Below are 144,179 nucleotides of genomic sequence, written 5' to 3'. Positions count from 1 at the left end.
TGGAGTGAAATACAGAGCAGAGTACTAGGATTTTTCTAGGATTTATCTTGTAGGATAGCTTTCCTAGCCTACAATTCCTACCCTACAATATGTCAGTAGTAGCTTGTTTCCATATAGTTTGTTACTGTATATTCTTAATAGTAGCTGATGAAGTTGGCACGTATCCAGTGCTCTGCCCCCCCCCCCGAAACATTCCACTCACTGGCTTCTTTGTGTGAAAATTAGTATGTTAAACTTTTCTGCAATGCTTTTTTTTGGCCGGGGCGGGGGGGGGGGGAGGAAGCAGAGCAGCGTCTGCTGGTTTCCCTAAAAACTACATTTTTTTAAAAAAAAAGACTAAATGTGTGTGTTTATAACACCCCCATCATTCTACCCGGACACTGAGGTCCAGCACCGAGGGCCTTCTGGCGGTTCCCTCACTGTGAGAAGCCAAGCTACAGGGAACCAGGCAGAGGGCCTTCTCGGTAGTGGCGCCCTCCCTGTGGAACGCCCTCCCACCAGATGTCAAAGAGAACAACAATTACCAGACTTTTAGAAGACATCTGAAGGCAGCCCTGTTTAGGGAAGCTTTTAATGTTTTATGTATTACAGTATTTTAATATTTTTGGGGAAGCTGCCCAGAGTGGCTAGGGGAGCCCAGCCAGATGAGCGGGGTTTAAATAATAAATTATTATTTTTTATTATTATTATAAAAGATATTTGTTTGTTTCAGTTAGACAGTGGGGAAGGAGTAACTTTGCATTACTCTGCTACCACCTAGAAATGTCTCCTTTTTTCTGGTGTGTTCCTCTTGGAAGGCTAGGAATTGTCATAATTTTAGGTATTTCCTTTACCACCTAAACCTTGCTTCTGCTGATCTAGCTGTAGGATATAGATAATCTGTGTAAGTATTTGGATCCGACACTTCTATAAACCTCTGGAAACCAGCTAACTGTCCTACTACCAATAAGTCAAGGTTCAAATACTTGCTTAAACTATGAATCTTGGAACCACTTCACAAATCAGCCCTGTTCAGATGCTACTATCTCAGTCTAATAAATAATCGTTGTACCTGCCTGCTATCCCCTTCTCTTTTCCTCATGCACCATAATTAAACCATAATTAAAAAGCTTTTAGGGGGTTTTAAACCAAAGTTTCTTGTTGTATTCAAACTGAGAAACTGTGGCTTTAATCTTATAAACCAGAATTGGTTCTGGTTCCAAACTACGGTTTATAATCTGACATAGCTTGGATGTAACTAGAAACTGTGCTTTAACAAACACTGAAATCTGACTAACAGCAGTGCAAGAGAGAATGGATATATAAAGGGGAAGAAGAAGTACCTGCACATTCCAGTAAACCATGGTTTATTAGACAAATATAATTCTTTGCTTCTTGGGGGAAGGATGGGATACAAATTTATTAAACTTCATCTTTGACTCTGCACCAATGTTATTTGCATTCAAGCTAAACTGCTGACAAAATGTAAAGATCAGGAGTTACAGTAAGCAAAAACTTCCCCAAAAGTGATGAGCTTAAATTAGGGAGAGGATTTTCTTTAATGGATTTTGTTTGTTCCATCTTGTATCATTTGTGGCTATGTATTAAAGGACATCTAGCTACCAGTTTCTGTAGCTGAGGTCAATGCTGCAGATGACTTTCCCACTCAATCCATAACTTGATGGACCCTAGGGAAACTGTCACGGAAACATGTCTCTTGGAATAATTTGAACTATATATGCTTCACAACAATGTAGGCCTCTATAATCAACTTGTTTACTATTTCACTTGGCCTTTCTGAATATCTAAATGTCCCAAAACTTGTCTGAATGGTCACTGATGTGCACAACTGGGTGTATGATGGTTGATTCCCCCTTCCCAATTCCTAATGGATTGTCTTAAATATCTATTTAAGGGGAATTAGTTTAAAGTTTGCTTACCATCAGCCATCCTATATGTGGAGTAAAAGCCAGATTCTGGGTTCCCTCACCCTTGCTGGGCCATCTTGATGGACTGGAGGAATTTACCCACCTGTCAATCACCCAGTGTCACTCTGATATCGTACAGCCCACTTTTCTTCTGTAGGTGTGAAAACAGTGTTCCCTTGAGTCAAGCCTGCCAATAAAAGATTATAAAGTTATAAAGTTATAAAGTATTCTCAAGGGTACAAAATCACTGAGTGGATTACTGGATTAGGATTGTATTGGCATAGCATGAAACAACTTGCACATTTTAAAGACTTTCCCTCTCTTTTATTTGTTAACCCAGAAGCAGAATGGCGCTGAGTTCTACACAAGCTTTCTATATGCTGGTAAACAACAAGAGTTTAGCAAGCATGTCTCTAACGCTGGCGGAAGTCTACCAGGATTACAAAGATGAAGATGGGTTTGTGTACATGACTTATGCTTCCCAAGAGATGTTTGGAGGCCTCTTAGCTGCTGGCAAGGGGAAATGTAAGGAATGTCTCCAGAAAACATAAGTGTTCTCTCGGGTGACAGCTATGTGGCTAGACAGCTCAGCTGTGAATCATGCGAGCTACCTGAAAATGAAAGGTGCTCTCTCTAAATGTGGGCTCCTCTCAAAGGATTCATGGTCCAGGAGTTGGCAGGACCCGACCAAAGAACCACGTGATGGAACAAACCATCCTAAATGAGTGACACGGACAAGTACTTTGTATCTCGCTCCTTTCCTGCCCCAAAAAAGGTAGCAGGGGATGCACTTCAGTGTTTAAAATAATAATCATAATAAATGATGTAACTGCTTTTAAAGGTGGTGTTAAAACCACCACTGGAATACTTGCTTGCTTCCAACTGTGGTTGCATCTGTGGTCCAAAAACAGGTATTTCTGGATGGTCAGCAAACAGCTCCTCTAAACGAGTAACTGTGGTCAGTTTTGAAATCAGTACAAATCCATGGCTATGTCATCATCATCTTCGCGGGGGCACACACACCAAAGGAAGAAGCACACAAGTGCAAAGAATGCCCCCACTGGATAAGACCAGTGAAAACTAAAGAGATTTTTAAAACCAGGTCACATGGTCTGGGCAGGAATGATCTGCTTAGCAGCTAAGAATAATGTATGCACTAAAGATTTCACTAACTGTTTCAGAGTTACTGTAGCACTCTTTTGATTCTAATCAGTGGTGTTGAGCACTGCAGAACAGAGAGCCATAGCTGGCTTTTCTATGCCCCTGCTCTTGTCTACATATACCTCCAGGAGGAATACCCCTAAGGATGGATTTACATGATACTACACACACACAAATCCATGTGGAAGTGAGTTTTATTGAAAGGGCTGAGGCAATGGCATGTAATGGGCCTCTTTCAGGCAGCACTGCTGCACATGGATCCCACTGCGCAGTATTTATAAAAAAAATCAGGAGTTGGTAGGGTGAAATAGAGCTCTGGCTAGGTAGGGAGTTCTGGAGCACAGCTCTCCAAATGGAGAGATGATCAGTATGTGAATATTTACTGTACCATCTTGTGGCTGTTTAAATTGAGGGGTGGGGAACAGGCGTTTTAACTAACATTGGAGCTGAGGCAGCAATCCTTGAAGCTCCAACAGTAGTTTTATCATGCGGCTGTGTTCTTGCCTTTTGAACTCTGTGCTGAGCTTTCTATATTTGGGTTTAAGATAAGATTGCTGCATAAAAAGGGCACCCTGTTAAAAACATGACTCCTGTCCGTAGCTCACAAAGTGCAAGGCAATTAGAAGCTCCTTGGTCCTTAAACCCTGTTGCTAAACTTAACCGCCTGAGCCTCTTGTGTCAATGTCATGTTTAAGATGGCCGCCTGTATTTCAAGGGAACTTAGCTGACTTGGGGACTCTCTTGAGTTGACAGGGCCTAGTCTTGCATAAGCCAGATGTCTTTAGAAGGGGTGCATCACAGACTATCAGAGTTAAGAGACCAGGGATGGGGAACTTGCAGCCCCTCTCCTGTGATGTTGGACTCCCATAATTTCTGATCAATGGGAGTCAAATCACATTAGTTGGTTCACAGGTCCCCACCGCACCCTTGGAAAACACCTTCATGGCTCAAACAGTATTTTAAATAGGTATTCACTGCAATGTGGACACAAATTCCTCCTATATATGGCACACAACTTTGTTTAATGGACCGCTAGCTCTAAGAACCAGGAAAGGGCCTGGATTCTGTATACAGTGTCACTACGTTAAGTGGCACTGAATTATCACTAGTTATGTAAATAAAGAAATATATATAATGCAGTATATCTGTTAGCTTTTTTCAAAATAAATATGGATTTAGACTTGTTGAAGTGGAATTGCAACCCCATCTTAAGATCAGTTTTCATCTACCAGTTACATATCTCAAAAGCGGTTCTCTGTTGGCATCCTTGATGTATGAGTCGTTTATTTGTTTGTTTTAAGAAGCTGCTGTGCTGGCCTACCAGCGTTCCTGTTTGAAAAGAGAACCTTGGCAAATGTTAAGAGTATGTGCTGTCTAGTCTACATTTTATGATTCTGCCTGCAGCTGGTGTGCGTACTTGTACTGTATGTACTTTGTTGAAAGCCATTTTTTAAGGGGGGTGGGACTTAAAAACAAACCAACCAACGGAGTTTTTACCATTGCAAAGCTTAAGGCAACACCACCTGTTTAGCAACAGCAGCATTCTTGTGTCTTTTCCGATGTCACTGCTGGCCAGGGGCAGAAGAAGGGGGGCGGGGGGCGGGGTGTCACCACTGAGGGGACTGACAAAATGCCAGGTGGCACTCACCGCGAGGCTTGCAGCATGCCCGAGCCATGTGTCTCTCCAGGGAGTGATGCAGTGGCTTGGGCGCCCGCAGGTTCTGTGCTACCCCAAACGGTCCGCCCACTGCCTTCCCCCCAGCTGTAGGGCGGCTGAGCAGGAGGAGGCAGGCAGACTCCTCGAAGACCCTGCAGAGTGTCCTGCCCCAGTTGACCCTGTGGGCGGCTGGCCCCACCCCAAGGCGCAGGTCACATGCTCCGACCCAGACGCCCGATTGGCTTGCTCCACTGCTTCTACCGGCATGTAAAAAGATGAAGAGTCAGAGTAGCTGGAATGGATGGTCGTTTTCAAATACCTCCTGCAGGAGGCTTCTCACTTTCCAGCCATCTGCTTCTTGATATCCTGTATGAGAGACTTAAATGGACATGCTAAGCATTTTAAACTCTGGAGTAGTTACCTTACTCCTCTAAAGTACAGTGGTACCTCGGGTTAAGAACTTAATTTGTTCTGGAGGTCCGTTCTTAACCTGAAACTGTTCTTAACCTGAGGTAACACTTTAGCTAATGGGGCCTCCCGCTGCCACCGCACGATTTCTGTTCTCATCCTGAAGCAAAGTTCTTAACCTGAGGTACTATTTCTGGGTTAGCGGAATCTGTAACCTGAAGCGTCAGTAACCCAAGGTACCACTGTAAAGGGTTGAAACAATGGTGATGTCACTATGGGAAGGATGGACTGAAGGAGAATTAAAGCAACATGCCTAAACATCTCTCGTCTCTAATTGTGTTTCTGGTTTCCTGTGAGTGAATGCAGTTTGAAGTACAGTAAGCCTCACAACTTACACAGGGATAAACAGTACCATGAGGAGGGGAGCCACCTGATATCAATAGGCAGAGAGTTCCAAAGTGCCACACTAAAATATTAATTTTGTACAAATGTGGAACGGGTATTCTGTGGCCCCTGTAATGGTGCCAGTCCCACTGATTGAAATGGTCAAGTGGGTATATGTTTTGTTTGTTTGTTTGTCTTCTGTACTTCCCTTCATCGGAGGATCACAGGGCAGTTTGCAATATAAAAACACAAAAATACATACCATAGTAACAATGCCCCCCCTCACCCAGTATATATGGAGTAAGGCAGGCTTCCTCAACCTCAGCCCTCCAGATGTTTTTGAGACTACAATTCCCAGCATCCCTGACCACTGGTCCTGCTAGCTAGGGATCATGGGAGTTGTAGGCCAAAAACGTTTGGAGGGCCAAGGTTGAGGAAGCCTGGAGTAAGGTGATCCTATAGGTAAACTGGTTCCAAGGGTTGTCGGTACTAATAGCAAACTGTTAATTGAGGCAAATTGCTAATGCTGAGAGGGAAAGGCATGGGCCACTTTCTCCCAAACAATTGAGAGCAGTCAAATAATATTTTAGTGTGGATTGGCCGCTGGATTTATTAATGACCAAGAGTGGTTCTCCACCTTAAAATGATCAAAAAATTGCAGAAAGGGAATAAAGAGTTACTGCACTTTCAAGAAATATAAATAAAACCAATGTGGTGGAGCTTTGGGGAGGTTAAGCATCTTCTGCTGATTATACGCAGGAATGAATGACTGAACACTGGTTTGGTATGGACCTCCAGATGCATCCCTCTCCCGTTTTCCCTGTAAATGTACATCCAGGGTGCTGATAAAAAATGGTCCAAAAGGACATACATCCCATGTAATAGAGATTAGAGATTAATATGTCCAGTTCTGGGCACACAATTTGATGTTGTCAAGCTGGAATGTATGCAGAGGAGGACAACCAAGATGATCAAGGGTTTGGAAACCAAGTTTTATGAGAAACGGTTGAAGGAGCTGGGTATGTTTAGTCTGGAAATGAGGAGACTGAAAGGAGATATGATAACCATCTTCAAATATATAAAGGGCTTTCGCATGGAAGATGCAGCCACCTGTTCTAGAAGGTAGGACCCAAAGCAATGGCTTCACGTTACAAGGAAGAAGATTCTGATCTGATTAAACATCAGGAAGAATTTTCTGACAGTAAGAGCTGTTCGACAGTGGAACTGCCCTGAGACCTCCAGGTATAGGGCGGTATATACATTCAATAAATAATAATAATAGCAGTTGTGGACTCTCCTTCCTTGGAGGTTTGTAACAGAGGTAGGATGGCCATCTGTCATGGATGCTTTAGCTGAGATTCTGGCATTGCAGGCGGTTGGACTAGATGACCCTTGGGTCCCTTCCAACTCTACAATTCTATGATTCTACAAATTGATTGAGAGCAAGTTTGCGAGGCAACCTGAAAGCATCCCCTCCCCATGAATATGACTTACTAAAAAAAATCTGTCTTGCAACTGATCTCTCTAAGGGAGGCCTGCTTTTTGTTGCCTCGGGCCCCTAAGGCATCCTGAAATAGGTGTAAAATGCTCCCATGATTACAGCCAGCATTTTACACTTAATTTGGCACAGCTGTGAATGTTTTTCAACAGCAGAAAAAGAGACCAGGTTGTTTGGCCTTCCCTAGGCAGGGAGGGAGGTGTTCAGCTGCAATAAGTGAGTAATCATCCCTGCTTTGGGCCTCTTCAATAAGCAGGTCACAGAAAAAGTTTACATCTTGCAAAATCAGCTGGGCTGAATGATGATGATGATGATGATGATGATGACATGTGTGGGCATAGGGTATTTTGTATTTGTTGGTCTGTAAAACCTGAGGCAGAGCATTGCTAAGTGAATATGCCTTACCTGCCTGTCCAGCACAATTTGCAGGAAATTCCATCACAACAACTGCGAAATGGTAAGAGAATGTAGTAGGCATGTGTGCCTGTGTGTATGCCGGAGTCCTGCTTCTACTTTTAAGTAGCTAGGGCCAATTGCACATTCACTGCACAAATAAATAGAAAGTGTGGGCCAGAATCTGTAATGCTGATAATGCAACCCTGAAAATGACTGTGGTTCAGGAAAAGCAGACATGACTGTGTACCGCGTATTTTAACATTTCCCTGCAAAAAATAAAGCCTCGTCAATTGAGAAGTGCGTAAGTCAATAATGAAAGGAAGACACACAGAATAATTGACAGTCCATCAAATGAGGGAGTATAATGTTCAAGATATCCTGGCTATGGACAGAGGTGCACCTAGGCTTCCTTGTGCCCTTGGCAAGGAGGTATATGAGAGACCATGGACCAGAAACTCAAAAAGTTTGCTTTCTGTCACCTTTTGCACTCCACCAGTGACTTCCTGCTTCCCTCCCCTCACTGCTTTCCCTCCTAGCCACTCCGAGGCAGCGTAGAGAGGCACAATTTTGGCACCCCTATTTTCAAATATACTTTTAAGGTTGCTTTATTTTAAACATATTTGATATCATTTTTAAGGACAGTTTTTTTCCTGCCTAAATGAAACACATCTGTTCTGAACACATTTGCTCAGAAGCAGTCTCATGGATTTTAGCAAAACTTACTCCTAAGCAAATGTTTCTGTCACTGCATAAATTTGCCCTTAGGCATGTAGATTCCATGTTGGCTTTTATGAAAGGCTTTGCTCCCTAATTAGAATGGAAGGTGTTTTAGAGGCAAAGCAAAAATACATTTAAGAGTGCAGCGTTCTTCACAGAGTACACCTTGTTGCCCCTTAACGATGCTGTAAACCCAGGAGAATTGGTCAAGGAATGTTTTTTTAAAAATCTAAAGCAAGGAATAAGATTATCTTTGCTGAGGTATATGAAGCTGTTAATATTTTACATGGTAACTGCTTATATAGCAGGTTTATGAGCGACACACGCAGATAGATATCTAATCTCTCTCCAGTTCTCAAAAACTTGTCTAGTACTATTCCATTGTTTACAGCTGATGGGTTTGTTATTTGTGATACCACCTGAACAACCTGGCAGTGGAAACTAAAGCACGACTGCAAGTCTATTAATACTTGTGTGGCATGATCTTCAAATGCTTGTCTACATGGTAATAATGCTTCTAAATAATAGTGACACATGCATTAAGGTAAAGGTAAAGGGACCCCTGACCATTAGGTCCAGTCATGACCGACTCTGGGGTTGCAGTGCTCATCTCGCTTTATGGCCGAAGGAGCCGGCGTACAGCTTCCGGGTCATGTGGCCAGCATGACTAAGCTGCTTCTGGCGAACCAGAGCAGTGCACGGAAACACCATTTACCTTCCCGCCAGAGCGGTACCTATTTATCTACTTGCACTTTGACATGCTTTCAAACTGCTAGGTTGGCAGGAGCAGGGACCGAGCAACGGGAGCTCACCCCGTCGCGGGGATTCGAACCTCCAACCTTCTGATCAGCAAGTCCTAGGCTTTGTGGTTTAACCCACAGCGCCACCCGCATCCCCTGACACATGCATTAGTTACGTAAAAATTGGATTATTGCAAGATGGTCTATATGGAGCTTCCGTTTAAGAGATTTCAGAAGCATCAGTTGGTCCAGACCACAGCAGCAACAATGTTAGTAACTCCCTGTTGCGTGGGAGTTTTTCCAATTTTGCTTAATTTTTAATTTGTTTACCATATATTCCACATTGCTATACACAAGGTGGCTTACAACATCAAAAAACAACAAAATATACAAGATTGCGCGCCTGATAATCCAAACCGATACAAATCATAATAAAAATTATGGCTTAAAATAACCAATTTATATCAAATAAAGTAATCTTCAATAATCCATTATACAATAAAATCAACTCTCAAATTATCAACAAATAATAGACAGAAAGGCACTATCGACAATTCATTGCTAAATCATTACTAAATTATAAGTAAAAATAACAGCAAAATTACAATACATTAAAACCATGTAAAAATATCAAACTGAGGAATAAAGTCACTAACCTATAAAATTATTAAAAGTTTCCCCGCCCCCTAAACTCTTCTCTCTTCACAGTTGGCTCTGCTCGTCTTAAAGCCTTGGCCTAGAAGACACAGCTGGACTTGACTGTGGGTGGGGAAGGCAAGTCTCTTTTGCCTTTTTACGCATCTTCCCAACTGAGGGAGCTGACAAGTTGTTAAAGTGAGACGGAGTAGCACAGTGTTATGGCTACTCACATCTCTGTGGCGATATCACACCTATCGTGTGATATCTGGAGTTTGCCAGTTTGTTTCCAGGCAGAATTCCACACCTTGCTGATGACAGCAAGCTTGTAACTTACATGGTGTGTGTGTTGTGCTGCATTCTGGGGATTTCGCCTAAAGCCAAAATTGCGTATAGTCAAAAGCCATTGGGTTCAATGGTGGGTGGGATTGCTGAGTACAAAGGCCTCCCTGCTTCAGGCAGTTACTTTTCACAAGTTGGAAATTAATGAGAATGTGTTTCTTTCTGCTAAGCCTCCAAACCCATCCCACATGTATTTATAACATGTAAATATGGCTTGTGTCCCATCTATGGTTGGAACATCTTGCCTCATGAAGTTTGCTTGGACCTCTTTCTTGGTTTTTTCCCCATTTGATTTTTGCATTCTGGCAGTCCTGCCATGGGAGGAAGGTTTTATGAGTGGGATTTTGTTTTGCTTGCCGAAACTGCCTTTATTCCATATCATCTGTTTTGAACTTTTGCCACAATATTTAACTGCTCTACACTCATGTTTGCATTGGAACAGTGGGATATAAATATGTATCAAATGAATATTTATCAAAAGATAAATAAAAATAGCCAGGAAGAAGACATGGCTGATTCTGTATTAAGGTATTTAGGCCAGTTTTTATTTTCTGTATACCCCTTTCCCCAGACTTTAATGTGGTTCTGTGTCATTCTGATCTTGGGAAATGCATAATATTGGTAGACCGTATGTCAGACACAGGAAACCAAAAGCAATTCAGCAACAAACCACAGCACCCCCTGAAATTAAATCATGTTTATAGCTGAGTGAAAAGATGGATGTGTTCATTGCAGCTGCCCTCTGTGAACTTGCTTTCTAATCCAACACAAATATTAATTTGTGTTTTGAAGTCTTGAACATCCCACATGATATTAGACACAACACACTCTAGCTGAGCTGTGATTAAGTTTGGGAGCCATTAGGCAATCTGCTGGTTGCTTAGCAACCGCAACAATCTTTGGAAAGTGGTCATTCTTTAGAAGTGCCAGGCCTGCAGTAACATTACCTCAGCCCTGGACTAAAAAATTCTAAGCCACATACCCACAATGAGGGACCTGGATTTTTGCTTGGTGCAAAGCTGACGTTTTGAAGAACTTAATAATTCTTCAGTAGAAGCATACTATGTAAAACCAATTAAATTCTTTTTAAAGACAACATGGAATACAATTATTAGTACAGTGGTACCTCAGGTTACATACGCTTCAGGTTACATATGCTTCAGGTTACAGACTCGGCTAACTCTGAAATATTACCTCAGGTTAAGAACTTTGCTTCAGGATGAGAACAGAAATCGTGCTCTAGCGGCGTGGCGGCAGCAGGAGGCCCGATTAGCTAAATTAGCTAAAGTGGTGCTTCAGGTTAAGAACACTTTCAGGTTAAGAACAGACCTCCGGAACGAATTAAGTTCTTAACCTGAGGTACCACTGTAGTATCAGTACTATGGGGAGCTGGCTTGAGGCACCAGGCCCAGTGGCAAACCAACTGTGTTTTACAAATATGTCTGCAAACGTGACACAAAGGCTGGCAATATCAACCGCACCATGTGGGAATCTCTTGCAGACGACCACAGTGCCTGGAAACAGAGTCTGGTTGTGTATCCATAGCAGTGATCAGAGGAGGAATGACCGCTGGGAGGAGTGCAGAGAGAAGCATCTGCCCCCGCTGCAATAAAACATGTCTCTCCTGTATTGGTCTCTATAGCCACAGCAGGCACTGCAGCCAACAGTTTGACTTCACCCACACAGGCACACGCCTCCATTGTCTCCTGAGACAGACAGATGCCAACTTTAGTCTACTCTTCCTCCAAGAAACTCAAGCCAGATTACTTGGTTCTCTCCCCCACCCCACTGCCTCAAAACCACTGAAATATTTGAAATGATAACTCATAAGAACATGGGAATAGGCTGCTGAATCAGGCCGATGACCCATCCAGGCCAACAAGCTGTTTTCTGTACTGCAGATCCTGCACTGATGACAAATGGGTGAACTGCACGATCTCTTAAGATCTTCTCCATCAGATTCTGTGAATAAAGCAGACTTATTCTGGTAATTTAGAAAACCAATGCATGCGTACAAATGAGGCATGGAAGGACTGCAAGGAGAGAATGATAGCAATTCAAATTAAGAGGTTTGCTTGACAGAATGTCCTCCAAGGCAGCTGCCCTTTTCAGATCTAGCAGTATACCAGAACACACATTAAATACTTCCGCCAACATTTTGCTCCTTGGACAAAAGATCAATAATACTCCAAGTAAAGTTACATATTCTTTATTGGCCAAACTAGACTATGTGAGAAAGGTGTGATTATTATTTTTTAAGTAAAAGTGGGGTTTGTGTTGGAGCTTCCATCAGTAATGGCTCTTTTAGTTCATCTAAATATATGATAAAGGGAAGAAATAGGAAATTCATATTCACACTTCATTTTTGCATATTGCCATAAATATTTCTTGTAAATAACATTTGGCAAGTAGTTAGTAAAAGAGAGCGAGAGAGAGACTTGCATAGGATTTACTGTCTCCAGCTGTGTAAATATGGGAAATGTACATGTTACACACAAAAAGCAGGAAACTGTAGTTCCACCATTTGCATCTGCCATCATGCAGTCCAAGACAGGGAGGATGAGAACAGGTTTCTGACACCCGAGTGGTATGGACCAAAGCAGTTTGGGTTTCAGTCCAAATGGTTAACCATTACAGGACTTCTGACAACTTTTGTGTGCAGCCAGAACAGAACCACCAAACTTCTGAATAGAAGCAGAAACTCTCACAAATGACAAACAGCAAACATACTTTAAACAAAATTATTTCTATGCAAAACGTCACTTTCTCTAAAAGCAAACTCAGGTGGTGAATGCCGATAGGATCAGAATCTCTTAAACAAGAGGGAGGTATCAAAAAGTTTTGAGAGCAGAAGTATGAAAAGCTTTTAAAACATACCAGGTCAGGCTGCAACCCCACCCCAAGCTTGAATGAGTATAGTGGTACCTCAGGTTACATACACTTCAGGTTACATACGCTTCAGGTTACAGACTCCGCTAACCCAGAAATATTACCTCGGGTTAAGAACTTTGCTTCAGGATGAGAAAAGAAATCGAAAAACCAATAACCACAACTTTTTAACCCCCCCCCCCAGCTCACTTTCCTTTTGAGCTTGTTCTATAATAGCATTTGGCTTTTATATTTATACTGGATAGATAAATCTTGTCCAGCAGTAGATTTGTAGCCAAATTTATTTTATTAAAGCAAATATAAACACTGTAGTTCATTTTACTTCTTTCAAAACAGAAGTGGTCAAGATCTCTGATAAGACTAAAATATACAGCTCACATCCAAATATATACAAATGCTCATTTTGATTTGGTGTCCAGAAGCAAATTGGCCTGGACATTACGTTGGGCAATGGCATAGTTTTGCTCATATCTGCAAGATCAGTTCATTTAAAGATTTTCCGCTGTACATGACTGAATTCAAGTTTATTTAAAGTGTCATCGTCTGTCTCTGGAGTGAGCTGGATGTTATCTTGGTTATCTTTGATTGGAGACAGTGGCTCTGGTTTTCTACAGGATGGTAGCCTTTCAGAATCCCTGCAAAATGAAAGCAAACTCTTAGTGCCCAGAAGTACTAACTAACAGTGCTTACAGACAGTACCTATTTATCTAGTTCAAAGTGTATTTATGGCATTGTGAGCCTCTGATAGGACATTCTGAGAGGAGCTGCAAGTGATTTAAAATCTGCCAAATGTCCATTAATTTTTTTTATACTTGGTTTAAAAATTATTTATGAGACATATTCTACAACCAGAGAAGATCAAAGTCTGCTTCCTAGGAAATGTTCATTTCTACCCAACTAGAATAATATGCCAAGTAGGAGGAAAATCCCAAAGACCTACTCCTTGAATTAGGCAAAGAGGAATGAGAATGAGGCCTATTTGATAACATTCTTGTTCAATCTTCCTCCTTCAGCTAATACTAACACTAATTTTATTATTTATATACCACCCAGCCACTCTGGGCAGTCTGAAGTAGCCTAGGTAGCCTTTATGAATCTCAGCAGTCTGGTGATGCCAACATGCCTACTTCAAGAGCTGCAACAGCTAATATTTTGCCAGAAAGACACTTTTAAATTATTTATTTCACAACTTTTATATAACACTTGATTGAGATCCTATTACAAAGCAGTTTACAAAGGCTAACAAAGTGCTTAGCGGTCATATATCATCTTCGTCAGTATGCAATATTTAAATAAAGTTGATGAAGATCTAGTAGAAGGAAACTGTCGTATTGAGATACAGTGGTACCTCTGGATGCGAACGGGATCCGTTCCGGAGCCCCGTTCGCATCCTGAAGCGAATGTAACACGCAACTGCAAGTCTGTGCGTGCACAGGTTGCGTTTCGCCGCTTCTGCGCATGACGTCATTTTGAGCGACTGCACATGCGCAAGCGGCGAAACTTGGAAATAATGCGTTCCATTACTTCCGGGTCTCCACGGAGCGCAACCTGAAAACGCTTAACCTGAAGCGTATTCATCCCGAGGTATGACTGGATAGGAAAAACATTCACCTTTTAAACTGGAAGGTCCTCCAAAGTTCATTAATTGTCACCTGCAACCCTGCCTGATTTTCAGAATTGTGATGTTTTTTCTTCTTTGCACTGGCTGTTTTCTTGCTCAGACCACTAACTTTGGCAGGCAGCAATCTCTTGTGTTCTGTCACAGTGTGGGATTTCGCGGAACTGGCTTTAAGTAATACAGGAACCTGGAGATGGAGAGAAATATCAGCTGCTGTTCCATTAAAGTCCTTATGATTTGTCAGTAAAATCATCGCATTGCATCACCAACAAGTGCAATTTGTTCAAAAACTCAGTGTAGAGCTTCATTATATTCTGATCCCTCCCTCCCAAATGATCTCTTTACCAACAAAAACTTCTCCATTTCTAAATAGCTCTGTGTGCATTTATATATATGTATCTATATTTATTTGCTTTCGTAGATTTTCACGGGTACAGGAATGCAGGTTTTGGTGTCCTCGGGTGTCTTCCCGTGTAAAAGTTGGGGTGTCTAGGCGACGTTTCGACGAGGTCTCACTCGTCATCTTCAGGCTGGTGCTTTCGGCTTCTTGTTACTGGAACAGAGCAGGATCTCAGTGTTTGAGTTCCTATAAATACTGTAGAGGGGGTGTGGTGTATAGCCTCCAATGTTCTGGGCAGAGAGGAAGTTCCCAGGCTAGTGTGCCTTTTCTTCTTTTGTTCCTTAATTACTTGAGAGATATCTTGAGTGATTTCTTGAGTGATATCCTGAGTACCACTTAGGTGGGTCATTAGGTGTGGATTAGTTGTTAAAGTCTTTGTGTCTTGACCTCTTGAACTTTGTGAAGAGTTTTCCTGAGAAGATGGCTGTACTGTACTTAGTTGTGCTCTGGCTTGGCTTCGTGTATAGGGGCGAGCTGTGGTTTTGTGGCTTGTGTCAGCCAGATCTGTGTAGGGATTGCAGGGGGGTGCAGCATCCGGAGGTGCCACCATGGATTGGCTACTGGATGGTGTCTGTAATTCATCTGTGGAGAGGGTCTGGGTTTGGGTCTGGTGTGGTTGATTGGTGTTGGCGTTCTGTGTGCCTCTGGATCTGGTGTCAGTTTTTGTGGGGAGGGCTAATTTCCAGATGTCTGGCAAGCGGGATGTGTCGTCACGCTTGTTCATGTTGTGAGGGTGTTTCTCTATCTCGATGGCTTCCATGATTATTCTCTTGTGGTGATGTTCCGTGTTAAAGAGCAATTTGGAATCTGCAAAATTAATTTCGTGTCCTGTTTCTTTCATGTGTTGGAAAAGAGAGGAAGTTTTTTCTTCTTTTTTGACGGCATTCTTGTGTTCTGCGATACGTGCATTTATTCGTCTGTTTGTTTGTCCAATGTACGTGGCTGGGCAGACTTTGCAGGGTATTTCATAGATCCCTTGGTCTTCCAACTGGATTTTATCCTTGGGGTTTCTGAGGATATTGGCTATTTTTTGGTTGGTGCAAAAGGCTGTTTTGATATTGTGTTTATGGAGGATTTTGCTAATTTTATCTGTAGTGCCCTTGATATAAGGGAGGAGGGCCATGCCATTGTTTTCTTCTGTGTCTTGGTTTTTGGGGGGTGTTTCCTTTTGGATTAGCTTCGTAATCCTGTTTTGCTGGTATCCATTGGCAATTAACACGTTTGAGAGATTCTGTAACTCAGTTGTCAAGTGGTCTTTGTCAGCCAGGCGTTTGGTTCTGGAGATGAGAGTCTTGGCTACGGAGTTTATTTGTGCAGGGTGGTGGTGTGATTGTGCATGTAAGTAGCGGTTGGTGTGTGTTTTTTTCCGGTAGATAGTGTGTCCTAGGGAGCCATCAGGTTTTTTGTAGATTAGGACGTCAAGGAAGGGAAGTTGGTTGTTGGCTTCTATTTCCATAGTGAATTGTATTTTGGGGTGTAAGTTGTTGAGATGTGTGAGGAAGCTATCCAGTTTTTCTTTCCCGTGTGGCCAAATTACAAAGGTGTCGTCAACATATCTGAGCCAAAGTTTGGGTTTGTGTTCTGACTTGTCTAAAGCATTGGTTTCAAAGTGTTCCATGTACAGGTTTGCGATGACCGGTGAGAGGGGTGATCCCATAGGTGCTCCTTCTATCTGTTTGTATCTTTGTCCATTGTGGATGAAGTACGTGTTGGTTAGGCAGTGGTTGGTCAGGTCCAAGATGTATTCGGGGGGATTGTATTTGTTTTGAATAGCTGTCAAGGCTTCATTAATGGGCACTTGTGTGAAGAGAGATACAACATCGAAGCTCACAAGTAGGTCATTAGGATGTAGGTTTTGCTTCTTTATTGTTTCTATGAACTGGAAGGAGTTTGGTACGTGTGAAGAGATGGATTCTGCATAGGGCTGAAGTTGCTTGGCGAGAAATTTAGCGAGATTTTGTAGAGGTGAGCCTATGGAGCTGACTATTGGTCTGAGTGGTGTTCCTTCTTTGTGTATCTTGGGGAGGCCGTAGAGTTTGGGGCATCTGGATGATTTTTCTCTGGGGATGATTCTTAGCTGGATTTCTTCACTGATAGGAGAGGCTTTTATTTTGGATTTGGTGGTTTTTTCCAGGTAGGTGGTGGGATCTGTTTTTATAGGTTTGTAGGCAGGATCTTGGAGTAGATTTGATAGTTTTGCTTGGTAGTCCGATGTGTTCATCACCACTGTGGCATTACCTTTGTCTGCTGGGAGAATGATTATGTTGTTGTCTTTCCTCAGGTTGGTGAGTGCTTTCTGTTCTTCTTTGTGTAAATTGCTTCTGGGTGGTTTGCTGGAGCAGAGGATGTTGGTGACTTCAAGTCTGATTTTATTGGCTTCATCTGGGTTGATTTTGGTTAGGCTAGCTTCGACTCCGCATATGATGTTTTCCGTGGGGATGCGTCTCGGGGCGACTGCAAAGTTGAAACCTTTGGAGAGTACTTTGGTTTCAGTTGTGGTGAGGATCCTGTCTGATATGTTATGTACTGTTTGTTTCATGGGTTGCTGTGGAGGGTGGCAACCCATTTTATACAGATAAAATTAGCAAAATCCTCCATAAACACAATATCAAAACAGCCTTTTGCACCAACCAAAAAATAGCCAATATCCTCAGAAACCCCAAGGATAAAATCCAGTTGGAAGACCAAGGGATCTATGAAATACCCTGCAAAGTCTGCCCAGCCACGTACATTGGACAAACAAACAGACGAATAAATGCACGTATCGCAGAACACAAGAATGCCGTCAAAAAAGAAGAAAAAACTTCCTCTCTTTTCCAACACATGAAAGAAACAGGACACGAAATTAATTTTGCAGATTCCAAATTGCTCTTTAACACGGAACATCACCACAAGAGAATAATCATGGAAGCCATCGAGATAGAGAAACACCCTCACAACATGAACAAGCGTGACGACACATCCCGCTTGCCAGACATCTGGAAATTAGCCCTCCCCACAAAAACTGACACCAGATCCAGAGGCACACAGAACGCCAACACCAATCAACCACACCAGACCCAAACCCAGACCCTCTCCACAGATGAATTACAGACACCATCCAGTAGCCAATCCATGGTGGCACCTCCGGATGCTGCACCCCCCTGCAATCCCTACACAGATCTGGCTGACACAAGCCACAAAACCACAGCTCGCCCCTATACACGAAGCCAAGCCAGAGCACAACTAAGTACAGTACAGCCATCTTCTCAGGAAAACTCTTCACAAAGTTCAAGAGGTCAAGACACAAAGACTTTAACAACTAATCCACACCTAATGACCCACCTAAGTGGTACTCAGGATATCACTCAAGAAATCACTCAAGATATCTCTCAAGTAATTAAGGAACAAAAGAAGAAAAGGCACACTAGCCTGGGAACTTCCTCTCTGCCCAGAACATTGGAGGCTATACACCACACCCCCTCTACAGTATTTATAGGAACTCAAACACTGAGATCCTGCTCTGTTCCAGTAACAAGAAGCCGAAAGCACCAGCCTGAAGATGACGAGTGAGACCTCGTCGAAACGTCGCCTAGACACCCCAACTTTTACACGGGAAGACACCCGAGGACACCAAAACCTGCATCTATATTTATGCGTATATAAATTTATACATGTCTGACTGACATGCGACTGCATGCGGGAATCACACAGAACCTGTAAATGACTTTTGAAATGGCAAAACAACTGTCATAAAGTTTGCTAAGCAGCAGATTTGTCTGGACACAAAGAAGAGAGGGGACCTGGTGGATTGCCACAGGGAAGACATTCTAATTTTGGTACCCCCATCAAAAGGTTCAGCTTCCTGTACCACATCTCCCATAACAAGGGAACAAAGGACACGGCTTGTGGCATTGATCTTAAGGCCTGGGCAAGAGTCGATTCATCCTGGAAGAAGATACTCAGGTAAACAGGCTTAGGGAATCTATAGACTACAAACACAGTTGTCCCTTAAAGCTTCTACTACAGTGGTGCCCCGCAAGACGAATGCCTCGCAAGACAGAAAACCCGCTAGATGAAAGGGTTTTCCGTATTGGAGGTGCTTCGCAAGACGAATTTCCCTATGGGCTTGCTTCGCAAGACGAAAATGTCTTGCGAGTTTTTCTGACTTTCCCCCCCTCCCCCCTTTTTCTAAGCCGCTAAGCCGCTTATCCGCTAAGCCGCTAATAGCGCTAATCGGCTTGCTTCGCAAGACGAAAAAACCGCTAGACGAAGAGACTCGCAGAACGGATTCTTTTCGACTTGCGAGGCACCACTGTATTTCTAATCTGCTAGAGTAGTATTTGTACTAAAATCTCAGGGTATCAGGGCTGCTTACAAGCAGTGCTAAGCAACATTAAAAAAAAAACTAATTAAAAGAGACAGTCTCCCACGATTCTAAGAAAGCAGTTTGCACAAGCATGTCTGTACACACACTTTTAGGAAAAAGAATCCGTCCCCACGCAGTGAAGTCACTAACCACAAGAGGTCACTATAATTCTGAGGAATACAGAATGCTATTTAAAGTCTTAGCAACATGTTTTATAAAGAAGTTCTTTTTATATATATATAAAAAAACCTGCTAATAAACACTAGTCATGAGGATGCTCATTAGACCTGTACAGAAGCTCCTCCTTTAAGCAATCAATTACACAAAAAATCCAGAGATGTATACATCAACCAGCACAATCTTTCCCATGCCTTCTTTATTATGAAGGGTGTTTCTCAGAGCTTTTTGGTGTCATTGCCAGTGATGAAATTCCATCTGCACCACAAAGAACAACTGCAGAATTTGTTCTCAGCTCAAGCCTATCATTAACCAGGGAATCCACAGCCTATATTGTCTTTCCAAAAGAAAGGGAAAGATGACTGATGCAATGAGGGAGCCATACTAGAAAAACTGGAGAATCCAACAACTCAGCCAGGGTTTAGATTACTGGAAACGAGCTGCGGCTGTTCAGACTAGTATTCCCCATCCCTTCCTCCTTCATGCACAAGAGAATAATTTTAATTAATATATTAAGTGTTCAAATGACTTCACATGCATTATTTAGTTGCAATCCTTATAACAACCTTGTAAGGTAAGTTGATATTATTATCCCCCCACCCCCCACAATATTGCAGATTTGTCAGTGGGAAGGGACAATGTTGGCGACTTACCTTACAAGGCTGAGTGAGAGTGGCTTGTCTAATCATGACAGTGAAATCATGACAGAGGCTAGATTTGAATCAGGGACTTCCCGATTCCCAGCTCAGTCTCTTAACTACTACACTGCAGCAACTCTCAGGTTAGTGAATAACCAAGGATCTGGAAACCACAGTTTCATTCTCATTCATCTTAATTTTAGTTAGAGCAAACCACAGTTCCACAATTTTATACATTATGTGTGACTGGCTTATTCGAACATGTGGGCAAAAATACACATCAATGCATCATTACAACAAATAGTCTAATAACTATTCGTTTCAAGGCATGATCTGACAATCCAAACAGCATCCTTGAGTAAACTCTTAGCCTGATTTACATCACAGGGTGTGAAAAGAAATAAGATCAGGGATAGTCTCTGATCTGCAACAGTCGCAATAGGAAATATGTGCAAATAAAATAAATGTCAGAAGAGTCCCTAGTTCTAAAAATTTACAATCCAGGTCTTACCCGTAAGACTCATTATTTCTATTTGAATGCCACTGTTCCACAAAAAATATGCCCAAAGTCGTTCACAACACAACAGCAAAATACGTACCAATGCATCTTTACAACAAATAGCCTAATAGCTATTCATTTCAAGACATAACCTGGCAATCCAAACAATTAGTATAATAAAATCTAACAATTAAAAATGTATTATGAAAATAGGCGACAGCAATAATTTACACACCTACAAATTGATACCGTTTATTTAAAAATATATAAACCAGAGTCAGATAGGATAAAACTTTCCAAGGCATTAATAAATAATATAGCCAGCAGACAGTTCCTCAAAAGTAACAAGCGACAGATATGACAATCAGATTTCTTAGAGCTTGGATGAAAGGATCTCCAACATGTGCTATTCTTAAAGGAGCCAACAGAGATGGGGGGGGGGGGCAGGAGGTGATGTTCCATCTCTTCTGCTGTGCTCCTGCTGCATTTCAATGTACAAGTATGTATTTACACACCAAAAACGAAAAGAACAGAAAAATTGAACATAAAAAACTAAAGAGGAAAAAAAGACATACCTTGCTATTGAACTCCATATCCTTATTTTCAGTACACAATGAGTCACAGAACTGGAAGATTTGGGAATTCAAATTACATTTTGGTTCCGGACTGCAGTCAGGTTCCTATGGTACAAAAAAAGGAGGGAAAGCAAGTGTTATTTTATATATAATTTAACGTTGGCTTGTATATAATAATCTAAACAGAGAATTTCATGCTTGTTTTTAAAAGTTAAGTGACTGAAGATATGTTCCAATGGCAAAGATAAAATAATAAATGTAAGTTGCTCGTCTTCCTTAGTAAAGTAAAACCAGTATTTTGGTTTACAGTAGAGCTAACCTTTGGCCCACCAAATGCTGCTGGGCTTATTAGTGGCCCTGTTGGCTGAGGTTGATGAAAGTAGAAATCCAACCACATGGGGGTGGAGTGCATAGGGTTAAACACGCTGGTTGATAACAACAGCCAGACGGACTGGCAGGGGAACCATGAGTTTCGTCAGAAGTCATTTTACAGTGGAGAACCAGATGTATTGGAATAAATAAGAGCTGTAGACTATTCCCTTGAGAGGCAAGTGGCAATTTAATTAACTGCTTAACTGAAGCACAGGGTGGTGATCTTACTCTGCCAGAAGGAGCATTTTTCTTGGTCATCCGTGAATATTCTGAAGTGCCCAGGCTATTTTGTGACACTCTGTCAAGCTCCTGTTCTGATGAGCGCTGCAGTTCTTTTAAAGGGGAAGACTCTTCATCCGACTCTTTACTTGCTGTGGTGTTTAGCGTTTGTGATCCAGACACCTCACAACTCTGGGGGGTGACTTTGCTGGGTGTGCGTCGGCGAAACTGCTGTAACAATGCGATACTTTGCAATGGACTGGGTGTTCCAGGTCTATCTGCAAAGCTTCTAGTCCAGTTGAAACAGCTTGTCTGTGTTGTCCTGGGTGACAGCAAGGCAGTTCTAGTTTTTCCACTCTCTGAAGAGGAAGGACCAAGATCCTCTGTTACTGTATTTCCTGCTTCCACAATCTGAGAATCCACTTCACCGCCCTGCGGTGATTCATGGATTTCATCCTTTGATGTATTGTCAGGCTGATCCATCACTTTGCAGAAGAACCTAACATACATTGGAAGAACAGAGGTAATAAATGGGAAGGAGGGATAAAGCAAAATGGCTGCAAGCATGAAGGACTCTTTGCAATTTAGAACAGCACAAATCCACCAAAAGGAAGAGACTAGGAATATTTGTTAAGGTGTCACTGATACTATTCGTTTGTTATTATGGACACTTGCTAAATAAAACAAGGAAGAACTTGGATGTTAATAAATTATACCAAACAGATAGGCCTACACTTCTCACAGCTCTTAAGAGGATAGGTACTCAACTGATTGTGTTGCAAAATGTAGCAGCAGTAATTATTATTTACTAATTTATATACCACTCATATGCCAAAATGGCTTCTAAGCAGTTTACAGCTATAAAGTCAACACATAATTCAAGTACACAAAACATTAAAGCATCCTTAATTAAAAATATAATTAAAACAGTGAAAACGGTAAAATCACACGTTCGGTTGGGGGGTGGGGAATGCTTGCCTAAACAGGTGTTTCTTCAGGAGCTGGCAGAAGAGCAACACTGATGGACCAATAAGACTCTCCACCTAATAGTGCCAGCATAACTAAAACCTCCTTTGTACGAGCATAATAAGAGAATGGGCTTTTAGTGGAGGTATTAGAGGCATCACTGAACACAGTATAGGAGATCACAGATGTCGTAGTCAGAAAGCCAGAGATTGCTTTCTAGCCTCATTGCACAGTCCACCGGCATAATCCTAGAGCAGTGACTAATACCCTGCTTCAGAAACTGAACATGGCAGTATATTATATACCACAAAGCACTGGCGTGACATTTTTTCTTGCAGATGAGTGTGCTAGAAGGCTCATCATCCATTCAGTAGCAACTTGAAAACAAGCCGGCATTTTGTGATGCCAGGTTCATTTCCTCTCGTTGTTCTTACTTTTTGTTCATATAATTAAATACACAACTGTCAGACTATGTGCTAAGGATACACTATTCTACGTGTAACCAATGGACACTGTTACTTTAGGAAGTGCAAAAGGAGGAAATGCAAATGGGAAGCTTGTTTTTAAGGTTTTATTGCTGTAAATCACACTAATGATGGAATGGAATGTAATATATAGTGGCATACAAATATTTTAATGACTAACCAAACCAAGAACCTGATGCACACAACTTGCACTATGGAAGCCCTGGGTAATTTTGTTGTTGCTGCTGGCATTGTTGGAAGAGAAAAACACATTTTCATTACCAAGTGGCAGACTTTGGGGCATGTTTGTTGTTTCTGGGTTAAGTGAAATCTTCACTGTCTTCCAGAAATGTGCTCTAGTTCTTGAAATGTTAGGCGAGGCAAGCTGAGTAATCTCCAATCACTCTCTCAACCTTAAAGAAAAGGTTTTTTTGCTGAAAACACCAGGAGGTTCCCATGTCTTCTCCAGATGATTTGCACTTATCTAGAATGTGCTGAAATCTTTTTTTTTTTGTGTGTGTGTGTGTGTGTGTATGTAGGCATGCATACCAAGGAATCACTTTCCATGTACAGTACTTCCCAAGAGCAAACTTTCATGTTCAATTTATCTTTGTATGGGGGGAGTGGAACATGCAGAACGAGAATGTAAAATCACTGGGGACTTTGGTGATGCAAAGATGTAGAAATCCACCCTTCACCTGACCTGCCAACCTCTTACTGACACCCCCCCCAGTTGATATTACAGTGTGTTTTGACTAATTTGAGTTGGGAAGGGTCTCAAGAGGCCATCAGATTAAAGCTTCTGCACACTGTTAATTTTGACTTTTACTTTCAGATGCCAGTTTAATATTGCTCCTCAGGCAATTTACGTCACATTTGTTTTGTGTTGTTAACTCCTAAGTCAATTTTTAAAAAGAGGATTTTATATGTAAAGCTGGTCTAGAGGCTGCTCTGACCAGATTATGATTCATCCTGCCCTTGTTCAGCTTCCCTTCGTGGGGGAAAATATATGAAGAAGCAAATCAATCCAAATTCTAGTACTGTACATGTTCTAATTTATGAGCATGTAAAGGTAACTGCTTATTTACATGTGAATAGTTTTTCAAAGGAACCAAAGACTTTGCCACATAGATTTACTGTGTCACTTTCTCTGATGTGTCCCCATGGGTCTTTTGGAAGGTAGCCTAGTGTGCTGAATATATTATATTATATGATATATTATATTTAGCTTTTGAGTATGCCAATTCTACTTTTTGTAATGAAGGGAAACTGCAGAGTCAAATTCCCCAAGAATGTAACTTTTTACATACTGAACTTGAAGAAAGCATACCTGCTTCTAGTCCCCGGAACAACAACAACTGCATCCCTCTCTTCATTCTTCTTCCGCAAGATGAAGGCAAATTTATTTCTAAGCCTAGGATGGGAGCTTGAACTTTCTTTGTCTCTGCAAGAGTCCTCTGAAGCAGCAATCACAGACACTGCACCAACAAACCCAGGATGCTCACCATCTTCACTGCTTTCCATCTTAGGTTTTTTGGTGTTTGAAAAATACTGGCTTAGCAGGTCACCTTCTGACAGCTCTTCTAAATATATATATGAAAAATACACATTGTAATTAGGTCACAACAGAAAAAGACTGTAAGGAATATTTTTTTAAAAAAATTCAAAACTGAAGAAAACCATTAAGAAATGTAGATATATTGATCTTAATTTGATTCCCTTTCAGTGTAGAAGAAACAAACACTCAATCACCAAATATTACATTAATACATTAGTTTGCAGCAGCAGCAGAAAATTGGATTGCTATGCAAAACAGGGATATTATAAATATATACCAACTATTGTTAAACTGATTGGATTCTCTACGCTAAAGAATCCTATTCCTTCAAAGTGTTTCTAGAAAGGGATAAACAAAATAAATATGTTATGAGGGGAAAGCTCTCAAGTCTTAAGCCTTCGAGAACATTTTAGAATAAGAGGTAGGTTTTCTTTTTCACAATCTCTTTAGAGATTTAGCTATCATACCATGCCTTGGTCTTTTTGCCAATAGCGCTTTGCTGGGAAGCTTCAGCCCTTTCATGTTAACTAGTCGCTCCAGGCCTCTGGTTGTGGGTTTCTCCAACATCGATGCTGAATTTGTTGTAATCTTGGCAGTGGAACCAGGTTTGTAGTCTCTGCTCCAAATGCTCTTTAAATTGGGTGGCTGCTCTTTGGCATGTTTGTTGTCCCAGCCATGACTTCTGGGCTGTACAGACTATAGGGAAAAGGAAACAAGAAGATGTACAATAGAGGAAAGAATGACTGGAGCCTGTTTCTCTTGAGACTGTAAAAAAAGATGCAAATAATCTGATCGTTCTTCAATTCTGTTCCATCGATCTACTGCTGGCCATTGGCCAGTGTGGGAGGAACAATCCAGGGACATAATTAAGCCAACAAGTGGTTAGAAAGCAACATTGCTTTTCCTGTTACCTCGTACACCTCTTATTCCCATGGGAAGAGGAGGAAGTGTTGATGTATTAGGTCTGCTTTGGGTCATCCAGGCAGCAGTCCTTTGAGCAGGCATCCCCAAACTCGGCCCTCCAGCTGTTTTGGGACTACAACTCCCATCATCCCTAGCTAACAGGACCAGTGGTCAGGGATGATGGGAATTGTAGTCCCAAAACAGCTGGAGGGCCAAGTTTGGGGATGCCTGCCTTTCGTGCAACCACAGGCCAACATGCAACTTCACATTCCTCACAAAGTCTTTAAAGGTGATGTGGCTCTTGCATTTAGAAGTAAAACATTACCTGTTGAGCATCAGGGTCGTAGTCATCAATTTGCTCCATGGTATTGATGTCTTTATTTCCAAGTGCTATTTGAAAAGCAGCACTATCGCCGATGTGCCTAAGTTAATCAAATTAAGGGGGAAATGCAGTTCTTATATTGATGCTTTTTCTCTTGAAAGCGGCGTTTTATAAAGAGATTTAGCCTCTATATAATCAAAAGTAAATTCTACATCTTCTTCTTTGAATGGATGAATGCCTCCTAACCACTTTGCACAACAGCTTAGCCAAGATATTAAAGCTTTACATCAGAATTAGCCCTTCTTAACTTTATCCCTGGAAGACTCTGTGCTAAGAGTAGGAGCTGTCATTCTAGTAGGCAAAAGTTTTGTAGGCACCTGAGGTATTTGAAGCAGCGTTACTGTTTATACAAGTTTAGCATTCTCCCAAAGGAAAGAAGAGGTGCTAAACTGAATCTATGAAATGAACTGGTTTAGAAACAACAGTTATGTTCTGTTTTATAGTAAAAGAGTCCATGATAATTGAAGATTTCAAGATAGCCACCATTTTTATAATGGAAGGTGGAGGTGCTAAACAGCTTAGAAAGCCTTCTTAAAATTATGGTAGTTTAGGACCTTTTAAATGAGATTTTAAGAACTATTGGATGAATGAAAAACGACTTGTAAGAATTTCTACATTTAAGAAAGAGATCAGATGGCCCACTCGATAGCTCACTTATATCAAACTTTATTCAATGTTAGAAAGCCATTAAACAGCTAGTTTTCCTAGCAAAATTGACTTGAACAATGTGAAGGAAGATCTACATTACATTCCTGAATATTTTAAACATAATCAAAGGAACCCATTTTTTTCAAATGGAGCAACGGCTAGCACCAGTAAGTCAAATTTAAGGAGTTTATAAGTTCCAAAGATTTCTACGCATGATCTTAACTCTGATATTGTTGGTACCCATATTGTAGGCATGTTTAACCCTGCAGCGAAAGGTCTCAAGCTTTGTAGGGCTTACTTCCAAGTAAGTATGCACAGGACCACAGCCTCAGAAGTGCTTAACTTTGCCTGGCATCCCAGAGACCCCATGAAAAGGAAGAGACTATAAAGACATTATTTTTATTTGATAAAGGATACTTTCCTGCATAAAGCAGGGTTTCTGGATCAACACCATCTTCGTAAGCATTCAAAGGAACAAGCTGTCTCCTGACTGGGTCAAAAACCAACTGATAGAGAAAAGTATTATTAGCACGAGTAAATCCTTCTATGTATTCTTCTGGTACCAAAATATTCATCTTCAAATACTGCCCCATTTTCCGAATGACCTGGAAGAGAAAAGGTCATGTTATGCAATGCACAGCATACTTGCGAGACAGCAGGCACAATAGCTTGGACCCTTTGTTGCTTCTCCATTCATGTAACAGGGAGGACAATGTCCACCAATACTTCCTTCCCTATGCCAACCCTCACACCATTTCCAAGCTTCCCTCAAACTCCGAGAGCAGATTTTCAGCGGTTGCACCAGGAAAAGGAAGGATCAAAAACCCTGTTCCATTCACGGAATTAGGATCTATGTTCATTGTCACTCTAAAAGCATTGTCTAGTATGTACTCCAAAGCTGAAATGGTTATTGAAAAGAGGCATGGGGCAGACAAGTAATGTTTTAAGACCTTTGTCAAACTTCCTTTTTTTAAAAAAAAAAAAAACAACAACAGATCTGATATTTCCCCAAAGTCCCAAGTATCTTTTTAGAGTGAGTGACATACACTGGAAATTTGGACCAAATGTTATTTTCTGCCTTTATTCTCCCTCTCTTCAAATAGTACAGCAAACAAACAAAATCATCCCAGAAAGCTGAGGAGTAGGCATGATTTCTGAAAAAAGAGTTTGGACTGTGGCCCTTTACATTTGCCAGTATGAGAGTAATGATAAATCATTTAATAATGATAAAGCTTGTATATAGTTACAGTCTAGGGCTGCTTCGAATCTTGGCTCATTTACAATTATTAAAACCAAAAAATGTATTTGTATCTCAGCCAAATGGACTCATTTGGAAAGATCCTATATGTAAATGTAACAAGGAAGAGTTAAGCTTTAGTCAACACGCACCATACAAGAGTCCACAAAACATATTATTGCTTAACTGTCTTTCCCAATTTACGTGAACAGCAGAACAAATTTCTTTTGACAGGCATCTACATAATAACTCAATCAAGTATTTTCCCCAGAATTCATCCTCTCCAGAGTTGGCCTCACTATCTGTGGAGCTTTTGGAAAACATAAAGTTAACTCAAGAGCCAATAAACTTTACCTTTATAATATCAGGGTTATTGGCTATTTTTATTAGCCGGCAAGCCTTGCCTAATCCAATACCGTGAAGAGACGGAAGGTAGTCACAACCAGACAGAATACACATGTAACGGAATTTTTCTTCTGTAAACACATCACCAAGTTGTTTGCACATTCCAAGCCGAGTCTGGTCAATTTCTAAGCCATTTCCACACTTGTCAATTTTCAGAAATACCTTAAAACAAAAGAACGGACAAGTCCTTGTATTATTGCACTATTTCTACAAATGGTGGCCAAACACGGAATTCTTTCCCAATCATCAGCATATAAACTTCTTGTATATTTTAGATTACATTTTTCATCAATAAGCAATACAACTTTGCATTTTCTATTACATACCTGCATAGCTGTCAACGTTTCCCTTTTTAAAAGGGAAATTCCCTTATTCTGAATAGGATTCCTTGCAAGAAAAGGGAAAAGTTGACAGCTATGCATACCTGTTGCGTCTCTGTGACGTTTGCAAACCCAGCAATCCCGTTCCCCCATATAGACATTGTCAAATTCTGTCCAGTGGTCACAGCCTGCCTAACGTCAGTAATATTTAGCATTTATATGGCATTTTTTTGAATGTACAAAGACCTTCACTTACGTTATTCTCAGCAATCAGGGCCTCTCAGGAGACCAATATTTTTCTCCATATACTCCAGATGGAGGAAGGAGAGGCCAACACTGACAGATACTGACCTAATGTCCCCATGCAAATTCATGGCTGGGGAGGATTTTTAAGCAGGAGTTTCATGCCTCACTGCACACTCACAGAACAATAGCTACCCTGGGTCATATAGGATTAGAGGGGGCCCTTGCGCCGCGCGCGGAGACATCGCTCAGTCATGGCTCCCCGCATCTTCCCCATTGCCAAGTTCCTGGTCAAAGGCGCCCTGGCAGGGGGGGCCATCTACGTGGTTTACAGCCAAGGTTTGCTGAGCGGGGGTGACGAGGGGGCCCGAGCCCTCTGAAAAGCACACGAAGTGCTCCCCCCAGCTGCGGAAGAATGGGCAAAATATTTTGGCTGGAAGCTTCCGGCTGCCCCAAAGACTGAATTCTCTCTCTGCAGCTACTGGAACTCAGGAGTTCGGAGGACAATTGGCGCTCTCTCCGTAGCCCCCACCAGGGCCTGTGAATATATGCAGAATGGATGGAAGTACCTCGTCAAATGAAGCCTCTCTGATAAGGCCCCCTTTTGCCACCTTTAATGGAGGAGATGTCTTAAGCACCAGAGTCTGGCCCCTGTTTCTCAAGGGCTGCAATAAAAAACTTTATAATATAAACAAACAAAGAAACAAATAAATAAATGAAGGATTAGAGGGCTGGGTTTCCATGTATAGCTGAGCCCTAGTGCTGTCCTTTTTAGAAACGAATTACTAGATCTTTCCTACCTTTTTACATCCAAAAGCAAGAAGATCAGAATCCTCTGTAATTATAGCTTCAACTAAGCCAGTCTTGTTAAGATAGGCGAGCTGAGCATCCGCTTCATATGGAGCAACAATGCAATCTATTCCCCGGGCTCGGGCAGCCTGCAAAAACAAAACAAAACAAAAAAAACAAACAAACAACAATTCAAGCCCCCATTATAGTGCTTTACAAGTGACACTCCCTCCCCAATTGGTCTAGTCCCTATTTCTTCCCCGCATGGTCCTAGTTTCCTCTCCTGACCACCTGAAGTTCTCCTAGGTGCAGAATTTAGGATTTTTGCATGGAATAAGTTTCCATATACAAAGAACTGCATTTAGGCTAACTGATCGCTGAGTTGGTAAACAATTTCCAGACAGTAACACTTTAGATTGCAGATGTGGGGTTATATAATATGAATGCTTCTCAATACAAATATAATTCCTGCTTCAAAGGAAAAGAGATGCATCACAGTGAAGGACTCCAGGCTACTTTAATTGAAACAACTTATTTTTTGGTGGTGTTGGTGGGGAAAGAGTACAGGGAACAATGCAGTTATTATGAGTCCTCATCTGCAGTCTGAAATGGTGCAGCCCTGACATGGGTTTGCTCCTTCAATGAGAAATAGAAGAAATATCTCTCTCTCCTATTTTATATATAAAATATATAATTATATATCTCCTATTACTCAGATACTAACTACAGCAAATGGCTGAATAAACAAACACTGCAAACTTTGAGTCACTATCCCTTCTGCAAAGCCTGTATTATGCAAACATCAGGGTTATAAGAAATGCAGTTATTCTGCCAATAAATATAAAATGGGAGAGCAGCAACAACCTACCAGCTAAAAGGCGACTTACTTTAATCACTTCGCAGGCCATAGCATGCGTAACATTAATGCTACGTGCAAAACATTCTCTGGCTTCTGATAATTTCCCTTCACGAAGCAGCTGTTTCCCTTTCAGGAGGTTTGCTTGCCGTTTTCTTCAAGATAACAAAAACAAACCCGTCGTCTCAGTGTCACACAGCCATAACTGAAAAGGTAGTTACAGCACCGGCATTGCAATACACATGGGAGACATGTCCATAAACCCTATTTGAGCATTTCAAAGAAAGCGTGAGGGCAGTGCCTTGGAGGAGGCACACACAACCTAGACACTCGGTGTCGTCCGTGTGTTTCAACTTCCTATGTTGGGCGATTAGATGATCAGGCACCCTGTGTTCTTAGGGTTCCTGATCTAAGGCTTGCTTATAAGTCTCCCCGCCCCCCAGGCATAGGAAGATCAGGATGGACTGAGTGGGGACTGTGGGAGCATTTCCCTTTACACTTTATGCCCTCAGGGTTGTTAATGCCTGAACTATGGTGTCTGAGTCTACTATATAAGAGCTTGAAAGCCAGATGTAAAAAGAAGAAGCATAAATATATAAAATATATTGTGTAAACCTTAGGAAGGAAGTCCCCATTGAAGGAAATGGAACATAAGCATTTCACTGCACAAAAACTGTTACTAGAATACCATCCCACTCTTTTAACTAGGGTGCAAGATTTCTATGACTGTGCCTAAGTACAGTGGAACCTCGGAAGCCTTTGAACTTGAACATTTTGGTTCCCAAACAACTGAAAACCAGAAGTGATTCCAGTTTTCAAATGATTTTCCAATTGGAATCCACGCCTTGGTTTTTTAACTGTCTCAGGAGTCGAACGGACTCCTGGAATGGATTAAATTTGAAAACCAAGGTATGGCTGTACTTTGTTAAGTTCAATTTCCACTTCCAAAAGCAGTGCCTCATGCTATTTACCTGTTCCAGCAGGTTTAGGAACTTTCTGGAGCAGCTTTTCAGGGAGAAGGAAAGTCTGTGATACAGGAGTAGAAGTTCTATTTGTTGGCTTTTGTTTAATGCTGAATGTGTTCGCTATTGAGATGGTTGTAGGATGTGTTCAGTACTGAGATGTTTTGCAAATTTAGCTAACCTTATTGTTGACAGCATCATATGCCACATTGCAGCATTACGGAAGTCTGCTTAGATTTCAACACTGCATTGCTTTCTAAATTCTGCTCTCATTACGATAACATCTGAATTGTTTTCATGTGGAAGCTACTGTCTTTAAAGCACACATATCCTGCAAATCACCAATTTGAATTTCTAATGGGGGGAGGCATAAGACTTACTCTCGTCGTGACTTTTCAACTTGCTTTTTGGAAGGCAGGGTACAGCCATCAAATACTAGAATGGGTTTGACTCCAAATGACAGAAGCATATCAGCAAGCTTCATGCAATAAGCTACATATCTGTAGAAACAAACACAGTTGCCATATATCAGTTAGGAATGTTCACCTTAATCCTAAAATGTAAACTGCTAGGGGAAATTTAATTATAAAGAGTCAAGGCACACTTAGCTTTGCAATTCCAACATGTCCACAAGATTAAGATACCTTGACAGCATCCAAGGTGAGTTAATGTGGCATAATGGCTAGAGCGGTGGACTAGGAACTGCGAGACAAAGGTTCAAATCCCCAGTCAGCCATGAAGCTCATTGAGTGACACAGAGCCTCTTTCAGCATTGTTGTGAGGATACAATGGGGTGAGGAAGAACCAGGTTTGCTGCCTTGAGTTCTTTAGAGGAAAGCTGGGATAAAAATGTAACAATTCCATGCCTAATCCAGTACTTAGCCAACAGAAATTAATGATGTGAACTTAGTTGAAAAAACAGTAATGGTAATTATATTAAACCTATATAGAAGAGGAACAGTCATCATTTCATCTTACGTATGAACTTATGGGTATCAGTGGCCAAAGATGATCACAGAGATTTCCACATTTTTCAGACTGCTTTCATTTTAGCTGCAATCCTGAGTGCCAGCTGTTTACATTCTATTGATTAAATGGGGTTTAAGTAGCCTGCAGCAGTCATAAGCAACTTAAAACACAACCACAAATTAATATTATTCCTTTTAATTTAATTTATGCATTGGATAGCACATCATGTACTTTTCCTATTTTTCTTGTCAACTGTTGCTAATTGATTACGAGATCTGTTAGTGGCAGTATTTTCCACATATATTTTTCCCCTGACCATTACACATCAAATAAAAGACTGCAAGTCAAAACTGTCTTCTAAAAACTGTATTACTATATTCAAACATAACTCTTCAATTAGAAATTCTTTGCCAAACAGCTTTAACTGATCTGTTTGACATTTAAAGTTGTTTTTATTGTAGTTCTGTGTTTATAGGCTGTATACTGCCTTGTGCCATTTTATACGAAAGTGTGGTTAATAGACATCTTTAAAAATAAAATAACAAAGAGGGCAGGAGGTTAGCCCCTGGCCTGGGGGCCTGATCCAGTTCCCCATGCAATTTTTTCTGCTTGCCACAAGAAAACCCTAGTCTTCCCTTTCCCTTTTATGTAGTGTCCTGTAGATTGGTCTGTCTTATCACTGACATTTATGAGCTGCACTGCGGGAGCCTTTTTTGTGGTAAGCAGTGGAATAACAATTGCTTTAAATAAATAACAAGTCACTCTGCCTAGCCCAGCGACCTGAATGGGGGTAGCAATTGCTCCCTACAGTCATAGTGATCTCATCATATCAAGCAGGGGAAGGAGCAACAACATTTGCATGCTTCAGCTGGAGTGGGGTGCTATGTGTCCCATACATTCACCACTCTTTTACAGGAAATATTTCCCCATTTTATTGTTCTTTTTTATTTATTGAATTACCATATTGGCCCGAACATAAGCCGCTCCCTTAAAATTCTGCAGGCACTCACACCCGTTCCATTTTACCGTATGTCTGTTTCAGCAACGATATCATAAAAAAGCAATTTTTTTGTAAGGTTGCGAAATTAAGCCACACGTTAACTTTTCTCAGTCGGACTTTGGGGGGAAAGTGAGGCTTGTATTCAGGCCAATACAGTATATACCATCCTATACCCGGAGGTCTCAGGAAAGATCAACATAAAAGCAACAATACGTATATAACAACAACAACAACCCATGAACACCCAATGTGTCCGTCAAATTGCTTTAAACTTACTGATCTGTGGGTTCTCCTTTGGCTAGCTTTTCAGCACATGCATAGGCTCCTTTGTGGAGCCAGCAGTAAGTATCCACAGCAACTACTTGTCCTTTGTACTTCTTTACATGAGCAGATTCAGCAGCCTCTTTGATAAATTGGAGCAAACCTTGGATCCCCATTGTTACGAAGTCAAATCCAGAAACTAGGAAGGAAACAAAGTCAATACAACCTCAGTCCTTGAGAAACAAAAACAAAACAACACTCTGCAACTAAACCAAATATCAGCATTGTCAGGGGTTCAGGGAGAGAGGCGCAGATGAGGGAGGAGACAGAGAGTGAGGGGGAAGGATTCCAGAGTGACGAGGAAGAGGATGACAATGACCCAAGATTGTCCATGAGTCCGTCCAGTGAATCGGAGGACTCCCAAAAGGGAGCCCCTCTGGTCAAGCCAAGGGGAGCTAGAGGGGGAAGCAGTCAGGAGCAGGGAAACGAAGGGGGAACCCCCAGTGGGAGTTGGAGAGCGAGACCGGCTGCTCCGCTGGAACGGAGTGAGGGGGGAGGAGTGACCAGTGTGTCAGAAGGAGCAGAACAGGAAGCAGAGAGGGGAAGGAGATCAGGGCAAAACGTCCTGCCGGAAGGGGAGGAAAGTAGTATCGAGGGCAGTGTAACTGTCAAAGGGAAGGTCAGGAGCAACGTACGCGCGCCAAGTTCAAAATGGGAGGCGCGCGGAAATGAAGAGAGTCCTGGGGAGGAGCCTGGTCCCAAAGCCCGAAGGAGGGGGGAGGAGGCGGCAGAGGATTCAGCCTCTGGAGAGTCCCGAAGGGAGAGAACACAGGGGGGCAGAAAGACCCTGCGGAAAAGGAAAGAGAGGAAGAGGTGGACCAGTACAAGCCTCTTAAACTGGTGTAGAGGGGGGACCGACTCAGAGGGGACTTCAGCGGTCTAAGGGTAACAGACGTAGAGTCACGGAGCTCGGATGTGAAGCTAATAATGTTCTTCAATAAAAGCTTTTGTACATAAGCTGGAGTGGACTTTGGTCTCTTGTGAGCTGGGACCACGGGTGACTCTGACAAGCATGAAACCACCAAGAGATGAAACGGTTGAGCATGGCTAAAATACTCAGTGCTGACCCCAATGTAAGAGATCCTAGAGTTACAGTTACCTGCCAGGAAATTTGTATAGTTACCCTATGTTTTTCATTCAAGGGACCGTTCAAATGATACAAAATACATGCATAAATAAATTAGTGTGCAACTTTCATCATTGGTACAGATAGGTTAGGTTGAGCTCATGATGACTGCTCCCCCCCTCCATTGTGTATATATGGGCAACATAAACACACACTGGGAAGCTGCTATCTACAATGACTTCCTAACATGCATACACACTGCAAAATACATGTGATTTTCTATACTCAGTGCCATATAGAACAGCTGTTCATTTAATGATTTCGTGATGTTTGAAACAGTCTTTGGAATAAATGTTATGAGCCACAACAGTGAAGCAAAATCTGATGTTCACCAATCCACATCTTTCCATCTCTCCCTGTTCTACACAATGTGTAAGATCCCATCTGACCTGAATTGGGAAATTTTTATTAAAACAAACTCAGGGAAAGAATCAAGGGATTCTAGTAGCTGCTGAGTTGGCATACGCAGTACCCCTTCTGCCAAAGAATCAGTGACTGGAAATCTGACTGTTCAAACCCCTTGCCCCTAAATCCTAGGATGTTAATATCCAACGTCGAACTTGATCCACAAAAATGCAGAGGACGAGTAACCCATGTTCATTTTCACAACACAATTGTTTTGGCGGGAAGCACTTACATAAAGGTTAGATGGCAGAGCTGTTCCACTCCCCACTCTCCCCCATGTAATTTCACATAAAAATTGCACCTTTTAAATACAGTACTGCAAGTCATGTGCTAATTGAAATCAATGAATATAAAGAAACCCACTTAACCGGATCAGGATAGTGGGATTTCCCCCCCACAGTCCAAATCACACTATTAAGTTCAGTGGGCCTTGCTTCCAAGTAAACAAGCTGAATCAGGCAGCAATCCCTTCTAGCTGCAAGGGCAGAGGAGACTATAAACTTATTTATACATTGTAATCCAGGAGTGAGCTGATGGGAACTATTGACTGATTTGGGTGATTTGCAACTGAGAAGCAAGGATTTCCCACGCAGACCCGAAGTGATTACATCGCCCCAAAAATATACTGCTGAAATGAATAATGCTTGGGGTAATCAGGAGTGGATTTTTATACTGAAGGACTGTGAGCTCCGTTCAGTTCTGGTGCTCAAAACAAATCAATGGGTTCACAGTTGCATGTATAGATGTGTTTGTGTTTTGTACTAGGCTTCGGTTGGCAGCTCTCCGGGTTCTAATAAAATAATAATCGAAGTAGATTCGGCAAGTTTGAAGTCTGTGCAGCCTTGTTCGGGGCCTAAACAAACAAAACAAACAAACAACAAACACACTACCCTTTGTGTGCAGGATGGGAGAGCCAAGATCGTGCATTTGCTTTTCTCAGAAAAGGAAAGTATATTGGATTCCGCCCACGCACCCACTCCACGACCCATTGGCAGGGTATCCCTCTGAAAACGGTACAAATTAGGCTCGCCCACTCGACCCTCGTGGGGAGTTCAGAAACGTACAGCCGACCCCCTCTGCGGCCGCCGCTAAGCTCCTACCTATTCCGGCCCCGGTACCTTCAGCACCGAGGAGGAAGCGCCCGTGGACAGCGACGCCGGACCGGACCGGACCGGCTCCGTCCACTAAGCAAGAAGAGCGCCGGCCGCGCAGCGCGGGAAACAGTAAAGACGATTTTCAAGCCCCGCGCGCCTTCCCAGCCTCCAGGCCCCGCCTCCTCCTCCTCCTCGCATGCGCACTCCCGCTCTCTCTTCCCTCCCTCCGAGGAAGCGAAGGCGCCTCCTCTCGACTACATCGCCCGGCATGCAACGCGGCCGCCAGGAGCGTGGCCCAGTTTTCCCAAAGATAACCTCGCGCATGCTGGGCAATGTAGTTAGTGCACGCTGCTCGCTGAGGAGGGCAAATCCGTGGTGGACGGGGCCGTTTCGTTCTATTCTGCCTCCATTATTTATTTTTTATTTATTTGTCAATCGTTTTATTTGCATGCCGCCTTTCATGCTCTACAACATTTTTCAAATGAAAATAGGGACGCCGTATTTAATAATAATAATAATAATAATAATAATAATAATACGGTAATACCCCATCTATCTGACTGGGTTGCCCCCCGCTATTCTGGGTAGATCACAATATATTTTAAAACGTTTAACATTAAAAACAACTTCCCTATACAGGATTGCCTTCAGATGGCTCAGGGGTTGGATGACCTCATACCCTCCAGTATTTCTCTTATGAAAATAGGGATGTTCTACGGAAAAGCGGGACATTCCGGGATCAACTCAGGAATCAGGATGGCTTCTATAAATCCGAAACTGCCCCTGGAAAATAGGGACATTTGGGAGGTCTGGCTTTTCCAAAGTTCAAGTAGTCATAAAGAACAAGCAAACCATCAAAAAGTACACAACCAAATTTAACTGTTGCGACATAAATCATAATAAGGTCTAAAATAAATAAAGATACAAAAAATAATATCAACTCTGAACCACATTATACTCATTCTTTTAAGCATGGACTCTTACACATTACAGTTTCATCAATATAATAAATAGCTGGCATATATTCATTACAAAGCTAATTTACTTAATTTGCTTCTTGGTTCAAATACGGTCTGATACAATGAATGTTTACTTGCAAGCAAGCTCCACTGAGCATAGGCCTGCAAGCCACTGAATACGTATGCAGCTTTGCAATAACTTGTCATAGATTGGTCAGACCTCATCATTCTAACTTGGCTAGTCTGGTCATTATTTTTGTTAAACTTTACAGCTGGGGTCGGTCATTTAACAAATCATTCCTCAGCCACTTTAATGTTTTGGGTGCTTAACTTGTAGTGAGATTTTATACAACTCACAGATTTGTGAGAAAACAGAGAACTCACTGTTTTTCCCCACTCTTCATCTGTGGGCTTCTTCATATTACTATCACTCATATGCAAAATGTTTTCTTTTTCTAGTAGGTGTAAATTAACAAACCCACTCGAAGGACAAAAATATATTCACATTTGTCACTTCTTTACCAGTGATGTAAAGTGTGCAAGATGTCCCACAGCAAATATGCAAATATGGTGGTTCAAATATAGATATTGTTTTTCACACCTCACCTGCAGCTTTTGCAGTCTTAGGGCATCAATTGAAAACTGCAGCTCTTAGTCAAATGCTGCCTACACAGTTTAAAATCAATGTGTTGCTGTAACGCTTGAAAGATTGTGAAACAGGGATGTGTCAGGGGGAAAGTACACAAAGTGACAAAATGTATGGGCTTTTATTGGTTGCAAAGAAGCTTAGAGGTTGCTGACACTGGCCTGCAAAGATCATTATAATTACCATACCATAATATGCAGTTGAGGACTCTGACCTTTCCTGAGTGCTTGACAACCACCAGCAGCAAAATCCACTCCTGGTGATTTCTCCCAGCTGAAGAGGTAGTATAGTGTGGCTTGTGTAGTGTGTGGTATGTGAAAGTATGGCATGGCAACACACACACACACACACACACACACACACACACACACACACACTTTTTTTGCCACACCTTGGGGTGAATGCCAAGAGTAAATGTGGTCCGCAGCTGAAAAAGCTTCCCCACCTCTGACATAAATGCAGCTTAAGTTCTCTTACACCCTCTTTTTTTCATTCTGTTTTTAAACCCAAGCACTGCTGAAGCCCTACCTCATACTTGGCATTTTGATCAATTGGCCACAATTTGCCATACAATTTCCCTGCTGAGAACAGGAGCAAAATGGATGAGTTGCAGAAACCATTTCTGACATAGGGAGAAGAACATGGAAAGCTTTGAAAGGCTGTGCCAGATAATAAATTTCAGAAAGGCAAAGCAAGCCAGGTCAGTGGGGGTGACCGAGTTTCTTTTACCGGAATGCAATTTCTCTTTGTGTGTTGAGGGTGGCGTGGAGTCATCTGGCCTCGTTAAAATGCAGTGTTCCAAAATCGACAACCTCTGTATGTGGCTTTTGGTGACCTTCTTGCTGCCTTTGACAGGATTAATAGAAAGCAGCAGCAGCTGAAATTATGGAACACAAAGAATGAGAGGCAGTTACTTAATTAGGAAGTTTTATGCAGCTATGACGACAGGGATAAAAGTCTGAACCTAGGAGGTCAGCTGTTTTGCAGGACTGTACCTATTACCAAAGAAAACAGGGTTGTGCAGATTATTATTATTTTTTACGCTTATTAGTCTTTTTTTGCCAGTGCAACCCCAAATTACTTAAAACAACAAATGCTAGATTTTGGAACTCCCCCCTCATTTTTGTCCTTCCTCCAGCAGGTGAAGAATTTCTTGTTCCAACAGGCTTTGGGGAACTGACTGCTTTGAATGAAAGGGCTGGTGCTGTTTTTATTGCAATTATTTGTCTTGTTTTACTAGGGGGTGTGTATATCTGTCTTCTGTCTGTCTGGGTGGGTGATTCAAACCAAAACTGGATTGGGGGGAAATGCATCAAAATGCAATACAGTGGTACCTCAGGTTAAGAACTTAATTCGTTCTGGAGGTCCGTTCTTAACCTGAAACTGTTCTTAACCTGAGGTACCACTTTAGTATATGGGGCCTCCCGCTGCCACCGCGCTGCCGCCATGCAATTTCTGTACTCATCATGAAGCAAAGTTCTTAACCCGAGGTACTATTTCTGGGTTAGTGGAATCTGTAACTTGAAGCATCTGTAATCTGAAACGTCTGTAACCCGAGGTACCACTGTATTTCATAAGAAATGTCAGGATAGATACAGAATAGATACAGATTGTGACTAATGTCCTGTGTACACTGCTTCCCAAACCAGGGGTGGGAGTGCACTGCATCCAAAGGATTCAGAAGTGTGTACACACAACCTAAGTCAGCATTATTTATTTATTTTAAAACATTTCTATGAGACCTACGAGATTGCCTTACTGCACATGCGCTCACTCAACCGCTTCGATTGACAGAATTGGCACTGCCACAGGTGTCACATAATACCTGTTCCAGTAATACTCATTGTAAGAATCTGATTGCTTAGTGTGGCAGCACCTACACTTTGGAACACCCTGCCGTTTGAGATCAAGCAGGCACCTTCACTGTACTCTTTCCACACCTGCTTTTTGCTAAAAACGTTGTTTAGACAAGCGTACCCAGATGCTTTGAAAGTTCAGGCAATTATAATCTGTTTTCAGTATTGTAACTTTTGCATGTTTGAAAGTACTGGTGTGAATTTTTCTTGTTTTTCTTGTTTTTTCTTTTTGAAAACCGCTTCGAGTTTGTGTTTTTTTTAAAATCAAGTGCTGTACAAATTTTATGAAATAAATGAATTTCTAAACCTCTAAAATGTCTAAGATTTCTAAAATCTCTTAAGGCAGTGTACAAAAAACACAAACATAAAAACAGTGGAACAGTATCATAAAAACAAGACATGAGGAAGGAACAAAAGTAGGCATTTTCAAGGTTACAAAACACAGCCAAGATTCTTCTGTGTGTAGAAAAGTATGGGATTAATGCACATAACAACACACTATCCATTAGAAGTTAACTTTTATAAAAATGACCTTAAGAAGCATGTAAGTTCCATTAGGCTCTGTTTTCTCTCTCCACAGGAAGATGAAATGTAAAATGTAATCACAAAGCATCACACCGGTCGTGTCAAGCAAGGTCAGAACATACCTGGGAGACCTTTAATGGATGCTTAAGTGGTGCTGAGGACTCCATGCATTCATCTGAGAGCCAGTTCACGCACAGAATAAGGGTGTGCACTTGAAATGTGTGGGCTAACACATCTTAACCAGCACTCAACAAAATTCCGAAGTGTTGCATAAAGCATTTTGACATGAGATTCCTACACACAGGTTTATCAGCTAGTACCAGAAGCGCAATCCGAAAAGCATTTAAACCAGTCTGTTCACACTTAAAACAACAGCTACAGATAGGTAGCCGTGTTGGTCTGCCATGGTCAAAACAAAATAAAAAAATTCCTTCCAGTAGCACCTTAAAGACCAACTGAGTTAGTTCTAGGTATGAGCTTTCGTGTGCATGCACACTTCTTCAGATACACTGAAACAGAAGTCACCGGACCTTTCTATATAGTGAGAAGGTGGGGAGGGGTATTACTCAGAAGGGTGGTGGGAATGGGTGATTGGCAGATAGCTGCGATGAGCCTGTTGACGACTCTTAACGACTGCAATAGGTCTAACAGGAAAAAGCAAGGGGTGAGAAGGTGAAAAATGGCTTTGTCATGTATAATGAGATAAGAATCCAATGTCTTTATTCAAACCAGGTCTCTCCATAGTTTTAAGTTTGGTGATAAGTTGCAATTCAGCAGCTTCTCTTTCCAGTCTATTTCTGAAATTCCTTTGTAATAGAACAGCTACTTTGAGATCTTGTATAGAATGTCCTGGGAGATTGAAGTGTTCTCCTACTGGTTTTTCTGTCTTGTGGTTCCTGATGTCGGATTTATGTCCATTTATTCTTTGGCGTAAGGTCTGGCCTGTTTGTCCAATATAGAGAGCTGAAGGACACTGTTGGCATTTTATGGCATACACAATGTTAGACGATGAGCAATTAAATAGTCCCGAGATGGTATGTGTGATGTTGTTGGGGCCAGTAATGGTGTTGTCCGGGTGTATGTGGCAGCAAAGTTGGCATCTGGGTTTATTGCAGGCTCTGGTGCCAGTGTCCGTGTTAAGTCTGGTTATAGTATTATTGTGGGTTAGGAGTTGTTTAAGATTGGGGGGCTGTCTGGAGGCAATGAAAGGTCTTCCTCCCAGAGCTTGAGAAAGAGAACTGTCATTGTCCAGGAGAGGTTGTAGATCTCTGATGATGCGTTGTACTGTTTTAACTTGGGAGCTGTATGTGATGACTAGAGGTGTTCTGTTATTTTCTTTTTTGGGTCTGTCTTGCAGCAAGTTCTCTCTGGGTATCAGTCTGGCTCTGTTGATCTGTTGTCTAACTTCATCTGCTGGGTATTTTAGTTCTTAAAACAACAGCGTTACATTGAAGTTTCACAGCTACTGTGGGTGACTTGTAGATGGTTGGGTCACAGAATTTTTACCCCTGCTTACTTTATAGCCACTCTGTGAATACTTTTTTTGCCTTGAAATGGGAGGCATGGATACCTATGTAAATCAATCGACAGATGTTTCTTAAGAAATTACGCATCAGGATAATATTAAGACAAGAAGAATCCCTTAAACATGGATCAGTAATATTAAGTTACAGATAGGTAGCCGTGTTGGTCTGCCATAGTCAAAACAAAACAAATTCCTTCCAGTAGCACCTTAAAGACCAACTAAGTCAGTTCTTGGTATGAGCTTTCGTGTGCATGCACACTTCTTCAGATACACACCTGTGTATCTGAAGAAGTGTGCATGCACACGAAAGCTCATACCAAGAACTGACTTAGTTGGTCTTTAAGGTGCTACTGGAAGGAATTTGTTTTGTTTTCAGTAATATTAAAATATTGATGACTGATAAAACGTTACGTTTTATAAAGCATTTACAGTGATAAGTAGCAAGAAGTCCATCATTAGACTGGGCGGGGCAGCTTTTCCCAACCTCCATATAATTTGGACTACAATTCCCATCACCCCTTCCTATTGACCATAATGGCTGGGCCTGTTGGACGTTGCAGTTCAAAACATCTGAACCAAGTTGGGGGGGGGGAGCAAGAGTAGAGGGTGACCCATCTATAGCAGGACTCACTTGGAGCATGGTCTGGGACACAAGACAAGAGCCCCAACCCATGTTCCAGTGTCATTAGCAAGTACGGTAGGTGCCCATCTTGAAGGATTGCATCATGGGCAGATTGTTTCTCTGGGTTGCTCCCAGGGAGTGTGGTACAACACAGAGGCCCAGTAATGTGAGTGGACTTGCATCCCTCTTCTTATTTCAAGGAAGGAAACTGGTTTATCTGCCTTGTCACAGCTAGTTTGCATGAGACGTTAAAGATTTCCCCTGAGTCCCCATTTGTTTCATGTATTTGGAAGGGATATAACACAGGCTCATTTTCTCAGAAATATTTCTATATGTTGGGTTCTCTCTCAGTGCCAGGAAGACTGGCTTACTTGGCTATTCTATATGCCAGACAAATCTTATTGCACTCATAATATAAAGTGTGTACTGTACTTGCATATAAGCAAGTTTGAGAATGTGACTTCCCTCCCCTGCCAGTGCCTCATCGGCAGGATTAGGTAAAGGTAAAAGACCCCTGACAGTTAAGTCCAGTCGCGAACGACTCTGGGGTTGTGGTGCTCATCTCGCTTTACTGGCCGAGGGAGCCAATGTTTGTCTGCAGACAGTTTTTCCGGGTCATGTGGCCAGCATGACTAAGCAGCTTCTGGCAAAACCAGAGCAACACATGGAAACGCCATTTACCTTCCCACCAGAGCAGTACCTATTTATCTACTTGCACTTTGACATGCTTTTGAACTGCTAGGTTGGCAGGAGCTGGGACCGAACGGGAGCTCACCCTGTCACGGGGATTCGAACTGCCAACCTTCCAATTGGCAAGCCCTAGGCTCAGTGGTTCAGACCACAGCGCCACCTGCGTCCCAATCGGCAGGAAGTTTTCAACATGATCCAGAAGGGTAATCTTAGCCTTTTGCAGCAAAACCAAGAGAGAGCCTCATAGCATCTTAAAGACTAGTAACTTTATTATGGCATATAAGTTTTCATGGACCAGAGTACAGTTCATCAAAGGCACAGTATCTTCAACTGGCAGGTATGAGTGTACAGAGGACAGGAAAAACTGCAAACGTTGGGGTAAAAATGGCAAAGACATGCAAAAAGCACAGTCTGTAACAATTCAACTCAAGTCTAAATTAACACCAACAAACACAGAAATTATTCCCAACAGCAGTAACTAGTGAAAACACAATCATTTTAGCACTGCTCAGTAAATCAACACCTGAGGTGGAACAGGAAGCCGTGGTTTCCATCTAAGCCCGAATAAACAGAATTAAATTTAGTTATTAGTTCTAGTTCAGATATAGTGTGCTGGAGTCTCACTTTAAAATTCCTCTGTTGGAGTACAACAATGATATTAACAACGGGAAAAGAAACTGCTGAAAATGATGTCTGTCGGCTTGTGCATGCCTAGTGTTTCAGATACAAAAATCCAGAGATCTTTCCTTTTGTGTTATCACAATTTTATTTTCACCGATGTTCATTGCAACACATCTTCCTGTTTCATGGTTTTCATACTTGGATTGGCATTAGAGGAGGTTAGAAAGGAGGGGCCTGAAGGGTTTTTGCAGCTTTTGCAGCTTTTGCAGCGACGACACGCGATGGCTGTAAGAGAAAGAGCAGAACAAATGCTTACATATGCCCATTTTAAGGCAAAGTAACCCAAATAGTATGTGAGCATTATACCAATCTTTGCACAAGATCCTGAATATCAAAGGCGGTACCAGCACACATGAGTCTATTACAATCAGAAGACCCAATCTCTCTTCCCACCTTCCGTGATTCTTGTGCAGCCCTCTTGTTAAATTGCTTTGCTTGCTTTTGGTCCAGATCTTGCAAAAGACAGGAGTTTTAAAGGAAGGCGGCTAGGATTTATCTTAAGGAGGTTGACTGACAGGAACTATAGGGCAAGTGGGAGCAGCTTGACTACAAGCACATAGTAGTCAAGAGGTTTGTGGTGTTCTAAACATAGAGGTATGTGGGGTTCTAAACAGGTAGAAAGGTTCAGCAACGGTAAGTAGTTTCCCTACAGCTAATGCTGAAAAACTAGTACTACTTAAAGGCACAAGAGTCAGTCTTCCTTGCTTTATGGTTTCAGCTTGCCTGCAGGAAAGAAGGGGTGGTCTCTTCTCTGCTCCACCCTACTGCTAATGGGGCCCTGTCAGACAACTTCTGATTTGGCAGATGAGAAGAGCAACATTAGAATATGTCTGCTTTCTTACACTCCCATCTGTTACACTCTTACACTACTGGCAATACACTCCCCTGTACTTCTTTGCCAGCATTTCGGGGGGGGGGGGATATTTACCTGGAGGGAGGGATGGGCTAATCTGTCCATTTCAGTTTCTTTCCATTTTGTAATTTTTTCACTCTTAAGTTCGGATCTCCACATTTCCACATCATTGTGACCCCCCCCCCCAATCGTTGTAAAAACCAACCAGCATTTTAGGGCAAATTTCACCCAAAATACACATATTTGTATACAATTTCCCCTAACACATACATCTTTGCAAAGCAAATTTCCCCCACTATAACTATTTTCTGTATATTATTTTCACAAATATATATGCACACTTTAGTATTTGCATTTTTGTACATATCACTTGGCTAGCAAACTGCCTTTCAAAATTCAGAGAAGGGCAAATTTCAACATATTGTTTTGGAAAGGGCGAATTAGGGAGTTTTGCCTATAAATGCAAAGTGAATTGGATTTCTCCCCCATCCTGGCTTGTAGACTTTGAAGGTTCACTGTGATGAAAAAAGAATGCTATAACCATGTTATAACAGTTTACTGTTTTGCTTTTTGCACTTTATTATTTGCCCCAATCTTAATTTCATTTTTGCAAAACAAACTACCCACAGCCAATTGACCAAGAAGTAGCCAAACAGATGTGTCAGTTCAGAAGGTGAATTATTTGAATTTAAGCAGATTTGGTTGTATTGCCTGAAATTTAAAATCCAGAAACTCCCTCCACGCGCCTCCCATTCTTAGACATAACATGCATGCTACACGAAGAAACAGTACACTTACTGAATGGGAAATAATTCTGCTTCTCATGCCAATACTGTCAACAGAGTCTTCATGATCCTTTGTATGAATAGGTTTAATCTTCGGAGGAGTTGCAACCTTTTACAAGTAATTTAGAAAAAAATCAAGAATTATGTGGACAGGTGCAACATTTGTGAAATCTGCACTAAGGAAAAATCCCTTAGTCAGCTTCTTGCTGTTATTTATATAAAACACTTTTGATGTACAAGTTTTTTACATTTATCATGTCCAGCCTCACAGCAATCCCCTTGCAGTAGGTCAATATTATAATTTCTTTTTCAGAAGGTAAACTGAGGCTGAGATAGAAGTTATTTGCCAGGGAAATGTAATTAACACATACATAACTGAGGTAGGTGTGATTTATGCCAACAATGCTCTTCTGCATTCTAAATAGGACACACATGACAAGTCTCTATGCAAAAGCATAAATGGCCACAAATCTGACATCATGAATGGGATTGTCCATAAACCAGTGAGAAAATATCCCCAACTCCTGGGACATTCTGTAATTGACCTTATGGTGGCCATTGTGGAATACTTTTAATGGAAGAATACAACGCAAAAATTCATCAAGCAGTTTCAGCTTGCAGTGGGTGAAATGGAGATAAATAATTCACAAGTTAATTAGATGGTCAATACCAACATATCTGTGCTATCTATGACTGTTTGCTGTGAATGGTTCCCTGCCCACTACAGTTGTTAATACTATAACCTCAGTAATTATCACCAACTTGGTACTGTGAAAGGTTAAAGGTGTGCTTATAACATTTATTGAAGGTCTCATTGACTTTAATTTAGTCATCTCATAGCCATTCAACTTATAAATTTCTTCTTCATATGACTGACCACTGAGATTTATCTTCATGCTTCTGATAAAGTCCATGAAAGCTTATGCCATAATAAGTTAGTTATTTAGAGTGCTTAAGGCTCTTTGGCTGTTTTTGAGAATGGGAAATAAATGTTGTGGGTGCTGAGGTGAGAGTTAAACTGATGGGTTTTTTATCTGTTATTTTTCAAAGTTACTTTCTGAGTAGTGCCAACAAGATAGGACTCATAAGAATGATAACATTGCTTGCCTATGTAGGCACGTTGGTGTTCATTTATTTAAGGGGCCATAATGAACTTTGTGAAATAAATCTACAGACGCTTCTAGACTACAAAGCCTTTTATACCAATATACCTGTCCTCTCATGCCAATTTTTGCCATTTGTGGTGTACAGATAGCCTGAAGTGAAACCACTCCACCACCAACATTTTCCTGCTTAACAAAAATAGCCTTTTGGCAACCCAGCAAGTAGTGACCTAAAAATCTTACCAATATGGTGTCAGGTTATAATTTCCAAAAAAAAGCAAACTTGTTCTTCTGGCTTTTGCTTTTGGAACAGTGTCATTCTTTTGGTCACATCTACATGGTTTGAAGAATCCCAGCTGATTACCTTCTTCAACTATTTCCCCCAAGACAATATAGCTTGTGCCCGTCTGGCCTCTTCTTGCAAAACCTCCAAGGAAGAAGATCCAACAGCCCCCTCAAGACAGCTGCTTCCGCTGAGGTACTGTTTCTTCTTCAAAGCCCATATCAGTTTTACACTCTAAAGAATTCACCCATGAACTGTAAGTTCCATTGCCACCATATAAAATGCATGTTTATTCCAGAACATGGATGCTGCAAGTGGTGCATGTTCTCTGTATTTGCCTCCCTTCATTTTAAAACCATTCATTCTTGTGCTGTCATTAGTGGGCAACATGTACAGCTGTCTCTCCCCCCCCCCCCCGTCTCCCTGCCTTGTTTTGTTGTTAGTATTCGCTGTCAGCAAACACCACCCTCCTTATTTGAGATCCATCCTGCGCGTTTTTGCTCAGAAGTAATTAAGGATGGAGAGACCCATTGCGGTCCTGTCTGTTCCACTTCTACAAAGGGACAGAACTACACCTGTCTTGTTTGATTTTTAAAAGGGAAATCCTTTTAAGTCAGCATGAAATAAAAGCATCTACAAGGTAGTCTGAGAGCTCCAGTGGTGCCTTTGTCCATTTTAAATCCACCACCCCACACCTATAAAAAATTCCAGAAATAATCCAGCTACTAGCATATGGTTGTTTGGTTTGTTTGTTTACTTGTTTGTTTGTTTGTTTTGCTGCTGTGCACTTTGAGTAGAACAGAGCAAGTCCCCACTGAGAGTGACAGAACTTGTAGGCACTTTATTGCTCTCAGCCCCCACGACTGCAGATTCTAAAATGGACTAAAGTAGAGTAGTGAACCAATCCAGATAATCAGGATCTGGCTGGATCAAATCAAGTAAATCCTTCTCTATCCCTATAAGTAATTCTAATATGCATTGTTGTGCGCATTTTGTGAATGAGCTCCCCATGGCATTTCTTGACTGGCTGCTGTCGTTACTGAAATTATGTGATGCAACTACCTATATGTTTTAATTGTTGTCACTTGCTGATCTTAATTATTTTAATGCACACTGTGAACTGCTTTGAGATTGATAAAGGAAAAGCACTAATTAAGTTTAAAACAAAAACAAAAAAACCTGGCATTTAAGTTTTTAAGAGTGCTTTGGATTGCAATCTCTTTTCTATAAGCAAGATACACCTGTTGCCTTTAGCCTGCCCTGACAGAATCTGTCTTCTACATGAAGAGTAGCTTGTGGTAGCAAAAACACTTAGCTGTGCTGAATGAAGGAGAATTTCTATTACTTCTGTAGAGGTGGAAAGTGATTTTGGCTTGCATTTTGGCTCATTTTCAATTGCTCATATATTACTCTCTCTAAATCTTTCTCTAGAAAGGTGGTTTGCTCATGCCAGGTATCTCCCATTGTATATGTGTGAACTTAATTTTCATTTCCTGTATGTTAAAAAAAAGTCTAATATTTCCTTGTTGACTTTCATTTTGTACCCCAGTGAAAAGCGAGAGAGTCACATTCTGCAATTACTTTTGTTATTTGTTTTTAGCTCTATATAACATATTTTCAGATGTGTCTTTTTCACAGTGCAATCCTACACTCAAGTTCAATTGCACTTTTTCTCAGTTAAGCAGGTATAGATAGGACTGTGGCCTTAATGCACAAATCCCAATTGACTAAGAGTTGAAATGGAGAATGTGGGTTTTCTGTAGCTTGGTGCACATTTTGTTAGGGTGTTTTCCTATTAAACAACACATACGTGATGCAATTGGAGCTTTCCAAGCAGTTGTCCCATGAGCGCAGCACCATTTGTGGGTTAGTTATCAGCAACAGGAAAGTCTCAGACATGGGATAGTGTATGTATGGGAAAGAGTGGAAAGGATGTAAAGGGTGTCAGGATCAGGTCCATACCTGATTTTGTGCCAGTCTTTTATTCAGCAGACTGTCAAGCTATTTAAATAGTCAAATTTCCAATCCTTAACAAAATGTCATATTAAAATCCTCGACTTCTGAATCTGCTTTGCAGTATTTGAAGCCAACACTGTAATATTGGAGAGGAGCAGATCAGAAAGGTTGCTTAAAGTTGGTCAAACCTGTTAGCCAATTCAGCCAAGTCCATCCTTTTGTTAGGTAAACTACAGGCAGTCTATTGTCATGGGAACTCAATATTTAGAAAATTGGTTTTCCATGCAGGAAGATTTTGGGAATGTTTTGAATAGGAAACTTGATCAGAGAAGAGAGCAGTTCTTCTGCTTTCCCAGCTAAGGAAGAGGCAATTCAGGTGTTGGTGTGTGAAGAGAGTTTTGGGCTTCATAGGGTGTTGGCTGTTTCTATGGAGATCTGTTGTAGGGGTAGTGAACTTTGGCTATAAGTTGGCTAAACTTTGGCTAAATGTGTGTCCCCATTTATGATCAACATGCAATTAAACCTCAAAAAAAAAAAAAAAATCTTCTAAAAAGAACCAACCCTGGGTAAGTGCTGTGCCCCTGGAGCTTCTCACCACTCAAATATATGAACATTATTTTAAAGGCAAGAACAACATTTTATGGCTGCTTAGTCAACAAGACACAGCTTTTGGAATAATGTACTTCCCCCAAATAGAACTACTGAAATGTGTTGTATTTCTATTGTTACTTGTCTTTAACTCCCTGTGACTTTGTGACAGTGATATTCCTGATTTGTAACTGCAGAGTTGGAAAAAAATGGAAGCGAATGTTTTTCAGGTTTTATTGCTTCTCTGTCAGAAAGCATGCCACAAAATTCTTTTAAACTAATAACGGGTAATGGAAGACTGACAGTTGTCCTAAAAAGCCTAGAGAAGATTCATTTGTTTCTTGACTGCCTTGCAATCTGTATACTGGTGCAGAAGACTCCAGTGTAACAGAAAAATGAATTTAAGGCTCAGCTTTAAGGCCCATAAAGTGTCTAGAGCATCTAGGAGCCAACTGGGACAAACCTCTGTCATGCTAGGTCCCAGCACACAATAGCAATTTTCATCTTACCCAGCACATGTACCATGAAAGGTTCGAGCTGGTCTCTGACCGTAATAAATTTCATGTTTCATGTTACCATGAAAGGTCAGAGATGCTGGAAGAAAGGCCTAAACATCAGGAAGGCACCATATTGGCAAAGTCTAGCCAAAGCCATGTTCATGTTTGTTTGTTTTTTTCCTGAAAACTTCTCTCATTGCCTATTCACATCCAGTGTATATCACAGGCATAGGCAAACTCTGCCCTCCAGATGTTCTGGGACTACGATTCCCATCATCCCTGACCACTGGTCCTGTTAGCCAGGGATCGTGGGAGTTGTAGTCCCAAAACATCTGGAGGGCCGAGTTTGCCTATGCCTGGTATATCATATCACACCTCAGTCCTAAACATCTCTTCGGAAATGCCAGTTGAGTGCCTTTTCCAAGATTCTATGAGAACAGGAAGAGTCACAGTATCACTAAGATGGGAAGGCAAAAAACTTGAGTGAAGGAAAGACAGATATTGAGCAGTGGCAGAACTGGAATACAGGTAAAGGCAAATGAATCTGACAACAATGATCGTAACAATAGCACCTATATAAGACTTGTCAATGTTCAAAGTACTTCACATAAAATAGCTCAGTAATTATTACAATAAAATTTAACAGGGTCGATTCCAGCATTCCACTCCCACTTACATAAGGAGGTAGAGGCAAATTTCTCTGATTTCCCCGTCCACTGAAAATCTGCTCTGTGAGATGAGAACTCTCTAGAACAGCATGGCAATGTGTGCAGGGAGTTGCAAGGAGAACCAGTGGAAATTGCCTGTCCTCTCCCTTCCATGAGCGGGAGCCTCTGCTGGACTGCAGCCCCTTCCATTAGCAGAAGGGCACCTCTAGCCCTTACCTAATGCCTATATATTGTGGTATGGGGGAGATGGTGGCTTCCCTAAGGCCATTTAGTTGAAGGAAGAGTTGGGAGCCTGAACCCACGATTTCCTCATTCACATAATAACAACAAGCAGAGCTTCTTGGAGTTTGCATAATCAAGTCTTCTGAGGATAGCGGGAGGAAACAAGAAGGTGAGGGAAGGTGACAGCATGTATTAAGGTGGAATGCAAAAATTGGTTCTCCTTAGATAAAGAAAGCTCAAGGCAGCCTTCCCCAACCTGATGTCCTCCAGCTGTTTTAGACTACAGCAGAATCGTCCCTTGCCAGAATGGCTATGCTGGTTGATGAAAGTTGTAGTCCAAAACATCTGGAGGGTGCTAGGATGGGGAAAAACTGAGCTGAGGAGCAATGTGCACAGCCAGGTCAAAATATATGGTATATAGTACAATCCTGTGTGTCAGAAGTAAGCTCCATCTCATTTGAGTTTAATGGGACTAGCACATACTGAGTTGAATGGAACTTACTTCCAGTTAAGTGCGTACAGGATTGCAGTCTAAGTCTGTGATCACATGCTCGTTTTTCTGGCAGCAATTCCCACTGAACTCAGCAGGACCTGCTTCTGGGTAAGTAGGCATAGGATTGTGATATAACTGTGGCTCAGTATCTCGTCTACAGACAGCCCCGGCATTATGACAATGTGCTGAATGAAGGTGTTTTATAGCCCATATGTGATGCTCAAGGCCTTAGTAAAAGTCAAATATTACTCGCTATAATAGGTGAGCCAAAATGTATCTTACAGGACAGTTGATATTTTATAGGAAGGAAACAAAACTCAGAGCGGAAAAGGAATAATTCAAGCTCAGTAAAAAGGAGATACTTAAATGAGAAGCAAATGGTAGCAATTCACAATCTGAGACATTGCTTAATTTTAATGTTTCTTCCATTACGAAACATTTATTTAAGCAAATTACTTTGAACTCACCCTGTATATAGGTATAGACCCAAATACAACACCAGTATCTTTGCTGCCAGATTTGAAACTTTCCAGGGGGTGTTTGTTAATCTAGAAGACACAAACAATACCATCATATTTTCATTTCCAGCAAAACTCATAAACAAATACTAATAATGAAATAAATAAAAAGCCCCACCACATCTAGTTGTATAGGATTTAGTACATTCAGTGATGTAACATTGTGGCGAATACCTGAACAGAAACATGTATCTACAAATGAAAAATCAAATAAAATCGGGTGCTACAGTTAAAATTGTCAAATCAGGGCTCAGAATGTGCTTTTTTGAAACCTTCTTCTGACCTTCATGCTAACAGGCAAGGGTCTGAAGAGGAGCCTGCATTGTCTGGTGACAATGGAAGAATTGGTGACAATGTACCCCCACCCCCATGCATGGATGCAGTCTTCACATGTTCAGGCAAATGCCTTAAAACAGCTGGAACTGTGGCTTGTTAAGGGTACTGGAAAGTACAGCCCCAGGGGGGTTGAACTATGGTTCCCATGATTATTTGTGGGGGGAGTCATGTGATTTCTATGAATGGCTTGCACCATAAAGTAGCAACAAACTGCAAGCACCCATTATATTTAGGGTGGACACCCCCCCTCCAAAATTCAGTTAATCATGATTTACACATGCAACTCTATCTAGCATGGTCCACTTCTATGAGTGGCTTCATGAATGAACATTGTCTCTACAGATGGAGGACCCTTCCTTTGAAGATCACAGAGCAAAAATGAGAAAACAAAGTACATAATAAAAACAAGAAGAAACCAATACCCCCCCAAACACATTTAAAGGGACATAGAATGTTAATCAGCCAAAGGCCTGGTTAAGGAGAAACGTTTTCACCTGGCAACTAAAGATATGAATGGCCAACTGTGATAGATGCTTTAGCTGAGATTCCTGCATTGCAGGGGGTTGGACTAGATGACCCTTGGGTCCCTTCCAATTCTACGATTCTACGATTCTATGTAATGTCAGTTTTAGGGAGTTCTGACATGACAATTGACTCTTAGTACCATAGGAGAAGCCAGGGCTTTGAAAAACTTGAAATCTTGATCAACTTCAAAAGGGCCAGGCTTTTTCAATGACAAGGAGCTTCTGGTCAGAGTCTTCCATCTAGAAAAGAAGAGAGGGAAAGATGTTGTAGTTACAAAACAAAATAAACTTAATGTCATAACCATGCAAGATAAATATAAAGTATAACTTGCAATAAAATTTAGAAAATTTAAAGCAGTACAGCTTTGCCCTTTTCAGGCTGCAACCGGAAGCAGAGTACGACTCACTGACCACAGAGGGAATTGTTTCTGTGTAAATATACATAGGAATGCTCTGCAGATGGATGGCCCCATAACTAAGAAATATATCTTTTCTACAAATGTAAATTCAAAAGGATGTAAATGCTCCACATATATAATGTGAATGGTGGAGTCTTCGGAACTGAGAAGAGGGGAAGCAAGTCATGTTAGCTTGCAGAAGCTGACAGCTGATTGGCAGGTGCCTGTGATATCATGAATTACCTCACCCCTACCCTGCAGGGCAATTGTTCCATTTTTAAAAGTTACCTTTAAAAAAAAGGGCATAAACCAACATTTAATGGCATAAACATACAAGCAGTGCTTTAAACAATAAAAAAAGTTTGCAGCTGCCTAATAGTTGTGGGTGGGTGTGCTTGGGAGGGATATCTGCATTTGAACTGGTAGTAAGTACATCTATCAAATGCAGTGCAAAAGCAGATGGGACACGGGGATTTCACCCTGTGGATGAAGGAATTGCTGACTCCTGACTTAGGAGTATGGGCCCTAAATGCGCGTAGTGAAAGTGCTGAACCTAACACCATGATGTTGAATTGTATTGTTGTCATTTATTTATTTATAGACTACCATTCATTGCAATGTGTATTACAAAGGACAGCTTTCACAGGTTCTAACCCGAAAGGGCAGTTATTTATACCTCTCTTAAACCTTAAATGTGCACTCACAACTCATTTGAAATATTAATTTTATTTCACGAGCAAGCTGTGGAAATCTTTATGTGGGCATAAAGGTAACTGGAAGCTATATATATTATATTTTTTTTTTAAAACAGCTGCTTAAAAAGTCACAACTTCATTTATTAATGTGAATAATTATCTTTGTCTCGTATCAGAACAGGGTGGAGAGAAAATGAAGAAAGTCAACCCCTTGCTGATTTGTGGAGAGGTTTCGGGGACACTGTCCTTCAGATCAGCTGTGGCATCTGTGAAGTTTCACAGGCATTGCTGAGCTTCGGGGGGGGGGGATATTGTGGTGACTGACAAAAGTTTTGTGACAGTGAGATGTTAGGTGGGTGGAAAGGATATTTTGGTCCAGACTTGTGGCCACAAGCCACATTGTTTAGCCTCAGTTCAGTGTATTTTGTAGTAATTCTATATAGCAGAGATGGGGAACCTGTTACTCTCCAGATGTTGTTTTCATCATTCCTGACCAATGGCCAAGATGGCTGAGGCTGATGGGAGTTGGAGTCCAACAGCTGCTGGAGGGCCACAAGTTTCCCATCCTTGCCTTATACACAAGTTCCTATAGAAACTGCAGGTGTTTCTCCTCATGCAATCTAATATATGGCCAATCTTACTTCTCTCTGTCAAGGACCAGAGGATATTCAAACTTCTGCTTTTTATCCATATATTTGCTGCTGTCTCTTATGCTGAAGGGGATTTCATTCACGTCACAGGGCAAAATGATATCTGCGGATTCCAAGAGTTCAAACAACCTGCGCTGACCAAAGTAACCAATGTAGTGTCCATCGGGTGCATGCCAGAGCCTGTGTGCGGAAGAAGGCCAATAAAGAAATGTTTAAACAATATCGATTTCTAAACAGACTACTAACCAAATTCCACTTGAAAAGAATTGGAATGCTCACAGCGTAATATATTGAGAACCAGTGCTCAAAACCTCTTTGTCTGCAGTGGTTAGCCTGTGGCAGCTGACATGTCCACCAGGAGCAGAAGCTGCAGAAGCTGGAGTCAGGCACAAGAACATCTTGGGCAGTTTCTGGGATCACAGTGCTCCAACAGAGCCCATGGTGGGTGTTTGCCCTGGGCCCTCTTTCAAAAAATTCCCCCCAAACAACCCTCACTGGCTTTCAGCAGTGGCCATATTTTTTTTGGGGGGGGGGGAGTGACCATGATTTTTCTATACAGTACCCTGGAAGTCAACTCAACTTTTGAGGAAAAACATGGCTGCCATTGACATGGAATTCTACTCAATATTGATCCAGAGCAGAACTCCAACGTATAGTTAGCCGAGTAAAAACTTAAGCACGTTGCAGGATTCCCAAAAAATAGACCAGAGCCAATTATATTTCACCCAGCAGAGCTTTACTGCTACTGAAGGCAAATGAGCATAATGGTGACAAATCCAATACATTCAGGTTTGGCACTGTCCATAAGAAATCCAGCTGCAGCAGACTTAACTTAAACATACAACAACTTATAATAAGACTAAACCTTAACACTATATACAGAATACCATACCAGAAGGAAAGAGATAGAAAGAGAAAGAGAAACCCAGGCTCCTTCTGGCCTGTTATTATAGTCAGCATGACCTTGACAGAAGAGATAACAGAACCAGTTTAAGGCAGCTGTACTCAGCTTCTCTGAAGGAATAACCCAAATACCATGAACCTTCTGCTTGTTTCTTTCACACAGAGAAGCTTCCAGAACCCTCCTGAATTAACTAGAATGGGAAATATCTCTACACATCAGATCAATACTTTGTGTACCAAGAAATCCAAACTGACAGCCATAGCCAAGAGAAACCTCCAAGAGCCCAGCAAAAGTTCTAGAGAGGCCCAGCAGGAGAAAGGCCAAATGGTTGGCATTTACTGAGTGACCCCTCAATGCTGGAGCTGGCCCTCTCTGAAGTTTTCCATATAGTATCCCAGGCCACGCTGTGATATTATTTGCCAGCGTGCAAAACTGTGACAGGGGTCACATTCACACCATTCATTTAAAGCACATTTATACCACTTTGGAAACCATGGCTTCTCTCAGACAATCCTGGGAACTGTAATTTACCCTTCAGAGCTACAATTCCCAGCACCCTTAACAGATTACACTTCCTAGGATTCACTGGGGAAAGCTATGTGCTTTTAAATGCCCCATCAAGTGGACAAAGCAACTCCGGCATAGGCCAAATTCAAATGCTTACCACTAATTGTAACTAACCTGACAGAACTATCACTAGCAGCAGTCACCACAAGGCATTTTTCTTCTTCATAGAACAAGCTGACTATTTTGGCGGAATGAGCTCTCCAGCAAATTTGTTGCTTTATATGCTGCAGAATAAGAGGTTAGCAATACGTGAGACAGCTTTGGTGGGCATTGAGAAGCTCTAACATTCAAGGAGCTGATGTCAACAGGTGTAGGTAAGTCATCCCAACACAGCTAACCAACTCTTTATTTTACTTTTACATATTTAGAATCAGGTTCACAGCTGGAAGGATTCAAACTGTTGTACAAGATAAAAGGAGAAAAAAAAATACAAAACCCACCAACTTTAAATACAGTAAAACCACCTAGATGATCAGGGAACCTTGCTACCAGTGCAGACTGCATATAGTTCTGAACATTTTGAATTGAAGGGTGGAAAATGAATGCTTTAAATAAATACTGGTTCAGTCCTCCAGCGTGGAAGTACATCATATCTGGCAGGAAACAGGCCTGTCTGTGTCTCCATCAAAGATGGACATCAGGCCTCAGGCACAGCTACAGAAAAAAGCTGCTCCATTTTCAGACCAGGAGGGTTGCTATGTACCTCAATGGCTCCATGGGCCAGATCCTTATCAGGATGGGGCCAAATTGCTAGAAGGCAATGGTTTCTTTCCTCATTTTAGCAGCAGTTTTTGGGATCCCCTCCTAATACGATGGTAAGAAAACCTTCCTGTTTCCGCCGGAAATTCTGATGCAAACCCATTCTTGCTTCAGAATTGCTCTTTCATTGTTTTAGCAAGGGATTCCATGGACAGTGCCACGGTTGTCGGCTGGGAAACAGATATACACAACAAACACAGGATATAACTGCACCCTTGTGCCCATCAGAAGATGTCACGAAACTATCCTTGTGGGGCCAACTTGGGCCTTTTGGCCGGAGGGCCCTCCTAGAGTACAGGACCCAGGGCACAGGCCCATGACACAAACTTGCATAGGATAATTTTTGTATAAAATGCCTCTGGGAATGGTGGGTGGCACCAGTCATAGCTGCCCTAAAGGCAAGCAAGTAATTAATTTTTTTAAAAAATATTATTATTATTATTATTATTATTTGAATTAATTTTTATTAGGATTTTTTTTAGGAGTTACAGAAAAAAAGAAAAAATATAAGTCAAAACAGAACAATCAAAAAAGAAAAAGAAAAAACAATACATAAAAAACAAACATCATCCAGAAACAGAAAAAAAGGAAACAAGTCAAACCTTTACATCACTTGCTTTCATTCGCTTACTTCCTTGACCTCCTCGCACCTCCCATTTTTGTATTCTAGTTCAGTTAGATATTTCAGCAAATCCTTTCCAGCTTTGTTTTTATCTTAATAATTTATCTTAATATACTGTAATTTTGCATTCTCTTCTTTCACCAATTCATTTTTTGCTTAATCCTTTATATCTTCTCTGCTAAAACCACATAATTTTATTCCAACATCTTTCTAACAATCCTTAATTTTACAATATTTCTGAAGATAAACTTTTTTCCAATCTTCTTCCACCGACTCTTCTCCTTGGTCTCGGATTCTGCCAGTCATCTTAGCCAGTTCCATGTAGTCCATCACCTTCATCTGCCATTCTTCCTGGGTGGGTAAATCTTGTGTTTTCCAATACTTTGCGATAAGTATTCTTGCTGCTGTTGTGGCGTACATAAAGAAAGTTCTATCCTCCTTTAGCACCAATTGGCCGACCATGCCCAAGAGAAAGGCCTCTGGTTTCTTCTGGAAGGTATATTTAAATACCTTTTTCATTTCATTATAGATCATCTCCCAAAAGGTCTTAATCTTTGGGCATGTCCACCAAAGGTGAAAGAATGTACCTTCAATCTCTTTACATTTCTCTTTACATTTTTTTTTTTAATTAAAAGGTGAGAGGGAAGGAAAGGGAAGGCCGGCCAAGAGATTTATGGTTCAGGCCCTCTGGGCTACCCCCAACAACACCCTTCATTCAGATAATTAGTGAGGTGTGGTAACGAATATGGTTAAAGTGATTATAGGATGGATTTTTTGGAGGGTGAGGTGTGCTGACCATTTGGATTACTTGTCAAATCACAAACATGTGCCAGATTTTATAAATTTTCTAGAATACAGTAGGCCCTGGTCCAACCATAAACCCTGGGTCAAACACAAAGCCTCATGTTTTTAGGATTATACTAGACCTTCACTGTTCTTTACATTTTATTTAGCCGATCTTTTTAACATGAAAGTTCTGATTTGCAGTGTAAGCAAGGAGAGAAAATGGGCAAAATGGCATTGGTAAGGGGATATCTATTTTCCATGTAATAAGTAAATTAAAAGCAAGCACTTGTTTTCCAACTGCCTCACCTTGTTGGTATCCTGTGGATCTTCTAAGAAGGAGCCAATATGCCACCGTATAACATGCCCCTCTGCAAGAGAAATGCCCCATCAAAAATAATATTTACACATATGGATCAGGAGCAATTTGAGATAATTTCATGGCTTATGACATCTGTAAATAATGACCAAGATGGTTATGGATTAGTCTTTAAATTAATAATAGGATTTTACAGGTTCAGATAGAGCCTTTTTGAGGCTGGCACCTTACAATCAGATTGTTCAGACTCAGAAAGGTCAATGATAGTTTGTAACAGTTTGGTTCAATTTTATCTTATTTTCAGGTAAGGAGGACCACTGTCAAGAACCCCCTTTTGTTTATGAGAAGATTTGGTTAATACATTAAACATAATGTAAAATTAATGTTGTGGTAAATTTCCCTTGATATAGTAGAGTTTTAAGATTCTCGTTTTGATTTAAATTATGATTACTGAATCTGGATTATGTGCCCAGTTTACAGCCCTAATTTTCCAAGATGCGATTTGTTCTGTGTTGTTTGTTTAAAGAAATTGTTACATGATTTACCATTTTTTTTTGTATCAGGATAAGAATAACTGTTCATTTGACAATATACAGTAGCCGAGCACTTTTTATATATCTGAAAAACTAATAAAAATATTTTTTTAAAAAAAGAAGAAAAATATCACTTGGCTGCTTCCCTGTTGCACTGATTCCTCAGGGATTCCTCAAAGTAAAGTATTATTTGCTTAGTGTTTATATGCATGTTTAAACCAACGTAATTAAGACTACAGCCCTCTATTCCCTCCCCTTTCCTCCCTTTCTGAGGAGACATACGCAGGATTTCTTTTTAATTTTATTTCACACTTGCATGTTCTTAGTATTGAGTGCTTACAGATATTCTTTAGTTAACTGGAGTCATATCTTCAAAAGTTTGACATGGTTTTAGTAATTTGACCAATGACTAGGCTTTGGAAAGGGTTCAGTTCTTGTCTGCACCCATCTTTTTTTTATTTATAAATTCTTACAAATTGTTATGACAGTCTTAACTGATAAATGGTTGCTTACCTTTATTAGCGGCAAAAAGTGTTTTAGAAGATACACCAGTGCACAGTGCTGTCAAAGGAATTGGAGGATGTTTTGTGAAAGGCAAAATTTCTCTCAGTAGATCTCCCTTCACAAACAAAAACACAATCGGACTTTCTTTTAACAAAGCAGCGTTTTCTGACATTGGGGGTTTGGAGTCACACCAGTCTACTAGCACCCTAGTTAACACCGCAATCCTGACTCCTGTCTAGGGATCAGCAGGGCAGTGAGATTTGACTATTGCAACTTAAACCCTGCTGCTTATGCTCACAGGGGTGGGTGGGGGTTGTTAGCACAGCTGAGGGGCCTGAGGCTTGATCCCTTTGAGGAATCGGTTGGGCAGATCCAAAGTTGGGCAGACCCCAAATGCCCCATTTTGTAGCTTTCCAGAAGCTACTGCTGGAAGAACTGCTGGATCAGAGTGAATTCTAAACAATGATTTTTTTTGTTCTACATATTTTTTAATCCTTTCCTTTGTTGATGAAGCATAAATAGTAATATAATTTTATGTGTTTCCTACAAAAATGGAGAAAGAGGACAGGAGATGTAGAAGGATAATCTTTTTGGATTATACATCCTTTGGCTGATAGTACAATACAAGGATGCTTGAACCCATTGTTTTCTACCACAGTCCAGTTATGCAAAAGGACCTACCGTTATAGTCCAGAGATAAATAAAGCCATCTTCATGGCCAGAGGCAAGAATAGGTCTTGAATGATGTTCTGTTTCCTGATTTGGAGGTTCTAATAAAGCAGATCCCATTGTTTTGTTCTCCAAGGTGGGAGACCCTGTAAATTTTGCTTCTAAAAGAAAGCATAATTGATTATAGGGAGAAAGCCTTTTCAGTTTTGGCTCTTCATTTGTGGAATTCTCTTCCCAATGACATCTGCCTGGCACCTTCACTGTCAACTTTTGAATGCCAGGCCAAAACTAATCCCCCCCGTACATGCTTTGTATGGACTATGACATTCTTTTCTCTGTTAGGGGCTGCCAAAGCTCTCTACTGGGGTGTGTATGTTGTTTTATGTATGGTTTGTGAATTGCAGATGTTTTAAATAGCTTGGAGATCTTTTCATGCAACAAGCAACTAACAAGAAGTTCAATAAATAGTAAGAACTTTCAGTTCATCACAATAGTGCTTATTTTTTCCTTTGAATATGGACACATACTTTATGGCTAAATGTGTTTTATATTGATATTTCAATGTCTGCATCTTCATTAACAGCCTCTAGGGCAGGGGTTGCTAAGGGGGTATAGACTTGCATGGAATTCTACATCTTGGTTAAGTCATTAAGTATCCTGCTGAGGTATAACTTGGTTCAGTCTCTGATTTCCTTGCACAATCATAAGCTTAACTTGAACTGAAAGTGAGACAAGTAGATAGTGACAAAAGAGCTTCCAGATAAGTAAGGCTCAATCAATCTATTTGTTTCATCTTTGTGTAAATAATCATGATCATTATTTGGGTGTCTAGTAGTGAGTGCAGTTCGCAATTCAATGCAAGTTCATGGTCTCCAGAAAGGGATCAGTTCTGGTAAGCAATTGCTCAAAGATAACATGCATGGGTTTACTAGTCTTTGTATACAAGATTTAATCCTTCATTTTAGCAGCCTTAAATAATAATATTCTGGCAACTTCAGTTATCCACTAGCATAAACAAATTCAAACATTTAACTGAATAAGGACGTCTTCAAAACCTTTCTGTGTCATTCACTGAATGAGCATGTTTTCAAAAACTTTTCTGTGGTATTTACATATGTTTAACTATTCCTTTACTCAATTACCTGCTTAATTTCTGATAGCTATTTTTTAAAAAAAAGTTTTCTCAAACATGGTCTTATATGAGAAGATTTTCTGCAACTTAACTCTGACATTCCAGTTCATACCTGAAGTTTCTGTTTTGGTATCAGTTTCACTTTTAACAGCTTCCTGAAATTAAACAATAGTATGCATATTGAAACAGAAGTTCGGAACTGAAAATAGCTTGCATAAAAACTAAACTCTAGTTGTTGACTACTGGGAAGAAGAAAAAAATACTTCCATTCCCAGAAATGCTGACAGATTCAGAGTCCACAAATGATAGCCTATAAACCTATTCCTGTGACAGTAATAAATTTTAATTCTGATTTTTAATTGTAACCTGTGGGTGAAAGCCAGGTAATATGTTTAACAGCAATCACCACCACCATTTAATGTACTGCAATTCCACAGTTTCACAGTGCAGTCTCCCTGTAGAATCATACTTATCCTCATCTTGCTCACTGTGCATGTGCACAAATTCCTGTTCTTACTGGCCTCTGTGGCACTTAATGCTAAACCATGGTTCTGCATGAGCTAGGAGGAGCCCAAGCAAAGTCTCAGGCTTGCACAGTCCGCTGGTTTTTGCCAGCGTCTAATTTCACTTCCCCCTAATCTCAGCTTCTTTATCTATGAACCAGAGAACATGATTTAATGTGGCATTTTGCATTTTTGACATTTTTACCTAACATTTATCTCCAGCTTTTGCTAGTACAGAGGCTCAGTGGCGTAGCGTGGGGGGTGCAGCGGGGGCCGGCCGCACCGGGCGCAACATCTGGGGGTTAGGGTTAGGGGGCGCAAATCCATGGGTTAGGGGGCGCAAATCCACGGGTTAGGGGGTGCAAATTACTTGCCTTGCCCCAGGTGCTGACAACCCACGCTACACCACTGCAGAGGCTATCATATTTCTCACATGTTCTGATACTGAGCAGACAGTACAGTACAGTACAGTACAGTACAGCATTCTTTGAAGCACACATCACAATAATTGTAGTGATTATTGAAAACATGCTTGCATATTTGACTTTTTGCACGGAGGAGGGAACTGGCCGAGCTTGCTCATCCCGTTTCCAGCAATGATCATTAATTGCTACAAATAATCTATTCTTAAAATGTGACTTGAAGAAAGGGAAATTCTGCCCTTTGAGCATTCCTCGTTATATCTGGAAATGCTGCTGATGTGCATCTGAAATTACACGATAGTACTGGGGGCTGCTGCCCTTGCTCGGTTTGCTCATCAGGCCCAATCACACACCAAACTCCTTCCTCCAATGCTCCCTTCCTTTACACTTGACCAAATGCCTGTCCCTTTACATCTTAGACATGCCGCCACCTATCCCCACCACCACTTGCCTACACAAGCCTCTTCCTCTTCCAGTTTGCTCCAAGCCCCACCAGGTTTTAAAGGAGGAAGGAGGAGCTTCAGAGACCAAATTTGCTAAACTGTCTCCCTCCACTGTTGAACCTCACTGCAGTTGTGTTTAATGGAGGAGGAAGGCACTTCACAGAGCTGTTTGCCAAGCTGCTCTTTGAAGCACCTCTGCCCTCCCCATTAAACAGTGCACCTCAGCCACCTGCTACTCTATTGTCAAACTGGAGTAGCCATAGCCACCTTTTGGAGACCACACAAACTGCAGCATGACAGCAGCCCTACATTTTATGTCTATAGGCAGCTCTGTATGGTTACTCTGTATGAGAGAATAAACGTGTTAACACTCCTTTCTCTCCCATGTTGCCTTTATGAAGATAAACACTTCACGCTTTGCTGTCTTGTCTGAGTTTTTAGCAAATCTAAATGTTAACATGCACAACATTCTTACAAGTGGTTTTGGCTGCTGTACAAACGTCAAAGGGCATACCTTCTTTATGCTTGCAAAGCTGCTTTCCACCTCCTGTGTAGTGTTGACATCACTCGGTTGTTCTAAACTGTCGGTGGAAATGTCGCTAAGTTTCCTTCGTGAAAGAATGTTAATAGGCATTTGAGAATGCCAAACAGAAATGCCAGAAGCTTATACCTAAAGAATACATTGTATTGGCAACGAGGGCCTACTCGAAAACAAGACTGGCAGATTTCCCCAACAGCTTTAAATGGCAAATGTTTTGGAGATGGGACAGAATGGAAGCAATTGCTTTTGCCATGCGGAATTTGAACAACAATACCAACCTGAAATGTAACCTGATGGGTTGTGAATGAACAAGGCCAAACATGCAAGGAGCTGATTGCCCTTCCCCACATTCCTACCTTAGTAGGTGCATATACAAAACTAAGTTAGATTTTGTTCATCTAGCCCAGTACTGAATACTCAGTGCCTGCCATATCTACTTAAGAGAGCTGCTGTCTGTTGGAGAAGACAGCACTGGATGGACCAATAACTTAAAGACCTAAACTGTTTAGGGCCAGGTTATTTGAAGGACTGCCTTTATTGGGGAACCAGCTTGTTGGTCTGCCATTAAAATTAGATTGGTGGGCACTGGGGACAGAGCTTTTTCATGGGGAACCCCTGTGTGGAACTCCCTCCCAAGCAAATAAATAAATAAAATCTTTGCCCCAACTAACAGTAATAAAGAAACACAGGAAGGGGGGGGGGAGAAGGAGAAGCCCACTTGCATTAGTGGAAGTCTGCTTGTGCAACACTGGCTGCCACCATTAGGTTGGAGAAACGCTCATCAGTTTCACCCAAGTCCAAGAGCTAGCTAGCTCACTGTTTCTTTAACCCAGTATAGATCTAATGCAGCATCTGCCAACCTTGAGCCCTCCAAGCAACCCCAAACACCTGGAGGGCTCCAAGTTAGCAAAAGTTGGCCTAATATGACTTGTACATGCCTGATATATAGTCCACCTACCTCTCTGAGACAGCACCTCGGTAGAGGAACAGTAACCCGTTGATTCCTAATAATTCTTCTCCATCTTGGACAGTGTTTCCAGCTTTAAATCTGTAAAGAAAGTATTTTTTGCATTCTAGGTGTGTACTGAAGGATGCATTGGTTGGGAGCTAATTTCAACCCTTTCCAGATGCTGAACTGAGCAAGGCCAAAGGGGTAGCACATAGCTTCTGCCCAGTGACTCATATGACCCAAGCCAAGATGGAGGCAAGGAGCTGGTCTCCTCTGGCAGTGTGAGCAGTAAGAGATGATCTGCCCAAGTTTCCCAGTTCATGTATCTCACTTGCTTGCTCCCAGTTGTCTGTCTCTCTGCTTACTCAGAGTCGTGATCAGCCAAGGTGCATGAAGGACAGCACTGTGGCAAGAGCCCTCTCACAGCTTTCATTACTCACATGTGCCTGGCAGTGGCAGATTCAAAATCCCACATGATGATTGCGCCATTTGCACTTGCGGTAGCTAACAAATTATAACCTTCCACTCTTAGTAGGTCAAAGCATTTCACTTCCGTTTTCAGAGGTAACTGAAAGACGACAAAAGAAGACGATTGTTAAAATTTTATTTAAAAGCCGGTATGTACCGTCTCATCATTTTAAAGGATAGAAAATACCTGCCTTTGCTTCTTAAAATTCTTGTTCCAAACTGTGAAAACACAGGACTATGCAATCACTGTGCATTTAAGCATGGCTAGCAGCAAACAAAAGTGTCATGGCATTTTCCCATCACCCAGTCCAAAGAAAATTACTATATGGCACAGGAGGCTGCCTACATGAAAAGTAGGCTCCTGGAGGCAGAGAAAATTGGAGAGAAAGAGTATGGGATCTTTTTGGCCCAGTGGGCCAGATCTTTATCTGTCCCCACCCTTGCAGGCAAACATTGACAGGTGGTTTTTCCATCCACTCAACAAAAGTCCCTTGCACTGCTCTCTATAATTCCGTTGAGTTTTCTCTGCCCCTCTCCAAAGAGATCTCTCAACAGTAAAAACGTGGTTGCTTCTCAGTGGTGAGTATAATGTGTACCCAGGCTCCAAGACACTTCCTTCTTAGCAGGTCTTGAAAAGTCTGGAAATGCACCCACCTCTAGGGATGGAAGAGAAATTCAGTTCAGTTTGCATTTTAATGTGAACCCATCTAATTCTCACTTACTGGAACAACAAGCAAAGTGAAACAATAGAGCAAATAAGCAAACAACCACCCATCAAATTTTGCATTTCTTCAAATTTTGCAGTGCAGCTACAAGGCAAGTCATATATACAAAAATGCACATTCAAGGATAATCTATGCATTGAAATGCATGCATCAGTGAAAATAACATATACAAATGCATTTTATTAGGGAAAACTGCACACAAAAATGTGTATATTAGGATACATTTGAATTAAAATGCTCAATTTTCATGAGGATTTTTTTTATTATTGTCAACTGGTATGGATATGTGGCGGTCTGAAATGAAGTTTGGAAAAAATGAGAAACTGAGAGAAACTGAAATGGACAGATTTGCCAATCAATACTCACCTCATTCTTTGATTTTTTCACAGGCACCTTATCAAGCAGCAGCTGAACATCTGGAAAAAATCCATTACTTTTCTTGGCATTGGGACTCAGTTTTAGGGACATGAGTGGATTGCCTTGTAGAGCAAGTGATACTGCTTCAGGAAGCTCCCAAGTAATGCATAGATAAACTTCACCTTCATTACCCTAGGAGAACAAGGAGTTGGAAGAATAGTAGCACAGAAAAAATTGAGAATCAACTTGGCATGATTTATTTCTCCAGATATAAATATTTTGGGGTGGTGGGTTTTCTAACAGAGGCTAACCTAATTATTCATTTTGGGGAGGCACTTCAGATATACTGGGAGAAGGATTTTTATTAAAGATTTTATTGGGATACAAAAGTACGTTCATTGTCTCTATTTCCAGGCTGTAGAATATTTTCTACTGATCAGTTACATTCCATGTGAGATATTAATGTTGTATACAGTATAAGGTTGGGGGAGAAGGGGGATGGTGAATTTACATTATTTTACTTAGTGTATAAGGTCCGTATAGTTAAAGCCATGGTTTTCCCAGTAGTGATGTATGGAAGTGAGATCTGGACCATAAAGAAGGCTGATCACCAAAGAATTGATGCTTTTGAATTATGGTGTTGGAGGGACTCTTGTGAGTCCCATGGACTGCAAGAAGATCAAACCTCTCCCTTCTTAAGGAAATCAGCCCTGAGTGCTCACTGGAAGGACAGATCCTGAAGCTGAGGCTACAATACTTTAGCCATCTCATGAGAAGAGAAGACTCCCTGGAAAAGACCCTGATGTTGGGAAAGATGGAGGGCACAAGGAGAAGGGGACGTCAGAGGACGAGATGGTTGGACAGTGTTCTCGAAGCTACCAGCATGAGTTTGACCAAACTGCGGGAGGCAGTGGAAGACAGGAGTGCCTGGCGTGCTCTGGTCCATGGGGTCACAAAGAGTCGGACATGACTAAATGACAACACCACCACTTAGTGTATGTGTGAGGTTTTTGCATCTGTGTCACTTGGGTAGGTTCTCTTTCATTTATTTTTTTTTCCCTTGGTGGTGAGAGAGGTTGGAAGGGCAGGGCATGGTTGGTTGTCTTTAGTTGAGATATACTGGATATATTGAAACCATGGGAGGAATTCAACCCCTTCCTGTTACAAATGTCCTGTAAGTGCAAGCACGGTTTTTAACATTGTGTTCTAATGTTGTAACTTGCTGTGGGACCTAAGGTTGAAGGATGTATAATTCATTGACAAGCAAACCAACCAACCAAAGAAAAACAAGCTATAACAAAACCTGAACAATTTTGATAGTCCCACTGTACTCCAAGACCAGGATGACATGTTTACTTCCACTAGCCTTCAGGTAAACCATTTGCATCAGCCAGTGTTCATTAATTGTGCTTTCCCTGATTAAAGGCAAAACTTTAAGTTGCTGTCCACTTCCAAAATCCCAAGTCTTCACAGTTCCTAAAAGTGCAAAAAAGCAGAAGGAATGTCACTCATCATGGAAGCACCTGAGATTTCTCCTTGTCATATAGGAAGCAGCCTTCAACTGGCCTTCATTATGAAGTCCTAGAGTACTGAAAATAGGTTCCAGTTCAATATTCTTTCAGCCCCCATCACAAAGCAATTATATAAAGATGTGGTGTTATTACAATCTGCAATTATAACACTGTTTTACCATCGCATGCTCCAGTGGCAAGGTGGAATCCATTTTTATCAATTGCTGCACATGTCAACTCAACATTCGGTCCATGGGCATCCTCAATCTGGTATATTTGTTGGCCTGTTTCTAGTTCCCAGACCTAAAGATAAAGTGAATTATATGGAATTCAACCTACACAGATATATATTTACATAGCTGTCACTTTCTTCAAATATCTATAGTAAACATTAAGCTAAGGGGATAAGAGAAAGTGGAAAGGAAAAAGCTAAGAATTCCTATTCTTAACATTTTCTCCTGGGAACTTGTGGCCCTCTGGATTCAGCTCCCATCAGCCTCAGTCAGGATGGCCAATGGTCAAGGATGATGGAATCTAAAGTCCAGCAACACCTGGTCCCAGTGGCGTAGCGTGGGGGGTGCAGGGGGGGCCGGCCGCACCGGGCGCAACATCTGGGGTTAGGGCAAATCCACGGGTTAGGGGGCGCAAATCCACGGGTTAGGGGGCGCAAATCCACGGGTTAGGGGGCGCAAATTACTTGCCTTGCCCCGGGTGCTGACAACCCACGCTACGCCACTGCCTGGTCCCCCATACCTGGCTTACCAATATGTAGGAAGATAAAGCCCCCCAGATAGCCTACTTGCTCTTAAATCCTTTGTGCAAATATTTTGCTTTGCACTTGAGAAGCTTGCAGGATTCATACTCACCTTTACGATTGATTCAGAACAGATAGTTAGAATTTGGCGAAAGACTTTGTTGTAAATCAGCACATTGATGCTCCTCTCATGTGTCTGGGGAACCTGTTTTGTGTCTTGTATAACTCGTGTGAGAGGATAAATATCAATCACAGCTGATCCTGTGAATCATATAATAAGGGTTATTGCATCCGGTTGCATGCTATTGTCAGCCACTCTGGGAAACATGTCCGACGGGATGCGTAAAACTTTTCAGCCCAAGGGCTCCATTGAGGGTCAGCCAGCCCTCCAAGTGCAGCATGCCAGTGAAGATGTGGCCAAGACCCACTTTGTTACTCCTGTACGCCCTAACCACATATAAAGATTGTGTTGGCCTTGCTGGTATGTCCACACAGCATAAATCGCCCTGCCAGCTCAGACCTGACTGATAAGCTGCAGAGATTCTGGTGCTGGGAGGTCAAGAGCATGCCACCGCTATGCCTGACTGTCAGACCCATCATGAATGTTGCTTGACTCTGCAAGGACCACCATGAACTCTTGATCATGCAGTGTGTGCATGAGAGGAAGAGAGTGGTTGAGTGGCAGGAGGAATGAAAATGGGAGCCTGCCCTTTCTGAAAAAGCAGAGAGGATACAACATATAAAGACTGAGTCTCTTGCACAATCAAAGGCCACCACATATTACAGCAGAACTAAACACCTATGGAATTAATAGTGAGTCCACTTCTTCACCAAAAGTGAAAGACAAATATATGTACGTTTTTTCAAGATGGGGAAAACGAGAGGGGAACTGTCACTGACCTCAGTGACCCATCAAATATTCTTATCTGAAGGCAGCCCTATTATAGGGCCAGTACAGGGAAGCTTTGTGAGGTTTAAGAGTTTATGTTGGAAGCTGCCCAGAGCGGCTGGGGCAACCCAGTCAGATGGGTGGGGTACTAATTAATTAATCAAAACAAAATATAAAAAATCCCTTCCAACTTAGTTGGTCTCTAAGGTGCTACTGGAAGGAATTTTTTTATTTTGTTTCATCTACGGCAGACCAACTTGGCTACGAACCTGTGATTAGTTAATATTATTAATTATTTTTTTAAAAACACTGTAGTGGTGAGGAAGAAGAGGTATATCTACGTTACATATCTTACAGGAATTCCTGCCTCTGTGGCTATAAACTATGATACAGTGGTGCCTCGCAAGACGAAATTAATCCGTTCCGTGAGGCTCTTCGTATAGCGGTTTTTTCGTCTTGCGAAGCAAGCCCATTGACAGCTTAGCGGATTAGCGCTATTAGCGGTTTAGCGGCTTTTAGCGGATCAGCTGATAAGCGGCTTAGCGGCTTAGGAAAAGGGGGGGAAAAGGGGAAAAAACCCGCAGGAACTCGCAAGACATTTCGTCTTGCGAAGCAAGCCCATAGGGAAATTCGTTTTGCGAAGCGCCTCCAAAATGGAAAACCCTTTTGTCTAGCGGGTTTTCCGTCTTGCGAGGCGTTCGTCTTGCGGGGCACCACTGTAAATCTATTTTCAGACTTTACTTCACATAAAAATTATGTTCAAGATTTGAATGGATGCCATAAAAGTGCATCTCGGAGACAAAAAGACACAAGATGTTTGTGGCTTTGAATTATCAGCATCATAGGTTGGGATTGCTTTAATTATTTAAAGCCACCAGTTTGTTTTCCTCACATTTCTGTAGCTACTCTTGGTCTAAACAACACAGCTGGAAGGCCATCCATTTACTTTTCACGATTATGTATCAGCACCCCAGGTTTATATCTGAAGAGGTATTTCGCTCCTAATGATTACACAAACATACCTGTAATAAGTGTGCCATGGTTATTGTCAAATACCATAGTAAAGATTTGTGTCTCTCTAGGCCCTGCTTGGGAATCATGGAAGACCTGCATCAGAGAAAGTGTCTGGATATCCCAAACTCTGAAAATCTGAAAGAAAACCAAGATGGGTTATCTTGTGGTAGAATAACTGCATTTATTTATATATGTAATTCATTCGCTGCCCCATAACACAAAGTCATCTGGGTGGTTTCCAAAGAATAGGTAAAAACACAATGCATAAGAAAAACAATAACCAAACAATAACAATGCAACAAGACAGAACTTCACACACAAACACAAAATTAAAAGCAGATTTATTTATTTTTTAAAAAGGCCCAGACTGCCTAAGTTACGTATATGACTTGGAATCAATTCAAGGCCTCCTCACTGTGTTGTTTTATATGCATATTTAAAAAGGCCTTCAGTGCAATATTTCCTCTTTCTGGGATTTTGCTGTTTTAATTCTGGTGGTTGTTAGCATAAAAATCAGGTACACCACATGTGGGAAATAAATAAAAAGTTTATTTGTTTAAAAAATGGGTTTTTATGCTAATGTTTTTTATGATTTGTTTGAATTGTGGATTGTTTTATATTTTAGAACTATGGCTTTTGATACTTATCTGCCTTAATTTTTTATCTGAAAAATAAGCTTTGAAAATAACTGATCTGGTAACCAAAAACCAGTATTAAAAGCCAGCATGGATACTTTCTTTAATTTTTTTCTACCTGCATCATTTGGGCAAAACCTAATTCGCATTTCCTAGCAATGTTAATGCCTTTTATTCAGCAAAACTAACAACATTTAGAAGACCACAACCTCATGTTTCAGTGCCACAGATTTCTCAATTAAAAGTCAATGCATTTTTTTTTTTAAAAAATGATAACAATTACTGCATCAGAACAATTATAGTAGCATCACTGACAAGATCTTGTCAGAGATCGATGCCTATGCATTGCGCCATAACTATGCTGATCACAGTACACATGAGCATTATTAAATGCAGGGCTTGATGGACAGTTCTCTCCAGACATTGAATTCAGGAACAATAAACTAACATATAACATAAAACGTCCCCACAGATCTTCATGTGCTGTGGATTGAATGTTTTGGGATATTTATAGATGTACCAGTGTGTTCGCCTCATCATTGCAATATATGGTTTAAAAACACCCTTCTCTTTGCATGCCTGCCTGTTGTCTAAAGAGAAGTTCCAAAACAAGGAGCAATCATTTTATATTCAATTTGTGAAATTACTAACGTTCTGGGGGCTCTTGGCCGAACAGAGTTAATCGGATTGGGGATCATGCTGAGAGCCAGATGGCTGCCTAATAGCTTTGTATGGCTTTGTTAGCACATCTGTCATAAGCTACCTGTTTTTGGTTCCTTGCTCCCTGCTTCTTCCCAAGAGAGAGAGCTGAATGGACAAAAACTCTCATCAGTACAAAACAGCCTGTTACAGAGGATGAACTCCTCCCACCAAAAATAGAAACCCCATCTCTACTTCTCCCTCTCTCCTGTTAAAAGTCTAGTGCAGGGGTCTGCAACCTTTAAGACAAAAAGAGCCACTTGGACCCGTTTCCGAAGAAAAAAAAACTGGGAGCCGCAAAACTCGTCATTATAAAAATAACTTTTTTGTCACTTTTTTATTATTTCTTTGTTTGACCCCTCAGAATTACTCCTCCTCATAGAAATAAACGTTAAATTAACAAGTTACCTTTTTTTGTGTGTGTGTTCTTCACTCCCCTTCAAAACAGTGACCAGCGTACATGCCCCCTTTCAATGCAGTGACCAGTGTACATGCCCCTTACAATGTAGCGGGCGGGCAGGCAGGAAGGTGACGTCGGGACGGTGCGTGACTAATACACGCACCGCCCCCATGCAACGTCACAGCCAGTACAGCGCCCGCCACAGTGGGGAGTGTCGGGGCGCACAATGCGCCTCCTCCCCTCGCTAGTATCCGCCCCGGAGCCGCGGCAAAGGTGTAAAAGAGCCACATGCGGCTCCGGAGCTGCGGGTTGCAGACCCCTGGTCTAGTGAAACAACATGTCATAATAAACAAGGAAATGACAGAGAAACTAGGAGTGCAGTGGTTTCGTATCATAGTAGATCCATTGAAATTAATAAACTACCCTACATTATTAAATATTATATGGAGAGAAGAGAAGTGATGGCACCAGTGCGTCCCTCTGCAATGTGCACTTCAAGCATCAGATACATAGTGTAAACTGCCATGTGCAAAATGTTGTTCTTTGCCTCTCACTAAGCAACCTCATTTCTGGACAGAAATCCTGAAGGTGTTTCCCTTTGTCTAAGCTGCACTGAAATCTATGGGACAGTTGAATTATGGACAAGGGTACCACGTCCATTATCTATACATGCATACTGTACATTTGCTTTAGATTGGACATTTTCAGCCACTTTCTTTGCCTAAGCTGTGTATGCATGGACCAAGAGTCTCAAAATTCCTAGAGTAAGGGGGGCTAAGCTAACCCATGGTTTGCAGGCCACATCTGACTTTCAATACTTTATTGTGGCCTGAAAATACGCCCCCCCCCTAAATTTTCTGATCCTTTGGTATCCCACTATGATGTCAGGGTGCCAACAGATATTTTTGTGTCCACAATGCCTTTCCCCAGTGTTTCCCACTTTTAAATGTGTGTGTGTGTGTAGTTATCAATATTAACAATAACTGTATTTATTAGGTTTTTTCCACAAGAAATGACCTACACTAACTTACAAACACAAGGCAAAGTCCCCAAAATGATTAGCCACCCCAGTACTAAACGGATCTTCACTCTTAAACTGACTGTACTTAACAATTAAAATCATATAATTTTAGAATTATAGAATTGGAAGGGACCACAAAGGTCACCTCCTGCAATGCAGGTATCTTTTGCCGAACATGGGGCTTGAACCCACAACCCTGAGATTAAAAGTCTCATGCTCTCCCAGCTGAACTACCCGGGCAAGTAAATTGTTTATTTCTTCATCAGCTAAAGAGTTTTTGTGTCACCATGCTCTCTTGATCCACAAAAAACCGGAACCACCATATGTTCTATATAGAAGTTCAAATTATATTTTGGATTTCATTTTTCCATTCAAGCATGCCAGCCCCCAGGATGCACTTGACCTAGAGTTCCCCACAATTTGTCAGGGAAGGACACATTAAATTTTGATTAAAGTCAGTGGATTCTAAAAGTAATTGCATTTTAAATCACTTTCTCTAGCACCAAGATGGAAACTAGTAGCAAAAACATAAATATAACATCAATCAATTTTACGGGGGCAAAACTTGAATGAAATGTCATTATGGTTTCACTCAGACTGAAGACAGATTTTGCCTCTAATGCTCAAATCAACTTTAAATAAGAACCACTTGGAATGCATTCAGTGGAAATGACTTTTTTATGGTCTGGTCACTGATGAAATCAATGGTTTTAAATAAGCTTAACTATGACTGGATTCTTCCCCTTTAAGATCCAATTTAAATATATGCAGCTGTATAAACAACAGTGCTTTAAAAGGCTTTCTTCTGCATTTTTAAAACAGTAATTCAAATGTAGATGCACCTTAAATTTTAAAATGCCTCTTTTGTTTTATATTATTGAATGTATAGTAACATGTGGCATATTCTAGACAATACACTGTTCCCAGGATCACTTGTGAAAATGCTATAGCACAGTGTAGCCAACAAGCTGCTCTCTAGACCAGGCATAGGCAAACTCGGCCCTCCAGATGTTTTGGGGCTACAACTCCCATCAACCCTAGCTAACAGGACCAGTGGTCAGGGGATGATGGGAGTTGTAGTCCCAAAACATCTGGAGGGCCGAGTTTGCCTATGCCTGCTCTAGACACTGCACTACAACTCCCATCAGCTCCAGGGATGATGGGAGCGTAGGCCAATAACATGAGGGCACCATGTTGCCTGCCCCACCACAGAATAGCAACTCTATTTGTGTCTATTAATAAGACAGATTTCAATGAGATGTGCAGTGTAAACATACATATATCTATAGTACTCAGAGGTAAGCCACATTCTGTTCAATGGGACTTACTCTCAGGTAAGTGTGTATAGCAGGGGTTGTCAACCTGGTCCCTACCGCCCACTAGTGGGCGTTTCGGGATTCTAGGTGGGCGGTAGGGGGTTCTACGGCACAAGCGAAATCCTCTTTCCATCGAGCACTGGTGGGAGGTAAGAAAATTTTACCATCAAGAAAGATGCATTAGAGGGTGTATAAAAAGGTTGACTACCCCTGGTGTATAGGGTTGCAGCCTTACTCCTTAGCAAGTGCCATACGATCTGTGCTTTAGAGTTTTGATTTAGCTTTTTTAGAAAGTAGGTATTTTGTGCAGGATTTACAATGCATTTTTCTATTCTAGTGTTACAGATTTGGAGTGCCAGAGTTTATTAGTGAAGAGTAGAAATCAAGAAATGGTAGTGTTGAGATAATATTTGGGACATGGAAGGGAAAATACAGGCTGCAGCAGTTCTCCTGGTTGTATGTAGCCTATGCTTACTAGCTGGACTAGACTGGCTGAATGTAGCTCATTATGAAACAATAAACAGAGGTCACCTCAAGAGGAATCCCCCAGGTCTTGGTAAAACAAAGGTTACCAAGGTGGCTGGGAGGGGTGTGAGGTGACAGGAAGGAGCTTTGGGTTTTGGCAGGGTTTTCTAGGAAGAAGAAAGGAAGTCAGGCCAGCACTCCAAGTGGGGGCTGGAGGGCCAGAACCATCTTGGCTGCTGGCTGGGAAGGCAGCAGCCCAGAAACTTGGGAGTATGGCTGGCTGCTCTGGACTCCAGCTGGCAGAAGCCATAAGAGAAGCAGGGATAGACACCCTTGAGATGACAATGCTATAAGATCTGCAACTCCCTCCACGTACACTCAGGTTGTATATATATGAATAAGCCGTATTATATCTTAAAGTCACTACTGTCTCTGCCGTGTCTTGATTCTCAATGGAAACACGACCCAGGGTGAGTGTCTGGAATCGACTGGAAGCTTGTGCACTGCTCAAAAGAGATTGGGGGTTGGCGTAACAATATCTAAATCTCTAAATCTCTAATCTTGGCCCTACAAATCTGCAATGCAAAACTTTTCTGGGTCTTGCATCCAATGGCCATGTATACACAATTTTCTAAACTTCAGGATGGTGTGAACAGAATTCCATTATGAGTTTAGAGAATTTGGTCTTACACAATGCTTTTCCATGGAAGGCATGATAGTTTGCAATAAATTATTTGGCAATGGATAAATAATATAGCACTTTGAGCTCATTACGTGATATTTGACGGGCACACTATTCCTTTGCCATTCAGAAGAGAAAGTTGCCATTTCATAGGTAAGTCCCAAAGCTCCTACAGAGAGAGAGACAGGAACAAACACTTTCACCTTGATCTTTTTCCTTGTCCTGTGGGCATGAGCTGCAGCAATTATGCAAGTGACGAATTTAAACATGAGTAACTTTGACACAGTTTGCTGCAAGCGGGCTGGGGAGTCAGCGTCACCACTGTGCATGTAACAATGTACACACACGCATGGCTGCGTGAGGTCAGGCACAATGAGCAGCTGAGAAATTCCAGCACATTTGCTCGGGACTTTTGGAGGTGACCAGCGACAAACCGCTTTGGGGGAAGGCTTTTATTTATAGCGAACAGCGCTATTCTAAGTTCTGACAAATTAGGGAACTTGCCTGGGCAAAGTAACAAATGACCCTGTCATGCATCTGCATGTAGACTGCCATGTGAGTGCTGGCTTTTGAAACTGAAAACTAAGAATCCATGCATAGTTTGGTACTGTTGACTCCGTATCAAAGTAAGTGCACCTCGTGTGAGATTCCACATGCTTTTGCATGTGATCCCACTGATCTTACTCATGCTTTGTTTCATCTATGGAGAACACATGATTGTGAGCAAGGTGCTAACTAAGCCCAGTGGAAGAGCTCATCCTGCACAGGAATTATTTACTTTCCCCTGGACCTGGAAATGCTTGAAAAAGACAGAGATGTGTATTTAAGAGAGATGTAACTAGCTCTAACACTGTGACTCTTAAAAACCCCTAAAGAACATTCTTTGAGTTATATGGACTGTCATATGCAAACATTTCCGTTAAGATCTTTTCCTAACAGGCTGCTACAATAACTGAATATAGGTAAAGAATATGAAGGACATCTGATCCTGGAGACTGACATCTCGAACAATGATCAGAGCTCAAGTCGCATTAATCTCAGTGGGATGAGATACCATCAGAACTGCAGCTTGAATATTATTATTAGGCATTACATGAAAATTGTCTGGCTTTCACCAGTGTTTTGACTGTGGATTTTGCAACCTTTCTGATAGCACTGTAGTCCACTTACACAATTCAAGAAGTCTATGGAGACCTTAATGCGAGTAAAAATGAAAATTACAGGCTAGCTAAACAACTATGACACTGAAAGCTATTCCTGGAGGATACAGCTTTCATATCTGGGTTACTTTTCTCACAGAATGTTTCTCCCGTTCAGTTGGCTCTCGGCTACGTAGGGAATGGATGGAATTCGGCTGTGCTACTGTATTGTTCAGATTTGAAGCAGAGCCATTTTAAATAATCAGAGGGTGTAATTCTTTGCATGTTTTCTCAGTAAGTCCCATTTTGTGTAAGACTCCAAGGGCCCCAGGAAAAAAAAAAAAACAGACAAGGACAGTGCTCAGGGCAGATCATGGTTTCATTAAAATGACTTTAGTCAAAAGTGAGGCCTCCTAGACTCTTTCATAGCTGTCTAATAGCAAGACAGCTTCCCTAGTAGGGGAAGAGAGAGGGGAGACTGAGGCACTATACACTTAAAGCAAAGTCCCCTAGGACAAGGGATGGATTGTTAAACTACTCTGAAAGTTCTAACTCTGTGAAGGGAATAGAGGTCTCCTGAAAACTCTCAGCACCCTTAACAAACTACAGTTCCCAGGATTCTTTTGAGGAAGCCATGGTTGTTAAAATGGTAGGACACAGCATTCAATGTATAGTGCAGATGGGGCCTGAGTCCTGGGTTTGAAAGGCTCCAGATTCTAGTATGTTACACAACTGGAAAACATGGAGTGGATTACTGTTCAGTGGAGCCTCTGTGTCTAGTATTACAGTCTGAATATCACATGGCTCTGTTCAGAATTCTATTTTGCTGGTTTTAATTTGTTAATATATGGAAATGGCTTTAATATTTAGTCAAGTAGTAGCAGAAAGGGGGTGCCAGTATTAGGGGAAGGAGCCCAAATCTCATTTTGTTTCTTCAGTTGGCAAATGTAAAAACAGACACCACTTGGGCAGTTTCCTGAGACCTCCAACCATAATGAATTTCTTAAGAGTTGCTGGGAGTCTCTCTGTAAAGAGAGGGAGGCAGGGTTGTTGCTGCTACTGAATATATATATATATATATATATATATATATATATATATATATATATGTATCTTATTATGATTTATGTGGAAATTGATCAATTTAGTTTTGTATTTTTGATGCTTAATTTGTTGTCTGACTACTTATGTTTGTAATTAGGTCCCCCCCCCATGCTGAAAGCTGCCTTGAGCATGGCTTTAAATGGGAAGGTGGCATACAAATAAAATGATGTATGTATGTAAAGTCTTGCCCTCTGAATTATATGTAAAAATCAAAGAGATAGTTAAATACATGCTTAAAGTTGACATCCTATACACTGTAGGTCAGGAATAGGCAAACACTCGGCCCTCCAGATGTTTTGGGACTACAACGCCCATCATCCCTGACCACTGGTCCTGTTAGCTAGGGATGATGGGAGTTGTAGTCCCAAAACAGCTAGAGGGCCGAGTTTGCCTATGCCTGCTGTAGGTCTTGTTCCTTGAGTGCAATAGGAAAAAAATGGTGGTTCGCGTTGCCCCATTTTCATGCAACATGACAAAGGTTGCTCCCTGCTGCTACTTTGAACAAAACCAATATGTAAAAACAAAAATGTACATTTTCACCACTTGACCCATTTGAGTCCATTTTCTTTTCTAGGCCAAAGTGCCAGATGTATATAGGAAATAGTCTAGAATTTGTTCAAACAGTGAATTTTGCTGTGATTGTTCTTACAGTTCACACCCTATTTATTGCGACTGAGTCTCCATTATAAAATGTACGTCAGTCTTCCATCCAGAGAGCAATGGGGTGGGGGTTGGAGAAGAATGGCTATATTCAGTAAGCCTTTATTCAAAGATTTGTATTCACAGATAGGCCCCACAGCTTTCTATTTAAACCCACAGCACTCTGCTGCTAGCTCTCGACAAAGAACCTCTCCGTGAGTAGAAGCAGCCTGCTGAGCCCAGTGCACTATGGGAAACATCTGTCTAATTTGCAATGTCATTTCAATGGATAGCGTTGGACAGTGTGAACAAAGGCCACTTGGCTGGAATCCGGCTAAACCAGAAGAAACCGAGTGAAGCTGAGTATTTTAAAATAAATTGTGGATATGGCTTACAAAAGTCAGACTTTTGCAACATTACAACTATACCGTCTAGAATAGTAACATTTATAACATGACACCCTGAAAGTATTAATGATGTTTATGAATGGAATTTATTATGTTTTTATATTTGTTGGAAGCTGCCCAGAGTGACTGGGGCAACCCAGTCAGATGGGTGGGGTACAAATAAAATATTATAATAATAATAATAATCTCCTTTTCTGATTAGGTTACTAACTAAGTGGGTATGGGAATGTTGTGGACACAGTTTTATCTTGATTTAAGCAAAGGATCTGACAAAGTTCTGCACTGTATCTTGGTTAGAAAAAGAGCGCTTATCAATAGTTCATTGTCAAATTTTGGGAGGCTTCAAGTGGGATCCTTCGGGGCTGGGATTGATGCTCTTTGACATGTTCATCAATGACTTGGATGAAGAAGCGGATAGAATCTTTATCAAATTTGTGAAGGTTACAAAAGTGTGAGGAAACCTAACACTCAAAAGGCAAGAATAGAATTCAAAATGATCTTGATAAAGTAGAAAACTGAGCTGGATCCCGCCCCCCAATGCCATTCAACAAGGGCAAACGCAAAGTTCTGCATTTCGGACCATAAAAAAAATGCACAGGTATCAGACTTTGCAAAAAGGAAAATAATGAGAAAATGCACTGTGTAGAATGAGAACTTGCTCTGATGCAACATCAACAAACCTTCCTGCAAACAACTCAGAATACTCATTAAATAGCCAACATTGTCTAATCTCCCTGTAAAAAAATCAGGATGATTGCCCAGTATATACATCCTCTGGAAGCATCCTTGGAAACTTAATGTGGAATTGTTGCACTTTGCTCACTGAAATGGAGCAGCCACATGATGTCTTCATCAAATGGTTGTCTTACTGGATTTTCCCTAAGTTGTTTCCATCTGTTTTTAGACCACAGATAATCTGGCCCAGTCTCATTTCGAGCTGGGAAGACACCTAAACTTGGCTTCCTCTCTACGTGAAGTTCAAAAGCATGGCTTTGCTCCAGCCCCCCCAAAACCTAATAGGAGAGCATGATCTGCTGGAGTTTTAATGCTGTGAGCCCTACCATCTTATACTCAGCTTGTGTAAATGTGTAAATAAAACCATACATCACAATGATACCACCATCTCAGGTAATCTTCAAAACCTCTCACCACTCAGGAGAGAGGGATGCAGATAACATAATGTACTGACATTTATCAGCTTTATCAGGCCAAATTAATTCGCAGCCATAATCTGACAAGGAATGCTGCTGTTCTTCAAGCTCAGGAGAGCAGAGTCACAGCAGGTAGTGAATGGAACATAAGTAGGGAAGCAGATACTGGAACTCAATTCCCCACTCGGGTGTTGCGCTTGCATCATCAACACTAAGTCTTCTTAATTCCCTCTAATAGTTTCCAGAAGGCTTTTGTTTTGCCTTGATACAAACAAAGAATACAGTGGACTCTGGCTGGGCTTGCCAAGAGCTCATTCATGCAATGGTAGGCTAATGGGAAAACAGAAAATACCCTTTTGATACTATAGGGATATAGTAAGATGTATCTCCTTGCTACACCTGGCAGCTATATTGCTATATTTTTATTATTAATTTATTATGATTTATATTATATTATAATTATTATTATATTAATATATTAAGAAACACTGCTCGACTCTCTCACTTCCCAGCTTGCAGCTTTCCTTCTACCCAGTGCATTTTTTAAAAAAGAAAAAGACTTCATAGTACTCACCATGAAGTACTTACAGTAAGTGCTACACTTTTAACATTTGGGGAAAAGGGTGCCAGTACTGTTTACCCTTGAGCAAACTCAGAAAAAAGCATTGCTCCTACCTCACATCACTCCAGTTCTCGGCTCTCAGACTTTGTCTTTCTAACTACCCACCAGCTGGGGGAGGGGCCTCCACCTTTTTGCCATCTTGCACAGATCCACTTCCTTTGTTCCGCTTAATGGCCCATCACCCAGGCTATCACTTCACCGGGAAGCTATTCCAAGAATTAGAAGTGGGGCTCAGGCATTAGAAGGGTCTTGGCATACAGCCTTCTCCCCCCAACTCACAACACTATAAACTTATATTCTAATACTATTTTTAAGAGTTATATTCCAATACAAGTATCAAGAGTGAAAAATATATGTGCAAAACTCAAAAAGGATCAAGATTGCACTGATTGTGCTTTGTTTGTTTGTTTGTTTGTTTGTTTACTTTTTCTCTGAAGTCTCCAGAGAAATTCAAACTCATGGCTAGGTCATACCAGACTCTACACTGCATTAAATCCTTTTGGGACTAAAGAAAGAGGAAAGAAAGTATTGGAGTCACCATGATGTTAATGCAGATTCTTTTTAGAAATGCCGGATAAATAAACAATTTCACTATTTGTAAATGGATATATGCTAACAAGATTTTCTATAGTATCCCTTTCTTCATGCAGCCATTTCCCATATGTTTATAGACTGCTTCCCTGGACTTTTCCAATATATTCAACATTTTGATTGGGGGAAAGGGATTTAAATAGAGACTTTGGGGAAACATTGAAAAGAGTAGTTTTGGACTAATGCACTGTACAGCTGACTACCTCCTATATCCAGTGCTTTTTTTTCCTGGGGGGACGCAGGGGCACACATACCCCTAAACATTTTGTGAATCTAATTTTGGCCTTATTGAGGTGCAGTATTTCAATACGAGTAGGAAAATGAGAGTACCCCTGACCATTTTTTAAAAGAAAAAAAGCACCGCCTATATCTATATGAACTAGAATGCAGAAGATTCCCTCAAAGGAAAAATTGTGGGTTGTCTCATCTATCTATCTATCTATCTGTCTGTCTGTCTGTCTATCTCTATCTATCTATCTGTCTATCTCTATCTATCTATCTATCTATCTATCTATCTATCTATCTATATAATTTTTACTGACAGATGAGAGGAGAAAGCAGCAGCTTCTCTCAGTAACAGTGGCGTAGTGTGGGGGGTGCAGGGGGGCCCGGCCGCACCGGGCGCAACATCTGGGGGGGGGCGCTCGCACTCGCACTCGCAGCTCTCTGCCCTTACCAGGTTAGGGGGTGCAAATTACTTGCCTTGCCCCAGGTGCTAACAACCCACACTACGCCACTGCTCAGTAAGATACAGTGAAAAAGTAGTTTACCTTTGCAGTCGAAAGGCTAATAATGTGCTGGTCCTTTTCATTGGTGACAATCTCTGTTATGCTAAATAAATGTCCCATCAGCTTCCCCACTGGCTTTGTATTGATGTTAGGATGCCACAAACGAAGAATTTTATCATCTCCTGGAGAAAGGAATGGACCAATGAGCCTGTTACCTGGGCTGTAAAACAACTCAAAACTGGTAGAGTTATTAATATACTGTGGTATTGTTGTTATTGTTGTTATCATCATCATCATCATCATCACCACAGACTGGTACATGATATGAGATTATTATTATTACCATATCATTTAGCAGTTTGTGGGGGGCAGCGGCAGTGCTTACACTTGTATGGTTATTATTTTTTCTATGCATCTCAAACCAACATGTTGCCATTTTAAGATGTAACCTCCATTTTGGAGAGTGGGAAAGCTCTTTGTCTGTCCGTGTTTCTTTGAGCTATTAGCCTGTCAGAAGCAAATTTGTGGGATTTGTATTACTTTCTTCTGTAGCTGCATGTAATACTGTGTTGATATTGCAAGTACCACATGGGAATTCTTAGCTAACTGATCTAATGGGGGGAGGGGAGAATTCTGTTTCCTCTCTATGTCCTTATTCTTGCTTAGATAACTGTATATTAAGCACCTCTGTAGTAGGTGTTACGTGTCTGACCAGCACAGTCACAGATTGTGCAGTGCCACTCTGGGTGGTTTTCTTCTAAATATTATGCAGAGTTAGTTGTTGGCCTCGATTGCTCTTGAGGGACAATGGAAGAGTCCACCACTGAGGGTTAAGTCAAACTGCTGGAGAGTTACAGTGCCAGCTGTAGCTGCTGAGACTGATACAGCAAAGACATATCTTATTGCAGCTGGGGCAAATGAAGGCATCCAGTTTTGCTGTTATGGATGCATCATAGCATTTCTTCTCTCTGGGCTACTCCCAGAAGGCATTCCTCCTGTAGCCATTGATGTGGATACACAACCTGACTGTCTCCAGGCACTGTGGTCATCTGCAAGGAATTTCCACGGCAAGGTCGGTGTTGCCTTCATTTCACATTTGCAGACATCTTTATAGCAAAGTTGGTCTGCCAACAGGCATGGTGCCTCAAGCCAACTCCCCGTAAAGCACATCCTTGGGGATCCTGCCATCTGCCACTCTGTGTACATGACCAAGCCAGCTTAGACATCTCTGAGACATATGTGCGAACATACTGGGAATGTGAGCTTGGAAGAGCACATCTTTGTTTGAGACTCTGTCCTACCATGTGCTGCCCAAAATCTTCCTGATGCAGCACATACGGAAGGCATTGAGGCGTTGCTCCTGGCGGGTAGTGAGTCATTGCCTATGACTCATTTCCATATAAAGCAGCATGCTCAGCACACAAGCCTGGTAGATCTTCATCTTGGGAGTTGTTAGCATCACATTCCTCCATACCCTTTTGGAAAGATGAGCTATTGCCTTAACTACCTTGCCAATATGCTTGTACAGCTCAGTGTCAATGGAAGTTGCTGGTTATGCTACAGCCTAGGTAGACAAAATTGTCAACCACCTTAAGCGTGTGGTCACCCATGCTGCTGTGTGGAGTGCTGGCAATATCATGAGCCAAGATGTTGGTCTTCATCAGGCTGATGGTGAGGCCAAACTCCAAGCAGGCTTGGGCAAAGTGGTTGATGAGTCTCTGTAGAGCTTCCTCAGAGTGTGCTGTGAAGGCTGTGTCATCTGCAAACATCTCTTGGATGAGAACCCACTGCACATTTGTCTTGGCATGGAGACATGCCAGATGAAACAGACCCCTGTCGCTTCTTGAATGCAAGCACATACCATCTTCAGTCAAACTGAAGACATATCAGAGCAATAGAGAGAAGAATATCCCAAAGAGACCTACTGAAATTAGGGTTAAGGTAAAGGGACCCCTGACCATTAGGTCCAGTCGTGGCCGACTCTGGGGTTGCGGTGCTCATCTCGCTTTATTGGCCGAGGGAGCTGGCGTACAGCTTCCGGGACATGTGGCTAGCATGACTAAGGATCCATTAATTTCAGTGGGCCTTCTCTGAGTAAAACTTAGTTGACTACCACCCTGTGACACTGGAGTCTCTATTCATCATGTTTCATGCAGATCTGGTATCCTTCTCCCATGCATATGATTCCTTTGAACTTAACAAGAGCCAGTGTGGTGTAGTGGTTAAGAGCGGTAGATTTGTAATCTGGGGAACCGGGTTCACGTCTCCGCTCCTCCACATGCAGCAGCTGGGTGACCTTGGGCTAGTCACACTTCTCTGAAGTCTCCCAGCCCCACTCACCTCACAGAGTGTTTGTTGTGGGGGAAGAAGGGGAAGGAGAATGTTAGCCACTTTGAGACTCCTTCGGGTAATGATGAAGTGGGATACCAAATCCAAACTCTTCTTCTTCCTCCCATCTTTTTTAGGGGGAGCAACTGCTACCCTGATAGTGACTGCAGAGGTTTTAAGGAACCATGCTCTGTTCCTGACACCTTATCACAGTGTCAGCCTGTTCTGACTAGGACCGATTGATCCTCTGTTGAAAAAAACAGGCACATCTAGAAAGCAGGTAACCAAAGAATGTATAAATTGCTCAAACTAATACTTTGTGACTAGCTATTTTAGACGGGTGTGGCTGGTTTACTGAAATGTTTCAGTAACACAATTTAAAAATGATTTATTTAGCACCTGGATAGTCTCTGGCTTCAGCATGTTTGCTGTTAGCCTTTACGGCAAAGGGCTGTGCTTCATTTCCCAGCCATGTGTTTGGGAAGCCAATTACAATACATGTACTTGAAAAGGAAAACCTGCTGTCAGTCTTTACAGATGCACGCCTTGCATTTTAAAGAAAAAATCAAGGAGGTCTAGCATAATGCTAGTTTTCCCAAACCATTCATCTTCTTCTACTTTTCCATTACTGTCCCTAGGGTAAGGAAGCAGCCACCATGTTTTGATGAATAACCTGAGAAATGCTTATACCAGCCTTTCTCAACCTGGTGCCCTCCAGAGGTTTTTGGGACTCCAACTCCCATCAGCCCCAGCTAGCATGGCCAATAGTCAGAGATGATGGTGGCTGTAGTTCAAAGCATGGGGAAGGCACAAAGTTAAAAAGGTTGTTTTGTATCACTATTATGTCTCCGTGACTAGGCATAAGACTGTACTCAACTTCCATTGAAACTTCTTTGAGTTCCAAGAATAAAGCTCTGTTATTTCTTATGCATCTTTCATCTAAAATGTCAGCCCAGCAGGCAGGCAGTAGGGATGCTTTTTTGGTGGTGTTGATGATGACACATGGAAGCAGCTGTCCCTCAAACAGAGAACAGTGTGACGATCAGGTGTGGGTAGGTGTGAATGGAAAAAATCATAAGCAATTACATAGTTCCCTGTATTTGTCAAAAAACAGCATGTGCTATAGAACTGGCTCGGAGAAAGTGTTAGGCAGACTTTGAGCTGCGTAACAATGTATAAAAAGGATTTGAAGGCAGCTAGACATCTGCAGCATTCATTAAATTTATGACTTCTAAGAATTATGTTGACATGAATGATGAGCAATAAAAGAATACACTCTCTGTTCAACCTTCTTCCAATACTTCTGAGCAAAATGATGAAAAGACAGTTTTATCAGCAAAGGTTTACTGAGTTATAACTTAGTTTTTCAAATGATTTAAAACAACATTATTCCACTGACAGGCAAGACTTGACAGCACTTTATTAGAACTGTACGGCAACAGCCATGGACAGCCTAGCAATTAATACTAAATATAAATTGCTTTTAGTCCCAAGTATTAGTATTTAGGAGCAGCTGACTCATTTCTTAAATAAGTTCTTGTTTTAGTTGCATGATCAATGCATTCAGCAAATGTTTGTGTAATTCAGTAAAAAATATTGCTAGGATGTCAATTTTTATTTTACAGGGAATAAGTTGTTGAATATTTCAGCCACACTCTCTCTGCTAATCAATAAGAGGATATCGGTAACCTAGCTATATTTAGCATCAGACATTTTTATTTTTCTCTGCTGATTGAGATTCATATAGTGCTATAGCTGGACCCAAATGTGCTCAGTTTTAGACATACGTATTGGCCTGAATATAAGCCTCACTTTCCCCCCAAATTCTGACCATGAAAAGTTAAAGTGTGGCTTATATTTGCGACCTTACAGTATGCAGCCAGGAGCAAACAGCGCCCCCACATAGTCCTCCATCCTCTCCCTCAAGGCCAGGAAGGGAGACAGCGAGGAAGGGGAAGGGCCGCTGGCAATGCAGCACGGCTCCCTCCCCACCCCCCCCCCCCAATATGCAGCCTGGAATGGAGTGGCTTATATTCGTGTATTTTTTCTTTTTTCTCCCCCCTCCCTCCAATTTTAAAGGTGCGGCTTATATTCGGGTGCGTCTTATGTTCAGGCCAACGTGGTATTTCTTGTCAATTATTCCACATGCTCACTGCTGTTCAACAAACAACACTGCTGATCTGAACAACTGGAGGCTCACTGTGATGCTGAATACTAACCTAGCAAAGCCTAGGTGTTCCACCTGCAATTTGAGATGATTATTTCACTTTCTCTATAACAAACCTACAGAACGTCATCCCAGGCATGAAACTAGGAGAAACACCAACAGTCTGAAATGATGCTATATAGGAAGACTATGTCTACCGTCTGCTTCTTCCTCAGATTAGAATATGGCAGGATTGCCTTGATGCTGCTACTTCATCCAGAGACTGATGTAAATTGCAGCTGGTACATTGTTGTCAGGATGGAGCACAGGAAGGCAGGAAGTAGAGTTATACCGAGTGAGGCATTGGTCAGGCAACATGAGAACAGGCCTTTTCTGTGGTGGCTCCGCACTTGTGGAATGCTCTCCCCAAGGAGGCTCACCAAGTGCCTTGGAGAGCCAGTGTGGTGTAGTGGTTAAGAGCGGTAGACTCGTAATCTGGGGAACCGGGTTCGTGTCTCCGCTCCTCCACATGCAGCTGCTGGGTGACCTTGGGCCAGTCACACTTCTTTGAAGTCTCTCAGCCCCGCTCACCTCACAGAGTGTTTGTTGTGGGGGAGGAAGGGAAAGGAGAATGTTAGCCGCTTTGAGACTCCTTCAGGTAGTGATAAAGTGGGATATCAAATTCAAAGTTTTATTCTATCTTTAGGAGGCAGGCAAAAACATTCCTCTTCCCCCCAGGCCTTTGGCTGCTTAAGCAAACTGTGGCCTTTTAACCTGTGGGAGGTATTGTTTTTGTTTGTGGTTATAGTATGCATTTTTGTGTTTTTATGTTGTGGAACACCCTGGGATCATTGGATGAGGACATTATAGAAATAATAATAATAATAATAATAATAATAATAATAATTTATGTTTTGTAGGCAGCAGCAATAACATTGCAATTATTTAGCAACCGAGAAATTTTGGAAACGATCACCAAGACTTATTTAGTAGACTGAAGGCATTTTTACCTACCCCCAGTAACAACAATATTGGCTTTTCCACAGTATGTGAAAGCGTTAACTCCCCTTGGTACTGAGAACTCCCTAACAGGTCTGCAATGACAAGAAAACATTTGATTAAATAAGGTTATAAAGTCTTATGCAAGGGTGGTAGCCTGTTCTCTGTTCCAAAATGGAAGGAGTAATGAGTAACATTAGCCAAAGTAGTACATAATTGTCCAGTTTTTTGTTCCCGAAACATCACCAAGGAGCCCTCGGAGCCAGGATCAGATCCTTACTCCAGGTTCTGCCTAGTGAGTCCTCAACCCCTCAGGGAGGAAAGGACCCCCCCCCCCATCACAAAGTCCCTTCAGTAATATAAATTGTAAATTCCGTCTGCTGTCCCTGGGCTCGCCACCAAGGCTGGAAGCTCAGACATCCTTCCACACCTAACCCTTTCTCACAGTTCTTTCTCTTATGGCTCTCACTCTGTCTCCTTGTTTTATCTCTATAACCCCATATAAATAAGTATTCTGCTCTGCTGGCTTTGCTGGGGCAGAGGCTCTGTCCTCCTTTGCTCCTTAATTTCTCCTTCATTCAATAAGAAGAAGAAGGGCCACAGCTCAGTGGTACAATCCCCAGCACCTCCAGGTAGGGCTGGGAAAGAAGCCTGCCTACAACCCTGGAGAGCCACGGCCAATTAGGGCAGACAGTACTGAGTTAGATCAACCAATGGCTTTGTCACGGTCCGGCTTACGGGCGGTCAAAGTCCCGGCTGAGGATGTTGGGACTGGGGGCAAGACGGCAGGGTGGGAGCAGCAATAGGAGCTAGGAAGCCAGGAGTCAGGAAGCCAAGGGTCTGAGGGTCAGAGAGCAAGAAGCCAAACGCAGCAAGGCAGGAAGCATGTTGCTGTGGCAAAGAGCCAAAGGGAAATGCTGACCTTATATCCCTTCCCGGCTCTTGCCACCAGGTGCTGTGAGTTACCAATCGGCTTCACCTGTGCGGCTGCGCCTTACCTCTTCAGAACAAACTTAGGAAAGCCCCAGTTCTGCAAAGCCCTACCAGTCACAGTGCCTGGCTCCTGCATGCACTCCTGACAGGCTTGTCTTGGTATTAGGCAACTTCCTATAGTCCTATGTAGTGGGAGCAAACCCTTTTTTGTATTTGACTCTACATTGTGTGTGTGTGTGTGTGTGTGTGTGTAAACTTTATAATGTTATGGTATTCATTGTGTGTTTGAATGATATTGGGGGGGGATGATAGTTAATGCTGATGTTTGCTTTTTTTCTGAGAATTATCTATTTGTTTATACTTTATAGCATGTACTATATCTTCTTTAGTATTATAAAAAGACAAAAATTTTCAAATGACTGTTGAGATTGTAAACATGAAATTTCATTAAAAAATTAAAAAATTGTCCAGTAGCACCTTGGAGACCAACTAAGTTTGTTCTGGGTATAAGCTTTTGTGAAGTGTGCATGCACACGAAAACTTATACCCAGAACAAACTTAGTTGGTCTCTAAAGTGCTACTGGACATTTTTAAATTTTTTAAATTTTTTTTGACTGCCTCAGACCAACACGGCTACCTACCTGAATGAAATTTCATGTCACTTCTAAGGTGTACAAGAAAGAAACCAATATTTCAGACCAACAGTGCGTCCTAATTTGCAAGATAGTTGTATGAAAGATCACTTTGGTAGGCTTTAGATAACTAATTTTGATTTCATTAAAAAAACCCCACAGGTCATATAACTCACAATTCCTTTAAAGTTTTCAATTTGACTTAACCCATACGTGTGACTATCTGTATGAAAATAATATATAGTACAGTAAGGACTTACGTGTTGTCTTCAAGTCTTCTCAGGTCATCCAAAACCAAAGAATGAACACTGTCCAAAGAGCAGGATCCAAAACAATTCAAGGCCGGAAAGTATTTGACTTTAACAACCCAGTCCTCATGTAGCTTGCGTCTAATGCTGGGAGTGATAAAACAAAATACTAATTCATTTATCTACATATATAAGAAACTGAGCTCAAATGGAATATAAATTATAATCTCTATACCAAGTAAATAATTTGAAATGGGATTCTTCATGGTTTGCTCTAACCGTAGCCTACTGATGTCAAGGAAAACCTGGCCCATTGTTCTATACCAGGTATCCCCAAACTCAGCCCTCCAGCTGTTTTGAGACTACAACTCCCATCATCCCTAGCTAACAGGACCAGTGGTCAGGGATGATGGAGGGCCGAGTTTGGGGATGCCTGTTCTATACAATATTTATGTTCTCTTTGTGTCAAGAAGTGTGGAAACTTCCCATCATGGGCTCTATTTAAAAACAATAACTTTCAGTCTCAATAATGAGAATTGTCAAAGTATCTGGACTTACCTTTTGAATTTCCTAGAATCGATAACCATAATTTGTGCTTTCTTTTTAGCTTTAGATTGCTTTAGGCCGAAGTCATCGCTGGTCATGGTATACATATTTACGTATCCCCCGTCATCCCCCAGTAAGATGTCATCCTTCACTAGTAGTTCTGCTGGTCGCTGAACAGCACAAACACAAATAATGCAATGTTCCACGGGTTTGATGATAAAACAATTGTCCTATGAAATAAAGCAGATTGTCGATTAAATGTTTTGGCATTTATTCTATTAATCCACCAATAAGTATTCTTGCCTTAAAGATGCTATTCAGAAAATCATGTGAGAAGATAGTTCGAAAGTCCTGGCTGCAACCTGTGAGAAATATATCCTAGCTTGTCAAATATGCCTAAGTAGTACACAAACCTTTTCAAACAGGTTCAGTTTCTGCCATGCTGCCAAAAGCAACTGACATTCCTTAATTAACTCTTCATAGTTATTTTTGCAGCATTCCTGAAGGTCTTGTGTTACGTAATTCTATAAGTAATGCACTAGTTTAGTAGACCAATGGAAATCAAAATTATCCCTTTGTTTCCCCCACCCCTCCTTTCCAGTATCTACTCCTATAATTTCTGTTTTTGCTTTATTTGTTTATATGCAGCCACACTTCCACATTCGTTTCTCTGGTGCTGTTGAAGACTGCATAGGATTTGCTAGAGTTAACATGGTATCATCTGCGTAGAGCTTTATTTTTTGCTGTTTTATTTATCTGTATCCCTTTAATCTCTTGATTCTCCTTTATCTCAGCAGCTAGTGGCTCAATGGCGGAAACAAATAATAAAGGGGACGGAGGATGTGCTTGCCTTGTCCCTTGAAATAAATATACTTGATAATATGCCATTCACAAAAACATCTGCTTTACAATCAGAATAATAATAATAATAATAATAATAATTTTTATTTATATCCCGCCCTCCCCAGCTGAAGCCGGGCTCAGAGCGGCTAACATCAAATGTATAACACATTAACATAAAATCAGACAATCAATTAAAATACATCCTCAAATCAGATCAGGATCAGAATAAAATCCAATCAGATGGCAACCCGCAGATTAGGGTTGGGGACCTTAAATGTTCACCAGGCCCAACTGTTTATGCTGAACTTATATGGGCCTGTGAGAAAAATTGGGAGGCCACTTTCATGCAAGTTCTTATGAAAGGGAAGAGGGAGTCAGACTGAACCCCGACCAAAGGCATGGCAGAACAGCTCCGTCTTGCAGGCCCTGCGGAAAGATGTCAAGTCCCGCAGGGCCCTAGTCTCTTGTGACAGAGCGTTCCACCAGATTGGAGCCACAGCCGAAAAAGCCCTGGCTCTAGTTGAGGCCAGCCTAACCTCTCTGTGGCCTGGGATCTTCAGAATGTTTTTATTTGAAGACCGTAAGTTCCTCTCTGGGACATACCAGGAGAGTAGTTTGTACAAGTAGTTTGTACCCCTGAGTTATACTTATGCCATAAAGAAACAGGTTTAATATTGACACCCCCCCCCACTAAATAACCTGAGAACTGTAGTTCTATAAGGGGGACACTAGGGACCTGTCAGGAGAATTCTCAGCAATATCAACAAACTATGATTTCCAGAATGCTTTGGGAGAAACTATGATAACTATCCTGATAAAAGAATTTTGTGTGTGTGTGTGTGTGTGTGTGTGAGAGAGAGAGAGAGAGAGAGTGAGAGAGAGAGTTAAGTGAAGTGCTGTAGCACAGTGGTAGAGCAGACGCTTTGGGTACCTGTCTGTGACCAACAGAAGCTGTGACCAACAGAAGCTGGGCCATTTAAAACAGTGAAATGGTAAGGAAGAATTATCCTCACCCCCAGTGCTGTAGTCCCAATCTAGTCCCCTGCTGCTACTTTTAACAATAACACCCCCCAAAGTTACCAGACTGTCCAATCACAGATTTCCCATGTCAAGTCTATTTTTGTCCTAATTGGACAGAGAAGCTACAGCTCTCTTGCCCAGGCTTATATCCCTTCATGATCTGATAGGATATTTGCTGCATGTAGGAACTGAATCCAGTCTCTAGTCCCTATACAGCTGCTTACTAGCTATAATGCTTCAGTATGAGATATGCTAACAAGAATGCAGAATAGTTCAGTTAAACTGTAGCACAATACCAAAAAAACAATCTTTGGATTTTTGTTTTGTCCCCCTACCCCCAAAACGCATATGCACATACACACACACTTGCATGACTCAGTGTCTTACCATGGCAGTGCCCTGTGTTTTATAATCCCAGATGATAATGGTTCTTTCCGTCACAGCAACAACACGCTTGAGCTGACTCAGGTAATCACATCCAGTGATCCAGGAGGTGTCCTGGTTATAGAGAAACGTTGGCAGAATCAACCTCTTTGCTAGTTTGCAACCTTTATCTTTAACTGATGTCTGAAAGTCTCCTTAGGAATGATTTACGGAAAGAAGAATAATTCAAGGAATATTTACAGTCGAAGTATCAACTACAACTGTAAAAGTTGAGTTTGCCAGAATTTGGTGATAAAGTTGTGTTTATGGAATTACAAATATTGTGCCAGTGGAATAAAGATGTGGAAGTATTTTAATGATTTATAATATAACTTTCATGGTTGACTACATGTGCATCCTAGCTTTTCAATATCCCTAGAATCAAGCTGAAATTGAAACGTTGACTGTTTCAGACATTTTGTAGTTGCTTGCATCCGATTATGATGGAAACCCTTTAACATTTCTGCGCCTCAAAACAGCTATAAATTAATTTCATATTGTGTGTGGGTGCTACACAAAGATATATTGCCCTATGCTCTGCTATTTGTATAGAGCAATTTGAAACGCTAATGGATTCTAAATTAAATTTAAGAGGCTATAGCTGTCAAAATTATTGCAGAACCTCAAGTTCTGTTTACAGCCTGTGATGATTATGAACCAGATCTAACTATGTTAAAAGAGAATCAGTTGCAATGGCAGAATTATATAATTTGTGTCCAAATGAGTACAGCAAGGAACCGGCAGGCCTGCTATGGGAAAAATGTTTATAATAAGAACATAGTTCAAGTAATATGATCACCTGGGGAATGCAGTCAGAAGAGAAAATTATGCTGCCTCATAATCAAGAGCAGGGAAGAGAAGTTATCCTAATGAATCGATTTATTACTCACTGTTGTGCCAGCAGCAGCTGTTGGACATTAAATACAATAATCTCTAACTAGCAAGCTCAACTCTCTTCAAACAACCTGGCAGCAGTTAGTCCCCAGATAAATGATGCACCTAATCTGAAGGAACCTCTCTCTGTCTTCAGACGCCTATTATCTCCAAACGGGATTAGCAGCACAGCATCAAAAGTTTGTGGTAGTTTAGATGGGTTTTCTGAACCAAAATGGCAAAAAGGTGTTCCAAAAGGGAATGTGCAGTGCATTCTTCATTGTAGCGATGGGGAAAATCTATACGGTGAATGAATGGATGATGCGAAGGTGGACTCCCTTTGTAGTAGCGGGAATAGCCCTGACACAATATGGCAACTACATTACCTGTATAGTTATGTATACATTTCAGTTAAGTTTGGTTTCTCAGCATTTCAGTAAAAAAAAGAAAAGAAACACAGCTGCATAACTCATACTGTTTAAAATGAGATAACTTTGTTTGTATGTGTGTAAATGCACAGATCTGTATCTCTCCCCCCCCCCCATATACAAAAGTAGAGAGTCTTTCATCATTGGTACCATGATTTTTAATAAATAACTACTTGGTAGTCTTTGAACAAGTCACTTGCATGTTTACTCAGAATTGTTCAGCGGACTTACTCCCAAGGAAGTATATTGCAGCCACACTTTCCTAAACTGCAGGAAGTTGTTGTCAGAATACAATCAAGTTTTCAAGAAATGTGGTCAGTGCTTTATCCAAGCTTTTTTTGTAAATTAAAGATGGATGAGTAACTACCAAAGTAATCTTATTGCCACTATTTACGACTCAAAAAATAGGTTTGATTTCATGAATTACATCATAATAATATATAATATAATAATTTATTATGTATACCCCGCCCATCTGGCTGGGTTTCCCCAGCCACTCTGGGCGGTTTCCAACAGAACACTAAAATACAATAACCTATTAAACATTAAAAGCTTCCCTAAACAGGGCTGCCTTCAGATGTCTTCTAAAAGTTTGGTAGTTATTTTTCTCTTTGACATCTGGTGGGAGGGCATTCCACAGGGCAGGTGCCACTACTAAGAAGGCCCTCTGCTTGGTTCCCGGTAACTTGGCTTCTTGTAGCGAGGGAACCGCCAGAAGGCCCTCAGTGCTGGACCTCAGTATAGTTCACAAACCCAGCGTAGTTCACAATGCAAAATTATATGGGAGCTTCAAATACAAACATGTACAGGTACTTGTTTCACTTCACTGATGTCTAATTCGTAATTGAATTTTTGAGAAAAAGAGTCAACTTACGGGAATGCTTGTGCTCGTCAGGATCCTCATCTGGAAAATCAATGAAAAAATCATGGAAGTAAGTGAGATACAGTTGCAAGAAAAATAATACTATTTAAACTCAGGTTGGTGGCAACCAGGTAAACATTTCAAGAACCAGGTAAGGAAGTGTGAGATGCAGTCACAGTTCCCTCTGATCCGCTCTCAGAATACATGTGTGGCTAGAGCATGTTTGCGACAAAATCAAAACCACGCAGAGCACACACAGACATTGTTTTAGTAAACTCACAGTGCCACAGTCTCATATACAGTGCTTCCTTGGGTTCAAAATGAGGTGCCCATATCCAAAAATGAGGTGGTTGCCATGGGCAGCATTAAAAGAGGTGGCAGGATTCTATACCAGTGAGGATTGTCACCAAAAACACTGCTTATATATATATATATATATATATATATATATATGAGCTTGATTTTTGTCTTGCCTTTCTTTCAATTTGATACAGTCAGGATGTTAAAAATAATTGAACATGGATCTAACTATAGAAAGATGCTCATTTTTAGGAATCTGCACTGGAAGATGGCTGCAAATTTTCTAGTAACTGGTTTCCAAAAAAACTTCCCAATGGCAAAGTTGTTAATCATTAAATTGGCTGGTGTACTTGAAAGTATCAAAGACATTGCTTTGCTTTCCCTGTGTATTGTTTGTGACAAACATCCCTGAAGCATATTCAAATATTTGCAGTATGTCAAAGGCTTTGAACTGAACTGTTGCTCATGAAAACACATCAGACCTAACATCTGTTGCCTATGCTCTAGCAAGCTCTGTGTTAGATTACTGCAACACATTATATGTGGGACTGCCTCTGAAGATGGTTCAGAAACTTCAGCTGGTGCAGAATTCAGGGGCCAGGTTGCTCACTGGGGCAAAACGGGTTGAGCATGTAACACCAAACTTGGCCGGATTGCAGTGGCTACCAATCAGTTTCCAGGACCAATTCAAAGTGCTGTTTTTTACCTGTAAAGCCTTAAACAGCTCAGGACCATGATACCTCAAGGACTGCCTCTCTACAACCAGGCCTTTGGTTGATTAAACAATCTATGGCTTTTTAAATGCGTTTGTGGGATGGGGGTTGTTGGTTTGTTGTTGTTATGTATACATGGTAGCCCAAAAGTAGGCATACAAACAAACAAACAAACAATTTTTCTTTACTGATATTGTGAATGATGAGAGCTTGAGTAAAAAACAAAGAAAGCGGATTCTAAAGCAGTATACCAGCTTTTGGGCCACCCTGTATTGTATTTTCATTTTGTAGTTTCATGTTGTAAACTGCCCTGTGGTCTTTGGATGAAAAGCGGCATCCAAATTTAATAAACAATGTTAAGGGACTTTTCACACAAGTGCCTCTTGTTTCAGCTGGGTTTCAACTGCAAAGAGAAACCTCCCATTTGTCAGAATGCTCATTCACAGTCATAGAATCAGAGTTGGAAGGGACCCTGGGGATCATCTAGTCCAACTTGAATATGCACCTGTCCCATACGGAGATCGAACCTGCAACCTTGGCATTATCAGCACCACGCTCCAACCAACTGAGCTATCAGTTAAGTGGTTTATTCTCATGTGTGATTATATCCTTAATAACCTGCCAAAGATGTAGGCACACTATATTAATGTGACTCAAAATTTCCGTGCAGAGCTTTCAAAAAGTAAGGTAATATTTTTTTGAGCTTTGGAAATGAAATGGAAATACTGATGTCAATGTGACATCAGTGGAAAATCTTAGGTAGCAGCTGGGACCTCTCGGAGGGGGATTATTTTTTAGAGCAGTTCTTCATAGAACTGTGAAAGAGATATAATATACAGGAATACTGGATAGGTTTCCCCCCACATTCCTTCAGTAGTTCCCAAATGTCTCAGCCTTGCTTTAGTATTTAATCACCTGCAAGGATCTTTTATTATCTTGTACATGCCTATGATGCGTATTGTGTCCTAATTAAATTGAAACCCTGGGTGTGTTTTGCTGCTTGGAAACATTACTGCATAGTCACAACATTTCATAGGCTACTTGCACAAGAGCTACAGAAGTATAAAGGTAATAAACAGCACATAGCCTCATATTTGTGCCTTCTGCCAGGGTAGTTTACTGCTGCATTTAAACAAAGGATGTTGCATCCTTGGGAGATTTATTAGCATAGCTTTTCTTCCCCCTCTTCAACATCTCACTTAAACGGGTTACAAAAAAAGAAAAAAGGATGAAATACAAGTGGTAACTGCCAACGTTTTATGGAATTGATTATTTAGAGACAACATCTTCCAAGACAACAATGCCCATTTACACCACAAAGCGCTCATAACCCACTTACTTTCAGCAGCCAGAAATACCATAACCAGGCACTGGAGAGACCTGTCAGGAGTAAGCATGGACCAATGGTACCAAATAGTATGGGAAACAGCCCTACTAGGAAAATTAACCAATAAACTGAAACTGAGGACAAACAGAAGAAGACACCTTTACCCCGGTACGGCTCCCCTTTATCACATACACAGCCCAACAAGACAATGACAATAATCCACCAACAGCATACGAATCAATATGGCTAACCTGATCCAAAACACCCAACCACCCCACTCACACACGAAAGCAAAGATCACCACAGCCAAACACAAACAAACAACCACACCCTGGGCCAACCCTAACCTCTCTCTCCACCAAAGGAACACAAGTGAACAGTAGAACCGGCACGAGCAACGCTGACACCAAACCCTACATACATTAAGCAAAATAGAAACATCGCCACCCGACCCCACCCATCTTCCCCCCCTCCACCCCTTTTCTTCCTAATGTCTCAACAAATGAAACTGATTTGTAAAAATGTTACATGGAAAAAATATGAGAGACATTACACATACTTCTGTAAAACAAGAAAATCTTTAATAAAATTTGACACATGGGTTTTCACCAGCTTACCAATATGTACATAATTTCATGACCTCCACACACAATTCATGCACGGTCATACTGATTCCCATGTTTGTACACTCCTATACTCTAATATTCTGTTTTAGGAAAATGGGAAGCTTCCAGTGGTAGTTCCCATTGGGAAGGAAGGGAGGCCACCAGCGGGTGGTGCCTAAGCCCATGATGGGCAAATGTGGAGCCAACCAATCCTGATTTTGCCCACATTCTCCTCCCTTCTGAGTTCTGCAAGGGCAAAACTGAGAACCAAAAGGAAAAAGGCGGCAGGCATTGCCACCCATGGACAGGTTATAAACAAAAAGGTAGGCAGGTGGGGACTGATTGAGGGCAGGAGGAGGATGGTAGGGCAGTGCCCCATTTGCCCTAATGGACCAGCCTCTGACAGAAGCTGCCTTTTCCCAAGTTGGATAATTGGTCTACCTAGCTCACTACTGCCAGCACTGAATTGCCCCTGCATTTATGACACAGATGTTTCTTCTAGGTCTACCTGGAGCAGGTAAGGAGCAGGTACGTAGAACTGCCAAGTTTTACATTCTTAGCAGTTTCCATCACATACTTTGAAAAGAATTCTGGTTACATCGTTGTTGTAAATTCCATTAGAGTTTCTTATGTCATCCCAGCAGGTCCCTCCACAAAGATGTGAGGCTGGGGTTGGGTGCCGCTTGTCAAAGCCCTTTTCCAAAATGCCCAGCTGCAGGCTTTTGCTATTCTCTACAAGGAAGGAAATGGAGGACCCTGCTGTGGAAATGGCTCGACTTGTTAGACTGAACCTGCTCCTGGAGACCTCAGCCATTGACCATCAAGCTTGCTCCTATCTGGATGATCCTAAATTTTTACCTGCATAACTCCCATCTTTGTCATGATAGAGTGTTGGGATGCTGAGAACTGGTTTCTAAGTCATACAATTTTTTTGAACAATATGTATTAAATGTCTGTGTAGGCTACTCATTTTTCTGAAAGCCTTTGTCTGAATGAGTGGGAAAGGATGGGTGCATTATGTTTTAGAAGGAAGAGAAAGCAAACAATATACCAAGAGCTTCTTTTCCTACTAATGCATCATCCAAACTAAGGTGGCCTGGGCAATAACACATTTTCAGTTTGTGCAATGGCCATTTACTTCAATTAAGCTTCCACAGAACACTTTCTAGTGACCTGTTCTTACTTTGTTTGAATTTGGGCCTGAATAAAATATGAAAATTGTATTAAATGCCTACGTATTTCAGGAACCTGAAGCCAGATATCTCTTGTATGGCAGACGTTTGCTTGACTATCTCCCTCATATATAACCAAAGGGCAGATGCATTTACAATTGTAATTAGCTGTTCATATTAGAAAGTGCTCTGTACCATAGAGAAAACAAATCTGGTTTGCTTCAAAAATTACCTGGCTGGAGAAAACGGACAGCATCCCTTTTTGTGATGCTACTACTAAAAAATCCAGCTGTGGTACTTTCACTATGCACTTTATTACATCACGTCTCTTGACTCCTGCCAAAGACAAAATACATTCTAAAATCTGAACAACAAAACTTCTAGGAATTAGGTAATGCACATAATTAGTAACAAGGCGAGATACACATCTATATGGAATTTTCCCTAACAGACATGTCTTTGCAGAGGAATTTCCCCTAATATAATTCATTTTAGAAATTTGTAGTTTTCACTAAATATATGCATTTTAGTACATGTTAATTGCTGGATAACTACACTGCAAAATTGTATGTAATTGTTTTGGAAAGCGCAAATTAGGGAGATCCACCTTTAAATGTGAACAAATAGAATTTCTCCCCCATCCCTACTTGTAAAGAAATGGTACAGTCCAGAGGCAAATATACCAACTCAGTGAGAACTAAACTGATTTTTTTTTTTAAAAATGTTTTTATAAACTTTTATGCCAACTTGTTTTTAATGATTTATTTTAAGTAGATAATTTCTATTGTTCTTCATGACCTGCTTAGGGCCTTTCTGTTGAGTAAGTGGTATATACAGGTAAATGTTGTAAAATAAAATAAAATAAAATAAAATAAAATAAAATAAAATAAAATAAAATAAAATAAAATAAAATAAAATAAAATAAAAAATAAAAGTAATGGCTAAAAACCAGTGAGGGCATTTACAATAGAATTACAAGCAGTTTTTGTCAAGGGCAGTTCATAGGTGAGTACAAATGAACATATGGTTGCAGCAGAGCCATAGAATGCATTAAAAATGTACAACATGGCATCTTTGGAGACTTATGAAAACATACTTTTATAAATATAAAAAAGCATCATGCTCTGATTTTGAACTTCTGCTATATTAACAATATGATCATATAGGGAGTTTCTTGGGTGCGACTTTGGTGATGCCAATGGAGGGGTTTGCTAGTTGTCTTTTGGCTGGAGAAAAATGCAGCTCAGAGTTACAACAGAAATGCTGTGATTTAAAAAAAAGAAAATGACGAACTGTTTGGGAAATCTACTTTAATTACATAAGAGTCTAACAGGAACCCTATAATAGCAGGCACAGTTCAATCCTGGGCAGGTCTATTCAGACATAAACATTTCTGAGTGCATGGAGCTTTCTCTCCAGCAAGTGTGTATAGATTTGCAACCAGAAGCTGTTCACTGAATGGGTGGAGCCACTACTCTGACTTCCCGGCGGGCGGGCTAATGTTGCTTACTGGGAGAGGAGGAGGGGCAATATATTGTTCTGCCCACATCTGATGACACATTATGCAGAAGTTCAATAAGGGGAGAGAACATTAAAAGATCCTACCTGCTTTTGAAATCCGCTGCTTTTTGGATACCAGGAAAACCATATTTTCTTCATCAAGCTGCGCAGCAAGAGCATCACCCTCCAGTATATAATATCCAAAGATCTAAAACAAGCCAAACAAAATGCAGCACCACACAATATTTAATGCTGTATTGTTTTTAACACTTGATTGGGAGGCTGCCCAGAGTGGCTGGGGAAACTCAGCCAGATGGGTGGGGTATAATTAATAATAATAATAATAATAATAGGAACCTAAACTGCATGGAGAAATGATGACATATATTTAAAACTCTACATATATTTGAAAGTCAGTAGTAGTCAGATGATGGCTAGAACACAGGTGGCAGAAGACCCACTACAAAGATGACTAGAGCACATAACCATCAGGGTGGTCCATTGCTGTTGATGTCCATATCAGTGTTTGGCACCCAGGACACCTTAGAAACCATCCCAGAGTTGCTTGTTAGGCATTTTGAGGATGAAGTCGTTGATCTCTGTAGCTAGCTAGATGCCATGACTGATGCATTCTCAAACAAGAATTCCAATGCTCCATCAAGCCATGTTTTATGCAATCAGTTTCAAGTTTTGCAGCTTAATGGTATTGACAGAGTGCCTGTGGGTATGTGCCCGATGACATTACCTTTGGATCCTTGTCTTTCATGGCTGATTCATGCTAGTTGGGTGGGGAGGAGGGAGCCAGCTCTGTCACTGGAGGCACACGTGGCTAGATGTGCCTTTTGCCACCTTTGGTTGGTAAGACAACTACAGCCAATCCTGGATCAAGATAGCTCAACCACAGCTGTCCGGCCTCACAGTTGGATTACTGCACTCTGCTCTATGTGCCGCTGCCTTTGGGGTTGGTTTGGAGGCTGCAGCTGATACAGAACGTCACAGCTAGGTTGCTTGTGGGGCAAACTATTAACAGCATGTAGCACCTTGCTTGTGGGATTTGCAATGGCACTCAGTCTGCTACTGGGCCAAGTTCTATACAGTTCAGGACCAGGTTACTTGAGACAGAAGGGTATTTAAATATATATATATATATATATATATATATATATATATATATATGCTGCTTTTGCCACAGTTATATTTATCTCTATGTATGTATGTGTGTGTCCTCACAACTGCTTCACTCCAATAGAGAATGTGATAGACTGAAAGATCAACTCTGGGCTTTTCCACAGCTAACACTACAGACATCTTTACTCTCTAATGCATCACTTCTAAATGCTGTTAATGCAAGATAGAAAAGTGTAAACATTGGAACCCAAGGGGTTATGTAGAGATAAGGCATGCATACTTTCAAAATTAGAGGAATCTTGAATTTATTTATTTTTTTTAATAATATTTATTAGAAATTTCCAATTACAACAAAATAAAAAGAACAAAACATCCCAATTTAAAATCTTATTTTCAATAACATCTTTCCAGGACTTCCCCTCCCTCCCCCCTCTTGTATTCCAATTCTTACAAATAAATTCAGCAAGTTCTTATCCCAGTTTTTGAACTTATTATCATTAGCCCAATTTTAAAAATATTTTCCCATCCCCTAAAATCGACCTGTTCCCTTCCGCGCGTTCCCTCCTTTAATATACAATACAGATTAAAGTAATCAGATATAATTAATTAAAATAAAATTATAAAATATAATTAAGATAATCAAATATAATTTTACGCCCTTTGGATTCCAAATTTCCCTCCCGCCTTTCCCGGTTGCGTTCCCAATGTTCTTCAACGTCTGATGTCTTCCTGGAGCTCCCACATCTATCTAGGCCATAGTCCTTTACCAGTCATCTTTAATTTCGAATGTCCAATCTTGGAAGGAGTCTATCTCAAAAAGGCCCATTTCTTCCATCCAGATTTTTATATTTAGGAGTAAAAGCTCCAATTTTATTTCTTTAGACCTTTCAAATCTGGATGTCCCAAATGTTCCCACTTCCAACTTTGTCCAATTCTTGTTGTTCTTGTTGTTCTTGTTGGTCTCTCTCCTCCTTTTTTTCCCCCCCCTGCTCTCCTGCACAAATGTTCTAATTCCAAAAGCTTCTAATTCCTCTGCAGAGGCTCTGTTATTCAGGAACAAAACATTATGCCAAGTCCCTTCCATTCCTCAATAGATAAATCTATTGTCTCCTTTAGTGTGTAGACCTCTGTAGACAAAATAGTGTTCCATTTCTGAAGTTTCCCAGGAGATAAAAAATTCTATTCAAGTTCCAAGCCAACAATACTTGTAATATCCCTCAGCTCCTCTAGGTGGATTGCAATAACTCAATTCCCTTCCAGATCATGCCCACCAGTCAAAATAACTTGTTATTCCTTGTTTTAAACAATTTATATCCAATTTATAACAAATGTAAGCGGCAAAGTCCTCGTAACAAAGTTCTCTTTTTTGTTCTTCCGCTTTGACAGCTCTTTGACAGCTGTCAAAACCTCTCTTTCTCTTCTCCCGGTGCTCTCACAAATCGCTCCCAGGATTCCGGGGTGGGGTGGGGGTGGGGTGGGTTGCTTTTTAATTCAATTCCACTTTTCTCCTCCAGCTCAGTCTTATAATTTTCCATCGCGAAGTTAGTAACTTTGTCAAAATAGGGTTGCGCTCGATCTTAGTTGTCAAATCCTTTACTTTAACTCCTCTACGACGGGGGGGGGGGCTGACTTCCTTTTTGCGCCTCCCCCGTTCGCTCCGAATTTTTTTTAAAAAAATTTATCCCCCTTTTTAGTCCAGGTTCCAATTACTCACGGGTTATTCTTTTAAGTCCAAATTTTCAATAGAAGAAGTCAGCGCTCTCCGTCGAATGGCATGCGGCTTCGCTCGGCAGGGGAAGCAGAGGACTCAAAGCACCACCCCCCCTGTCACCCGTTCCGCAGCCTTTAAAAAGGCTCCTTCGCGGGTCGGGGGGGCGCAAAAGGTGCCAGCCGAGTCACCATGTCCATGGGTTTCAGCGCCCATGGTTTTTGAGGGTCCCCGCGTCGCCGGCGCGGTAGGACCCAGCCCCTGCCGAGCAGGCTCCCTCCGGAGCTCGGAGGGAGTCCGCCATTCGGCGATGGCGCCAACCCGGAAGTGCTAGAGGAATCTTGAATTTAAACTCTATTTTCCAAAACAAGGCTTGAGGGCATAGAAGGCAACTGTCCGGTCACCACTGCCACACAGCACATATTGTTCAGGATGAAGTGTCAGGAAGTTGACCATTTTCCTGGTGATGAATGGACCAATAATTGAGGCGCAGGAGGGCAAGAGGCAAGGGCTTATGAAAAGCTGGCCAAAAAAGAATATTACAAAGAAAAAAATCTTTATGCAATCAAGGGGCAATTTTAGCTAACTGAACAATTAGATAAAACCCAGAAGGATATGCTGAGCTGCTTTCTCATGCAATGCTAAGTCAAACCATGGCTTAGTGTGAATGTGTGAGAGTTCAAGTCTGGAGTTCAAGCGTCTTCAAAGTTTATGATACCTTTGGTAAGGGCTGTTCTCCAACTGAGCGCTCGCAGGCCAGTGATTCCTAGTTGTCAGTGTTTATGCTACATTTTTCTTAGATTTGCCTTGGGAGGGTCTTTAAGCCTCTTTTGTTGACCACCAGCATTATGTTTTCCATTTTAAAATTCAGAATAGAGTAGTTGCTTTGGAAGACGATAATCAGGCACCCAAACAACATGACCAGTCCAACAAAGTTGATGCTGAAGAATCATTGCTTTGACACTGGTGATCTTTGCTTCTTCTAGTACACTGGCATTAGTTTGCCTGTCTTTCCAAGTGATATGTAAAATTTTTTTCCGGAGACTGCTGTCTCCTCTTTGGGAACCTACATATTTCTCTAGACTGTTTCATACTGTGTTCATGGTTGGTAGAAACAACAAGCAAGATGATGGGGGGTGGGGAGAAAAGCTATGTTCCTTTTGTCCAGGAGAAAGCCTTCAGGAGGACTCCAAAATTAGGTTCCAGGCATGACTGAAATGAAAATCAGACTCAGCACACAAAATATGGGATGGCTCATTACAGAAAGAAGTCATTTCAAAAGCTTTCTAGTCAGTGTATAGGTCTGCCTTTGATTTACAGACACAGGGAAAACAGAAACATGATTTCAGTCCCTTGTGGAAAATGGCCATTGTCTTCAAAAGCAAATTTAGCTGTGGTTTCAACAGATAAACTTTGAGCATTCTCAGCTATGTAACCAAATCCTAAGGGCCTTTTAGCATTCCAGCCAAAGTGCCTTATCTTTGAATGATGCTTAACCTCCATGGCTGATGGTGTATTAGATGTCGTTTGATTTTCTTGTAATTCTGTATCCAATTTTCTACCATAATTTTGATCCAGTGTTGCACGAGTGGAAGAAGGCAAGTTCAACACAAAATGTTTTTAGCAGGCTCTGAAAAGAGCACAGTGAAAGTGGCTGCCTGATCTCAGTAGGCAAGGAGTTCCAAAGGGTGGGTAAGGTAAAGGGACCCCTGACCATTAGGTCCAATCGTGACCGACTCTGGGGTTGCGGCGCTCATCTCGCTTGATTGGCCGAGGGAGCCAGCATACAGCTTCCGGGTCATGTGGCCAGCAGGACTAAGCCGCTTTTGGCGAACCAGAGCAGCGCACGGAAACGCCATTCACCTTCCTGCCGGAGGAGTACCTATTTATCTACTTGCACTTTGACATGCTTTCGAACTGCTAGGTGGTCAGGAGCTGGGACCGAGCAACAGGAGCTCACCCCGTCGCAGGGATTCGAACCGCCGACCTTCTGATCAGCAAATCCTAGGCTCTGTGGTTCAACCCACAGCTGAGGAGCAGGTACGATATGTCACCTGTAACAGAGCCAATTCCTCAGAATGAAGCAGTCAAGTGGGCATATATGGGGAAAGGTGATCTTGCAAGTAAACTGGTCCCAAACTGTTAAGGGCTTTATATATTAATAGTAACACCCTGAACTTGACCCAGTAGTAAACTGGCAACTGGTTCAGGTCCCTGAGCAGAGGTGTGAAAGGCTAACAGGGTTTGATTCCTTCCAGCAAGCTTGCTGCAGCATTCTGCACTAACCGAAGTCCCACATGCAGTTCATTGCAGTAACCAATGCACAAACTGTGTGAATATGTGAAACAACTCATAGTTCCAGGTCAGTAAGAACTTATTGCCAAGGATTGTTGTGATGACAGATATAGAATCTGTCTGCACAGTACATCTAATCCATGATATAGTAATATCAATAAGGTACAGAATGAGGAATCCGCAACACTTCCCTCTTAGCCTCCTTTCTTGGGCAAACCCCTCATATCCACACCCCATGGAGAAAGAGATCACATCTCGCCTTCCCCTTTCTTGCAGGCTCCAGCTTCTCATTCCCTCCCCCTTTTTTTCTTACTGCTAGCAAAGGCTTACATGAAGAACTAAGCAAAGTGCTCTTTTAAATTCCTCTCCAACCCTAGAGAAGACAAGAAGGATTTATAGGCAAAAGAATGATTTAAATGCAGCTTTCAAAAGGTTAATGGTGTAATACATGGACCACTTAGCTACGGTCTACTGATCTAGTTGGTGAAAAAGGCACTGTAATCAGAAGCACATTCATCTGAAGAGAACTTTATGGACCCCAAATTGCCTCTGGAGCCAATCACATTCCACCTTATGGAGAGTAGCCTATCAAGTGCTTCTGTAGCTGCTTGTGAGCTTCATTGCCCTAGCCACATAATACTTTAAACATGAAAATCAGAGGTAGCCGATGAAAAACTCCAGGGTACAAGTTCTACTTTTTTGCAGGAAAAAGCCGTAGTTTAGGAGCACCACTTGTAGAGTTCATTTTTATTTAAGGTTTATGAATATTTATAAGCAGTGCTTTGCTTTAAAAATGAGTGCTCATATATTGACAACAGAATTGTGGATGCCAGCACAAAATGGCTGACATGGACAGCAAAATGAAATAAGGTGATTGTACTCTACTATATACAACAAGCAAGTACTGTATGCCCAGATCAAGGGTAGTCATAGTACTACTCTATTCTGCCTTGGTCAGACTACATCTGGAATACTGTGTCCAATTCTGGGCACCACAATTTAAGAAGGATGTTGACAAGCTGGAACGTGTGCAGAGGAGGGCAACCAAGATGATCAAGGGTCTGGAAACTAAGCCTTATGAGGAACGATTGAAGGAGCTGAGTATGTTTAGTGTGGAAAAGAGGAGACTGGGAGGAGATAGGATAGCCATCTTCAAATATCTTAAGGGCTGTCACATGGAAGAGGGAGCATGCTTGTTTTCTCCTGCTCTGGAGGGTAGGACTCGAACCAATGGCTTCAAGTTACAAGAAAGGAGATTCCAACTAATCATTCGGAAAAACTTCCTGACAGTAAGAGCCATTCGGCAGTGGAACCGACTCCCACGAGAGGTGCTGCACTCTCCTTCCTTGGAGGTTTTTTGAACGGAGGTTGGATGGCCATCTGTCATGGATGCTTTAGCTGAGATTCCGGCATTGCAGCGGGTTGGACTATATGACCCTTGGGTCCCTTCCAACTCTAAGATTCTATGATTTGACAAGAGCAAAGTCGGAGCAGTGCCGAAGATACACTGCTGGGAGTTGTGGTTTGAGACACATGTATCCCATAACCCTGGAGCCTGTGTGCTATGTATATAGCATGGCTGAACTGGTAATATTCTCACTTGTTGTTCGTAACATCATCCCCCTTCCCACTCAGAAAAGCCTCACCAAAAACCACAGTCTACTTTCCAGTGATTACTATTCCGTGAGCTGAAGCAGCATAAAGTTAGTCAGCAGCCAGAAAATGAATGGTGTGAATTATAAGAATTGCCTTTATCAGCTAAATTCATGCGCTTCCCTGGAACATCAGTTAAGCAGAAATTGTCAAGAGTTCACTTTCCTGATGAAGTGCTTTTCATGGTCACAAAGCCCACTTCAGTCTCCTTATAAAAGGCAACTCCTCCGATTATTTAGGAGCTAACTATGCATTATTTCAGTCACAGAGGAGATGATCTACTGTGGGTGCAATGTTGAACAGATTGAAAGCCCTTCAATCATTCGCTTGAGCTGCTATCCTCCCTTGGGTTCTTCTTGTTCCATAAGTAGGAATGCAGGAGAAACTTGATCAAAACACTTGCAAGGGCCGAAAAAATGGTTCGTTCTCTGTGCTGGGACAGCCTCCTGCCCAAGAAGATAGCTCCCTCTCATCCTCACTGCCTCACTTAGTAAACACTTTCCTGATCCCCATGGTCTCACCCTACCGACTCCTTCATTATAATGTATGGTTACCAGATGTCCCTGGGGACAGTCCCCAGATTTACAAATCTGTCCCCGGACAAAATCCGTCCCCGGATTTGATTTAATGTCCCCGGATTTATATTTTAAGTGTTGTAGATTTATTAGTAGGGAATGAATGTTGTGCGGTTGCTCCAACGGCACAAGACACATCATATGGGGACTTCCAGCGAGGCAAAATGGCGGGCGCCACGGCAGCGGGCAGCTCCTGAGGCCAGCCAGAGCCAACTGTGCTACCAGGCTGGCTCTGGGCTGCTGAGACTGCCGCTGCCAAGGGGGAACTGCTGACACACACACACACACCATGACCCAAATCGAGCCAGGAACGAGAGCGCCCGGCCACTCGGTCAACTGACTTCTCTTTAAAAAAAAAAAAAAGTGTCCCTGGATTCTTTGGAAAAAAATCTGGTAACCTTATTATAATGGCCTGGTTCGCAAGACACAGTAAACCAAAGAGCAAGTTGCCATGACTGTGCTGGCTCCTGAGGAGGCACTTACATGGCCTTTGCTCCTCCCTTGGCTTTTAAGGTCAGTGTGGGACATCAGCTAAGCTACGGTTTAACTTAGCATGGTATCTTGTGTCAGTAGTAATAGTAAAAGTGTATCAGCATTCTCTTTCTTGTAAATGGCTTCATATGTGAGAATGCAGATTGGATTGCTTTGACTTAGGGTTGAGCTCAAGACACATTTATACACCGCAAACAGCAACACCACTACATTTTAGAGCACAATTCAAAGTGTTGGTGCTGACCTTTAAAGCCCCAAATGGCCTCGGTCCAGTATACATGAAGGAACATCTCCACCCCCATCATTCAGCCCAGACGCTGAGTTCCAGCACCAAGGGCCTTCTGGCCGTTCCCTCACTGCAAGAAGTAAGGTTACAGGGAACCAAGCAGAGGGCCTTCTGGGTAGTAGCGCCTTCCCTGTGGAATGCCCTTCCATCAGATGTCAAGGAAATAAGCAACTATATCTTACTTTTAAAAGACATCTGAAGGCAGACCTGTTTAGGGAAGTTTTAATGTTTAATGCTGTATTGTGTTTTTAATATTTTGTTGGAAGCCACCCAGAGTGGCTGGGGAAACCCAGCCAGATGGGCGGGGTATAAATTACGGTGTTGTTGTTGTTGTTGTTGTTGTTGTTGTTGTTGTTGTTGTTGTTATTATTATTAACACGTATCTACCTCGCACCATTCCGTCCGCCCATCAGGATTGTTGCTAATCTTCCTATAGAAGGTTTTAACATCTTGTGGTTTCACATCTGTACCAAACAGCCTCTGGACTTCAGCAAAGAATTTATCGTAATCAATTTCCTCTGCAATGAAAGAAAAGAAGACAAAAGCTAACACATCAGCACAGCTATTTTCGATACTTTTCCAACCATCACCTCGTGCTGCAATCCATCATCATCAGTGTTTGGAGAATTTAGTTTTGTCTTCATTTTCATTTGGAATCCCTTTTTTGTCTCGTAATTTATGAAATAGTACAGCAGGGATCTTTGGCTTCCTGGGTCCCAATATTAGAGAAAGTTTTGAGCAAGAAAGGGAGAAATGGTAGACTCCTTTCTAGGGTGACTTAATTCATTCTGAAGGGTAAATCCATTTATCACCCCAAATTCCACCCCTCTGCGTGTACAACCGGATTACTTACCAGCATCTTTTATATACAAGCCTAATCTTTCATCCCTTTTCTGAGCAACTGTCTGGTCAACTAATTTCTGAAACAGTTTCAGTAGATTTTTGAAATCGGCTCCATCAGGAATGTTGTTGGAAATATCATCATCTTGAGTTTTTTTCCTAGACATTCTGTTTCATGAGATGGGTGGGACGCAGCAAAATCTCCTTTCCACACGCTCTAATGCTCCTTGTCTTGTTTTCTTCTCAGTTGTATTCTCTGATGTTAATGCTTTGAGAAAATGCCAGCTGCATGAGCTGAAGTGTTGCTTAGGTGAATGAGAAGTGGTGACTGGTCTTGACATGCAGCTTCTCAGGCAGGCAAGTGTGTGCCACTAACTACCTGATGTCATAACTCTTCATTGAGCCTCATTGGTCATTAGGTCCAGCTAGATCACAAACCACCAGAACTGGCAAGCTGCTGAAAGTCAGTTCAATCTCCATCAGAAAAAGTAGGACAAGGAGGAAGCAAAATGCTCTGAAATTCGATTTATTTATCTCATGCAGGAAACCCAACCTTCTTCATTCAACTTCAAATGTCTAGGGCAGGGGTCAGCAAACTTTTTCAGCAGGGGGCCAGTCCACTGTCCCTCAGACCTTGTGGGGGGCCGGACTATATTGGGGGGGGGAGGAGAATGAATTCCTATGCCCTACAAATAACCCAGAGATGCATTTTAAATAAAAGCACACATTCATGTAAAAAATAATAATCCTGGGCCGGATTTAGAAGGTGATTGGGCCGGATCCTGCCCCCAGGCCTTAGTTTGCCTACCCATGGTCTAGGAACTGCACTCTCTTATTATTCTACCCTGTCGGAACCTGTGAAATAGGATATAATTACTGGCAATTGCTAATGTGCAAGAAAAAATCAAGAGAAGAATTCAGGTTGTTTAAACAGTGTATTTTACTGCAATGCAGCACACACAAGCAGAAAAAGGAGGTATCTATCTACAGCTAGATGGGAACCTGAGAATACAATAGGCCAGGCCATACTAATGTGGTACACTCCAGATGCTGTGGGCTACAACTTCCATCCGTTGCAGCCAGCCTGACCAATGATCAGAGGTGATAGATGTAGTTCACAACAGGTGAAGAGTACCATGTTGGCAACCCCTGCCATAAGCCATGAGGGGCTGAACAATATGCAGTATGAAGCAGGAAGAGCCCCATAGAATCCAGGTTCATAAGATTAGAGTATGTCACAGCAAGTGTCTGGGATTGCTTTGCCACCCAGCACTCAGCTGGCATCTGGAGAAATCCTGAAGGGGCAGAATCCTGGCTTGAAGTCTTATAGGACTAAGTAGCTTTCTGTGTCCAGGGCAACTAACTATCTACCTGCTCCATCTGGTATGCCAGCTGAGACCCTACCTGCCTGTGCACTGTCTCACCAGAGTAGTACATGTGCTGGTTATCTTGTGCTTGGACTACTGCTATGTGGTCGACATGGGACTACCTTTAAAGGTGACTCAGAAACTACAACTAATCCAGAATGTGGCTGCCAGACTGGGAGCGGCCGACAGGACCATACAACACCAGTCCCAAAAGATCTGCACTGGCTTCGAGTACATTTCCAAGCACAATTCAAAGTGTTGGTGCTGACCTAAATGGCTTCAGCTCTGTATACCTGAAGGAGTGTCTCCACCACATCATTCAGCCCAGACACTGATATCCAGATCCAAGGGCCTTCTGGCGGGTGCCTCATTGCGAGAAGTGAGGCTACAGGGACAGGGCCATCTTAAGCATATCCGGCGCTGTGGTGCAAAGATCCCTCCAGTGCCCCCCCCATTTCCCAAAGTTGTAGACCCAATGGCATAGTAAGGTCAGGTGGTACCCGGTGCAGAAATTTTTTTGTCACCCCCCCCCCAATTGAAATTATTAAAAGGAAAAATAAAATACAGTTGCAAGTGTTATTTTCTGGTTTATTTACTTAACATTGTGAGCATAAGCACTTAAAACCCATTTTCCTAACTTTGTTCTCTGCAAATTTTGAAATCACATCAACTCCCAGAGTTGTTGGAGCTAGAATAAAACCCAGCCACCCCTCCAGTTGGATTCTGTCCATGGAACCAGTGAATGTGTGTGCTGCCTTCTTCCATTTCAGGGGGGTATGTGGGCTAGATGACCCTTGAGGTCCCTTCAGTCCTACAATTCTAGGATTCTCTGTTGCCACAGGCAGAAAAATGTCTCAGGCAAAACAAAATGTGTGGGAGCCAATCTGCATGGCTTCATAAGAAGACGAGACACATTCATGGAGGAGATGGTTACCCATGGCTACCAGCCAGGATGGCTCTGCTCTGCCTCCACAATCGGAGGCAGTGATGCTTCTGAATACCGCAGGAAGGGAAGAGTAGATAGTTCTCACTCATCCAATTCTCTTGAAATGTCTATGAGGAGTTGCAAACAACTGAAGATCCTTATAGTTTCTCTTTTCAGCAAAATATAGACATATGCAGTCCTTTTGATGTTTCAACCTCTCTGACCTTTCCCAAACTTTAAAGTTTCACTTTATCTCTCCAAGCATTTTTATAAGCACACCCGGCTTCCAACTTTAAGAAGGTGGCATGGGGGCTCTAACATGCTGGCGCCACCTTCCCAGCGATCTTTGTAGAAATAGTTTCTCCTTTCAAAAAGACACAGGCATGTCCAGTCCTTATCAATATTTCAGCTTCCCTAGCCCGTTCCAAACTTTAAAATTCCGACTTATCTATAAGAATATGTACTTTATACGTTCTTTGAAAACCAAACTCAATCTTTTTTTAAACCACTCCAGCCAAGGTGTATTCATAATCCACAATTAAGAATGAGTTTCAGTTAATTTTTAGTCTCTGGGGAACCGGGTTCGCGTCTGCTCCTCCACATGCAGCTGCTGGGTGACCTTGGGCCAGTCACACTTCTTTGAAGTCTCTCAGCCCCACTCACCTCACAGAGTGTTTGTTGTGGGGGAGGAAGGGAAAGGAGATTGTTAGCCGCTTTGAGACTCCTGAAGGGGAGTGAAAGGCGGGATATCAAATCCAAACTCTCTTCTTCTTCTTCTCTTCAACGTCACATCAACAGGCAAATATACCATTTATGCCTGCACGTTTATAACACATACAAAGCTGTTTTGTGACTGATTGTAGCCGAGTCCAAAGAGGATGGTAACCATGTAAGACTATACTCAAATCAAGTTACAAAACTCAGGAAGAGATGAAAACTAAGGGTTTAAGTTGATAAAAGCTTCATGGGTTAGAGGTGGGGGTTAATGTTCTGGGAGGTAGTTATGAGCATTAGGGGACAGATATTCCTGCTGAGATAGGCTGTAAGCAGCATGGTCAGAAAGAAATGAAACGCCATGTGCTGGGGCAACCTCTATATACACACATACAAACACATATACGTGTGTCCCGTCCCCGTCCCCCCCAATCTGGCCCCTTAATAGAGTAAAAACAATTGTATGATAGAAGCTGCTCAAACGCCTCCTCCCCTTTCTAGAACTCCTTTATTCCACACCTCACACAGACGACCAAGATCATGCTCCAGAAGCAAGCATTTGATATTTAAATTGGAAAGGCAGATTTATTTTTTGGGTGGGAGGGTAGGATCTGTTCCTAAGGAGTTTTTCCTCCGGGACAAGGCACAAAGAGCACATGGCGCTCCCCCTGTGCAAAGCAAGTTTTGTGAGGCAGGCCACTTTACTATTTCCTCTTATTGCCCCCCCACAACGTGTAAACCCACTGGCTGCCCAGTGGAGGCCCTTAGACACAGTAGCTCAAGGACTGCCCAGTCTGCTCAGGCACAGGAAGTAACGAGTCTTCATAACACCAACACACCCACCCACCCAATGCCCCAAAATACATAGTGATGTGATTATTTTTTAATCCGTTCTCTGCACAGCACCTCCATCTATTGCAAGGGGGAGACACAGCCCTGATGCACAGGATTTGGGAGTGGAGGAGGAGGAATGAGGTTGCTGCTGTATTGTGGGTTTGGGTGGGGGTCTTTTTGGAGGGGTTGGGGAGGTGTTGAGCTTGTGTCTTTTTAAACGGGAGCGTGCAGGGAGCCGAGCCTGGCTGTTGGAGCCGGCCACAGGGTTGAGGATGGAGCTGCCCACACCTCTGCAGCACCTGCCCAAGGCTGTGGAGCCGAGCCAGGTAAGGAGCGGGATGGGGAGCCGCTTTGCAGCGAGCAGAGGGATTCTCTGTGTTAAGTTGTGGGTGAACATATCAGACGACACAGCGATTCTTCAAACAGCTCTTGTTTATTCACAGGCAAGAACAGAACTGAACTGAAGGGCTCAGTCAGCCTGATTATATAGAGCTCCAGTACAACGCAACAGTAACCATTTTCTGTAACTATCCAATCACTGAACATCACTTTCAATCCCTTATTTGCATATGTGGACCTGAGTGAAAACTATCTACAGTATCCCCCTGCTGGCCCAGAGTGAGAACTTCAATACATAACACTCTGCTCCCGGCTACAGCGGTGGCCAGCGCCTCGCTCGCCGCCCCGAATATGAGTAGCTGTTCCTGGACTCCCGTTGCTGGGCACCTGAGCCCAGTGATCCTGATGGGCAGGCGCTGTGGCGCAGGGCGCCACTAAGCCAAATAGAAAAGGCGGACCTGTACAGGGAACTAGGCAGAGGGCCTTCTCGGTAGTTGCACCTGCCCTGTAGGCAGGAAATAAACAGCTACCTGACTTTTAGCAGATATCTGAAGGCAGCCCTGTATATGGAAGTTTTTAATGTTTGATTTTTACTACTTCTTGCCACTACTTCTTGTTAATCAGAATCCTGTGGCTTGCTTTTTCACAACAGGACTTAATTGCAGGATGAGAAACCAGTTTGCAAATTTCATTTCAGAAATTATACACTGGGCATTAGCGGTTAAATATTTATGTCTAATCCAATCAAAGCAGAAGTAACTGGCAAAATGAAAACATGTTGTGATGAACAGCAGCAGAATACACAAAAGGTTTCCTTCAAACTTTTTTCCTTAAGGCTTTTTTAATGGCTAAATGGTTTAGCTATATATAGATACAGTGCAACACCACTGATCATTACATGGCCCCAAGGCTAACAAAAAGCAGAGAGTACTAAAGAGAAGAACAAAATGTCACTTCATAAATAGGCAGGTAAGAAGTTCAGGGTTTTTCTTTTCTGCCACAGAATAGATGCCACGGAGAATCAGGGTCACTGGTTGATCACGATTTTGCAGAAGTCACAAGAGAGCTGAAAAGCCAGTTTGATCTGGTTGCTCTCGAGCTAAAAACGACCACCACCCTCTAACAATATCTCATGTTCTTCCTCCTTGAGTCTTAGTTTATATAGCAAATGCTTTGTTAGAATATGTGAAATCTAAAGTGTTTTTAAATGAAATTTATTTTGAAATAAAGTTAAGGCAACAAAAAGGAAGAACACACATAACAATACTATTTTAAAAATACTAATAGAGGGAAAAGGAAACTTGCCGATGATAGTCCTTGGTGGGTAAACATGTGGTGCAATTGCGAGTAAAACAGTCCAAGGAGAAATTTGCTGTGTTTCAATGTGTAAGTAATGTAGCCAAATCATAGTCAGGAAAAACAATCACTGTATACAAGTGCATTTGCCTAGAATGTGAACAGAAGCTTGGGACTTCTCCACAGGAGATAAACAGAAACTGGGACAGTGTCAACTTTTTTAGAAATAGTATTTCTTGCTTTCTGTGTTTACTGAGTAGTTTTGTAATATCCTCCACTTGAGTTCATCCCCAGTGAAAGTTTTTTGGGGGGGATTAATATTAGTTACGGAGGGATGCGGGTGGCGCTGTGGGTTAAACCACAGAGCCTAGGGCCTGCCGATCAGGTCGGCAGTTCGAATTCCCGCGACGGGGTGAGCTCCCGTTGCTCGGTCCCTGCTCCTGCCAACCTAGCAGTTCAAAAGCACGTCAAAGTGCAAGTAGATAAATAGGTACTGCTCCGGCGGGAAGGTAAATGGCGTTTCCGTGCGCTGCTCTGGGTCGCCAGAAGCGGCTTAGTCATGCTGGCCACATGACCTGGAAGCTGTACTCTGGCTCCCTCGGCCTATAAAGCGAGATGAGCATTGCAACCCGAGTCGGTCACGACTGGACCTAATGGTCAGGGGTCCCTTTACCTTTACTAATATTAGTGACATTCAGGTGCAACTAATTTTGCAGAAACTTTCAGGGATGTGCTTCTCTTAAGATGAGGAAGCCAGGAATTTTTAAAAACCAAACCAGGACAAAATGCTTTGCTGCCACTTCAAGCAGCCTGTCAGCACTCCTTCTGTAATTTGGAACAGAATGTCGTAGAATGATGACGTCTTTCTCTCTCCAGGAACCCCTCTGGGAATTATGTTATGTCATGACATAGTGCTATTTCCACGGGACATTGTTTACGATTACAGAGAGAATGTTACCAGACTACTGTGGGCAACCAAGCCCAATGGGATAGTGAAGCTGGCGGGCGGAGGCAGTGGCAGCACTGTGCTTGTTGGGTTGGGAATGAGGTGACAAGGCCGGGAGAACTCCAGGTTGGTAACGCTGGCCATGCGCAGAGCTGTGGTGCTGCTGCCACAGAGCTTCCCTGACCTTGCTGACTCCTTGCTCCGTTCCAAAGAGCAAACCTCAGCTGGGAAGCACCTCCATTCCCCCACCCCCAGGTAAACAGGGAAGGGCAGCTGGCAAATTAAGTTACACTTTCTTTCTCCTTTGACGTCTGGGAAGTACCACCCTACCCAAACTTTCAATTTTTAAAGAAACCATGAAGCATTAATTGACTGACCTGCAGTAGTACAGACACAAAGCTGGCAGATTGTATTTATGCAGACGACCTGCATAGCAACATGGGAAAGGGATGTTAAGCTCTGCCTTGCATGCAGATAGCATGGCTGTGTTCGCACTCCTGTTTATTGTGTACTCACTGCATTTCCAGCGCTGGGTTTTTAATCTGTATTAACACCTTATCTAATATGGGCAAGTAGCCTGTTTTTTGTTATAAAATACTTGATGCATTGCTTCTCAAACCAGCTTCATACCAGTAAGTCCTTAAGCCGTTCCTAATGTGTCTCTAGCCAAGATTTCACCACCTTTGCATAGGGTAGATGAAATATACTTGGAGTCGAGAGTGGATTTCATGCTCTTTATTCAGCTGTGATGTGTACATAAACAGGAATGAATCTGACACGAATGAAGTCGTGCTGATGTGAACAGCTAGGGCAGAAGAGCTGTGAAATGCACGGTGGGGGGGATAACTTCATTGTGCTCTAAGGTGGTACAGTAGTACCTTGGGTTAAGTACTTAATTCGTTCTGGAGGTCCATACTTAACCTGAAACTGTTCTTAACCTGAAGCATCACTTTAGCTAATGGGCCCCCCTGCTGCTGCTGCTGCTGCGCCGCCGGAGCACGATTTCTGTTCTTATCCTGAAGCAAAGTTCTTAACCTGAAGCACTATTTGTGGCTTAGTGGAGTGTGTAACTGGAAGCGTGTGTAACCTGAAGCGTATGTAACCTGAAGCGTATGTAACCTGAGGTACCACTGTACTGTGAACACACGCTACAGCTTGCTGGACTTTAGAAGTTGAAAGGGACCTTGACACTTTTCCAAATTATTTGTTAACATCAGAACTTTTAAAAAGAGTGAGCGGGCTCTGGGGATTTATAGCTTCCTCTACCCATAAACTTTATAGCCTGTCTTTTCTGCTAGTCTGGCGGTGTGATACACCATCGACAACAAATCTGCAGGAAAGGCAGCTGGCTGCAGGACAGGGGGCACAATCCAGAGGCAAATTCTCCTGTGCACATTTCACTGAGCTAAACAGGCCAGTTCACAACATAAAAATACAAGATAAACACACAGAAGACAAAAACGGTAAAAAGAAGCACAAGGACAGGGACAACCAACACAAACCAATAACTCCAACTCCCAACACAACCAACACAAACCAATAACTCCAACTCCCACAAACACATTTAAAGGGGTACTAGTGACAAGACAGCAGCGGCCTAACACTTCAGTTTTTGAAACGCTTTTCACCTGTTTGTTGAATGGTTGCAAATCCTTGCATTGCAAAATGAATTCTGTTCTGAATCAAAGCAAGAAATACTGTGCCATAAGGAATGCATGAAGTGTCAATCGTAGCCTTTCTCTGTCTGCTTCCCTAGATAATAAGGCATTTTGATTTAATACTACCCCAGTCCTCGTTTTTTTGTATTCTGCATGTCTGAGGCACAGTATGTGAACAGTTGCTCTGCGGCACAAACCTTTGTATTCGCTTTAAGCTACTAATGCACTCGCATTTACATTTAAGGGGATAAATCAGATGTTGGAATGTGTAAAAGGATGGGCAGGAGCTGCAAATTAGGGATCCTTTTTTGGCTATATAAATGCAGTACTGATCTCTCGTACAGGAAGTGATCTCTGAGGAAGAAACTCTAGATAACTGCTCAGGATAAATGGCTGAAATATTCCAAAATCTAGAACGAGAACTGCTGCCCAGGATAGTAACCTTGAGAGAACCACCTCTTGATACTGACCGTAGAGGTAAGCCCTGTAAGGACACTTCTATCTAAATTTACATTCAGATGCCCAATCCCTTGAGTAATCACATTTTCAGCAAAACTCATAAATATTAAGCCACACATTAAAGGAATTCTGATGTGGTGTGCTACTTTGGGCATTCTACCATGTTATTCCACATAAATAATGAAACAAAAGCTGTGTTTCATATCATATCCCAAAGCAAGGCAAAAAGGATCAATTCAATTTACCTCTATCTGGTACGAATTAGTTGGGTTTTTCTTCCCTCTGCTTCTTCTCACAAATAAATCACAAAGATAATGAGTATTGCAAACAAGGACTTACAGAAGTGAAACTAATCCATATGCATTCCTCATGGGAAATTTAAGATGAGGAAACAGTGCAAGACTAGATTCTGTGGACCAGTCAATGTTGGGCACATTTCAAAGAAGGGCTCCATGAGCTTAAGCCCACTGAAATCAATGACAAATTCCATCTAATTCTCAGTTTGTGGCCATGTTCTTCAGGTCATAGTCTCATAGAGTGCTGAGAATAATGGAGGACAAAGCAAGTTGCCTTCCTAATTCAGATACTAGAAAATCTCACAACGGCATCCTAAAATTGCAGATCACCTCCACAACATTATTATCTGATTTCATCCTTCAACCTGCACTAACTGCTATGAATGAAATTAGAATGATTCGTACTATTTTTAAAAAATATAATCATAGGAAGGAAACGCATTCATCTAGAACAGGCATCCCCAAACTCGGCCCTCCAGATGTTTTATGACTACAACTCCCATCAACCCTAGCTAACAGGACCAGTGGTCAGGGATGATGGGAGTTGTAGTCCCAAAACATCTGGAGAGCTGAGTTTGGGGATGCCTGATCTAGAATGTTAAGATTTGCTACAGATGTGCAAAATACTCAAATTTTGTGTCTTCTGGAGATGTTCTTGTAATGTTTACATACATAAATGTTGTAGAACACACCCCAATTCAGTTTTTAAAAGGTGGTCAAGCTGGCTTGTTTAATAAAACAAAACAAAACAAAACAAAACAGTTGTTAAAAACCAATAAAAATAGATCCCCCCGAGTGGCAGAATGAAACAGATATGAAACACCAGAGAAGTGGTAGAATGCAGAATACTTTGCTGACAGGTGCTTTGTGGAATGAACACTATGGGAATTTTATGGCTTGACCGGAGCCTATTTGTGAAAGTTGTGGAATATGTGTGCTATATAAATGGCTATTATCTTCTGAAAAACTGCATGATATCTAACTAAATCATATGCAGAGTGGACCCATTGGAATCAGTTGTCTTGAGTTATTTGTCTTGATTTCAATAGGTCTTTTCTGAGTTTGACTAATGTTGGATATCACCCTGTATAACTACCCCCCCCCCAAGAAATAAAGATATGGAGGGTTTTATAAACCCCTAGATTTGTACAGAGAGTACCTGCCCTGGCCCTTGGTTGGTTGGTTGACTGGCTTCCTTCAAAGTTGACTTTCATGTGTTTTTATTTCATATGGAAATAAAACACATTTGCTTGTAGGGTTCTGAATCCTGCTTAGTCAGAGGAAAACAATAAAGTGCAGAGCTCATAGAAGGAACATAAGAGGCTGCCCTATACTCAATCAGAACACTGGTCCATTAAGTTTGGGAATTGTCTACACTGACTGGAAGAGATTATCCAGGGTTTCACTCTGGGGATATTCTCTACCTGAACATACTGGGGATGGAACATGGGGAAATGTTCTGCCACTGAGCTATGACACTTCCCCAATTAACTAGAAACACGTTTTAAAGGTTAGATCCCTGAACTGCAATGCATCTTCTAGAAAGACATATGGCTAACTTACCAAAAGAAAACTAAAAATCAATTATTGGTATTCCAAATCATCAATCTTCCCCATGAGTTTTCAATCACAGAACAGTGAGAAGTTTAGAATATTTTACAAATCACAACAGACCAGTCATACTAACAATAAGTATTTCAATAACATCTTGTGTTTTTTTAAATCAAGATTTTGCTGTGTATGTACCCAACTCTTCTCTTTGAAACAAGAAGACTCCGTTCAGAAAACATGCGGCACAGATACACATGGAACTCATTAAAATAAAAGCTAATGTAAATTAATCCAGCTGCCTGCTGAGAGCACAGAGAGGAGAGAATTTGTTTATTTTGCTAATTGGGAAGTATTACAGCTTTCCAGGACCTTGGCAAGGACCCAAAGAGCTATTTAGGCATGCCTAAGGGCTTAAATGCCCAGTGAAGTTTTGGACTTTTTTTTTTTAAAAAAGAAAACTTCTAATGCAAGGTTGATTAGAAATATGATGTGGTGGGGTGATGTCTAAGAGGCACAAACCTAAAGCCCCCTTAATCATGTGATCCTTTGACCACTAAACTTTAAAGCTGCGATCCTACACACTGACCTTGGAGTAAGGTAAAGGTAAAGGTACCCCTGCCCGTACGGGCCAGTCGTGTCCGACTCTAGGGTTGTGCGCCCATCTCACTTAAGAGGCTGGGGGCCAGCGCTGTCCGGAGATACTTCCGGGTCACGTGGCCAGCGTGACGAAGCTGCTCTGGCGAGCCAGCACCAGCGCAGCACACGGAAACGCCGTTTACCTTCCCGTTATAAAGCGGTACATATTTATCTACTTGCACTTAGGGGTGCTTTCGAACTGCTAGGTGGGCAGGAGCTGGGACCGAAAGACGGGAGCTCACCCCGCCGCGGGGATTCGAACCGCTGACCATGCGATTGGCAAGTCCTAGGCACTGAGGTTTTACCCACAGCGCCACCTGCGTCCCTTTGAGTAAATCCCATTATAAACTTGATGGAGATTGCTTCTGAGTAGATTACATAAGGTTACACTGCCAAGGGCATCCAAAGACATAGCTATCATTATTATTTACATTTAGACAATTTCCAAAGTCACAACTTGTCAAAAACAAACAAACCCCATCTTAGGCAGATTATTCATCCTACTTTGTGATTTATGAATTTGTTCAGACACTACCATCAGGTAATCGTTTGTATGAATCAACACAGAAAGAACTTTTGTATCACCCAATGTATTTGGCAGAGTCATCAAGCATAGGGCAATTCAGGTGATGTACACGCAGCATGATTAATCATCATTCCCTTCATTATCAATGTTCAAAGATGAGTGTCATTCACAAGAGAGGCAACAGCAGGCTTGGGGAAGTATGAAAAACTTTAGGGAAAAAACCCTTAGGGGGTAGGGAAACCTCCCAAAAAGAGATCAATGAAGATTGAGAGCAGCCATGAATTGAGGAGGGCGAAGTTATGGAATGGCTGGAATTCTGAACAGGAACACTCTACACTGTAACCTTTTGTTGTGGTTTTGTGTTCAAATGTGTGTTATAAAATGTGTGCATGCGTGTTAGTTTGTTTTCTATCTGCCTCTCACTCCAGTCAAGTTTCACATTCCCCCCTTTTTAGGATCACTGGGTAACAGGTGGGGCATAAATCTTCAAAACAAACAAACAAAGTTAAAGAACTGCAAATTACAGGCAATTCCATTGTTCAAAGGCAAATGAGTAATAAATAGTTATAGCTTAGCTAGTTTAATGATGAAATATAGAGTTGAAAAACAGCTCACTGACATCTAACAGGTATTATGGATTCGTACATCCCAGCGCCATGCCTGTTGACTCAAGGAATAAGGCTCAGAGTTCAGAAGCATACACAATGCCTTGATCTTTATAACCTACATAGCAATATTAGTTTAAGTAGGACAGATAAACGAACACACTACGTGTCACATTTATACAAGTCAAGTCACCCTTAATACTTGATAGGAGCAATTCTCTACATACTTGGAAGTCAGCTCGAGCAAGCTCGCTACCAACTTATATGGCTTTAAAAGAGGATTAGACAAATTCATGGGGAAGGCTCTTGATGGCTACTAGCCATGGTGCCTATGCTTTGCCTAGACAGGCTTCTGGTTGGCTACTGTGAGAACAAGATGCAGGACTAGATTCAGTAAGCTCTTATTTCCTAATAGCAGCAGCTACTGCTTCTGATGGCTGCATAGTACCTTCAAGATCAGAGGAAGCTGACTACCAGCTGCTGATAAGAAGGGACAGTGCTATCTGTGTTGTCCTTAGGTCTTTATGTAGAGACTCCCTACAAGGTGAGTGAATGGTTTAACAGAAGATACTTCTGATGAGGCCCGAGAGACTGCATAGAATAGCAACAAACCTCTCCAGCCAGGCTACATCTCTCAGTCAGCTCTCCTGGGGCTGGTCTCCTAGGTTGTGTTTCTCTTCAATATAGTGCATTGTTGTTGTTGTTTAGTCGTTTAGTCGTGTCCGACTCTTCGTGACCCCATGGACCAGAGCATGCCAGGCACTCCTGTCTTCCACTTCCTCCTGCAGTTTGGTCAAACTCATGGTGGTAGCTTCAAGAACACTGTCCAACCATCTCGTCCTCTGTCATTCCCCTCCCCCTTGTGCCCTCAATCTTTCCCAACACCAGGGTCTTTTCCAGGGAGTCTTCTCTTCTCATGAGTTGGCCTCAGCTTCAGGATCTGTCCTTCCAGTGAGCACTCAGGGCCAGTGAGCACTCAGGGCTGATTACCTTCAGAATGGATAGGTTTGATCTTCTTGCAGTCCATGGGACTCTCAAGAGTCTCCTCCAGCACCATCATTCAAAAGCATCAATTCTTCGGCGATCAGCCTTCTTTATGGTCCAACTCTCACTTCCATACATCACTACTGGGAAAACCATAGCTTTAACTATATGGACCTTTGTTGGCAAGGCGGTGTCTCTGCTTTTTAAGATGCTGTCTAGGTTTGTCATTGCTTTTCTCCCAAGAAGCAGGCGTCTTTTAATTTTGTGACTGCTGTCACCATCTGCAGTGATCATGGAGCCCAAGAAAGTAAAATCTCTCACTGTCTCCATTTCTTCCCCTTCTATTTGCCAGGAGGTGATGGGACCAGTGGCCATGATCTTCGTTTTTTTGATGTTGAACTTCAGGCCATATTTTGCACTCTCCTCTTTCACCCTCATTAAAAGGTTCTTTAATTCCTCCTCACTTTCTGCCAATATAGTGCATACGTTACACAATTGTCCTCGTCTACCTTGTGGACCTTCTAGGTTAACTCCTGTGGGCAACAGGATGTTTTTTGGGCAGATCCAGCCCAGTTCTTCTTGGGTCAAGAGTGAATTAAATGGCAGCATTAAAAAAAAAGTCACCTCCAAACTATCCACCCAGGGATTATTCATCATATATTGCTTGTTTGTCAGCTGCCGAGGGAATATTTAAGATAACCTTAAAATAAAGAGTAGTTCTCCTTTATATGGACAGGAGCCCAACACAAAATATTAACCCAGCCAGAGGGCAAACAACCACTCTTTTGGCCCAGTTCCTTCCACACAAACACACCCAGTGCCAGATTAACGTATAAACGAAACAAGCTATAGTTTAGGACCCCACTGTCTTGGGGTAAGCTAAACAAGCTAAAGCTTGGGACCCTACTCTCTTGCCCCCCCCCCCCCCCAAAAGAAAAAAAAGATGAACATTTCTTAAATATAAGATAAAAAACAAATAAAATAAAACCTACATACAGCAACAGTGTTTTGTGTTGTGTAGGCTCCTATTTGTTATGTGCAAATGGCTTTAGTTACCTATTAGGTCCATAAACTACAATACAGCATATATTCAACACAAAAAACAGTGGCAATTTGTTGTTGACAAAAGACAGCTGGACATATAAAGGCCCCATTACCTTCAGTAGCTTCATCAAACCTAAATCCGGCCCTAAACACCCCCCTTCCCTAACTCGAATTAAATTCGCTCAGGATCGGACTTAAACTCCGACGGACTGCCGCGCGTGAGAAGAGGAGCTCCCTGGAGTTCTCCCCGCTGACTTCCCAGCTTCCCGCGCTTCGCGTTCTCCACGGGGAAAAAGCACGAAGCGACTCCGCGCGGCGCGGCGCGCCGGCCCTTCCGAGCAAGGCGCCACCCGACGCCCCTCGCCAGCTTCTCTTCAGGCGGGCGGGCCGGGGGCGGGCCCAGGCCCATGGCCCCTCCCTTCCCCGCCCTTGTGGCGCCAAGAGCGGACGCGGCGGGAGCGCTTCTTCTGCTGGCTCCCGGACGGACTCAGGCGCGCTCGCAAGAGTCGGGCGCTGCTGCGGAGGCTGCGCTGCGGCGGCGACCGTGGTGGTTGTGGCGACATGTGAGCGGAGTTTTTTGCGCGCCAATGCCGAGCGATGTACTCCGGGAATAGCAGCAGCAGCAGCCTGCAGCCGACGCCGGGGGAGCAGGACTCGGAGCAGCCGCCGGTGCAGCCGCCGGATCCGGCGGCGGGGCCGCCGTTCAGCGCCAGCACCTACGAGCTGCTGGCGCTGCTGCTGGCCACCATCGGCATCCTGGGCTTGTGCAACAACCTGCTGGTGCTGGTGCTGTACGCCAAGTTCAAGCGGCTCCGCACGCCCACCCACCTCTTCCTGGTCAACATCAGCCTCAGCGACCTGCTCGTGTCGCTCTTCGGCGTCTGCTTCACCTTCCTCTCCTGCCTGCGGAACCGCTGGGTGTGGGACGCCGCCGGCTGCGTGTGGGACGGCTTCAGCAACAGCCTCTTCGGTAAGGGGAGCCGCGGCGGGCGAGGGCGCCTCTGGCCATGTGCAGAGGGACGGGGTCCAGGCGGGGAGAAGGGTGAAAGAGGAACTCGCTCTTTCTCTGTGTGTGTGTGTGTGTGTGTGTGTGTGATTCCAAGTCTCTGATGTTCCCCAAGGATTCAGATCAACACTTCTATCTTTCAAATAAATGAATACTTAGGAGGCAAGAGAAGGGTCCCGTCCCCCTGGCAGCCCATTTCTCCCACTTGCGCCTCCCGGAATAACGGACTGCGCTTCCTCCAACCAGCTGGCCTCTCTCCTGTAATCCCTTCAGGTCAAGTCCTAATGGCCTCCTTTTCTTTTCTTCTCTCCCTTTCCTCGGATTATAATCACCAGACCCATAATGTGGTTTGAGAGTGAGTGCAATCCCCCTCACGTTCTGTCAAAATTAGATGATGCCTCTGAACACGTGCAGAGTGCACCTCTCACATTGCAGTGCTAGGAAATGGAGCTTCTAAGGAATCGGTAGCCTGAACGTTATTCTGGCAATATAGGTTTCTTTTGGCTTGAGCTAGAAACTGCCATAAATGCTGCACGTCGCCCCCCCCCCCCCGTCTTATTTTCCACTATCTGATTTGCTATGCATGCTCATTCCTGGTCCTGCAGGTGGTATCACTTTCATTTCACACCCAACCTTCTGATATGCAGATTTTCTCTTTTCTCCTCTAGCTTCTTTGGGGTGTCTTCCCATCTCATTAGGAAGGGTGGGGTGGGGTAGTTGTAGATCCATGAAACAAGAATTGTGTAGACACCAGGACATCTCTTTGCAGAACACTAGCAGAGCGATGGTACCTGATCACTTTGGTCTGCAGTGCTGTATGCATGGTCTTGCTTCTTATTTGTACAAGTGGTACTGAGGGTGGTGCGCCAATTGCATAGATCTGCAGCGCCTTCAGGCTTATGTCTTTGTGGAAATGTCCACTTAGTGGGACTGAAAATTATCCCGCACTTCATTTTGCTGTGGAAGATAATCACTTTTGTAGGTACGTTAGTAACAAGAAAGGGATGCTGCTTGCAAATACAACATTAGGCAAGTCTGGCAGTTTTGAAGTGCTTAGCCTTGTTTATTAAATAAAAGTAAAACAAACGTGCTAAATTAGACCACTCTTTAGGGCACCAGAATATATTCTGATGCAAACTGAAAATTACCATATGCAAATTTGCATAGTTTTTTTTTCTGGAGAAAAATCCAGCTCAATTTTTTTTCCTTCCAGAAAACCCACATCCCTTCATTCCACACAGTTCAGTGGCTGCTTCCTGTGTACTTTCTAGACCTCCTGTGTACACAATCCCAGGTGTGGGGAACCTTTGACATTCCAGATTCTGTTGAACTAACACTCTCATCAACCCCAGCAAGAGTGGATAATGGCTTTCGATGATAGGAATTGTAGCTTAGCATCCTCTGGAGGGACAAAGGCTTGCCATTCCCTGTGCCCCATAGATCTAACCTCTCTCTCTGACCATCATTCCATTTTACAAACACCTCCATTTTAGCATTACCCCACCAACACCCGTCCTTTCACCATATCTTTATTTTGCCAGGAACACACACCACACCTGTACGTGATCTAGGGCAAAAGGCCCCCCAGGAATAACTCTCACCACATTTATGATACCACCGTCTTGCATCTGCCTCAATCTAGTCCCCACCTTCCCCACTTAAGTCTTGTGTCTTCATTTGCCCACAGGCGTCCATAGTTCTCTATCAGTCAGCTTCCATATCATGCATACTGTTTGTAAGTGACCTCTGCAGCTTCTGCTTGACAGCTGAACTTTTGCTTTCCCTTTAAATCCCTGCAAAAGCTCGTCTTCTCTATGAGCCTTTTGACTTAATTCCTGATTGTCATTCCTAACTGTAGCTGATACCAAATCTTCCTCTCTACCCTTGTGTTGTTCCCCGCCTATGGCCAGTTATCTGTGTTAGGATGAAAGTTCCTTGCAAGCAAGTGATTGCCTTGTTGTTACCTATTCTACTCTGGAAGGGCCTTGTGTACACTGATGGTGCTGTATGTATCCTACTAATAACAGACTCAAGCTTTGAGTGTAGATCCTCAAGATCAGGGTATCAGCAGGCTTGGGGGAACATCAAGATTTCCACAGGCTTTAGATGCTTAAACTTTAGGGGGGGGAGCTCTTAAGGGGAAGGGAACCCCAAAATAGCCTAATGCTGACTGAGCATCCTCAGTGGCCATGGAATGCTGATTGACAGAATAAAATGGAAAACCAGGTGGATGGAGCAGGAGTGAGGAACCTGGATCCCACCAGATGCTTTGGATGATACTCCCCCCCTCGAACTATTGACTGTTCTCATGGACTGCTGCTCCCTGACCCCAGGAATAGATGGGAGGGATGGCTGGAACCATTTTGCCTCATTTTGTTTTGGGTCCCACTTGTAAATAATTTCAAGGCAAAACCACCTGCATCATTCTCCATTTCTTTTCTAATCTGCTACTTCCTTGGCAATTTCATCTTCATTTTTCTCGTCTTTTCCTCAGACCCATCAGATACGTTCCCACCTCCTTTCATTCATATTTCCTTGCGTTTCTACAGCACCCAGGATGATTCACAACATCAGCGTTCAATCTATTGAGTACATTTTTCCTCATCTTCAGTTGATTCCCGCCCCCCTCATCCTGAAATGAATCACAGGCTGCAGCTGTTGTGATTCAGGTATCTCTATGAACCAAAATCACACAATTTTGTTTATATGTTTTCCTTCCCAAAGTGGAAAATGGGTGAAACTGCTGGAGAACGATTCAAACAATGCTAGTGGAAATTTGCTTCCCCTTCTCTGAAGCCATTTGCAGAGACATGTAGTCATTAAACTACATTTAAATAGGTGTCTTCAGTAGAACGGAGTATGCCTTTTAATTCATTAAAACACACACATCCCCAGGTAAGATAGCTATCCCCAGATTTCTTACATTCACTTGACATGCCAGGAGTCTGTAGCTATTTTTGTAGAAAAGCTAAAGGTACGTGCACAAGGAAGCCATTTGTGATGACACATGTACCACATCGCTGGAAAGCAGTCACAACCTCCTACTAAATCCTGTGTGTTTCTATGCCTGGTGAATTCCTTTTGAAGGAATTTAAGAGCCAAAGCATTTCCATGAAAGCAGGGCTGGTGTCACAGAGTGGTCCTCCTGGCCTCGGTGTGTGGGTCCCAGGCAATACCCCATACCAGCTCTGCTTTGCACAATCTCTGAGTGTTTTGGCCTGGCTGAAATGTGTCCTGATGGTGCTTCCTTCTTTCCTGGATGGAAGATAAAGAAGGTTGTGTGTGTAGAATCTAGTTTACTGCACAGAGGTAAAATTAACACTTGATGGTTTGCCCACGGTTGCCTCTGACTTTGGTTGCTGCTGGTAGCGGTGGAGCACGCCGATCAGGCGTCTGGGACGGCATGCGTCCCCAGCCGTCTGCAGGGGTGGGGCCAGCCAGGGCGAGACGCTCCGCGGGGCCTCCGGAGTATGCCTGCCTCCTCCCACTCAGCTGCCCTACAGCTGGCGGGGTGGGTAGGCAGCGGGTGGACCGTTTGGGCAATGGGGAGCCTGTGTGCGCCCAAGTCACCATGTCTTTCCCAGGCTCGGGTGCGCTGCAGGCCCCATGGTGGGTGCCGCCCAGCATTTTGTCACCCCCCCCCTCATTGGTGACACCTGGGACAGCCTGCCCCCTCTGCACCCTGCTTCCTCCACCCCTGGCTGCTGGTGTGCGGCCCCCCAAAGATTGGGGCTTCCCATTCCTGATGAAAAGCCTTACTTTTTTTTTTAAGAATGCCAGCAACATGACAGCTGCATGCACATAATATTGGAGGTTTCCGTACCCAGGGAATGGATTCCTCCTAGGGCTGTTCGCACACAGGTGGGCATCACTTGGTTTCTCTACAGTCAGTTATTCTTGGGCATTCAGAAGCTCCACATGATGCATTTGTTGTTTGTGTGTGTAGGGAGTGGGGAACCTGTGGCTCTCCAGGTATTGGTGAATGCTAGTTCCCATAAGCCCTGCCAGCATGCTCAGTGGTCAGGGTCCCATTGAAACAAATGTGATTTGCACAGACCATCTTCAAGCTCATGTGCAAATAGGTTCTATGGGCCTGCTAATATAGGAACTTAAAGGCGAAGTCCCTGATTCTCACAAAAGGTTATCTGCAGGGGGAAGGCAGCTCAGCTAAGCCTTGCTCCTTCACTCATTCATAATCTATATTCCCAGTCCATGTGTCAGCTGGTGCTCAGTCGAGGCAAATACATTTATGGATGCTGTTTTGGAGTGCTTTTGCTTTCACTGCCTTAATTGGAGTTGTCAGCTTTTAAAAAATGCTGCATGGTACCTAACACTTTATCCTCAAAAGGACTCAATCTCTTCTTGTACCATACAGAAAAGCACAAATTGTTCTAATGTGCTATTTTCTGTATTGTGGCAAGAAGCCGTCATCTCCAAGCCACAACTCCCTTTAGGATGTATCTCAACTGCTTTTTGACAGTCATACATCGGAAAGGAATTAAGTCCCTTCTTAGAAATCTCATTTAAGATAGACATCTGACTTCTGATTGTTGATTGGTTGGAATGCAACATTGGCACCTGCCGGAAGTTCAGCTGCCCACTTAAAAGAGGTGCACACCTTATAGTCCAGGAACATATCATACAGACTGGTGCAAGTTAAGGCTGCAGTTGTAAACACAGTTGCAAAGGGGGTAAACCCAATGGAATGCAGTAGGAGTTGCTTCCAGGTGAGCAGGTGGAGATTTGTGCTACTTGCCTTTGGAAAATAAGAAAATAAACCCTCTGACAACAGTAATGATAATGTACAGGGACACTGTGGCACTGCTTTTATAATGAATGCAGTTCATATAAACAACTGTTGCAGTGACCCAAGTTTATTCATCTTTCCTTGGTTCCTGGTACATGACTGGATATTTAAATAATGTTGATTCTGCTCTCAAATATTTGCCATCCATCTGATGTCTTTGAGATTAACTTCAGCAAATAGAAGTGGGGAAACAGAGCTGGTTTCCTCTTTCAGGATACTGCAGGGTGTATGGATACCATATTGAATAATTTTTTAATGAATCATTTTATATGTAATCAGCCATATTGTAAGATGCAACTTGACGGCCAGTGGAGGGAGACAAAGCTTTCGTCTTCACATTGAAAACAATTCAAGGACACTTTTCACTATTATTTTTTCTTTTGAACTTAACTGACATGGGGAACAGCTTCTGTTTGATTAAGGAAATGTTAATAATTTGAGTTAAAGAGGACTGCAAGGATCCTAACCATCATCCCCACCCAGTCTCTTGTGCTAAGGTGGTATCTTCCAGGTGGTACCTTTCATTTTCATTTTTCATTTCATTTCATTTCATTTTCATGCTGCACTTCTCCCATCCATTAAGTTCCTCATCTCAACTGTTACTCAATTTCTGCAATTCTAAAATCAGTGATCAGCTGTGCCTTTCTGGCTCAGGGGGTCCATTTAGAAAAGGATCCAGGAAGCATAAGCCAGTAAATTAGGTACTGTTAAATAACCAAGTTCTTTCGTAAGGATATAAAGGCCAGTTTTACGAAGTTGTATTTAGAAAGTAGGTCAGTATGTACACACAGGCACAGTGATGCGTAAAATTAACTTTCCCATAGAATTTTTCACTTAGTTGGTTTTTGCAGTCGAAGAGTGGTAGAGCAGCATCTTTACATTGTAGAACGGAAATAGAAAGGTGGACATAGCTGTTCGCTAAATCCAAAATTGAGTCTCCTGCTTTAATGCATTTTTTCCTACTGCCATACAGCTTCTGTTGTGTCACTCTATTCAGGCCTGACTCTGCAGGAGCAGTAAGCTGAGGTGCTGAGGGAGCTAAAAGGTGGTAGGGGGTTGCACAGGCATGCATCCGACACGACTTTTGGCCCATGGGCTGCACGGCGCACCTTGCTCTATTTCCCATTTGGACCCAACTATTCCTTCAGCTTCTGCTAATGATGCTGGACTTGTTATATGCAGAATCGTACTGTTGGCATTGGTGGGCAGTGACTCTCCAGAGTTGCAGACAGGGGCCTTTTTCAGCCGTACCTGGAGATGCCTGGGATTAAACCGGAACTTTTTGCAAGCGAAGGAGATGCTCTGCTGCTTTCTGGAATTTGGAGGTGGGTGTGGCAAAGTGCATGCAACGCTACTGAGAGAATGAGGAATTAATAACTGCAAAAGGGGCTATCTTCCTTTCCAAGGTGGCAGGGGAAAGAAGAATCCCTAGGTGCTGTTTGTGTTGCTTGATAAGGAGGTCTGCATCTCAGTTGTTTTTCTGTTTTAAAATAAGCTGTTAAGTTCCTTTAGTAAGTAGTCACATCTGTTCTTACTGGAAGCCTGAGGGTACCTCCAATTCTACCACAGGCTTTTCTTTTTGGAAGGCTTCATTTCCAACTTCCAGGGGTGACTTGAGCTGCACTCACATGGCAGCTTATTTCATTTCCCTCCACGCTAAGTTCTGCATTATATTTGAGCTTTCACATGACACAAGATCCACTTGCAGAAATATAACACAAGTTAAGTGCTCATTGCCATCTTATTTGCTCCCAGAAAAAAAAGCTTGTAAATAGCATGGAAATGCGTGCTAAACTTGCCCTATATTCCACTGTATCTCTGGAAATGACTTTTTTGTCATGTGAAAGCTAAAATATAATGCAGAAATTAACAGTTTGGGAAATTGGAATAAACTGCTATGTGGATGTAGCCTTGAATTGGCATTTCTTTTTGCACATTAGACTGCATTTTCCCATTCAGCTTCCAGCCAGCGGATTTAAGGCAGCTTACATGTTTGAGCATATCAGGATGCAGATTACAGTGTGAGCATTGTAGTCTGTGGCATATCATTGCTTTGCCATGTATCTGGATTGTGACTGATTTTAAAAAATCTGGACAGTGGGATTGTTAGTTAAAATCTTTCCCTCAGAATCAGTGCTTACTATTAGTTCCATATAATGGTGAGCCAAGAAAAGGTTGTTGCCTCATGCCTTACTTCTGTGTTGTTCACTTAATATTTGAAGTGAAAACAACTATTTCAAGTATGATGCATGTTTTTCTTCTCTTCAGTGACATTTGTAACCATTGCATGGTCCCTACTTTGTTCTCTTCTTTTGCCAGCTTTTGTTGTTAATGGATGAGACACTGCTTTGTTATTATCATCTGAAGAGTGCTTGGAACCAGCATGGTGTATTAATTAGAGGGTTGGACTAGGACTGTGTGGATGCAGGTTCTGGTCCTCAATCAGCCGTGAAGCTTGCTGGGTGCCCATGGGCCAGTCTCCTTATTTGGATGTAATGCAAAACATTACGCCAGTCCTCCTCCAGCATGGCTACAAGGATGAGTTCAAAAGCTTTTGTTTTCATTTTAGGTTAACCGCAGATTGTGACAGCCTCCATACTAGGAGAAACCTGCTCATCTTAATTCTGGCTTGCTAGAACAAATCCAACTTCAGGTCCTAGTTTATGAAGCCAACTTGTTTTAAGATCAACCACAGTTTAGAGTGCAAATGACATACTAAACCACAGTTAATCTAAAACATGCTAAACGCTGCTGGAGGAGGAGAGGGCAGAGCTTGTGAGCCCACTGGATGATAAGACAGCTACATCTTCAAGGTAGAATCAACAGGACCTATTCTCTGTTTTGGCAGTAGAGGAAAACATGCCAGAAAGCACAGCTAGTGCCTTTGAGCAGTAGGAGCTATCTGAAGGAAACAGTTCTCCAGCAATGATTTCTGCAGTCAAGTCACTGTGCGCTGTAAATAGCTGCCTGGTTACTCTTAAGGACAAAGTGTATTGCGGTTAGAAACTGTTCAGTCTAATGATTTTTGCTTGCACGAATCAAGTGAAAACTAGATTCGTGGAACTAGGCCTGTTTGTCCACTGTATGTAGGGCAGCATTGCAGCCATATGCAGAAATGGATTTCTGTGTGTCCTTTGCCCGAGTACTCTGCAGAGGCCTAAGCCATAGCATTAATATGGGGGGGGGGGGGGAGTAAAGGGATTTCAGAAAAGCCAGGGAAGTCCAGAAGCCAAAGGTAGTGCTCAGTTGTTGACGTACGGAATTTAATTGGGCATGGCTTTCATTGAAGCCTGTAGAGCACTGCTTGTGTTGGAAGACTGGGCTATATTTAGCTCTGGCATCTCTAAGCCTTGGGAAGCTTTGGAGCATTAAGAGAGGTGCTGGCAGCAAGCCTTGTGCAGCCTTCAATCTTTAAACTAAATGAGCACTGCTCCACCCAGAAGAGGACACTGAGCTTCCCCAAACAAGTGCCAGCTTCTTTTTCTTGGTGGTGATACATATCTAGTCATTCAAACCTTAAGCTAGAGCTCCACATTTACTAATAATAATTTCAGGGGAAGGCATTTCATAGAAGGATAGAGTTGGAAGCGACTCCGAGGAACATCTAGTTCAACTCCCTGCAATGCAGGAATATGCAGCTGTCCCTTATGGGGATCAAACTTGACTTTGGCGTTGTCAGCAGCACCACATGCTAACCGACTGAGCTGTCCACGGGAGAAAGGCGGTGGTTGAGAGATGAGGATTCTTAGCCTTTCCCCTAACTTCTGGTTCTCTCAGGCAACCCCACTGTTTCCCCACTCCTAATCTTGGAATGAGTGTTCTTTGTGATAGTTGTAGGTGGAATAGGGAGAAGTGTCCAGAGGGTGGGGTAGGGGAGGAGAATTGGTGCATAGCGGAATGATTATATGTGAATAATTATTCACATCCCGCCTTGGCTGCTCCATGCTGGATACAGCAACAGCTGCTGAATCTCTCTCTGCCATGCATTATTTGAAAGCACTGAAACCAGAGAGGACAGAGATGGCAACATGCAGAGGCAGAGCTGGATGCTTTTTAGGCATCAGCAGGCAGAGTGTGTGGAGCACCCTTGGCTTCTCAACGCTGTTGCTTACTGAGAGCTTACTCAACATGGTGTCGGCACAGCAGCAGAGCCAGTTTGACGCTGCCTCTTGCTTCCTCTCGGTAGGAAGCCAGGTGTCTCCAGATTTTGGGCTGGGGAGTTATAAAAACTTTAATACAATCCATAACCTGGACTGCTCTCAATTTTATCCTAACCATGCCCTCCTCCCAGTCTTCTAAGAAAAGTTGTAAGTAGCTAAGGGGGCCAGCACTAAAGGCATGGGGGCTTGGAGTGGCAAAGGAAGTACAAGGGTACTGTTTTGAGACTTGGACTCCCCCTCCCTCCCTCGCTTGCTTCTGTGAGGTGTTTTGCCCTAGCAGCCACAGAGTTGATATTTGTGGTGGGTGCTAGCATCTGGCTATCTATGGCAGGATTTTTGTAAGAGTTCTGGGAAGATGTCTTCTTGCCCTTCCAGTTTGCCCTAACAATCTGGCCCTGCACAAAACAGCTCCCAGCTGAGATTCATTTTTGGTGCCCCTCCACCCCCAAAGTTGTTCAGCTTTTGAATTTTGTATTACAGTTGTCGCCTATTCCGTGACTTTGGTGCTCCATTTTGTGTGTGTGACTTATCTTTGTCATACAAGATGATGAACCTGCATGCCGGTATCTGAAATTCTGTGTTTATTCGTACCATATGAGCTGTTTGTGCTGCTTCTTTCAGCTGGCGAGTGGATGGTTGAGTTGATAGACCATGACAGATGCTTCCAAGCATGGGGCTACAGGCAGTCACCTGCCCCTAAAAGCCAGCCCTGTCCACTCACCCATGCACAGGGCTAGTTCAGCACATATGAATGAACTGAGAAAAGATGACTCATCTTGACTTCAGCATGTAAAAAGTGACTGTTTGCATTTGCCTTTACTTAAATTTGGATGCCTGCTTCATCAAGTGTGCCTTAATCGACTCATGAGCTCCCTTCTGGATCAAGGGGGGGGATGTGCATCTTTCCTCATGTAGCAGATGATGCACATGCTTTGAAAACAGAACTTTGGATTATTTTTTCACATGTTAACATGTTACTGATAGCAAGCAGGCTGCATTGGCTCTATTTATGTTGAGCTGCCTCATGTAAAGTTAGGAAACGGCCCAGACCCAGGATGCACAACCTTTTCAGCCATGACATTTGATGCTGGCTTGTGTGCATGAGCATGCACACACACACACACACACACACACACACTCCCACTGCGCATGCAGGGATGCCACCATCACTTGCCTCCTCTCAACTCCCCAGGTGGGAATTGCTAGCAGTTGTGCTTGCCAGGAAAACATGGGGTGGAGCAAGCTAGACAGAGAAGCAGTGGGTGGGGGGACAACTGCGGTCTGAACAATGTTTGCTGTCTAGAATGATCTTTCTATTGACTGGAGGTGCTGTGTTCAAAGAAGGCATCAATAACAGGCACTCTGGTGGTTTTGTTCCATCTGGATCTTATTGCGAGTCCATCAGAGCGTCGTGGGACTCCTGCTGAATTCATGCTTCTCTTTTGACTTCCCTTTTACCGTCTTCTGAATAAGCCTTTTCAAAGTGTGTGTGTGTAGGAGTAGTGGGTGTCATCATGACAGAGCTTGTCTGAGACTGCTCGTAATCTAATGCCTTTTCTGAATTTGATTATAAGGGGTAATGGTTCTAACATAAGGTTACTGGTCTGTTTATTTGTTTGTTTGTTTGTTTGAGCTAACAGGTTATAAGTGATAGGTATTCTTTGACTACTAATAGACCTTTCACCAACAATAGTTTTCAATGTTTGATGCTTTGCTCTGTTTTTATTATTTTGCAAGCCACCCAGAGTGGCTGGGGCAACCCAGACAGATGGGTTGAGTATAAGTAATAAATTACTACTACTGTTGTTATTAACATAAATTATTTGCTTATCCAGTCAATTGGATGTTTTATTTTGACCATGTGGAACTAGGTATACAGAGCAATGAAACAAGCGCCACAAATCACAAGGCTGCATGCAAAACCAGAAAACGTATACCAGTATTTATTGGCTAGGAAATTCTTATGCAACACTCTCCCTAAGGAAACTCTCCTGGTAATCTATTCTGTACTAAGTGAAGATGTATTTGTTTACCCAGGTATTTGGATGTGCACTATTAGTTTGCCTTATAATAGTGATCTTTAGGTTTTGTTCCTATTGGGGGTGTGTATTTATTTTTTAAAGTGGTTTTTTGTGGGGGGGAGGGAGGAATGATTTTAGCTTAATTGTGTTTTTCTACAAAGTACCGGTACTTCGTTATTACAAAATGCATCTCTGTATTGGGGATAATTTAATAATATAAACTAAACTTTTTATTTATGTCTCCCTGCAGGAATCGTTTCCATTATTACTCTCACTGTCCTGGCCTACGAACGCTACCTTAGAGTAGTCCATGCAAGAGTGATTGATTTCGCGTGGTCTTGGAGGGCAATCACATATATCTGGCTGTATTCCTTAGCTTGGACAGGGGCACCTCTCCTAGGCTGGAATCACTACACTCTAGAAATTCATGGATTAGGTTGTTCAGTGGACTGGAGGTCAAAAGAGCCCAGCGATTCTTCCTTTGTCCTCTTCTTCTTTCTTGGCTGTCTTGTCACACCAGTTGGGATCATGGCTTACTGCTATGGACATATTCTTTATGCGATACGAATGGTGAGTTAATTCAAGCAGTAGCTTTTCACTAGAATTCAAATGGGCAAATGCAGAGTGATCAAAATGTGATTTATGTGGATAATAATAATAATAATAATAATAATAATGTATTATTGATACTCCGCCCATCTGGCTGGCTTTCCCCAGTCACACTGGGCAGCTCCGAACAGAATATTAAAAACTCGATCAAACATTTAAAACTTGCCTAAACAGGGCTGCCTTCAGTTGTTTTCTAAAAGTCAGATAGTTGTTTATTTCCTTGACATCTGATGGGAGGGTGTTCCACAGGGCGGGCACCACTACCGAGAAGGCCCTCTGCCTGGTTCCCTGTAACCTCACTTCTCACAGTAAGAGAACTGCCAGAAGGTCCTTGTGCTGGACCTCAGTGTCCAGGCAGAACGATGCGGGTGGAGATGCTCCTTCAGGTATACTGGGCCGAGCCCATTTAGGGCTTTAAAGGTCAGCACCAACACTTTGAATTGTGCTCGGAAACCAATGTAGGTCTTTCAGGACCAGTGTTATATGGTCTCGGCGGCCACTCCCAGTCACCAGTCTAGCTGCCACATTCTCAATTAGTTGTAGTTTCCAGGTCACCTTCAAAGGTAGCCCCACGTAGAGTGCATTGCAGTAGTCCAAGCGGGAGATAACTAGAGCACGCACCACTCTGGCAAGACAGTCTGCGGGCAGGTAGGGTCTCAGCTGACGTACCATATATTGATAAGCTGACTGTACACATATTTTCACATCTTGCCTTACTTTTCCTGACAACATTCTCTCGGAAATAGTGCCTCTTATACATGTGGGCAAAATGTAGCAGCTGAATTTGATATCCTTGACTCGAAGGAGCTTTAGGGAAGTTTTTAATGTTTGATGTATTACAGCAGTGCTCCCCAACCTTTTTATCGCCGCGGACCGGTAAATGTTTGATAATTTTTCCGTGGCCCGCTTGTTTTGATTTAATAATTTTAATTTAATTGTATTTAAACATGCCTTCAAAATAAAATACAGCTACACCAAAAAATGAATATAAAGTGATTTGATTTATTTAACTCACTAGAATGCCAAATCAATGAGAACCCTGAGCTTGTTTCTTTGCAACGAGACGGTTCCATCTGGGGGTAATAGGAGACAATGACACCCGAAGTGTGTTGCTTATGTCCAGTTTATTCCATTGTTTTGTTTTGGTTGCTGTCACTGCAGAAAACCCCGCTTCACACAGATAGGTTGTCGGAAATGGCAATAGGGATTTAAGTGCTGTGGTGGCAATCTCAGGGTATTCCGCCATGACTTTAATCCAGAACATCGGCAGAGTTGTTGTCTTGAACGTAGTTTTAAGGCCACCGTCATTTGCAATCTCCAGCAGTTGTTCTTCTTCTTGCATAGACATGCTAGATTCGCCTGATTTGTTGGCAAATGGGTCGCGGATCCATTCCTTACCAGTTCGTGGGTCTTTTGTGGTTGGGAAGTAGCGCTTAAACTCTTTTAAAAGCAAAGACAGGTGATTGTGCACCAACTGGCAGAATGAATGTTCAAGCTCAGTCTCGCCTACAATGCCTGCTAATGTCTGAAACATGTCCAAAATGCCTCTGTTCACGCGCCGTCCCCACAACTCCAGTTTGGCTTTAAATGCAGCTACTTTGTCTGACAACTTGAAAACAGTTGTCATTTTCCCCTGAAGGCCCAGATTGAGTTCATTGAGCAGGCTGAATATGTCACACATGTAAGCCAGTTTTGCGACCCATACCTTGTCACTGAAATGTGCTGCCAGCGGTGACTTCTTTTCTGAGAGAAATCTTCGCAATGGCTCTCGTAATTCAAATACTCTGGTTAGCGATTTTCCTCTGGATAACCATCTTATTTCTGTGTATAAGAGAAGGCATCTGTACTCTGCGTCCATCTCCTCACAAAGCTGCTCAAACAGGCGCAAGTTAAGTGTGTGTGCTTTGATGTGGTTAATAACTTTAACGACACGCTGTTAAATTCCGGTGACATTTTTCGGCTTGCCAGCATTTCCCTGTGAATGAGACAATGTGTAGATTCACTCTCAGGTGCAACCTCCTTAATCTGAGCAGTTAAACCAGACAGTCATCCGGTCATGGCAGCAGCTCCGTCTGTGCATATGCTGACACAAAAGGACCATTTCAGTTTTTCTGATATATAACCATCCAGTGACTTGAACAGTTCTGCTCCTGTGGTGTTGGTTGGCAAAGATAGTGCACATAACAAATCCTCATGCACATCCTCCTGATATAGATATTGCACATAAACAAGTAGTAGTGCCTTGTTGTCGATATCTGTAGATTCGTCAACCTGGAGTGCATACCACGGTGATGTATTAATCCTCTCCAACAATTGTGCCTCAATGTCTTCGGCTATTTACTCAATGCGCCTAGTCACAGTGCTAGCTGACAAAGGCACATGTGCTATCTTTTCCACAGCAGCCTCTCCTAGAAGTTCACGGCGAATGTCTTTAGTGGAGGGCAAGATCAATTCTTCACCAATAGTAAATGGCTTTTTAGCCTTAGCAATGCGGTTTGCCACCAAATATGATGCTCTCAGTGCATTCTCCTTTATTGATGTGGTGGCCCTCATAAATATCTTCTGTGCTTCGTGCTCCCGTTTTTTTCTTTCAAAATACTCCAGGGGCTTGTCTTTTATGCCAGGGTGCTTGGCGGTCAAGTGGCGAAGCAGTTTTGAAGGTTTCATTGCCTCATTAGAGAGCTTCTCGCCGCCAACTTTGCAGAGTGGTTTTGATGCGTGGGAATCACCTGTTCCATATTTCAAATAGGACTCATGGTATTGTCTGTTAAAAGTTGCATGTTTCTTTGATGTTGAAGGCTCTTCTTATGTCTGTTCACTGGGCCTTTTTTTCTTCCCAAGGAAACTTTCTAACGATGTCTGTTTCATACTCATTTTTGCTAATTTGTGGGTTAAAGCAGACACAATAACACGTCAGTACACACGAGATAGAAGAGCTAGAAGAGTGATACCTTCTCTTTCTCTTCACTCCACTGCTGCTGGCAACCGCTCAGCTCCAGATGTCACCTAAATCCGAATGTAAATCAAAAAACTATCAACGCAAAAATGTGATCAGTGTTTTAAATATATGACCAGTGTATCAAAATAACTGTGAAATATATATATAAATCACAAAAGATGACTGTGCCCCCTTTCAAAACAGAGATGCCAGCGTTCCCCTTTCAATACAGAGATGCCCCAGCATTCCCCCTTTCAATACAGAGATCATCGCGCCATAGTCCTGAGTCTCCTCAATAGCAGAGAACCCCTGCCCCCCCTCCGTGCACTTATGCCTGAACCCGCACAAACACATTCGACCCAGGAGTTGTTGACCTAAATAAGTGCAATAGGCCTGGGTGAATAAGAGGGCATTCTAATAAAACCATTGCTGCTCCTCTTTCCGTTTGATAGTGCTGAGTCCCCCCCCCCCCCGTGCACTTACCTCACGGCAGCTTCTCTTCAGTCCCTGTGTCTCCAACCTCGAGTCCTCAGTCCTCCCGTGGCGCCTCCTCCTCGGCCAATGGCGTGAGGTTTGCCTTTTGGCCAATCAGGAAGCAGGAGGACCCGCTCCCTGATTGGCCAGGAGGAGCATCAGTGTAACAATGGGCGGGCTTGAGAGGGCGCAATGCTCTGCGCCTTGGCCGTCCGCCACAGTGAAATGATTTGAAGTTCCTCAGGCGGCCTGGTGCCGATTGATCCACGGACCGGCACCGGTCCGCGGCCCGGGGGTTGGGGAACACTGTATTACAGTATTTTAATATTTTTTTGGAAGCCGCCTAGAGTGGCTGGGGAAGCCCAGCCAGATGGGCGGGGTATAAATAATGAGTTGTTGTTATTATTATTATTATTATTTGCCTAGTGCACACGCATAATCTAGTTTTCACATTTTTCCTAGGAACAGTGTGCAGTGTTACTCTCCTAAAGGGAAATGGAACAAGTTATTGGGCTGTGAATAATGTTGAGGATTTGGGTGGCTGCACATAATGACCTTAAAACAATTTAATAGGTACTTCTGGTATGTGTTTCCTATAAGATGAGTCCAGTATTGTACTGTTAAGAATAATGTGGTTCCAAGAAAGGCTTAAGAATTGCTACCATTCAGTTCAATTTAAAAAATGCTATCCAAGTAAGCCTGTAAATACTAAAGATATTTACAAAGGAATACATAAAATCAAAACTGATCGAACTTATTTCCAAGTAAGCATGCTTAGTATTGAACTGTTAAACCACTGAAATAGATTGTTCAAGAATTAACAATACAATATTATTACATACTTGTTTGAATAATGCAGAAAGTCACTCTAGGTAATTTTACATGTATACAATCACATGTATATGTGTGATTGTAAATAAAATCAATAAATCTATAAAAATTGCTAGTGTTAGTAATTACAGGGGGACTATAGGGATTGACATAAAATTGCTGTAGCTCAGTACATAGTGAGTTTCTGCTGTTAATGTTTTTGTTGGTGTAACTGAACAATAATGGATAACAAAATAAAGGCTCTGTGGCACCTTATAGACATAACAATTATTATGGCATACGTTTTCATGGACGGTAACTTAATCAGTAGTCTTCAAAATTATTCCATAGATCTGTTAGTCACAAGACTCTGATTTTTCTGCAATAGATTAACACAGCTATTTCTCCAGAAGTCAGGGCATCATCAGAAATCTTATTTAAATGAAGCTGGTGAGAAGGATGATGACTTAATAATTTTTGAAACGTGGTTAGCTGTCAGATAATAAGACCACTTACAACAGCATTCTTCTCTCTGAAGGATTTGGAACTGAATGCTCTTTAAAATATGTGCTGTTTGATTGTTTTTCGTTATTTTTCTTTGCAGCTTCGTTGTGTTGAAGATTTGCACACTGTCCAAGTGATCAAGATCCTGAGATATGAAAAGAAAGTAGCTAAAATGTGTTTTTTAATGATGACCACCTTTCTTATCTGTTGGATGCCTTATGCAGTGGTCTCCCTTTTAGTAGCCTATGGGTATGGCCACCTTATAACTCCAACAGTGGCTATTATCCCATCTTTATTTGCCAAGTCAAGCACTGCCTACAATCCAGTTATCTATATCTTCATGAGCAGAAAGGTAAGCAGCTGAAAAGCAGAGTTACTTACTGAGGCCGAAAGGATCGCATCTAATGCATTACGCAATAGAGGTGGTCTTCCTCCCGACATAAGCACAACATGGCAGAAATTACACATAGTATTATCTTGCATCTATAGGAAAATAGGCAAGAAAGGCACAGAAGGCAAGACGGACAGAATTTCTCTGGGGGAGAAAAGGAACAGTGAAACTTGACTAGCATAAAGCTTCCTGGTAACTTAACAAGGGTGCGGTTCTTTTTACCACTTGCACCATACATAGGCTCAAAGCATGTCTGGTGGATGTCCTAGTTGCCATCCTTGCATCCAGGGCACTGATTCATGATGATGAAGAGGATGTGCTAGGGAACACCTGGAATTGTAAATCTACCGTGAGCATACAAGGGAGCCACCCTAGTTATTTGGGTTTCCACCAATTTCGACTCAGGAACATGAAATGAAGCTGAATCATTGGAAGGGTCAGAATGGTAGACAAAAGTGCTTCTTCGCATAGCACATAGTTAAACTCCAGGATTCATTCCAACAGCAGGTAGTGATGTCCATGGATAACTTTAAAAGAGGATTAGAAAACTTAATGGAGGCTAAGGCTATGTTCCGCCCCAACTGTTGGAGGCCATATTCCTCCTTGGATACCAGTTGCTAGAAACTGCAGGAGGGCCAAACCGCCTTGCAAAGCCCACTCTTATGTGAAGTGTGTTACAGTAGCAAAGTCTGGAGGTGACTAGGGGCATGGACAACCAAGGCAAGATCTGACTTCTTTAGGAAGGGTTGCGTGTGGTTCAAGCTAGTAAAAGGCACTCCTGGCTACCTGCAGCACCCAAACTTCCATTCAGTCCTGTTGTGAAAACAGCAGCATCCCCAAACTTTATCTAGTTCTGTGAAGGACAAGATGAGCACCTTTGCACGGGCTTGCTGGTTCTCCCACCACTACTTCTGCTTTGTCTGGATTAACCTTCAGGTTGTTCCTCTTGTCTAATCCAAAATAGCCTCCTACTACCCGTTTAGAAGTCCACAGGCTGTCAGTGGGAAAGAGGTAAAGCTGAATCCCATCTGCATGCTGATGAACCTTCAGCCCAAACCTCTGGATGACTTCTAGCAAGTTCATGTAGATATTAAGTAGCATAAGGGACAGGGTGGAACATGTGAAACAGCTAAATGGGATGGAGGCACCCCGTAGACAACTGACTGTGGCAGAACCAGTGACAGAAGTTTTCTGGAATATTATGCTATGTGCAGATTAGGATAACTTGTGTTGAGGAATTTTCATTGCAAAAATTTTGGCTGCCCTGGGGAGTAATCTAATTTATCATGTTTATTATACTTCAGTTTAGTAAACAAAGTTTAAAAAACTTTGAAATTGCCAGGCTTGCTCCATGACACTTGCCTAATATTGTATTTGCAATGGGCATTCATTCATTGCTGCGAAAGAGTGTACGAAGTTGAAAACTTTCTGTGGAAAAGTAGACCACCAGAAAATCTTTTGCCCTACACCACTGGGTGGAACAAAAGTCTCTCAATATGACTGTTAGGGACTGACAATCCATTAAGGACCAGAGGCGCCCTATCACTTTGCCTCCTAAGCTCATCCCATGGAGTACATGAGTATACCATGGCAATTCAGAATTAGATATATAGTAGTGACTTTAGGTGGGCTTTATAAAAGCTTCTGAAATATGAGCATGCTAATTCATCCATAGGGATTAAAGAGCGGAGTTTTCCTTTGATAAAATGAGGCAATCATTGTGGCTGTTATCTGTTCTGTTCTGCCTGGATCTTGCATTAGCTGCTACTGAAGTCTAAATAGGTTAATAGAAGCAGCTGAAATTCATTATGACTGATGAAGTGCTGTAGATTCCGCCTGCCGCCGGATGGTATTATATATGCTAGATATGATCTAATCCATCCTAAGTCAAAGAGAGGCCAGTTTGCATTAATGCTTTTGCACCCATTGAAAAGAACTTCCTTTTGGGGAGTTTTCTTGCTCACCCTTCCCCATACGGTTCGCTGATGCAGTGGCCAAACATGGAATTATCCTATAATGCAGAAGTAAGAAACCTCTGGACCTCCAGATGTTTTTGGACTCCAACTCCCATTGTCTCTTACCACTGGCCATGGTCAGATGGGATTTGAGATCCATCACCTGGGGGAACACTGGTTCCACCCCATTCCTGTTCTATTGTGTTGGTGCAAATCAAGATTGTCACACGTGCAGATACCTGGTCTGCTGCCAGAATAAAAACTGAAAGTACAGTTTTTCCATGTATGTTTGGGAACCTATTGAAGGATAGTTATCAAGCCACTGTACTCTAGTGTATCACATGAGTGTAACACTCAGCAGGCTTTGACAACTGATTTTATGTGGCACCTATGTCATTCTGGTATATGTAGTGCGAAAGTGTCGCTTTCTGAATGCCGGGTTTTCACTGTGATTTGCTTCCCTTGCAGTTTCGGCGATGCCTCATGCAGCTCTTCTGTGTCCGCCTCCTGAGGTTCCAGAGGCGCTTAAAAGAAAAGCCAGCAGTAGGGAACGAGAAACCGATAAGGCCCATTGTTGTGTCCCAGAAGGCAGGCGACAGGCCAAAGAAGAAAGTGACTTTCAGCTCTTCCTCAATCATTTTTATTATCACCAGCGACGACACGCAGCAGATAGACCACAGCACGAAATACACGGGCACAAAAATAAATGTAATCCAAGTGAAGCCACTATAGGGGCTCCTGGGATTTGAGCAGACTTCTGCTGACCAAACTGTTAGACTATCTTTGTGGCACAATTAGGAAGAGCAAGCACCGTCTTTCAGAAGCAAGATGTGGAAGTAATGCAGCCTGCAATCCTTCGCTTGTGTACCTGAGAATAAGTCCCATTGAAATCATTGGGGACTACTTCTGAGAAGAAAAGTGTAAGATTGCTCTGCCGCCAGCCTCAAGCTCTCTGTAACATGTTAATTGTTGTGGCAGTACTGAAACAATGACACATGGCAGATGGGTGGGTTTTTATTTTATTTTACTTAGAATATTTATTTTTCCATATCATGTCTTGATCACCTACCTATCCCTTGCTGCACTGTACACGAACCAGGGAAATAAAGGAGCTTCTAAAGTAGGCCATAGTTCCTTCAGCAAGGCCTCGCTGATTTATTTCTTTTTAAGCAATGTCTGTATTTTAACACGCTGTGATGTCGCAAGCCAGTTTGAGCCTGCTTGACAGCCTCAAGCACTTGTCTTGAATTCAATGTAGGGGTACATATAGGCAGTGGCGTTTTGGGGATTTTTTTCCAGTAGGTCATTCTTCTGCCTCATGTCTGAACAGGTGGCACCTCAAAAGCAAAATAAATTGGCTCCTAAAGGAAATTGTATCTTAGTGGTGTGGCATTCCCTGCCTCCCCTTTAAAACTGAACTGATTATCTTTGCGAGAGCTGAGATAGTTAGCAACTGACATCTCCCTTACAGCCGCCCATAAGAAGTGCTTGCGCTGAATATATTTAAGCAGAGAGTGGTAGCGCTTCAGGCAACTGCGAATTCCAAAAGGTGCGTGAACATTTGTTACAAGACATGGATGATGCTGTAGTGGACCTTCTCTGAGGCGGGCGCAGAAGTTCAAAACAAATGAATGATTCAAAAGGGCAAACATTCAAAAGGGCCTAAGGGCCAAACTATATGTGAAGCTGGATGCATGACTGAAATGCTGCGTTTTTATTTTATTACTAACAGTTGGGAGGGGGATTAACCCTTCTCCCACTGCATTCCCAACAAAAATCATAGTGAGTCCACTATGAGGAGAGGTTGCAGTACTTGTGGTTTCTTAATTTAGAGAAAAGGTGAGTCAGCGATTACATAGCAGGCACAAATAAAATTATGCATGGCGTGGAGAAAAAGGACAGCAAAAGGTTTTTCTCCCTCATAACCCTAGGATTCATGGACATCCAATGAAGTGCTTGAAATACTGTATACTTTCATTACTAGTTTGTATAACTACATTCTGAATACAATTAAATAAGGCTAAATATTTAAAATAGGAAATAATAAGCAAAAATATATACATTAAAGGAATGCTACTATAAATGTAGTACCCCTTTGCAATAGTCTCTAACACTTGTCATTCTAATGCAGAGAAGTGAGTGGATGGAGGACTTGGTAGTATTGCAAAGCCTTTACTGTG

The 144,179-nt window shown here is 42.2% G+C and overlaps 4 protein-coding genes and 1 long non-coding RNA gene across 5 annotated transcripts in view; 3 read left to right on the top strand and 2 right to left on the bottom strand.

Moving 5' to 3' along the window:
• The window catches only part of MAP1LC3C (microtubule associated protein 1 light chain 3 gamma), an 8,348-nt gene extending 2,895 nt beyond the window's left edge, over positions 1 to 5,453 (top strand). Inside the window, exon 4 of the mRNA XM_081856398.1 lies at positions 2,248 to 5,453. Within this exon, the coding sequence (XP_081712524.1) occupies positions 2,248 to 2,458 (211 nt within the window). The 3' untranslated portion in view covers positions 2,459 to 5,453. The remainder of the gene's footprint in view (positions 1 to 2,247) is intronic.
• A 7,549-nt stretch (positions 5,454 to 13,002) lies between these two features.
• EXO1 (exonuclease 1) lies at positions 13,003 to 33,803 on the bottom strand. Its single transcript, XM_081856479.1, has 13 exons — positions 33,560 to 33,803; positions 31,695 to 31,814; positions 30,384 to 30,507; positions 29,508 to 29,645; positions 28,094 to 28,306; positions 26,920 to 27,107; positions 25,798 to 25,894; positions 25,037 to 25,265; positions 24,342 to 24,594; positions 21,591 to 22,080; positions 20,991 to 21,095; positions 14,347 to 14,540; positions 13,003 to 13,370 (listed from the first exon to the last, which is right to left on the bottom strand). The coding sequence occupies exons 1-13, from the start codon at positions 33,718 to 33,720 to the stop codon at positions 13,220 to 13,222; spliced, it is 2,463 nt and encodes an 820-aa protein (XP_081712605.1). The 5' UTR covers positions 33,721 to 33,803; the 3' UTR covers positions 13,003 to 13,219.
• A 9,495-nt stretch (positions 33,804 to 43,298) lies between these two features.
• On the bottom strand, positions 43,299 to 108,513 carry WDR64 (WD repeat domain 64). The gene is made up of 28 exons (XM_081856354.1): positions 108,158 to 108,513; positions 107,692 to 107,822; positions 99,273 to 99,375; positions 97,900 to 98,003; positions 93,563 to 93,592; positions 91,352 to 91,462; positions 89,114 to 89,331; positions 88,568 to 88,702; positions 86,758 to 86,837; positions 81,312 to 81,451; positions 69,679 to 69,805; positions 67,880 to 68,028; positions 67,193 to 67,316; positions 66,806 to 66,978; positions 65,512 to 65,694; positions 64,393 to 64,520; positions 63,962 to 64,051; positions 62,977 to 63,070; positions 61,207 to 61,249; positions 59,975 to 60,123; positions 59,303 to 59,408; positions 58,247 to 58,308; positions 55,888 to 55,997; positions 54,294 to 54,482; positions 52,700 to 52,799; positions 51,649 to 51,729; positions 45,385 to 45,480; positions 43,299 to 43,958 (listed from the first exon to the last, which is right to left on the bottom strand). Exons 1-28 carry the CDS (start codon positions 108,309 to 108,311, stop codon positions 43,893 to 43,895), a joined length of 3,276 nt encoding a protein of 1,091 aa, XP_081712480.1. The 5' UTR covers positions 108,312 to 108,513; the 3' UTR covers positions 43,299 to 43,892.
• LOC309338894 lies at positions 55,981 to 59,246 on the top strand. Its single transcript, XR_014155096.1, has 2 exons — positions 55,981 to 56,087; positions 58,561 to 59,246. It is a non-coding gene; the product is annotated as an uncharacterized lncRNA (long non-coding RNA).
• Positions 108,514 to 122,746: 14,233 nt separating the features above from the next.
• Positions 122,747 to 143,138, top strand: OPN3 (opsin 3). Its single transcript, XM_081856384.1, has 4 exons — positions 122,747 to 123,294; positions 134,569 to 134,888; positions 139,754 to 140,005; positions 142,468 to 143,138. Exons 1-4 carry the CDS (start codon positions 122,922 to 122,924, stop codon positions 142,729 to 142,731), a joined length of 1,209 nt encoding a protein of 402 aa, XP_081712510.1. The 5' UTR covers positions 122,747 to 122,921; the 3' UTR covers positions 142,732 to 143,138.
• Positions 143,139 to 144,179: the final 1,041 nt, after the last annotated feature.

Source organism: Podarcis erhardii, assembly GCF_964252035.2.
Source record: "Podarcis erhardii genome assembly, chromosome: 3".
In the NCBI taxonomy this organism is placed as follows: domain Eukaryota; kingdom Metazoa; phylum Chordata; class Lepidosauria; order Squamata; family Lacertidae; genus Podarcis; species Podarcis erhardii.
This window is presented reverse-complemented; position numbering and strand designations above follow the sequence as displayed.

Excerpts from the sequence above, each read along its gene's own strand:
- EXO1 (XM_081856479.1), bottom strand. The coding sequence starts at position 33,720 with ATGGGGATCCAAGGTTTGCTCCAATTTATCAAAGAGGCTGCTGAATCT. Across the intron at positions 29,646-30,383 it reads TGGCCTGCGAAGTGATTAAA|GCTGCCCGAGCCCGGGGAAT; the intron begins GTAAGTCGCCTT and ends TTGTTTTTGCAG. Across the intron at positions 28,307-29,507 it reads TTGCTTTTGGATGTAAAAAG|GTATTTCTGAAAATTGACAA; the intron begins GTAGGAAAGATC and ends TTTTGTTTTAAG.
- WDR64 (XM_081856354.1), bottom strand. The coding sequence starts at position 108,311 with ATGTCTAGGAAAAAAACTCAAGATGATGATATTTCCAACAACATTCCT. Across the intron at positions 64,052-64,392 it reads TCTGCCACTGCCAGGCACAT|ATTTAAAGCTGGAAACACTG; the intron begins GTGAGTAATGAA and ends CTTTCTTTACAG. Across the intron at positions 58,309-59,302 it reads ACTTTTTGCCGCTAATAAAG|AGGGGCATGTTATACGGTGG; the intron begins GTAAGCAACCAT and ends TTTCTCTTGCAG.
- OPN3 (XM_081856384.1), top strand. The coding sequence starts at position 122,922 with ATGTACTCCGGGAATAGCAGCAGCAGCAGCCTGCAGCCGACGCCGGGG. Across the intron at positions 123,295-134,568 it reads CTTCAGCAACAGCCTCTTCG|GAATCGTTTCCATTATTACT; the intron begins GTAAGGGGAGCC and ends GTCTCCCTGCAG. Across the intron at positions 140,006-142,467 it reads ATATCTTCATGAGCAGAAAG|TTTCGGCGATGCCTCATGCA; the intron begins GTAAGCAGCTGA and ends CTTCCCTTGCAG.